Source organism: Pseudopodoces humilis, chromosome 12 (assembly GCF_049639895.1).
Source record: "Pseudopodoces humilis isolate 2021_Gansu_Grassland_sample_001 chromosome 12, ASM4963989v1, whole genome shotgun sequence".
NCBI lineage: Eukaryota > Metazoa > Chordata > Aves > Passeriformes > Paridae > Pseudopodoces > Pseudopodoces humilis.
Window position 1 is genome coordinate 15,858,422 of NC_142211.1, and position 142,626 is coordinate 16,001,047.

Below are 142,626 nucleotides of genomic sequence, written 5' to 3' on the forward strand. Positions count from 1 at the left end.
CCCATCAGTCACCAGCAACTTCAACTTCCTTAGCTCCCAAAACCACCTTAAAGGTAAAGTCACCCCATGACAGCCTGGTTATACTAGTAAAGAACTGTTATTCCTGTCCCCAGATCTCTGCCTGAAAGCCCCTTGATTTCAGAGTTATAATAATTCGGAGGGAGGGGGTCTACATTCTTTCATTCCAAGGGAGAGTCCTGCCCTCCCTAGCAGACACCTGTCTTCTAAAACCAAGACAGAATTTGGTGCCCAACGTGGGGCACTGAGAGAAAAAGGGCAAAAAAGGAATAACAGTTCTTAAATAACCTAACTTTTGTGTGCTGGATTTAGAAACCTTGTTAAGTAGAACCATGTTGTCTAGCTTACCCAGGTTTGGGTGGCATGTGGTCACGGCTATATTTCTCCCATTTGCTGCACCTTACTTAAATATGGGTCCTATAACTAAGGCTACTGTGGCTATTATCCAGTTTGTTTTGTGGGTTGATAAGGTGAGGAATTCATGGATGTTTAACGTCCTCTGGATGGCGGGCTCATGAATTCAGAGCTATCACACACTAACTGGATGGTTTTGGGGCTACTTTAATAATGGTACCTACTGGGAGAAAAAGACAGTTGGGGAAATTTTCTCCCAATCTTTCACCCAGTTCCTTGGGCCTACCCCACCAGTTTTCGAAGGGTTAAAATCTTCTCTGGATGCTAATGACATCATACAGTGGCTGGTGTTGCTGATAGGCCTGTTCTACTTAGCATTCAGAGACAAAGGGAAAGAGACGGGGAGTGCTGCTTCAGAACCTGGCACAGCCCCAGAGACAGGGGGCGTTGCCCCAGAGCCTGGCACAACCCCAGGGACAGGGGGTGCTGCTCCAGAGCCTGCCCCTGCCCCACAGCCTACCTCAGAAATGAACCACCCATAGTGGGTGGGGGTTCTGGTGAAGGAGATACGTGAGATGGGCCAGATGCTAAAGGAGTGCATTTCCTCAGCTGCTGGGAAACCCTCCCCCTGCCTCGAAGAGGGAGAGTCTGATGGTGCTGCAGTGGAACCCACAGACGTTACAACTGTCCAGGTTCCAGCTGAACCACAAGGGCAGTCACAGCCAGCAGCAGTTTCCCCTGTGGAAACAAGGAAGTCTAAGATGAAATCACAGCACCCTGTTGATAAGGATAAGAAAGGAGGGCCCTTGCTATTATAACTTTGTCCCCAGCCACTCTGTTACCACTGTCCACCCCGCAGCAGGCAGGGAGGCTGGGGAGGTAGTTTTAGCTTGCCAGACGAGGCCCTAAAAACGAGGCTCTTTCCCTTTGCTGAGATGGCAGTTGCAGTTTTATTCCTTGGGATCCTTTGGGGTGAGATGGCAGGAGGGCAAGAGAGAGGTATCAATAGACAGCTCTTTTTCAAGGCAGGGGAGAGGGGTGTGTGGGAATTTGCACAACCAATAAGGGGACCTGGGGAGAACAAGATAAGGGCAAGAACTTACAAGTCTACATTTTCGGGGGTACATTCTTTGGGTCATACCATTTTTCCTAACTGCATTACAACATCTCACCCTTTCTTATTATATAAAATTTTTGAAGAAGGGTTGTGAGATCATTTTGATACCCATCACGAGTTTGTCCACCACTCGTGATTGACGGGCCGGTCCAGTTGCTTCCAGTCCGCTAGCTCTATGTGGTTGATCTCTGAGATAGTAGATACTAATTTCTTGAGAGCTTTTAAAACTGAACAACGGACAATCCCGAAGGCTAGCACGATTAGAAACAGAACAACAAAAAACAACAGGATTGTTTTGATTATCAAGGTCCACCATCCTGTGAGTCCCCAGCCTTTAAACAGCTCACTAAACCAGTCCTTGGCTTCTTGCTTTACTTGTTCGATCAAGTTCTTCATCTCTCGGAGGGCTCCGTGGACGTTGGGAGCTTTTGAGGACAGGTTTAGGCAGCAAAGTCCTTCAAATTCCTGGCATTCATGTCCATGCAGAAGCAAAAGAAAATCTATAGCCGCCCTGTTCTGGAGGGTAGCTTGTCTGGTAATTTCTTCGTCTTCAAGAAGGAAGCTGAGGGCAGTCGATGTTAAGTTGGCCTGTTTCACTACCCAGCATTCTAACTGTCCTAATTCACCTTATGCCTGGGCAGTGGCAACTCATGGAAGAAATATGGATACAGCAATTCTTTTTGATTTTGCCCAATGAAAAATATCAGAATCACAATTTGGATCTAAAATGTCAGTGTTCCTTTTGTAAATTTTGTGGGTTGAATTTTCTTTTCAAATCCATTTTTTAATTTGGGTTTGGTTAGGTGCCAACAGGGACAGCCTCCCAAAGGTACACGGTCATCCTCGAAGGCGAGATGGGATCCCTGCCGATGCTCTATCTCCGCAAATCAGAAATATGCTTTTAGGGAGGGTTCTTGGATGTGAACGGAAAGGATCATCTGCTGTGACGTGACTCCGCACACTACACCATTGCCTTGCTTTAAATTCATTTTGATATTGTACTATGTGGTGATATAATTTAGGGTCTGTCTGTGTTATACATAAGGTGGATACAAAAGGGTGCAGGAGTAGAACCTAATAGCTCTAATTCTTGGGGTTCTTTTTCTGCTCTGGGCAATTTTGGTAGCCACTCTTCTACAGGGTTTTTAACTGTTACCGTTCTCCACTTATGGTTTTCAAGTGGCTGGGTGCTATGTGTTTTGGGATCTGTATTAAACTTGGGATCACTAAAGCTGGCTGTAAAATCTTCAGCCTGCAGTGGGATTCCTACCAGACAGGTGGACATAGGGTCTTTTGCTGCTGCAGTGGACAGGCAGATATTGTCTTGTTTAAGTGTTTGGTACAGGGTCACCCAGATGTTCTGTTGTGGTTGAGGGATGATCCAGGCAGTGGTCAGGCTGCTCAGAGCGAGCAGGATGACAGCAGGGTTAAGGCTCATCATGGATTTGAGTGAGAGGTAGGTTATTTCTAAAAAAAAAAAAAAAACAAACATTTTTAAAACACATTCACAGTCAATGTAAGCAGGTCAGAGAATAGCCAGGGGTTAGGAAGGTTTCTTCTTGTTTTTCCCAGTGGCATCTTCTTTTGGAAGCAACTGCCACTTGTCTCTCTTCTTCTTCTGCTGGGGCTGGGTTTTTGGGAACAAAAGGCTTTACCCATTTTTGAGGACTCCATCGGGGGCCTGTGGGGGTGGATACACATGCATAACCATGCCTCCAGGTGACAAGTTCATAGGGGCCCTTGGTTTGCCAAGTTTAGGGGTCCCAGATTAAAACCTGTGGACACTGCGACAATTTAAACTGATTACCTCTGTTAAAATGCCGAGTCACCGGAGGATTCATGTTTTCAAATGAACAGTTCAGGAAATTGATAGTAAACATTGTCTTGTGTTGCTCTATTAGGAACGGCGAGAAGAACGACACAGACTCTCTAGGGAGTCGATCAGGAGAATTTCTCTCTCAGTTTATTGCTTCAGGTTTTTTTTATAGACCGATACACGAAAAGTACAGAAAAGAAACTCTTATTGGTTAGTAAACTAACACATCACCATCATTGGTCAGTGGGGTTCACCACCCCTCGACCTTCTCTTGCCAGAAAACAAGGAACAGACAAACAGCACCTGCAAGGCTGTTTTCTGTCTCTGAGGATTGTTTTAATTCCTCCCCATGATTTCCCAGGCCACTTTCTCAGGCAAGACTGAGAAAGCTATGCGGCCTGCAATTTCCACAGGCACCTTGCAAGACTATGGATGCTAACTCTGAAGCAGGGAGCAAGTCCACTCCAATGACAGTCCAATGGTCAGATCTGAAACAAAAAGCTTTAGAAGTTACAAGTCTGAATTGCTTTTGCGGTTGCAGATCTTATTAGGCAAACGCTCCCCACAATTATGTTTCTGCAATCTCTCACCCCGATCCCTTTACTCCCTTTTTCCCATTAAAATAGAGTCTTCTTCCTGTTTAAGGTCTGTCATTTTTGTCTCTGCGCTTGACAGAAAAGTGCTGAGAATTCAGTTTTTTGGATTTGTTACAGCTTCATTCTGGTGTTTCCCTTGTTGCTGGTTTTGAGGACAGTTCCTTGCAAAATGTCCTGGCTTCTTGCACTGGAAACAGATGATGTGCTGCAGCTGTTCAGGTGACATCTGTGACTTGTTCATCCCGGGTGTTACAGCTGCCACAGTCCTTGGGTTGTATGGTCCTGGTTTCTTGTCATGTGCACTGTACAGATCTGCTTTCTTGGCACACACTTGGATCATATCTGCTATGGTAGGTGGAGGATAGATGGGCAGATTTAAGACCACTTTACGGCATGCCTCGTTGGCATTTCTTTGAGCCATTTCTTTAATCAGTGTGCTTGCGCTGCTGGTTCTTGCACTTGCTGTTGTATCTGTAACCTTAGACGATCAACAAAATGTAAGAAACTCTCAGATGGAAATTGGTTAATATTAACATAAATGACTTGGGTTTCTAGTGTAGGTATTTTATTGTAAGCTTTTTCTGCTACTTCACAGATTTTATCTAAAATAGGTTTTGTTAGCACTTGAACCTGATCTTCAGGCTTAGACCACCTTCCCTCCCCACATAGGTGTTCAAAAGTAATCTCATTATTTTCTGCATCTTTTGCATCCTGCATGCTTTGCTTGAGTTCATCTAGGAGGTCTTTTAATGACCTTTTCCACGAACTTTAGCAAAAATCAAATTCAGTGGGTGTTAGAAGGCACCTAAAGATATCTTTGATGTCAGCAGGAACTAACTCCTGAGATTTTAAAGTAGCTTTAATAATTCTTTTTAATATTTCACTATTTTTGCCAAATTCACGTTGTATTTTACATATCTCTCTGATATCATGGTAAGCGAAAGGCTGATATTGTCTATTAGCTCTTTTCTTACCAGTATCTATCACAGGTGCAGCTGTAGTTATATCCTTATTTTCCCCAGAGCCTGTATCTCCAGGGTCTCCCTGCCCAGCTGCACCCCCACCGGGCAATGGGGGCTTTGTCTCATGCCCTGGCTGGTGAAGGGACTTATCTGCTTCTGCAGGGGGCCCAGGGGGCCGTGCATCACTCCCGGGCTGGTGAAGAGACTTATCTACAGCCCCAGCAGGCCCAGGTGGCCCAGTTTCACCCCCAGATGGGTGGAGGGTTTCACCCGCACCCCCACAGGGGCTGGGCAGGGACACGTCTCCTCCTCCCCGGGGGCAGGGCCAGGACACCCCTTCCCCTGCCCCCCCACGGGAGCAGGGGGCTGGGCCACCCCTCTCACTCCCCCGCTCCCCGTGGGGACAGGAGGCAGGGGCGTGGAGAGCAAGATTGCAACATTTGGGGGTGTGTTTGTAAAGTGATGCCATGCTTGAGCAGGGTATTGCAGGAGGGAGGGCGATGTGAGAGGGAGGGGAGGGGTTATGGGGGGAGTGAGGGAAATGGGCAGAGTGAGGTGGATAGAGGGAGTCATGGGAAGGAGGTGAGAGATACGAGGGGGATTCTTCCACGTGTGTAGCTGGCACATGGCCAACTCCATCTCGGATTTTAGGCACATGGAGGCCCAGGGATTTCATGGTTGGAATATTAGGATATAGGTAAGACTCTCTGGTAGTTTTCGCAACACTATCAGAGCTGGGGTTCTGAATGAGACACATGGCTCCAGAAATGCCACTATTACAGTGAGTTTCTTGAGTTTCTGGATTTATTTCATGTATCTTTTTCAGCACAGGAGCAGAAGGTAAAAAGGTATGGGATACTGAAGAAGGCTGCAATGGCTGTTTTTTTATGTCTTTTTCCCTGTTGATCAATTCTTTTTGAATTATAAGAAAAATTGGAAGATATTTTGATGTATTTTTTTCTCCTTCCTCTATTTTTAGAGTGAGAATATTGCTAATTTAACTCCATGTTGTCCTGGTTTAGGGCAAATTTGGGAGAAAACCTCCAATGGGGCTCCCCCCGGCAAGCAAACCCACATGGCCCTTTTCTCCCACCCCCCAACCGGTTCGGGAAGAGATTTCTCTGAGAGAAGTGGAAAAAACCTATTTATTTCACAGGCACAGCACTACCCAGCGCAAGAATGAATGATATCAAATTACAAAACCTCTCGCCCTTCAGAAGAGATGACAAACTTCAGAAGGTCTCTTTCCTGTGGGTGTTCGCTCTGTTATCAGTCCCTCTGGCGCTGGAAAATGCCGCTGCCCAGGCTGGGCTCCCGGTAGTCCACGGGTGCAAGCTCCCGGTGTTCCCCCGAGTCCCCAGTCCAGAGCAGGTTCGATTCGTTTCAGAAAAAGGGAAAGAAAACAGTCCAGGAAGACCTCTCTGCTCCGTCTAGTTGGAAAGCCAAGGCAATCTGTGTCTTGTTGTCTGTCTGTGCTGTAGTCAAAACTCCCGATGCGGGGGGAGCAAGTACAGTCTCTGATAACAGACTCGGTGCTTCTTTTCCACTCATTTTTACTCTTAGATGAAATTTTAAGAATACAAAACCTGTGTCTGGGTTAGGTGGATGAATGGGGATACAATTTAACATCATAATCAACCCAGGACATTCCACCCCTTATCCCCATATCGTCGACTTACTGCCAAAACTAACATTCTAATTCTGCACACATTTGCATACATAAAAACTTCCCCTCTGTTCCACCCAAAAAATACAAGTAATATATCCATCATGCCCCTGTCACGCCCCACACCAAGCTACTGAATCCAGGCCCCCATGCTGGAGAGCTGCAGGATTCCCCACTCTCTCATTTTACTCACTCAAAACACCATCTTTTACCTGCTCATACCTTCAACACTCATACATTTCCTTCTATTTCATGTCTGCGTGGTTTAATGTACAGACAATGGCAGTAACCTTTTACCCAACAATCAGGTCTCTCTGAGGTACACATCGTGTTGTTCCATCTCTCTGCATTATCCACCATGTACAACCTGGTCCTTGAGCAAAGACAACCCCACGAATGAGTTTGTCTGTGCTCGAGGTAGAATTGACCCAAACCGTCTTCCCTAGCAGACCTCTGATATGTACCACTGGGACTTTGTCTCCGTCTACTACATGCAAAGACTCAGACTGGGCAGGACCTGCTCGGTTGGTGGAACCTCTGGAGTTGACTAACCAGGTGGCCTTTGCTAGATGTTGCTCCCAGTTTTTAAAAGATCCTCCACCCAGTGCCTTTAAGGTGGTTTTTAACAGTCCATTGTACCTCTCCACTTTCCCAGCTGCTGGTGCATGATAAAGTATATGGTACATCCACTCAATGCCATGTTCCCTAGCCCAGCTGTTTATAAGGCTGTTCTTGAAATGAGTCCCATTGTCTGACTCAATCCTCTCAGGGGTGCCATGCCTCCAAAGGACCTGCTTTTCAAGTCCCAGGATGGTGTTCCGGGCAGTGGCATGAGGCACAGGGTAGGTTTCCAACCATCCTGTGGTGGCTTCTACCATTGTGAGCACGTAACACTTGCCTTCGCGGATTTGGGGAAGTGTGATGTAGTCAATCTGCCAGGCTTCCCCATACTTGTATCTGGACCACCGCCCACCATACCATAGCGGCTTCAACCGCTTGGCCTGTTTGATCGCAGCACACGTCTCACAGTCATGAATAACCTGAGAAATGCTGTCCATGGTTAAATCCACCCCTCGGTCTTGTGCCCACTTATAGGTGGCATCTCTACCCTGATGACCTGAGGCATCATGAGCCCATCGGGCTAGGAACAACTCTCCCTTATGTTCCAAATCCAAATCTATTTTTGACACTTGTATCTTTGCAGCCTGATCTACCTGCTTATTATTTTGGTGTTCCTCATTAGCTCTATTCTTGGGGACATGGGCATCTACGTGGTGGACTTTCACTGGTAGTCTCCCTGGTAGCAATATCTTTCCACTCATCAGCAGCCCAGATTGGTTTTCCTCTATGCTGCCAATTAGCCTCTTTCCACCTGTCCAACCATCCCCACAGAGCATTGGCCACCGTCCATGAATCCGTGTAGAGGTAGAACTTTGGCCACCTCTCTCTTTCAGCAATGTCCAGGGCCAATTGAACAGCTTTGAGTTCTGCAAGTTGACTTGATCCACCTTCTCCTTCAGTGGCCTCTGCGACCTGTTGTGTGGGGCTCCATACGGCTGCTTTCCACTTCCAGTTCATCCCTGCTATGCGACAGGAACCATCAGTGAAAAGAGCGTAGCGTGTTTCTTCTGCGGGCAGCTGGTTATATGGTGGAGCTTCTTCAGCCCTTGTCACTTCCTCTTGTTCTTCATCTGTGAGACCAAAATTTTCACCTTCAAGCCAGTTTGTAATTATTTCCAAAATCCCAGGGCGATTCAGTTTACCAATACGGGTGCGCTGCATGATAAGAGCAATCCACTTGCTCCATGTGGCACTGGTTGCATGATGGGTGGAAGGAACCTTTCCCTTGAACATCCATCCTAGCACTGGTAGTCGGCGTGCCAGGAGGAGTTGTGCTTCAGTGCCAATCACCTCTGAGGCAGCTTGGACTCCTTCATAGGCTGCTAAAATTTATTTTTCTGTTGGGGTGTAATGAGCTTCAGATCCTCTGTAGCTTCGACTCCAAAATCCTAATGGTCTGCCTCGAGTCTCACCAGACACTTTCTGCCAAAGGATCCAGGACAGACCATGGCTCCCGGCTGCAGAGTAGAGCACGTTCTTCACATCTGGTCCTGTTCTGACTGGGCCAAGGGCTACTGCATGAGCAATCTCCTGCTTGATCTGAGCAAAGGCTTGTTGCTGCTCAGGGCCCCAATGGATATTCTTCCAAATCACCAGATAAAGAGGGCTCACAATCTGACTGTATTCAGGAATATGCATTCTCCAAAACCCTGTGGCACCTAAGAAAGCTTGTGTTTCCTTCTTATTAGTTGGTGGAGACATTCCTGTGATCTTGTTGATGACATCAGTAGGAATCTGACGCCGTCCATCTTGCCACTTTACCCCCAAGAAATGGATCTCACGAGCTAGTCCCTTAACTTTGCTTTTCTTGATGGCAAAACCAGCTTCCAGGAGGATCTGGATGATTTTCTCTCCTTTCTCAAACACTTCCGCTGCTGTGTTCCCCCACACAATGATGTCATCTATGTACTGTAGATGTTCTGGAGCCTCACCCTTTTCCAGGGCAGCCTGGATCAGTCCATGGCAGATGGTGGGGCTGTGCTTCCACCCCTGGGGCAATCAGTTCCAGGTGTATTGTACTCCCCTCCACGTGAAGGCAAACTGAGGCCTGCATTCTGCTGCCAGGGGAATGGAGAAAAATGCATTAGCAATGTCAATAGTGGCGTACCACTTCGCTGCCTTGGACTCCAGCTCGTACTGGAGCTCCAGCATATCCGGCACAGCAGCACTCAGAGGTGGAGTCACTTCATTCAATGCACGATAGTCCACAGTCAATCTCCATTCTCCTTCAGATTTATGCACAGGCCAGATGGGACTGTTGAAGGGTGAGTGGGTTTTGCTGACCACCCCATGGCTTTCCAGCTCTCGGATCATCTTATGGATGGGAATCACAGCATCTTGAGTTGTTCTATATTGTCGGCGGTGCACCGTCGAGGTGGCAATTGGTACTGGCTGTTCTTTCACCTTCAGAAGTCCTACTCTAGATGGATTCTCGGACAGTCCAGGCAAGGTGTTCAGTTGCTGGACAGCCTCTGTCTACACAGCTGCTATCCCAAATGCCCACCTGAATCCTTTTGGGTCTTTGAAATACCCACTTTGGAGGTAGTCAATGCCCAAAATGCATGGGGCCTCTGGACCTGTCACAATAGGGTGTTTCTTCCACTCATTTCCAGTCAGGCTCACATCTGCTTCCACCAAGGTAAAATCCTGCGATCCCCCTGTCACACCAGCAACAGAAACCGATTCTGCCCCCACATGTCTTGATGGGATTAGCGTGCACTGTGCACCAGTGTCAACCAAGGCCTCATATCTTGGTGGTTCTGATGTGCCAGGCCAACGAATCCATACAGTCCAAAAAACACGATTTTCCCTAGCCTCTACCTGGCTAGAGGCAGGGCCCCTCTAAGCCTGGTTGTCCTTCTTTCCTTTGGTATATGTCTTGGTGGTTCCTTCAAAGGGATCGGACATGTCATCATCATCATCATACCTGGCAGTTCGGCTACGGGCAACTGGAGCTGCTTCCCTTTTGGTGGAACTTCCTTTGTGACTCTTCTCTTCCTTCAATTCATGCACCCGTTGTGCCAGAGCCGCAGTAGATTTCCCAACCCATCTCCTCATGTTTTCTCCGCAATCACGCAGGAAGAACCACAGCTCAGCTCGTGGGGTATACCTTCTCTCTCGATCTGGGGAACGTCTGCGTTGAGTGCCAGGACCTCTGATCTGTACTGCTGAGATTTGGAGAAGGTCCTCTTTAATCTCCTCTCTAAGTTTCTTGTGATTCTCCTTTATCTTCTAATTTCTGCAGACGTGTTTCCACAGCTGCGATTCTTGCATGTGTGGGGCCATGCACGACATCTGCGTATGCTCGAAGCTTCTTTGCCATATCCAGCATGGTGTCCTCCCTTTCATCCCGTTTCATCATTGCTAAAGCAGATGCATATTCTTGTGGCCCAAGTAGTACCAATTTTTGCCACATCACGGACGTACATGGCACCAAGTCTGGATTCTTAGTTGGTATATCATCTGAAAAGACAATCTCTGCCACTGCCATTTCTCTCAGGTGTTGGATCCCTTGTTCAATGGTTTACCACTGTGTTTGCTGCATGTAGATATCATCTACACACAGATATCTTTGGGCTATACTTTCCAGGACCCGTGCCCAGAGACTGTGAGGGTTAGCCCCCCTCATCATCTCCTGGTCGATAACCGGATCGTGTGACAGGGATCCCAGATGCCTCACTTCAGTGCCATCCAGAACTGTAGCTTCACCAGTGGCATCCCACAGACGGACTAACCAACTAATTATAGATTCATCAGGTCGTCGAGTGTAGTCCTTCCTCAGGCCACGAAGATCTTTCAGGGAAAAGGACTCAATATTAGCCTCTAATCTTGTGCCAGTTGCTTTGACTCTTGGTTTTATGTCAGGAAGCGTTGAGGGTCCTTCTCCTGCATCATCATCATCATCATCATCCACTGGTCGATCGGTTTTGTCTGTGCACTTTCCACTTCTCGTGCTAGTAGCAACAGCCATTGGTTAAGGCTTGCTGTCTGGTTTAGCTACCAGCTTTGTAACTGGGAGGTTGGCTGCAGCCTGAGTAATTGGGGTAGCTGTTGATTTATCTCCCTGTCCCCTTTCTCTTGTTTGCTGCCCTACAGTACCAGCAATGTACGATAAGCATATGCCAGGGCCCAGCTTACTGCAATGATCTTTTTTTCCTTGGAATCATCCTGACACTTCTCTTTCAGGTATTTCCCCACCTCAGCTGGATTCAGAATTTGTTCATGTGGAAAGTCCCAAACTACAGGGTCAGAAAATTGCTTCAGGATTTGGCCCATATTCTCCCATTCTCCACCCCACTCAGGATTTTCCATGCTTGGTTCAGGGGTCTCATCAGTCCCTCTAGAAATCTCAGCCCTCATTCTAGAGAGGCTGAAGACTGTATAGAGGAAACTTGCCAGATTAAATGCCAGAAAGATGGTCTCTTTAATATTCAGGGGGAACTGAACCCTCTCCAATAGTGATGTGACAGATTCAGAGGAGAAGGAAAGGTTGAAAAGCCTCATCCCCTGCTCCTCCTCTAACAAACTGGGTGCATAACCATACCCATGAATCCTTTATACCTGGAACAGACTCCAGTACCTGAATAAACTTCTTAGAAATCATAATCACTAGGCCCAGCCCAATAGCTATTCTAATCTGTGCCCCTCTACTGTAAAAGCTATGTGTTAGGGACAATACCGGGGCTAGTTGTGGATAAGAAAATAAACCAAGGGGCCATATAGGTATTAAAACCTCAAAAAAGCCTAGTGACCAGAAACACATGAAGGCCTGCACCCCAAAAGACATTATTAATTCAAACAGCATGGCTGGATGGCTAGGAACTGCTTTATCTTATCCCAATACAAAGTAATTGCCACTTCAATAACAATCAGTACAGGGTTTTTCCACTCTCTCGTGCCACGCGCTGGGCGCCAATGAATGTATTTGTCCTGGTTTAGGGCAAATTTGGGAGAAAACCTCCAATGGGGCTCCCCGCGGGAAGCAAACCCACATGGCCCTTTTCTCCCCCCCCCCCCCCCACCGGTTCGGGAAGAGATTTCTCTGAGAGAAGTGGAAAAAACCTGTTTATTTCACAGGCACAGCACTGCCCAGCACAAGAATGAATGATATCAAATTACAAAACGGTGATAAATGTAACCTTGGATAAAAATTCGTGAAAGAATAAATAAGTATATAACTGTATTTGTAACAATGTAAAAATTATATAAAATATAGTGTGGCCTAAGGATTTCTTCCCAGACCCAGCAGTAACTCCCCATTCAGGCGGTAACGACCCTAGGCGATGTTTATCAGCCTGAAAGAAAGAGCAGGACACGGACAATCAGGCTAAACAATGAGAGGAGCCAGCCTGAGATGCCCATCGGCTCCACACTGCACCTGGACACTCCACCCTGCAAGCCCCAACTGAAGATGCAATCAGGCCAAACAATGAGAGGAGCCCAGCCGAGATACCCATCGGCTCTGCACCGGACCTGGACACTCCACCCTGAGAGTCCAACCGAAGATACAATCGGGAAGCACTCAGAACCTTTCACATGCGAAAGGACTCTGCCCAGTCGTCTATTGATTCAGTTCCACGGTTCCAGGAAATTCATTCAACCAACCATCTAGACTCTTTGTTGAATAGTAACTGCTCGGAGTTTTGGCCTCAGGACACAAAATCCCTATAAAAACCCCGGACAGTCTACCCTCCTTCGTGGATTTGGGTAAATCTGTACCTCTGGGTATAGACCCCTGTCCACCCAGCGCTGCGCTGATTTATTTTATTGTGGTTTTTTCTCTCGTTGTTTGTGATTGAAATTGTTTTATAATAAATCACTTTTTATATTGACCCTATTTTGCCATTGCATTTATAACAAAAACCTCTCGCCCTTCAGAAGAGATGACAAACTTCAGAGGGTCTCTTTCCTGTGGGTATTTGCTCTGTTATCAGTCCCTCTGGCGCTGGAAAATGCCGCTGCCCAGGCTGGGCTCCCGGTAGTCCACGGGTGCAAGCTCCCGGTGCTCCCCCAAGTCCCCAGTCCAGAGCAGGTTCGATTCGTTTCAGAAAAAGGGAAAGAAAAGAGTCCAGGAAGACCTCTCTGCTCCAGCTAGTTGGAAAGCCAAGGCAATCTGTGTCTTGTTGTCTGTCTGTGCTGTAGTCAAAACTCCCGATGCGGGGGGAGCAAGTACAGTCTCTGATAACAGACTCGGTGCTTCTTTTACACTCACTTTTACTCTTAGATGAAATTTTAAGAATACAAAACCTGTGTCTGGGTTAGGTGGATGAATGGGGATACAATTTAACATCATAATCAACCCAGGACAGAGACAGAATTTAGTTCTGACTGTGAGAAATGAACTTGTAAAAATTCGTAGAAATCTAAATAAATGTATATGATATAAAATATAAAGTACAGTATGGCACACAAGCCCTTCCCAGATCTAGCCACGAATTCCCACTCAAAGGATAACGATCCTAGCCGGCGCCCATCAACGAAAAAGAATAGACAGGACAAGGCTCATCAAGCTGACAGGGACAGGCTCGGTGCCCATCAACGGGAAAGAATAGACAGGACACGAATCATCAAGCCAACAAGGAGAGGCTCCGACGAGATACTCATCACCGGACCTGAACACCCCGCCTTGCAGGCTACTGTTGGGGGAAGCCATCAGGTAGACAAAAGGAAAAATCCAGCCGAGATATCCATCAGCTCCAACCCGGATCCAACCATCCCATCCAGATGGCCTGAACCACAATGAAATCAAGAAACACCCAAAACTTTTTTACATATGAGGAGACTCTGTCCGGACGTCCATTTGACTCTATTCTCCAACGCCAGGAAATCAATTCATACAACAATCAAGGACCCTTGGTGAATGGTGCCTGCCTGGAATTTGGCCTCAAGGCTAAAAATCCCTATAAAAACCCCGGACAGTCTACCCTCCTTCGTGGATTTGGGAACACCTATACCTTTGGGTATAGACCCCTATCCACCCAGCGCTGCACTGTTTGTTTTATTGTGGTCTTTTCCTCATTGTTTATTTTTTTATAGAAATTGTTTTATAATAAATTGTTTTTATTTAACCCAAATCTGCCTTTGCATTTATAACAGATTGGTGCCGTGACTCGGATCGGAGAAACTGCAGGGAATCTCGCTGCCCAGGACGGGTACCCCCGCTGATTTTGGCGGCCTGGTGAGTTGAGAACCCCCGTAGTTCATTCCGATATCCGAACCAAATTTAGGCGGAGGTAAAAACCACAATAAAAAGGAAAAATCCGGATCGGAGAGCTCGGAAGGCACGGAGCCTTCGGGAAGCCGCGGCTTGCTTTGCTCGTAAAATGTCTAGTGTGCACAAGGACACCCACGCAGGAAAATAGCTGTAAGTACTGCTGGTTGAGCGGGCGATCGGGCGAGTGTGTGAGACGTGATCTGATCACGAAGCGCGTGCGGACTTCAAGGTCGCGTTTCCATCCTCCCGCGAGGGAATTGGCCGGCCGCGAAGGAAGCGATACAGAGTGAAAGTTTTTTTTTTCCCTCGACACACACTCGTAAAACCTGAGGCCAAAGGGTGTCTCGGGAACTGATCGCAAGGTACTAAGAGGGGAAGGGACGTCTTGTCGAGCTCGAGGCTGGTAAACCCTCTTAGTAACGGACCCAGGGAGAGGTCCAGGGAAGAATCAAAAGTTCCGATTACAAGAGACCTCAGCTCAGCTCGCTGAAAAGTGAGTATCGGCAAATTTTGATTCCTAAGTACACAACGCAGAAACTGATATCGACTCCCGGAGAAGTCGAAGAAAGGTAAGAATATATTTGCGAAGTATGGGGCAGAAAAAGAGTAAGCTTCAAGGAAGAAGCACAGGAAAAGATTCCTCCGATCAGGGGGAGGAATCACCAGACATCCCACTGGAAAGTCCCTTGGGGTGGATGCTAAAACACTGGGAAAATTGTCCCCAGAGAAAGGGGAAATCAAAGGAAAAATTAATACATTATTGTATGGAGGTTTGGGGAGGACAGGAGTTGAGAAGTCACCTCAATTGGCCAGTGTTAGGCACATTTGAAAAATGGACGTGTAACGAGTTGTTCTCCTATGTGGAGAACAAAGTCCCCTCAGATCCTGAGGAGAGGGAATACGCTAAGCTCTGGGTAAATGTCAGAGTAGGGCTATTTCCAATAAAGCAAAAAGAAAAACGTGAGTCGAGAGCTGAGTCCTGGGAACCCCTCGATCACTTACCACCCCCGTATCGAGGACCAGCGGGACCTTCCTCTGCAGATCAAGTGGTGCCCTCAGCACCCTTGGGCCCCCGAGACCAACCCACTGAGATACGTGTGTCTCAAGCGGGAGAGTCGGGGCCAGCAGCGATGCCGGCAGCCCTTCCCCTTTCCCCGCCTGTAAACACCGTAACCACAGCAACCTCCTCGGAGGTTTTTCCTGCACAAGGCTGGGGATCACCCTATCCGTCCCTGCCGGTCCAGCCGCCACAACCGGGACCCTCCCATACAACGGAGGGGACTCCTCCCTTCAGCCGGGTGGCGGCAGAATTCCCACAATTGATAACAGGGAGGCAACCCACAATCACCAATTCCCCTCCCGCAAGTAGAACCCGTTTAAGAGCGAGAATGATAGATAATGAAATGGGAGAGAGCGAAGAGGGGCACCGGTTGTTCCCTCTTAGGGAAGTACCGACGGCCCCGGGAGTGATCGGTTTTGTGAATGTACCCCTTAACTCTGGAAATGTAAGGGCTTTTAAAAAGAGATGGGGCGGTTGTTAGATGACCCTTTTGGGGTGGCTGAGAGGTTAGATGAATTTTTAGGGAGTAGTATTTATACCTTTGACGATCTTATGGCAATCCTGAGATCATTGTTTAATCAGGAAGAAAGAGAGATGATTAAACAAACCGGTATCAGAGACTGGGACAGACGCAATCCACAGGGGATGCCAGGTAACCAGAAATGGCCTAGCGCAAGCCCGAGCTGGAATGCACAGACGGAGGAAAGCAGACGGAACATGATGGATTTAAGGAGCATGATTATACAAGGTATAAGAGAAGCGGTCCCTAGGGGCCAGAACATTAGCAAAGTTTTTAAAGAGTGTCAAGGAAAAGAGGAACCACCCACTGAATGGATCGAGAGATTACGGCGAAGTCTACAGATTTATTCTGGGACTGACCCGAACTCTCCTATGGGGGAGGTTCTGTTAAAAACACAATTCGTTGCTAAATCTTGGGAAGATATTAGGAGGAAATTAGAAAAGATCGAGGGGTGGCAAGATAAAAGTCTTCAGGAGCTCCTAAGGGAAGCTCAAAAAGTGTACATGAGAAGAGAAGATGAGAAGCAGAAATCGCAAGCTAGAATTTTAGTAACAGCGGTAAAAGAGGTCCAGAAACAAGAACAGATGCAGGGTAAGTTTAAATCACTACCCGGGAAAGGTCGAGGTTCTCACCGGGCAGCCCCGGCCCCATGGAAAGAACCCCCTGAATGCTACTACTGTAAAAAGGTAAGACACGTTCAGCGGAATTGTAAACAAAACTTAAAAGATGAGAAAATTTTTCAGGAAGACTAGGGGTGTCAGGGGCTCTTTAATTTGGGGACCAGAACATCCAAGGAGCCCTTGATAAAGTTAAAAGTGGGACCCCAACGACAAGTGGTAAGTTTTCTTGTAGATACTGGGGCAGAGAGAAGTACTCTGCAGAAATTACCATACGGATGTGTGGCTAGCAGAGAAAAAGTTTTTGTAATCGGTGCAAAGGGAGACCCCTTTGAAGTACCTATAATAAAAGATGTGGAAATAGAATCTGAAAATAAAATTTGCTTAGGGAATTTGCTATTAGTAGAAGAAGCAGATTACAATTTACTGGGAAGGGACATGATTGTTGCTTTAAGAATTAATATCTTGATTAAAAACTCTGAATTGGTGGTAAAAATATTTAGGTTGACTCCTAAGGATGAGGAGAAAATAAACCCTAAAGTATGGCATTCAAAAGGAGAGGTAGGAAAGCTAGATATCAAACCTATCAAAATAAAAATCGAGAACTCTGAGGACCCTATAAGAGTCAAACAATATCCCATCCCGATGGAAGGGAGAAGGGGGTTGAAACAAATAATTGATGACCTCCTAAAAGGGGGAACTTTAGAGCCTTGCATGTCCCAACACAACACCCCCATCCTGGCTGTAAGGAAGACGGATGGTAGCTTCCGATTGGTCCAGGACCTACGAGCGGTAAACGCTAGGACCCGGACTAGATTCCCGGTGGTGGCCAACGCCTATACTTTACTAAATAGGCTCACACCAGAAGATGTGTGGTATAGTGTGATTGATTTAAAAGATGCCTTCTGGACTTGCCCTCTGGATGAGAGGAGTAGAGATTATTTTGCATTTCAGTGGGAGGACCCAGAAACAAACCGCAAACAACAGCTAAGGTGGACGGTCCTCCCCCAGGGGTTTGTGGAGTCCCCGAACCTGTTTGGACAAGCTTTAGAACAAATATTAACCCAATTTGCTTTAGAGGGCGATACAAAGCTTTTGCAATATGTAGATGATTTGCTAATAGCTGGACCAACTGAAGAAAGCGTTAGAAAAAGCACGATTGCCTTGTTAAACTTCCTAGGAAAGAAAGGTTTGAAAGTATCAAAATCCAAGCTGCAATTCACAGAGCCTGAAATAAAATATCTTGGGCATTGGATATCTCAAGGGAAGAAAAAATTAGACCCGGAGAGGGTAGCAGGCATCCTTGCATTGCCTGCACCAAAAACAAAAAGGCAAATTAGACAAATTCTGGGGCTCTTGGGATACTGCAGGCAGTGGATTGAAGGTTACAGTGAAAAGGTGAAGTTTTATATGAAAGATTAAACACTGACAAGCTAAAGTGGACTGAACAGGATGAGTCCAATTTTCAGAAATTAAAAATTGTCCTTATAACTGCCCCGGTACTAACTCTACCAGATACGAATAAAGAATTCCAGTTGTTTGTGGATGTGAGTGGACAAACAGCACAGGGAGTCCTGACTCAGGAATGGGCAGACAAAAAGAAGCCTATAGGGTTTCTTTCAAAGATCTTAGATCCAGTCAGTCGAGGTTGGCCTACGTGTTTACAAGCAATTGTAGCAGTAGCTCTGTTAGTAGGAGAAGCAAAGAAAATAACTTTTGGGGCTCCTCTGGTAGTCTACACTCCCCATGATGTGAGAAACATATTGCAGCAAAAAGCAGAGAAGTGGCTGACTGATTCCAGGCTCCTGAAATATGAAGCCATCTTAATCAGTTCACCCGGTTTAGAATTAAAAACTACTTCTGCACAAAATCCTGCTCAGTTTTTATTCGGTGAACCTTTAGAGAAATTAGTTCATAACTGTTCTGAGATCGTGGAGCTGCAGACCAGAATAAGACCGGACTTAGAAGATCAGGAGTTAGAAGGGGGAGAGAAGTGGTTTGTAGATGGATCCTCGAGAATTATTGAGGGAAAAAGAAAATCGGGATATGCGATAATAAATGGTGCATCTGGGGAAGTTGTGGAATCTGGACCTTTTGAAAGCAAGTTGGTCTGCACAAGCTTGCGAGCTCTATGCTCTCCTAAGAGCCCTCCGGAGGTTGAAAGGAAGGAGAGGGACCATATACACAGACTCACGGTATGCTTTCGGTGTGGTACATACTTTTGGAAAAATTTGGGAAGAGAGGGGTCTAATAAATACCAAAGGAAAAGATCTAATTCATGGGGAGATAATCAGACAGATTCTGGAGGCAGTCCGGGGGCCAAGAGAAATATCAATTGTCCATGTAAAAGGACACCAGACAGGGTTGCAGTTTCAAACCCGAGGTAACAACTTAGCCGATAAAGAGGCAAAATGAGCAGCCCTGCTTACCGTAAGTATTCCCGAGGTGACTCCGGAGGAATCACCGGAAATTCCTATGCTCCCTTCAGAGAAAGAGATTGAAGAATTCAAAAAATAGGGGGAGTCATGAAACAGGGAAAATGGTGGTTACCTGATGGGAGGGAGCTGATCCCGAGGGGAGTGGCAAGGAGAGTGTTACAAAGACTACACAAACAGACCCATTGGGGAACTCGGGCGCTGGCAGATCAGTTCCTGAAATTTTTCGGATGCAAGGGGATTTTTGAAATTGCCAAACAAGAGGTACAGGGGTGTGTGGTTTGCCAAAAAGTAAATAAATCCAACTCCAAGCAAACCGTTTGGGGAGGGCGGCCTCTCTCATACCGACCATTTGAGAGGATCCAGGTGGACTTCACCGAATTACCAAAAATCGGGAGATATAAATTCTTATTAGTAATAGTTGATAAACTTACGCATTGGGTAGAAGCCTTTCCCAGGGCAAGGGCTACGGCCCAAACAGTATCAAAAATTTTATTGGAAGAAATCATCCCTAGGTATGGGATAGTGGACTGTATTGATTCGGATCAAGGAACTCATTTCACTTCAAAAATTATAAAACAAACTTCAGAAGCTCTGGGTATCAGATGGCAATACCACACTCCCTGGCATCCTCAGAGTTCAGGGCAGGTGGAAAGAATGAATCAGACACTTAAATCCCAATTGTCTAAACTCATGATAGAGACAAAAATGTCATGGATTAAGTGCCTCCCTCTTGCTTTACTAAATATAAGAACAATGCCCCATTCTGAAACGGGTCTGTCCCCTTTTGAAATGTTGTACGGAATGCCATACAAACATGGAATGCCGGTGGGACACCCCCAAGTGGAGGATGTACAAATACAACCATATCTCATTGCTATCAACAAAAATTTACAGGAACTACGAAAACGAAGACTGATTCCCCAAAGCACCACTCTGGGATTTGCAATACACCAGATACAGCCGGGGGATAAAGTCCTCGTCAAAGCGTGGAAGGAGCTTCCCCTCAACCCCCATTGGGAAGGACCTTTCCTGGTTCTCCTGACCACAGACACAGCTGTCCGGACCGCAGAAAAAGGTTGGACCCACTCATCTCGGGTAAAAAAAGTAAAGGAATACGACACCTCCAAGTGGAAAGTCACCACCCCTCCGGGAGAACTAAAGATCAGACTACAGCGTAACCACAAATGAACAGTAACGATCAGATAAGTTGTATTCACCCTGAATGTAATTGTTTTCCGTTTATACATTTTAAGTGCGCCTATTGTGACCAGATTTGGGTAACCCACTGTTTGGGAGGGTACAAACCTAAAGGATTGTGCACAAAGTGTCTAGAAAAGGAACAGGATTTGACTAGCCGTCTCTTAATACTTGCCACCAGGGCGGGGTTGTTGGAACTCGACTCTCCTGAGTGGTTCCTACTTTTTCAAAAGGGGATAAGAGGGAAACTAGACTCCAAGGCAGAGGCTTTGGAAATCGAGTGCCGAAAGACAGTAAAAGTACCGTGCAGGACAGACACGATTAAGTCGTCTCGGTGGGCTACCTTTAAAAGAAGATACGCCATAAGAACTACAAGGGCCCCTGAAGAATATCCTTGCTGCCGGGAAGATGGTAATCCCCGCCGTATATTTTTATACGGGCGAAGGGCAAGGCAGAGGGATACACCGGTGGGGAATCCTGATGTTCCTGAATCTAGCCATGTGCTTGACCAAGGGAATGAGCCCCGAGGTGCCTCTGGGGGATCCTCCCCTAGAGAAGTGTGAGCGGTGCCAGACCACCACAAATGCCGGACGAATAATCAACTGTCCTCCAGAACAACAAAGGGGGTTTTGTATATCCAATGGCACTCAGTATAATCTATGTGAACTAAAGGGGGAAGTCTGGTGTTATCACCCAGCGGCGAGTCTTAAGGACGGGCAGTCTAAAACTCCTATGAAAAGAAAGACTGAAACTTCCCATTTCAGGTATAGGAGAGAAGTGGGAATGATTCCCCCAATTCCAATCTGCAGTCAATGTAACAAAACGGTCTGGATAGGGGGGAAAAGACAATCCACCTTTTTGGCATATTATGCGGTTAACCCTTTATGTTACAATAAAGCGAATTTGAAAATGTGTACCATGGGAGGGAAGGTATATTGGGAAGGTAGAAATTTAAAACATGAAGAAAAGGCTTTTTTTAATAATGAACCGATAATCCTTGATTTGTTAAAAAGTAGTGATGACCGGGTATGTTTGCAATTCAACCCAGTATTCTGCTTCTCCAGGGATGAGGAAGGGGTGGACCCTGAAAACAAAATAAAACAACTAACCCTAGAGTTAAAGAGGCGAGAAGCGGAAGCTCGGAAAAAGAGGCTAGAACAGGAGAGGCTTAACTCTCTTAGTGAACATTATGAGCAATTAGAGAAACAATACAGCAATTGGGGGTTGCCAAACCCCAACCAGAATCTTTTCATAGATCTAATGCAAGAAATAGCCACAGAATTAGGTCTATCTAACTGTTGGATCTGTGGCGGGTTAAAATCAGCTGAAAGATGGCCTTGGAAGGGAGAGGGACTAACCCCAGAGCAACTTCTAAAATGGGAAGGCTCTAAAATATCAAAAACAAAACAAAGACCAGAGGGATGGGTTATAGACCAAAGAATAATCGGTACTGTCTGCATTAGCAGAGAGGGAAAAGAATTCACTGATTTAGTAGGCTATACCCCGTGTGTAAGCACACTCACGGTGAATTCAGAAAGCAAAACTAAAACCTGGCAACCTGAACCACCCGCGGGCTATTGGAGTCGCTCCCAGGGGAATAACTGTGAATGGATGGAAATAATTGGACTTTGCTGGTACAAAAACTCTGGGGCCAATCCCTTCCATGAGCTAATAGGATTGAAGGAATATTAGGATGATCCGGCAAAGTTGAACAAGGGTTGGGAAGCTCCTGATGGTATATATTGGATATGTGGAAAAAAGGCTTATAGCGAGCTACCCAGAAAATGGAAAGGATCCTGCACACTTGGAATAATTCGGCCCTTTTTCTTTACTCTACCTAAAACAGAGAGTAAATCATTGGGAGCCCCTCTCTTTGAAACATTAAACAGACAAAGGAGGGAATTAAAACGGGAACTCCCAATGGCGGGAGGCAACCAGAAGTGGAACGAGGAAGAATGGCCTGCCGAAAGGATCATTCAATATTACGGGCCCGCTACTTGGGCAAACGATGGCAGCTGGGGTTACAGAACCCCCATTTATCTCCTCAACAGACTTATCAGATTGCAAGCGGTGGTAGAGATAGTTTCCAACCACACTTCAGAAGCCCTAGAACTCCTAGCCAAACAACATTCACAAATGAGAGCTTTTGTGTACCAAAACAGACTAGCTCTCGATTATTTGCTAGCCGAGGAGGGAGGAGTGTGTGGCAGATACAACGAATCCGAGTGTTATATGGAAATAGACGATTACGGAGAAACAATAAAAGGATTGGCTGCTGAAATTAAAAAAGTAGCTCATGTGCCAGTCCAAAAATGGAATTCAATCCTACAAGCCTCCTGGTGGGACCAGATATTCGGGCAAGGGGCTTGGTGGAAGAAGCTAGTATTTTTCATCACTTGTTCAGTTGCCGGAATCATTTTCCTTCCCTGCTTAATTCCTTGCTTCATCAGACTAATTCACTCTGTTGTGCAAGGAATGCAGATTGCCACACTTCCAATCGATCCTGAGAAAGCACAAGGGAGACCTACTCCTCTCTCTAAACTAATGAAATTAGAGGAGGAAAAGAAAAACGAAAACGCGATGAAAGCCTTAAAGAATTTTGAAAATAAACATAACCTGGCACAAACATATAGTGAGAATTCATTAACGGACTGGGAAGAAAATGAATGTGAGTAAAAAAAATTATAGTCCTCCCCTGCAGAATTGGATGAAATAACACGAATTTTTAATGTAATGGATTATTAGGCGGGGGACTGTGAGAAATGAACTTGTAAAAATTCGTAGAAATCTAAATAAATGTATATGATATAAAATATAAAGTACAGTATGGCACACAAGCCCTTCCCAGATCTAGCCACGAATTCCCACTCAAAGGATAACGATCCTAGCCGGCGCCCATCAACGAAAAAGAATAGACAGGACAAGGCTCATCAAGCTGACAGGGACAGGCTCGGTGCCCATCAACGGGAAAGAATAGACAGGACACGAATCATCAAGCCAACAAGGAGAGGCTCCGACGAGATACTCATCACCGGACCTGAACACCCCGCCTTGCAGGCTACTGTTGGGGGAAGCCATCAGGTAGACAAAAGGAAAAATCCAGCCGAGATATCCATCAGCTCCAACCCGGATCCAACCATCCCATCCAGATGGCCTGAACCACAATGAAATCAAGAAACACCCAAAACTTCTTTACATATGAGGAGACTCTGCCCGGACGTCCATTTGACTCTATTCTCCAACGCCAGGAAATCAATTCATCCAACAATCAAGGACCCTTGGTGAATGGTGCCTGCCTGGAATTTGGCCTCAAGGCTAAAAATCCCTATAAAAACCCCGGACAGTCTACCCTCCTTCGTGGATTTGGGAACACCTATACCTTTGGGTATAGACCCCTATCCACCCAGCGCTGCGCTGTTTGTTTTATTGTGGTTTTTTCCTCATTGTTTATTTTTTTATAGAAATTGTTTTATAATAAATTGTTTTTATTTAACCCAAATCTGCCTTTGCATTTATAACATGACCAATCTAGCTGTGGATTGTTATGAAATAACCACTCTGTGAAACATTTTAACTTTTTTCTAGAGATTTTAACATTTATAGTACTTAAAAATTCTTGCAATTTGGATTCTAATTTTGGTTGGGGTGTAGATGTGTTAGATCCCATGCCTGTTATTAAAATTGTGTTTTCAAAACTCGTTTATATCTTATTTTACTGCAAAGTGAGAGGAATGATGAGCTTGTCTTTACAAACAAGCTGTGGGTCATCTGATAAGGTGTAGCTATCAGTGAGAGACAACAGAAACAATGGGATGGATTCCAGTAGAAGATCAGAGGCACTGAAAGAACACTGAATTCCATAAAAGTTAAGAAGGGATTATGCATTGGGGGTGGGGGGGGGGAAGGTATCGCAAGTATTAGGCGTTCCAGGAAGCCTGTACCTCTCAAGTACTTCAGCCTATGCGGAAAGGGAGAAGGGACAAGCGGCCGGGAATTAGGATAAAAAGGAGGCTGCACCCTCCAAAAATTTGAGAGACCACAGGGGAATGCCCCATGGCCTCTCCCTTTATTCGAATAAAGAAAAAGGACTCCTCTGTCTCCTTTTTGGACATAAACCTCTGGTGTTTGTGGATTAATTTTCCTGACAATTTTTGGGGGCTCGGTCCGGGATATTTCCACCGTCCGTGGCGGCAGGCAGCGAGTGGAGCTGAAGGCGCGCCTCACCCAGTTTCAGTGATCAGCTCCTCTTGGTGGCGGCCAGCACCGGGCGATCGATTGGGTTCCTGAGACTGTCCAGGAGACAGACGAGTGGCGGACCAGGGGGGTCCGTGAAGAGTCCACAGGGAAGGAACACTGAAAATCTCACCGGTGAGTAAAATGGGATCTTCGGGGAGGAAGCCTGGGAGGGCACCCATGGAGGGTAGCACAGGCTAAACAGAGCACCCATGGAGGGTTGCAAGGGTACAGCTGGGAAGGGGTCTCGGCAAAAGGGATGACGATCCCATAATAGCCCCAGAGAGTCCCTTGGGGAGAATGCTGAGATCTTGGGACAGATTATGCATTCACACAGAGGTAACTATGGAGATGATGGTAAAATATTGTTATTATGTATGGCCAGAGTATAAGTTGCCAAATGGACTTATATGGCCACCTTAGAAAACAGAATTCATTTGTGTTGAGTTCTGTGAAGGTATCTAGAGGAGAATGGGAAAAGATGGATTGAAAGGGAATGTGGATTGATATGGTTTAAACAAACAACAAGAGAAATCTATGTGTTAAGAAAAAAAAAAAAGAAGAGGAAAAAGGGGCGGGGGGAAGAAGAAAACAGTGGAGATTAAAATGTTTTTCAGCACCTTTCCCCGTCTTGTCCTCCAGTGTTACCAGCTGACCTAAGGCCAGCTGCAAGTCCTTGTATCCTCACCTTCCAGAACTAGAAGGGATCAGGGAAATGCTGTTCCTACAGCTTCACCTGAAAATAACAGTGGTGTAGGGGGAAGGGAGCAGCATATCATATCACCGCCTGGAACTAGAAGAGATCTCGAGAATCCACGCCCGGGGTGGGGGGGCAATAAGGGGAGTCAAGAAAGAGTCTTTGACAGCAGGGGATGGATGGATTGTGTTGGTGTGCTGTAACAGAATTGGTTAATGGGGAGTGTAGAGAGATGTGGTTGAAGCAGGGACCAGGAGTGGAGGTGCGGGACCAGGAGTGGAGGTGCGGGACCAGGAGCACAGGCTGGGGGCTTGTGAGGCTGCTGGGACTCTGCACTGGGCAGTGCCTGACCCCACCGGCCCCGGGCAGGGGCAGCAGCAGCTGCCGGCCCTTTGAGGCTGCAGGACGCCCTGGCTGCCTGTGGTGCTGCCAGCCGTGCCTGCCGGGAGCACTGGAGCGGGGACAAGCTGTTTGGACAATGTGGCAGGACAGGGACTGGCTCTGGTATTCGGTGTGTGGTAAATAGAGTGAGCACAAGGAGAAAAGGCAAAGGTGATAGCCTTTTTCAGGCCAAAGAAGGAAAAACCGCAAGGTCCAAGGGGTCCCCCATGTTATAAATGCAAAGGCAGATTTGGGTTAAATAAAAACAATTTATTATAAAACAATTTCTATAAAAAAATAAACAATGAGGGAAAACCACAATAAAACAAACAGCGCAGCGCTGGGTGGACAGGGGTCTATACCCAAAGGTATAGGTGTTCCCAAATCCACGCAGGAGGGTAGACTGTCCGGGGTTTTTATAGGGATTTTTAGCCTTGAGGCCAAATTCCAGGCAGGCACCATTCATCAACAGTCCTTGATTGTCGTATGAATTGATTTCCTGGCATTGGAGAATAGAGTCGAATGGACGTCCGGACCGAGTCTCCTCATATGTAAAGAAATTCTGAGTGGCTCTTGTGGTTCAGGCCATCCGGATGGGATGGCTGGATCCGGGTTGGAGCCGATGGATATTTCGGCTGGATTTTTCCTTTTGTTTACTTGATGGCTTCCCCCAACGGTAGCCCGCAAGGCGAGGTGTTCGGGTCCGGTGATGAATATCTCGTCGGTGCCTCTCCGTTTTGGCTTGATGTTTCGTGTCCTGCCTATTCTTCCCCGTTGATGGTCACCGAGCCTGTCCTTGTCAGTTTGAGGAGTTTTTTTTTTTTTCCTGTCAGCTTGATGGGCCGTGTCCTGTCTATTCTTTTGTTGATGGGCGCCGGCTAGGATCGTTATCCTTTGAGTGGGAATTCGTGGCTAGATCTGGGAAGGGCTTGTGTGTCATACTGTACTTTATATTTTATTTCGTTATTGTTATATACATTTATTTAGATTTTTACGAATTTTTACAAGTTCATTTCTCACAGTCCCCCGCCTAATAATTCATTACATTAAAAAATTCGTGTTATTTCATCCAATTCTGCAGGGGAGGACTATAATTTTTTTACTCACATTCATCTTTTTCTCAGTCTGTTAACGAATTCTCACTATATGCTTGTGCCAGGTTATATTTATTTTCAAACTTCTTTAAGGCTTTAATCACATTTTCGTTTTCTTTTTCCTCCTCTAATTTCATTAGTTTAGAGAGAGGAGTAGGTCTCCCTTGCGCTTTCTCAGGATCAATTGGAAGTGTGGCAATCTGCATTCCTTGCACAACAGAGTGAATTAGTCTGATGAAGCAAGGAATTAAGCAGGGAAGGAAAATGATTCTGGCAACTGAACAAGTGATGAAAAATACTAGCTTCTTCCACCAAGCCCCTTGCCCGAATATCTGGTCCCACCAGGAGGCTTGTAGGATTGAATTCCATTTTTGGACTGGCACATGAGCTACCTTTTTAATTTCAGCAGCCAATCTTTTTATTGTTTCTCCGTAATCGTCTATTTCTATACAACACTCGGATTCGTTGTATCTGCCACACACTCCTCCCTCCTCGGTTAGCAAATAATCGAGAGCTAGTCTGTTTTGGTACACAAAAGCTCTCATTTGTGAATGTTGTTTGGCTAGGAGTTCTAGGGCTTCTGAAGTGTGGTTGGAAACTATCTCTACCACCGCTTGCAACTTGATAAGTCTGTTGAGGAGATAAATGGGGGTTCTGTAACCCCAGCTGCCATCATTTGCCTAAGTAGCGGCCCGTAATATTGAATGATCCTTTTGGCAGGTCATTCTTCCTCGTTCCACTTCTGGTTGCCTCCCGCTATTGGTAGTTTCCGTTTTAATTCCTTCCTTTGTCTGTTTAATGTCTCAAAGAGAGGGGCTCAATGATTTACTCTCTGTTTTAGGTAGAGTAAAGAAAAAGGACCGAATTATTCCAAGTGTGCAGGATCCTTTCTATTTTCTGGGTAGCTCGCTGTATGCTTTTTCCACATATCTAATATATACTATTAGGAGCTTCCTAACCCTTGTTCAACTTTGCCGGATCATCTCAATATTCCTTCAATCCTATTAGCTCATGGAAGGGATTGGCCCCAGAGTTTTTGTACCAGTAAAGTTCAATTATTTCCATCCATTCACAGTTATTCCCCCGGGAGCGACTCCAATAGCCCGCGGGTGGTTCAGGTTGCCAGGTTTTTGTTTTCCGAATTCACCGTGAGTGTGCTTACACACGGGGTATAGCCTACTAAATCAGTGAATTCTTTTCCTTCTGGTCTTTGTTTTGTTTTTGATATTTTAGAGCTTTCTCATTTTTAGAAGTTACTCTGGGGTTAGTCCCTCTCCCTTCCAAGGCTATCTTTCAGCTGATTTTAAACCGCCACAGATCTAACAGTTAGATAGACCTAATTCTGTGGCTATTTCTTGCATTAGATCTATGAAAAGATTCTGGTTGGGGTTTGGCAACCCCCAATTGCTGTATTGTTTCTCTAATTGCTCATAATGTTCACTAAGAGAGTTAAGCCTCTCCTGTTCTAGTTTCTTTTTCTGAGCTTCTGCTTCTTGCCTCTTTAACTCTAGGGTTAATTGTTTTATTTTGTTTTCAGGGTCTACCCCTTCCTCATCCCTGGAGAAGCAGAATACTTGGTTGAATTGCAAACATACCCGGTCATCACTACTTTTTAACAAATCAAGGATTATCGGTTCATTATTAAAAAAAACCTTTTTTTCATGTTTTAAATTTTTACTTTCCCAATATACTTTCCCTCCCATGGTACACATTTTTAAATTCGCTTTATTGTAACATAAAGGGTTAACCGCATAATATGCCAAAAAGGTGGATTGTCTTTTCCCCCCCTATCTAGACCGTTTTGTTACATTGACTGCAGATTGGAATTGGGGGAATCATTTCCACTTCTCTCTTATACCTGAAATGGGAATTTTCAGTCTTTCTTTTCATAGGAGTTTTAGACTGCCCGTTCTTAAGCCTTGCCCCTGAGTGGTAACACTGGACCTTCCCCTTTAATTCACAAAGATTATACTGAGTGCTGTTAGACAAACAACGTTCCGGAGGACAGTAGTTAACTATTCATCTGGTATCTGTGGCAGTCTGACACTGCTCACACTTCCCCAGGAGACGCTCCCCCGGAGGTACCTCGGGAATCATTCTCTCGGCTAAGCACACGGCTAGACTCAGGAACATCAGGATTCCCCACCGGTGTATCCCTCTGCCTTGCCCTTCGCCCGTATAAAAATATACGGCGGGGATTACCATCTTCCCGGCAGCAGGGATATTCTTCAGGGGCCCTTGTAGTTCTTATGGCGTATCTCCTTTTAAAGGTAGCCCACCGAGACGACTTAATCGTGTCTGTCCTGCACGGTACTTTTACTGTCTTTCGGCACTCAATTTCCAAAGCCTCTGCCTTGGAGTCTAGTTTCCCTCTTATCCCCTTTTGAAAAAGTAGGAACCACTCAGGAGAGTCGAGTTCCAACAATCTCGCCCTGGTGGCAAGTATTAAGAAACGGCTAGTCAGCTCCTGTTCTTTAGTCAGACAATTGGTACACAGTCTCTTAGGTTTGTACTCTCCCCAACAGTGGATTACTCAAATTTGTTTACAACAAGCACATTTAAAATGTATAAATGGAAAACAATCACAGTTTGCGTTGATGTAACTTATCTGGTCTGCAGCTCTACGATTTTAGAACAATCATGTACTAATTTTTCTGAATAGAAACTGAGCAGGATTTTTTGTGCAGTGGTTTTCAATTCTAAACCGGGTGAGCTGATTAAGATGGCTTCATATTTTAGAAGCCTGGAATCAGTCAGCCACTTCTCTGCTTTTTGCTGCAATATGTTTTTCACATCGTGGGGAGTGTAAACTACCAGGGGAGGAAAAGTTATTTTCCTTGCTTCTCTTATTAACAGAGCCACTGTTACAATTGCTTGTAAACACGTAGGCCAACCCCGACTGATTGGATCTAAGATCTTTGAAGCCTATAGGCTTTCTTTTGTCTGCCCATTCCTGAGTCAGGACTCCCTGTGTTGTTTGTTTACTCACATTCACAAACAACTGGAATTCTTTATTCGTATCTGGTAGAGTTAGTACCGGGGCAGTCATAAGAACAGTTTTTAATTTCTGGAAATTAGACTCATTCTGTTCAGTCTACTTCAGCTTGTCAGTGTTTAATCTTTCATACAAAAACTTCACTTTTTCACTGAAACTTTCAATTCACTGCCTGCAATATCTTAAGAGCCCTAGAATTTGTCTAATTTGCCTTTTTGTTTTTGGTGCAGGCAATGCAAGGATGCCTGCTACCCTCTCCGGGTCTAATTTTTTCTTTGAGATATCTAATGTCTGAGGTATTTTATTTTTTTATTTCAGGCTCTGTGAATTGCAGCTTGGATTTTGATACTTTCAAACTTTTCTTTCTTAGAAAGTTTAACAAGGCAATCGTGCTTTTCTTCACACTCTCTTCAGTCGGTCCAGCTATTAGCAAGTCATCTACATACTGTGAAAGCTTTGTCCTGTCTTCAAGAGCAAATTGGGTTAACATTTGTTCTAAGGCTTGTCCGAAAAGGTTCGGAGACTTTACAAACTCCTGGGGGAGGACCGTTCACTTTAGCTGTTGCTTACGGTTTGTATCTGGGTCCTCCCACTGAAATGCAAAATAATCTCTACTCCTTTCATCTAGAGGGCAAGTCTAAAAAGCATCTTTTAAATTAATCACACTATACCACACATCTTCTGGTGTGAGTCTATTTAGTAAAGTATAGGGGTTGGCCACCACCGGGAATCTAGTCCGGGTCCTAGCGTTTACCGCTCGTAGGTCCTGGATTAATCGGACGCTATCATCCGTCTTTTTACAGCCAGGATGGGGGTGTTGTGTTGAGACATGTAAGGCTCTAAAGTATCCCCGTTTAGGAGGTCATCAATTATTTGTTTCAACTCCCTTCTCTCTTTGAATGCTATACTTCAGGGTTTATTTTCTCTTCATTTTTAGGAGTCAACTTAAATATTTTCACCACTAATTCAGAATTTTTAATCAAGATATTAATTCTTAAAGCAACAATCATGTCCCTTCCCAGTAAATTGTAATTTGCTTCTTCTACTAATAGCAAATTCCCTAAGCAAATTTTATTTTCAGATTCTATTTCCACATCTTTTATTACAGGCACTTCAAAGGGGTCTCCCTTTGCACTGATTACAAAAACTTTTTCTCTGCTAGCCACACATCCGTATGGCAATTTCTGCAGGGTACTTTTCTCTGCCCCAGTATCTACAAGAAAACTTACTTCTTGTCGTTAGGGGCCCACTTTTAATTTTATCAAGGGCTTCTTGGATGTTCTGGTCTCTAAATTAAAGAGCCCCTGACACTCTTAATCTTCTTGAAAAATTTTCTCATCTTTTATTCTTTGTTTACAATTCCGCTGAACGTGTCTTACCTTTTTACAGTAGTAGCATTCCGGGCTCTCTCTCCGTGGGGCCGGGGCTGCCCAGTGAGAACCTCGACTTTTTTCGGGTAGTGTTTTTAAACTTACCCTGCATCTGTTCTTGTTTCTGGACTTCTTTTACCGCTGTTACTAAAATTCTAGCTTGCGATTTCTGCTTCTCATCTTCTCTTCTCATGTACACTTTTTGAGCTTCCCTTAGGAGCTCTTGAAGACTTTTATCTTGCCACCCCTCAATCTTTTCTAATTTCCTCCTAATATCTTCCCAAGATTTAGCAACAAATTGTGTTTTTAACAGAACCTCCCCCACAGGAGAGTTCGGGTCAGTCTCAGAGTAAATCTGTAAACTTCGCCGTAATCTCTCGATCTATTCAGTGGGTGGTTCCTTTTTTCCTTGACACTCTTTGAAAACTTTGCTAATGTTCTGGCCCCTAGGGACCGCTTCTCTTATACCTTGTACAATCATGCTCCTTAAATCCATTATGTTCCGTCTGCCTTCCTCTGTCTGTGCATTCCAGCTCGGGCTTGCGCTAGGCCATTTCTGGTTACCTGGCATCCCCTGTGGATTGCGTCTGTCCCAGTCTCTGATCCCGGCTTGTTTAATCATTTCTCTTTCCTCCGGATTAAACAGTGATCTCAGGATTGCCATAAGATCGTCAAAGGTATAAATGTTACTCCCTAAAAATTCATCTAACTTCTCAGCCACTCCGAGAGGGTCATCTAACAACCGCCCCATCTCTTTTTTAAATGCTCTTACATCTCCAGAGTTAAGGGGGACATTCACAAAACCGATCACTCCCGGGGCCGTCGGTACTTCTTTAAGAGGGAGCAACCGGTGCCCCTCTTCACTCTCTCCCCATTCATTATCTATCATTCTCGCTCTTAAACGGGTTCTACTTGCGGGAGGGGAATTGGTGATTGTGTGTTGCCTCCCTGTTATTAATGGTGGGAATTTTGCCGCCACCCGGTTGAAGGGAGGAGTCCCCTCCGTTGTATGGGAGGGTCCCGGTTGTGGCGGCTGGACCGGCAGGGATGGATAGGGTGTTCCCCAGCCTTGCGCAGAAAAAACCTCCGAGGAGGTTGCTGTGGTTACGGTGTTTACAGGCGGGGAAAGGGGAAGGGCTGCCGGCATCGCTGCTGGCCCCGAGTCTCCCGTCTGAGACACACGTATCTCAGTGGGTTGGTCTCGGGGGCCCAAGGGTGCTGTGGGCATTTCTTGATCTACAGAGGAAGGTCCCGCTGGTCCTCGATACGGGGGTGGTAAGTGATCGAGGGGTTCCCAGGACTCAGTTTTCGACTCACGTTTTTCTTTTTGCTTTATTGGAAATAGCCCTACTCTGGCATTTACCCAGAGCTTGGCGTATTCCCTCTCCTCAGGATCTGAGGGGACTTTGTTCTCCACATAGGAGAACAACTTGTTACACGTCCATTTTTCAAATGTGCCTAACACTGGCCAAGTGAGGTGACTTCTCAACTCCTGTCCTCCCCAAACCTCTATACAATAATGTATTAATTTCTCCTTTGATTTCCCCTTCCTCTGGGGACAATCTTCCCAGTGTTTTAGCATCCACCCCAAGGGACTTTCCAGTGGGATGTCTGGTGATTCCTCCCCCTGATCGGAGGAATCTTCTCCTGTGCTTCTTCCTTGAAGCTTACTCTTTTTCTGCCCTATACTTCGCAAATATATTCTTACCTTTCTTCGACTTCTCCGTGAGTCGATATCAGTTTCTGCGTTGTGTACTTAGGAATCAAAATTTGCCGATACTCACCTTTCAGCGAGCTGAGCTGAGGTCTCTTGTAATCGGAACTTTTGATTCTTCCCTGGACCTCTCCCTGGGTCCGTTACTAAGAGGGTTTACCAGCCTCGAGCTCGACAAGACGTCCCTTCCCCTCTTAGTACCTTGCGATCAGTTCCCGAGACACCCTTTGGTCTCAGGTTTTACCAGTGTGTGTCGAGGGAAAAAAAAAACTTTCACTCTGTATCGCTTCCTTCGCGGCCGGCCAATTCCCTCGCGGGAGGATGGAAACGCGACCTTGAAGTCCGCACTCGCTTCGTGATCAGATCACGTCTCACACACTCGCCCGATCGCCCCGCTCAACCAGCAGTACTTACAGCTATTTTCCTGCGTGGGTGTCCCTTGTGCGCACTAGACGTTTTACGAGCAAAGTAAGCCGCGGCTCCCGAAGGCTCCGTGCCTTCCGAGCTCTCCGATCCGGATTTATCCTTTTTATTGTGGTTTTTACCTCCGCCTAAATTTGGTTCGGATATCGGAACGAACTACGGGGGTTCTCAACTCACCAGGCCGCCAAAATCAGCGGGGGTACCCGTCCTGGGCAGCGAGATTCCCCGCAGTTTCTCCGATCCGAGTCACGGCACCAATCTGTTATAAATGCAAAGGCAGATTTGGGTTAAATAAAAACAATTTATTATAAAACAATTTCTATAAAAAAATAAACAATGAGGGAAAACCACAATAAAACAAACAGCGCAGCGCTGGGTGGACAGGGGTCTATACCCAAAGGTATAGGTGTTCCCAAATCCACGCAGGAGGGTAGACTGTCCGGGGTTTTTATAGGGATTTTTAGCCTTGAGGCCAAATTCCAGGCAGGCACCATTCATCAACAGTCCTTGATTGTCGTATGAATTGATTTCCTGGCATTGGAGAATAGAGTCGAATGGACGTCCGGACCGAGTCTCCTCATATGTAAAGAAATTCTGAGTGGCTCTTGTGGTTCAGGCCATCCGGATGGGATGGCTGGATCCGGGTTGGAGCCGATGGATATTTCGGCTGGATTTTTCCTTTTGTTTACTTGATGGCTTCCCCCAACGGTAGCCCGCAAGGCGAGGTGTTCGGGTCCGGTGATGAATATCTCGTCGGTGCCTCTCCGTTTTGGCTTGATGTTTCGTGTCCTGCCTATTCTTCCCCGTTGATGGTCACCGAGCCTGTCCTTGTCAGTTTGAGGAGTTTTTTTTTTTTCCTGTCAGCTTGATGGGCCGTGTCCTGTCTATTCTTTTGTTGATGGGCGCCGGCTAGGATCGTTATCCTTTGAGTGGGAATTCGTGGCTAGATCTGGGAAGGGCTTGTGTGTCATACTGTACTTTATATTTTATTTCGTTATTGTTATATACATTTATTTAGATTTTTACGAATTTTTACAAGTTCATTTCTCACACCCAGGACAGAGGGGACGCGATCGGCCACAAGGAAGTGGCAGAGGCTTTTTCTCCCCAGCAGGGGAGACCCAAGCGGTTGGGAAAAGATCAGTGTGCTGTCTTCAGGGCATAGGACACTGAAAACGGCAATGTCTGCAAAAAAGCCAAGAACAGCTGGACTGCCGAGAAAGTCCAGAAGATAAGAGAAATAGATTGTTAAGAGTGTCAAAAGCTCTCATTATATCCACCAACCTAGAGCCGTTGTCAACTTTTAAAGTGGATCTGGATCGAGGAGAAGTGTGTGTCTTAGTAAAAACAAAGACCTCTTGATTCACCTTAATTTTTATCCCCGAGGGGGAAAATTGTCTAAAGAATTTTTTAATCGTTCAAAGGAGTTGTGAGAATTGTAGTTTCTTCTGTGGGCTCAGAAGTTTGAACACATCTTTCTCTGAAAGAATTTTAAAAATTGTAGTAAATTAATTTGGAGATTTAATTAATTTGTCTACATGAAGTTTTGTGCAGAATGGCTCCAGTTTGGAGGGGACCACACCCCTCTGCTTTTTGTATGTTTTGTTGTAAAAAGCCAGAATTGGCAAATTTCAGTTATGAAGCCTATGCTGCAGGTCATACCTTGTGGGGAACATCCCCACCAGTCTGTGGTTTGTTGTAGCCTTAAAGCAAATTCTGTAACTGCAACCTTGTAAAAATAGTGTCCTATGGAAGGCCTGGGTATTTGTCATGCACTTCCTCTGTGGAAGTTTTGGGAAAACTTTAAAGGAAAGTATTTTGTTTCTTTCCATAATAAAAGTTTTAAATGTTAAAAGTTATAAAATGTTATAAATATTAGAGTTTCCTTAATGGAAGTGTTATAAATGCAAAGGCAAATTTGGGTTAAATAAAAGAACAATTTATTATAAAACAATTTTTATAATAAAAATAAACAACGAGAAAAAAAAAACCACAATAAAATAAACAGCGCAGCGCTGAGTGGACAGGGGTCTATACCCAAAGGTATAGGTGTTCCCAAATCCACGAAGGAGGGTAGACTGTCCTGGGTTTTTATAGGGATTTTGTGTCCTGAGGCCAAATTCCAGGCAGGCACCATTCACCAAGGGTCCTTGATTGTTGGATGAATTGATTTCCTGGCGTTGGAGAATAGAGTCAAATAGACGTCCGGGCAGAGTCTCCTCATATGTAAAGAAGTTCTGAGTGTTCCTTGATTTCATTTTGGTTCAGGCCATCTGGATGGGATGGTTGGATCGGTTGGAGCTGATGGATATCTCGGCTGGACTTTTTCCCTTTGTCTGCCTGATTGCTTCCCCAACAGTGGCCTGCAAGGCGGGGTGTTCAGGTCCGGTGATGAGTATCTCATCTGAGCTCGTCCCTTTGTCAGCCTGATGGCCCGTGTCCTGCTCATTCTTTTCCGTTGATGGGCGCCGGCTAGGATCGTTATCTCTCGAGTGGGAATTCGCGACTAGATCTGGGAAGGACTTGTGGGCCACACTGTACTTTATATTTTATATTATTATCGCTACAAATATATTTATTTAGATCTCTATGAATTTTTATAAGTTCATTTATCACAGAAGTTAATTTGTTAGTCACCTCACCTCCCTATGCCTAAGATGGACTTGATGCAAAAATTGAGATAGGGAGTGGTTACTTACTAAAAAAAAAACCAAAAAAATAAAGAAATGTAATGTAATTGGCTTGAAGCAGTGGCATTACTTGCTGCTGAACTAAATCATGTTTATACAAAGTCATGCAAAAGAAATTTTGGTTCAGGAGCATGGGGGAACACAGAGACCTGTTGCCTATTGTTATAAATTTGTATTGTGATATTGGCTTTTGCAGATGAATATTATATGTTAAATACTTTTTAGCTATGTATGTACTTTTTTCTTGCTAACAAGTCTTAAGCTTAAAAGAAATTCCTAGGTACAAGGCAAGGAAACCCCAGAGGGCAAGGACAGTGGGGCCCAAACTCTTATCAAGAGAACAATAGAGGCCAAACTCTTATCAGCGGAAGATATGAAACCCATCTGTCCTCAGGGAAAGGATGATGGCCCCGGACTGTTATCTGCCCTAACCATTTGCAAAAAGAAAGGAAACCAAACTCCAGAAAAATGCTGACCAGCAAGAATAATGATGACCAGCAAAAAATATATGCTGACCAGCAGAAAATAAAACTGTGAAAAGCATGATCCAAGAAGGCGGAACCAGGGAGGGGACATGCTTGAATATGCATTAACCCCTCACAGCAAGGAGGGGATAAAAAGGAGATCCCTGAGATACCAGGTGTGCTCTTGGCAGCGCGCCAAGGCACCCGGCCGTTTTAACCCTTTGCTTTATTTCTTATGTCTCCTAATTGTCTTTTATTTATATTAAATTCTTTTTATAATTTATTAAGTGAATCTCGTTTTTAAGACTATTTTTCTAAAATGTTAGACCCAGTGGCCAGAAGCTGGCCCCATTGTCTGCAAAACTATGCAGCCACAGCTCTGATGGTGGCTGAGGCCCTAAAGCTGACAAGGGGGGTTATCTGATTGTTAAAGTTTCACACCAGATTAAAGCTTTGTTAACTGAGAGAGCCTCTAAGTGGATGGCCAGCTCTCGGTTATTGCAATATGAGTCTTGTTTATTAGAACAAGAAGATTTAGAATTTAAAAGCAGGGAAGGTTTTAACCCAGCCTTCTGTTTGAATGGCCCTGAAGAGGGGAGCCACGGCAAATACCATGACTGTATTCAAGTAATAGATCTGCAGACTAGAGCAAAGAATGATTTGCGAGACATTCCATGGCCTGAGGGGGAAAACGTGTTTATTGATGGGTCTTCAAGAGTGATAGAAGGAAGACCCAGAGCTGTATGCTCTTGTGAGTGCCTGTGAATTATACCGAGACAAGACAGTAAATGTTTTTACTGATTCTAAATACGTATATGAAGTGATACATGCATTTGAGAAACTGTGAGAAGAAAGAGGTTTATTAACCTGCAAAAGAAAGACATTAGCTCATGAGAATTTAATCTCCCGCCTGTTGGAGGTGGTGAATTTGCCAAAAGAAGTAGCAATGATGCACATTAGAAGGTACCAGGCAGGGTGTTGTCCTGGGTTGATGATGTTAAATTGTATCCCCATTCGTCCACCTAACCCAGACACAGGTTTTGTATTCTCAAAATTCCATCTGAGAGTAAAAGTGAGTGGAAAAGAAGCACCGAGTCTGTTATCAGAGACTGTACTTGCTCCTCCCGCATCGGGAGTTTTGACTACAGCACAGACAGACAAGACACAGATCGCCTTGGCTTTCCAACTAGCTGGAGCAGAGAGGTCTTCCTGGACTGTTTTCTTTCCCTTTTTTTGAAACGGATTGAACCTGCTCTGAACTGGGGACTCGGGGGAGCACCGGGAGCTTGCACCCGTGGACTACCGGGAGCCCAGCCTGGGCAGCGGCATTTTCCAGCGCCAGAGGGACTGATAACAGAGCAAATACCCACAGGAAAGAGACCCTCTGAAGTTTGTCATCTCTTCTGAAGGGCGAGAGGTTTTGTAATTTGATATCATTCATTCTTGCGCTGGGTAGTGCTGTGCCTGTGAAATAAACAGGTTTTTTCCACTTCACTCAGAGAAATCTCTTCCCAAACCGGTTGGGGGGTGGGAGAAAAGGGCCACGTGGGTTTGCTTCCCGGGGGGAGCCCCATTGGAGGTTTTCTCCCAGATTTGCCCTAAACCAGGACAGTGCTCAAAAGAGGCAAGGAGAAGCAGACTAGTTGACGAAGAAACGAAAAGCTGCATTGTTGCCGGAAGTTTCTAGGATATTTCCCTTGCACCCAGTGGCTACCCCCTTGCCAGAAAAGTTGTCTTTTCCACTGGAGGACCTTGAGATAGTTGTGGAGAGTGGGGCAGAGGGAAAGGGAGGTGGTTAGTTTGCAAGGGATGGTGAGCGGATGCAGAGAGTTATGACATCGCAGTTGTTAAAGCAGCTTCATGGGGGAGGTGCCGAGGCTCCCGAGGGATGGCAGAGACCTTCCTCAAAATGTATGCTGCTGTGGGTCTTTTTGCTCTGGCAAAACGAGCTGTTGATGGTTGTTTGATTTGTGCTAAGACAAATAACAAAGTTACAAAGAAACTGGCCAGGGGGGGAAGGCCTTGGGCTGTACATCCCTTCCAAAGATGCCAAGTGGATTTTACTGAGATGCCCCGGGTGGGGAGATTTAAATATCTTTTGGTAATAGTATGTCAGTTAACAGGGTGGCCAGAAGCATTCCCAGCTGTTTCAGCAACTACAGGGTCAGTTATTAAAGTATTTTTGGAAAAAATATTTCCAAGATATGGGATGGTGGAAGCAATAGACTCAGATAGAGGAACTCATTTTACTGGAAAAATTCTTAAAGGAGTAATGACTGCTTTAGGGATACAATGGAACCTCCACACTCACTGGCATCCCCAAAGCTCAGGCCAGGTTGAAAGGATGAATGGAGAAATAAAAAAACATCTTCTGAAGCTAGTGATAGAGAATAAGGGCCAGACCCAGGGAAGATATTCAACTATCTCCTTTTGAATTGATGTTTGGAATTCCTCATCCTTGTAATTCTCAGCCTGGGGCGGGGGTGGAGATAAGTGATGTATATCTAAAACAGTATGTGGCTCGGATACTGTCTCTTGTGAAATCTCTTTGACAGGAAGCTCAGCTGACACAGACCCTGCCTTTGGACTTTGCTGTGCATAATATCCAACCAGGAGACTGGGTCCTAGTTAAGGAGTGGAAAGAAGCACCACTAGTGGCAAAGTGGTGTGGACCTTTCCAGGTGTTGCTGACCACAGAAACAGCCGTCAAGACAGCTGAACACGGGTGGACCCATCGCACTCGGGTCAAGGTCTCTAAAGCTCCAGAGATTTGGACATCTCAGCTAGAAGAGAAGGATGGGAGCCGCGACTGACACTCCACAGGAGTGGACCGGAGCAGTAGCCGTGCATCGACATGGGGGGAAGCCCTGAGTGCCTACCCACAGACTGCCTGATGAAATAGTCTGTATGAGCATCCCTACTCTCAAATCTCCAGTCACTGGGAGCCAATCCATGCTTTCTTTATGCTAAGCTGTTTCTGTGCCTTCACTTGCCACAGGTGGTGTAGAAGACAATGTGAAATTGAAAATTAGATTAAGAAATTAGATTATTACACTATTAGAATGTTTCTCTTAATAATTTTACCTTTATATTTTCAGTTAAGTTGGGGTCTAAAGTGGGAAAATAATTTTTTAACCTTAAGAGAAGTAGCAAAAACCTTTAACCTTAGAAATTGTTGGGTCTGCAGAGGACCAGGGAGATCTGAAAACTGGCCATGGGTGGCCAGCCCAGTCGAGCCTAAATGGTGTGTTAGCACCCTGAGTGAAGTCCATAATAGAACAGGATTTTGGGACAAAGAAGGAAGTCCATGGCAGCTTCATTCTTCTGAAAGAAGCATATATTGCCTAAATAGAACAGGAAGCACATATGTGGGAAAGAGCGTTTGTGACTGGACTTTAGGTTTAAATTGTTGGACCCCCAACTGCCCTCCTTATGACTGTTCCAGATATCGAGGCAGATGGAATCATATGCATGTTTAAGCTCACTAATGGTAGCTGGGTAAGGTGTTCCTTCCATAATTACCAAAAAGATTTTAAAGGCTGTAAAGCAGTGGGGAAGGATAAGTTTTTTGACCCCTTATTTTTAAGCTGCCCCCGGGATAATTCCACAAGTAAGACACATGTAGTCCGAGACTATCAGTGGAAATGGCAACACGAGAATGGAACTCAAACCCCTTTTCAGTAAGTTCTGGTCCAGATCTAATAAAACAGATCTGGAATGTAATTGCAAGTGGAAACCTCATATAGGAGCTTAGAAATGCAAATATTGTGATTCTTATGGTGAGGCAACTATTGTTGGGGGACCACTAGGCCCTGGAAGCAAGCTGTATTTTGACCCACCAGTTGATGATGAAAATTGGAAAGGTCCCTTTGCCAATGGGACCTGGGGTCTAAAGGGGCATTACTGGATTTGTGGCCAAAATGCTTACCGCAGGCTACCCCCAAACTGGTCAGGGATATGTTATGTGGGGTATATTAGACCATTGTTCTTTCTGCTACCACAAGTTCAAGGAAATCAGTTAGGAGTCAAAGTATATGATACATCCCTGGCTGGAGGAAGCACCCAAAAGTAGGGCAAAGATGAATGGCCACCTAAACGAAGTTAGCACATGTACCAGTCCAAATGGGAATGGGACATGTTTTCATGGTTACCTGGTGGCCTACGGGTCAAACAAATACTTTTTTTCTCCTCTTATGTGTTGTAGCAACTCTAATCTTTTTACCATGCATGATCCCTCGCTTAATACAACTCTTTCAACATGTGATCAAAGGAATGCAGGTAGTAGCTGTGCCTACTGACCCAGAGATAGCTACAAAAGGGCCGAGAGTGATGCCACTGCAAATAATTGCAAAGCCAAAAAGGACCCAAGAACAAGAAATTAAGTCAATGATAACTAAAGTTTGTAAAGACAATTATTAACAAAAATTAAAAGAGGAGGGATTGAGAGGAATGATGAGTTTGTCTTTACAAACAAGCTGTGGGTCTGCTGATAAGATGCAGCTATCAGTGAGAGACAACAGAAACAATGGGATGGATTCCACTAAAAGATGAAAGAGGCACTGAAAGAGCACCATGAATTCCACAAGAGTTAAGAATTAAGAAGGGATTATGCATTGTGGGGGGGGAAGGTATGGCAGGTATCAGGCGTTCCGGGAAGCCTGTACCTCTCAAGTACCTCAGCCTATGGGGAAAGAGAGAAGGGACAAGAGGCCAGGAATTAGGATAAAAAGGAGGCTGCGCCCTCCAAAAATTTGAGAGACCCCAGGGGAATGCCCCATGGCCTCTCCCTTTATTCGAATAAAGAAAAAGGAGTCCTCTGTCTCCTTTTTGGACATAAACCTCTGGTGTTTGTGGATTAATTTTCCTGACAACTGTCTTTAATAGTTTTATGGTGTCTTTTTACATGTTGATCACTCCCACTCTCTCTTCCCCTCTCTCTCAGGAAAAAAAAAAAAGATTAATTTGCAAGTCTCATCTGAGTAGTAAAAGAGTTAAAGTTTTGCTCAAACTACAGATGTTCATAGTGTCAAGTTTCAGTTCAGCGACAGAAACTGCAAACTGAGTCAGGCCAGCCGGCTCTGTTTTTCCTCCCCATCCACCCCCCCCTTCCGTGGGTTTGTCCGGCCGGGGGGGGGGGGGGGCGGGGGGAGGAGCCTGTTACTTTTTTAGAAGCTGGAAATTAAAAAAAGCAAGAAATTTCCGGGCTTATATCTTAAAGTAAGTGTTCACAGGTTGATCTCACTTTTCAATGGTCAAAACCACTGTCAGTTCTCAGAAATGGCCAGTTATTAGTCAAGAAAAAAAAACTCCCATCAGCCTCCAGCAGTTTCAACTTCCCTAGCTCCCAAAGCTAATCTTAAAAGTACAGAACTTAATATATATAAAGCAGGAGATTAAAAATACCAATATCATAAGTCACCCCAGGACACCCAGTCAGTTTCCCCATCCCCAGCTGCTGAAGTCCCCTTGCACCAGGTTGGCATGAGGCCTTTAAGGCTTCCAAGACTCAAAATTACTCTTTGGTAAAGTTGGATTCCCACAGCAGTGAAACAGACTAGATCTCCTTTTCTAGTAGAGCTGAGGCTTTATTTTAATTTAAGTTTTACTGTGTTCTTTTTCCAGAATGAACATTTGCAGTCATGACCTTGATGCTACCTAGAGCTGCTGTGAGCCTGTGGGCTATGCCCTGGGTTTGTGGGAGATCAAGGGCAAAGATGTCCTCATTCCTTTGAAATTGAATTTGAAATTGAACTGTATTGCTGTATACAGTGGGGCCAGCTCTGTGCTCCCTGCTCCAGGGAGTTGGTGTCAGAACCAGACCATCTCATAATGCAAAGGATTTGTCAAATTGTCTGTCCTACCTGTGCTTTGCTTTACTAGATCACTAGTTGGGAGCCCAGAGAATTGGTTTTGCCTGAAGCACTCAGCTCTAGGTCTATCACCTTGCACTAGCCAGGGCAGGTGGCACTGTTGAGACCTTTGCCTGTGTGTCCCCTCTAGCCGCGGGGGGGAGGGGGGGGAGGGGTCTGTCCTAACCACACTGCATGGCTCTGGGCCCCTTTGTGTGACAGTGAGCAAGGGTGAAGGGGCACCTGTTCCCACCTGGTGTTTGGTGCAGCTAATTTTGTATGAGGAAGGTCCCACAACCTCATTAGCCAAGTTTTTGGCAAGCCTTCTCTCCCACAAGAGGGAAGAAATAGTTTGGAACTGCAAGGCAAAGGGTGAGTTGAGGGAAACAGGACATAACAGAGAAGTGTGAGGTAGGAGCTGCTGTGGCCTCCTCTGAATGCTGAAGGGGCCCTAAGTGGACTTTGCCCTGCAATTCCTTCAGAAAAAAAATATCTCGGACAGCGAGGCATGAACAGAGGGGATTGAAAACCCAGATGCTGGGGGACAACGCTGATCTGGTTCTGGCCAGGACAGGGTTAACTTTTGCAGTAGTCGGGAAGGAGGTTATTCTATACCATTTCACATCGTTGCCGGGGGCGGGGAAAAGGGACTCTTGCTTCCGAGGAGAAGGGGTTCCTCCGGGTTGAGAAAACGTGGCAGACTGAATGGTCTGACATTTGTTTATTGTTGGGGGCTTTCCATGTAAATTATTTATTTTCTTATACCTTTTGTTACTAATATTGTTGCTGCTACTGTTCAGTTTTCTTATTTCATTGCTGTTTCCAGTAAATTGTTCTTATCTCAACCCATGGTCTTCACCTTTTGTGCCTCCAATTCTCAACTCCATCCCGACGAAGTGGGAAGAGGGAGGGAGAGAGAGCAGCCTGTGGTTTGGGAGAGTCTAGGTGGGGGCACCAAATTGGGGAGTACATTCCTAAACCGCGACAGCTTGCTGGGAGAGGTTTAATTCAGCAGAGACAGACTCCTCTGGGCTGGGAGAGCCCCACGGCTGCTCTTCTTCAGTCCCATCTTACTGTTTGGGCTTTAAAAAAAGGAGGGCAGAAGAGGGGAGGTAGGGATTAAGTACTAGTCGGCTCCTTGGAAGAGACCACCAGGTAATGAAATTATTCATAAGCATCTAGGAGAAAACAAGGGAATGCCTACCAGAACTGGATACTTGAAAACAAGCATCATACATGTCTGATTCTTCCTGATATGAGCAGGGCTGGGGCTGTAGAGGCAATGCCACTTGGCTGCAGCAATGTTTCTAGTCCTAAGGAAATGCCACCCAGGTGAGGATGCGAGTGCCCAAACAGACAGAGAAATGTTTGTGGAGGGGTGGCTGGTGATGGAAGAGCTGTGGAATGGCTGTTTCAGGTGGTTCAAGGGGAACTAGAGCTTTAAACCTCTGGTGGAACAGGGTTTGTGCTGGGACGAGCGGCTAGGAACATGAGTCCTGCAGCGGGGCCTGGTGGGGCAGTCCAGTCCTGCCTAAAAAATCAATTAGGGAAAAGAAAAACCTGCAAAAAAAATTGAGGAAACGAGTCCTACAGGTACCTTTAGGTGGAGAGTAAGGGCTGGGTCCCTACACACAACACACCTTTTCACTCGGAGGGGAAATCAAGCCTCTGAGGCATGTTCCCCGCAAAGCCTCGCCGAGGCCGCAAAGAGACCAGCTCCTATGGGTCCAAACCTGCCTCACTGCCCGAGCCTAGGCGCGCGTCCAATCAGCTGAGCCCGGGCGCACAAAGCGCACTCGAGCTGCTCCCCGAACACTCGCCCCCCGTCCCTCCTGCTTGGCTGCAATCCTTTCCACACGTTTCCGTTTCCTCGGGTGCTAGCCAATCGCTAGGCGAGGGTAGCTCGGATGGCTGTCGTAGTGGGACTTTCCGCCTGGATTTTCGTGTTGGTGGATTTTTGCCATTGGCTGCTCGACCCGTATTGCCCTGTAGAACAGCCATGGCAAGAAAGGCGCTGCAATTGGCTGACGGGTGTTGCTATTGGCTCGTGATGACTAGGAGAGGATAGGAGTGGGGCGGAGGAGGGAGATTGCGCGTTCTTTTTTTTTTTCCTCGTCCCCTCGCTTCTACCTTTCCGATTGGCTGAGATGGTGGCCGGACGAAATTTCCGATTGGTCAGCGCATGGTGTTGTTAGGCGAGTGAGGCAGCGCGAGGCGGAGTTTCCTCTTCCGATGAGTCGGTTCTGAGGTTCAGTCAGCACGACGCACCATCGCTTCTGCCAGTCTTTCCAAGACCTACCGTCATCCGTCCTAAGGAGCTGCTACCGGCCGCCTCGCCTCTTTTCCTCTCAGCGCCATGGCCTCAGGATCCGAGTAAGTGTGGGCCGTCCGCCGGCAGGCCGCGGCCTAGGCCCGCCTGCGGTGGCGCTGGGCCCGGCTTGGCCTAGCTCTCCTTACCTCGCCTTCGCGCGGAGCTACCCAGGCTGGGCCCGACGGCAGGCCCAATCCTCCTCCCGATCCCGCTGTGTCATTCAGGTTCTGAGGAAGTGGGGGTGGGGCCTGGAGGGGGATGGGCTGCTCTTCGTGTTTGCCCAGCCAGGAGCTTGTCCGCAGCGGGGCCCTGGGTGCCGCCGCCCCTCGCCTGCCAGGCCTCCTTGGGAAATGTTGAGTAATGGGGGGCGAGGCCTGGCAGGGGCCGTTTCGCTTGGGCTAGGCCTCAGCCAGGGAAGGCTTTGTTTTCCAGAGCCCAGAGCGCTGGAGTGAGCGGCTGGCCGGGACATGAAGGGGAAGAGGCGTGTCCTGGTCTCCTCCCCGCAGGTCTGCAGCGGCCCTCGGATCAGGGCTGGAAGAGACTTGGCATTGGAAGAGGAAGATTTGTTGTGCCGGACTGGTCCCTGTGGCAGCTGAGGCAATCAGCTATATTTTTGTCTCCAGTGTCTTGCCTCACTGTCTTCAGTTCCAGGCTGAGGGTCATATTTTGTGCTCCTCAGAAGTCAGTTGAATAATACTGGCCTCTCTGCTCCCAGCCCACGTGTGCAAGTCACTTCACAGTCCCTTGAGAGGAGTAAAAATAAAACCTAAAGCTAATTTCTAAATCCAAGAATACTTCAAGTGACTTGTTGGCTTCACCAGAGGCTCTTTTGGTCCCTTTAGTGTCTGTGGTTTATCTTTTCCTTTTCTTTTGCAACTTATGCAATTTAGATCCACTTGGTCTTATTAAGTCAGTTCCAGCAAGTTATGCCAAGAATTTAAGGTCTGTGGTAGAGCCTGTGATGGAAATGATGGTCTCAAAGGTGTAATTTGAGTCTGACGTGAGCAGTGTTTTTAAAAAGAAATTTATGTTTTTGCAAAGTTGTTCTCACCACACAGGAATCAAAGAAAGTTCCTATACAACTGGAAACCAGTTACTTCTTAGTTACAATTTTGGGGTCAATGCTGTTGGCAGCCATCTTGCCGAATTGAGCTTTAGCACAGAGTATAGCATTACAAGACCTAATAGAGTGTTTCTGAAGAGATTCTTGGATTTGTGTGAATACCTGTCTGAAAGAGTATTTGAGAATTTGGCATCTTGAGCATGGCTATGAACTCACTGATTGTTTGTCATGTGGTGTTCCAGTAAGTGGCTGCAATCATCAGATATTCCACTCATTTACTTCAAGGGATTTTTTTTTTTTTTTAATACTTACCCAAAGAAAGTAGTTCAGACTGTAATTAGGATGTTCAGGGTGGTAAAAATACACTGACAGATTTTATCTAGGAAGTGAGTTCATGAGGGTATTGATAGAAAGGTACACCAGCGTATAGGAGGCATGACTGTTTTCACTTTTGTTACTAAAGCTGGAATAATTTTGAGTTGGTGACTTTTGATTGTATATTTAACATAGACATGCAGGAACAAGTTAGTTCCCTACTTTATGTGGTGCTCTGAAGGTTGGTAGTTGTTTTCAGAAGATTCAGTAATTATTTTCTGATCTCACTCTTCATACTGTCTACCACAATAGCCTCTGGGCATTATCACATGCTGAACAAGGAGAGCTCTGATACAGAAAAGTGATGAAGTGATGTAATTGTAGAATCACAGAATGGTTTGGGTTGGAAGGGACCTTAACAATCATGTAGTTCCAACCCCTCTGCCATAGGCAGGGACACCTTTTGCTAGACCAGGTTGCTCAGTGCCGCATTGAGCCTGATCTTGAAACACTTCCAGGGCCAAAGGTTGGAACTAGATGATCTTTGAGATCCCTTCCAACCCAAACCATTCTATGATTTTATGAACCCCCAGGAGAGATGCAGTGATAGCAAATGGTGATAATAATATTCTAAATTGCTATTGGAAGATGGCTAGTGCTTGTCTGTCAAAGTCCTTACTCTTGTCTGTAAGAGAAATAACATCACTTTCCTTTGTAGCTGTTGTAATTTCTTAACACTTTTGTTTCTTTGTCAGCAGAACTGTTAGGTCAGATAACTAAACCTGACCCCATGTGTTTAGATGCTTACATGCTGTGTTTCTTGGAGAGTTTTATTCCATTCTTAATGCCTCTGAGCTTTTCAGTTGCTTTAAGTGCAGCAATGTACTGACAACATTGATCCAGTTTTTGCTTCTTACTTAGGAAACTGCAGATTCAGTTCTTCAGTACTAAAACTTCTTTTCTCAGATTCAGCAGAACTAAGTGGGCATCTTGCTGTGTTCTTCAGCACTGCTGTGTGTTGGAAGGTATCTGAACTTTTTTCCCAGATATATATAATACAACTTTATAGTATTTATTGGAAATTTTGGTCCAAAAGCTTCCACTTGCTGCCCAGTTCCTCTTCCATTTATTTTTATCTTGTATCCCAGACCATTTTTTAGGCTGCACAGCAATTTCTGTATCCTGAGGGACAGCTGATCAGTTTCAGTGATGATTTATATAAACAAAGTCTGGCAGTGGTTTCTTATCAAAAGGCCTTTGGATCCACATTTCATATGCAGAAGAATGTTATTTGCATTTACACTTTGAATAGGCTAAATTTTTTTTTTTGTATCCCTTAGCTCAAGTTTTAAAATATACATGCTAAATTAATTTCCAGTGTCCAGGAATGTTGAGGCAAGGTCCTTACAAGTGGTTGTTTTTATCCACTGTTTTAACCACAAGATCCTGTTTGGCCTGATGATGTATTGGTTTCAGTTTTCTTGTTGCAGTCTCTGTTTTCCTGGAAATCCCAGACCTTTTAGGACTTTACCAGGAGCATGTTTTAGGTTTAAGATGGAATGAATTAATGAGCTCCTCCCTGGATATATCCAATACCCTTTATTATGTCTTTTTTGGGTTTAGAAAATGAATCTGTAACATCTCACATGGTCATTGAAAGGGATGGATGTCGATTTCTCACCTCTTGCATTCTTTAATGAAGAGAGGGAAAAGGTGGCTTTTAAAAATGCAGTGAACATGTCAAGTGATATACTGCTGATACAGTCTGTGTTTATGCTGTGTAGCTGCTTGCTCTGCCACTTCCACTCAAGGTTTGATTTCTTCTGGTTATTTTGTCCCTAAAACAGCAAAATGGAGTATCCAGCACCATTGTCCACAAAGCTTCCTACTCTTTGCTGGTGCTTGTTGTTTTCTTAGGACAAAGGAAGATTTTTTTTTTTTTTTTTTTTTTTTGGTGAGAATCAAACCAAACTGTGCTAAGTTTCTGTTTCGACCTTAGTCACTGGCACATCTGGACTGCTTTGAGAGAATAGTCAGATGCCCACCAAGGCAAGTTACAGTAGTCTGCTGCTATTGTGGCTGGCTAATGTACAGCTTCTAAGAGCTCTTTAGGAATCAGTTGGTTCAAGTTCATGTTTCTTTTGTAAAATGAATTATTTACTGTATTAGATTTTGAAGTAAATCAATTAATCTGCCTTTCTTCCATTTCCTTGTTGTTTGGTGTGCTCCATTTTGTCAAGGCAAACAAATTATCTGTCATATCTTATGGCATAGTAGGTTAGAGCTGCAGTGAGTCCTGTGAAGGTATTATGAAAAGGTGCTTATATCTTTAAAAAATAGTAAGCCCCATTTTTCATGAGCACTTGGATATTTCTACTGGCTTGCTAGGTTTAACTAATAGGCTTTGACACGCTAAACTCTTAAAACTCTTCCTGTCAGGGGAGCTACAGCATTGTCCTTTAATTCCTTTATTTATCTGGGATTTGACACTAAATAGACTTGAACTTTTGTTTCTGTGGCAGCAGTTATATGTGATTTCAGATCAGTCTTACTAATTCTTTTAGGCAAAGCATCTTAGAGTCAGCAGCATCTCACTGGCCACTTCTTTTCATAGATAGCTTCATAGCTTGTATCCATTTGAGTAGTGGATTGACTGATTCCAGACCCCCTTCCCAAACGCAGATTGGCTTCTCTTCCAGGTACCTCCTCCCAGTTTATGTACGGGGCATGAAATTCTATGGTGTGGAATATCCCTTTGGCCAGTTCAGGTCAGCTGTCCCAGCTATGCTCCCTCCTGGTTTCTTTTGTACAGCTCCTTACTGGCAGAGCATGAGACACTGAAAAGCCCTTGTCTCAGGGTAAGCACTGCCCAGCAACAACCAAAACATCAGTGAGTTATCAGCATTATTCTCATACTGAATCCAAAACACATCACTGTACCAGCTACTGAGAAGAAAATGAATTTTTATCCCAGACAAAACCAGAACACTTGCAAACAAGTATCATTTCTAAAAGACAAGACAACAAAGAAACCTGTAGAAAATGGAGAACAAAACAGGGGTGGGTGTGAAAGGGAGAGCAATATCACTTGGACTCGTTAACTTCTGTTTTTTCTCCCAGCTCTAAAGCCGATGACTTATCAACTGCTATTCTGAAGCAGAAGAACAGGCCTAATCGGTTAATTGTTGATGAAGCCATCAATGAAGACAACAGTGTTGTGTCACTGTCCCAGGTGTGTCACCTATAAAAGCAAAGCATTTCATCTGGCAATTTGCAAGCTGTTGCTGTCTTTTAACTTGAAATGTAATTTTGCAACATGAATCTAAGTATTTGTGTCAGAAGCTGCAGCAGTTACAAGTGAGGGAGGTGGGTTAAACAAAAAATCATATATAATAATTATTAATAAACGATAAAATACATTCTAACTTTTAAAATTCACTTGAGCTCATGCCCTTAGTCTGGCTTTAGGATTAGATCTTGACTAGTGTAGAGAAAACCTGTCTTTGTAGATCTAGTATATCACTTCGAAGATGTAATCCTCCAAAGTCAACTAACTCTCCTTCAAAGGCTTGAATTCATAGAATCATTAAGGTTGGAAAAGACCTCCAAGATCACTGAGTCCAATCTTTGACGAAAAACCACCATGTCAACCAAACCATAGCACTAAGTGCCATGTCCAGTTGTTTCTTAAATACTTCCAGGCATGGTGACTCCACCACTTCCCTGGGTAGTCTGTTCCAATGCTTAACAACTCTTTCCATGAAGAAATTCTTCCTGATGTCCAACCTGAACCTCCCCTGGCGCAGCCTGAGGCCATTTCCTCTTATCCTGTCACTGGTTGCCTGGGAGAAGAGGCCAACCCCCACCTGGCTACAATCTCCTTTCAGGTAGTTGTAGAGAGTGATAATGTCTCCCCTGAGCCTCCTTTTCTCCAGGCTCAACAACCCCAGCTTCCTCAGCCACTCCTCATATCACTGACTCTCTAGACCCTTCACCAGCCTTGTTGCCCTTCTCTGGACATGCTCAGCATCTCAATGTCCTTCTTGTGAGGGGCCCAAAACTGGACACAGTACTAGAGGTGTGCCCTCACCAGTGCTAAGTACAGGGGGACAACCACTTCCCTAGTCCTGCTGGCCACGCTATTTCTGATACGAGCCAGGATGCCATTGGCCTTCTTGGCCACCTGGTCACAAGCTGACTCATGTTCAGCTGCTGTCGACCAGCAACCCCAGGTCCTTTTCCACTGGTCCACTTTCCAGTTACTCTTCCCCTAGCCTGTAGCGCGGCATGGGGTTGTTGTGACCCAAATGCAGGACACAGCACTTCATCTTATTGAACCTCTTACTGTTGGCCCTGGCCCATCAATCCAGCCTGTCCAGATTCCTCTGTAGAGCCTTCCTACCCTCCAGGAGATCAACACTCCCACCCAAGTTAGTATCATCTGAGAACTTACTGAGGGAGCAGTTGATCTCCCCATGCAGATTATCAATAAAGATATTAAACAGGACTGGGCCCAACACTGATCCCTGAGGGACACCACTGGTGACTGGCTGCCAACTGGATGTAGCACCATTCACCACCATGCTCTGGGCCATGCCATTCAGACACTTCTTAACCCAGCAGAGTGTACCTGTCCAAGCTGTGGGCTGCAGCATTCTGCAGGAGAATGCCATGGGAGACAGTGTTAAAGGCTTTACTGAAGTCCAGGTAGACAACATCCACAGCCTTTCCCTCATTCACTAGGCAGGTCACCTGGTCAGAAAAGGAGCTCAGGCTAGTCAGGCAGGACCTGCCCCTCTTAAATCCATGCTGTGTGGGCCTGATCCCCTGGTTGTTCTGTCTGCTATGAATCTTGCTGGGCACTGAGGTCAGACTGACAGGCCTATAGTTTCCCAGATCTTCTTTCCAACCCTTCTTGCAGATGGGTATCCCATTGGCCAAGCTCCAGTCCTTTGGGACCTCCCCTGTTAATGAGGTCTGCTGATAAATGATGGAGAGTAGCTTGGTGAGCTCTTCTACCAGCTCTATCAGTACTTTCAGGTGAATCTTATCTGGCTTCATAGACCTGTGAGAGTGTAAGGGGCTCAGCAGGTCACTAACTGCTTCCTTCAATTGTTTTGTCAGAAGTTTGTTCTAATGCTGTTATTGGTTACAGGCAAAAATGGATGAGCTGCAGCTGTTCAGAGGAGATACTGTCCTGCTAAAAGGAAAGAAGAGGAGAGAAGCAGTCTGCATTGTTCTGTCAGATGATACCTGCTCAGATGAAAAGATTCGTATGAATAGGGTTGTTCGAAACAACTTGAGAGTGCGCCTGGGTGATGTCATCAGGTGAGGACTGGTTTGTTGAGTATCTCTGGGTTGCCTAAATAATTTGTGCCCTGGCTTTGAATTGTTTTGGTCTGTAGCAGAGACAGGGTCCTGCAGGAAGTATTCTTGCATCTTCCAGAGGAGGTCACAGAAATGTTTTCAAGTGTGTATCTTGCATCTCAGTTTACTTTTGCATGTGTTTCTGACTGTATGCGTATTCAAATTAATACTAAAAAATTATGCCCAAGATTCTTGAATACTCTTTGGGACCTTCACAAGCCCATGTCCTGTCATTAAATTAAGTAGTTGAATTATCCCACTGTTGTCATAGTATTCTTCCCAAATTTACATTGTCAAATGTATTTGCAAGTTTTTTCCATCTTAATTTTTAATGCTTGCAAGATAACTGAAAACTAGTAAGCAGCATTGTAATTGATTTTATAGTATGACTAGCTCAAGCACTGAGCTGCCCTATAACAAACAGAAGCTAAAACTTGAAGCGGTCAAATATCAAGATTAAAAATCCCTGAAGGTTATTTATATTCCAGTTTTTGTTATAAAATAATTTTAAAATAAGAAATGCTTGAAGTGTTGCAGAAATTTTGTACAATGCTTGCAGAAAGTAGTGGGAAAGCATTGAAGGATATGTTTTGGCTTACAGGAGGCAGGTTCCATTCTATGATGGGAGTGGAAAGAAAAAATGTCAGCACTTCTTAAACATAAAAATGCTAATTTGCAGGTTTAGATATGTGAGAGCAGACATTTATTTCTCCCCAGCATTTTTCTAATCTGGAATACTGTGCATGTTCTGGGAAAATTTGAGCCTGGTTTCTGATACTAGACTTCCTGGGGTGTTATAAATGAGCAGCCGATTTGATTAATAAAAAAGGAATTTGTTCTATTATCAAAATAGAATTGTAAAAAGCCACAAGCAAAAATCAGTTAGGTGCTGTGCTGGGTGAACAGTGTTGGGGGGGTGGGGGCTCTCCATAGCACCTCTCCACTGTGCTTCACAAACTGACTGTCCCAGGGTGCTTTTTATATGTTTTCAGGGGTCCTTTGGAATACATTTCTTGCAGACAAATATTCATGGTGTTTTGGGCGTATATGTTGTAATCTTGTCGGGTTTCTTGAAAATACACTTCTTGCAGACAAATATTTATGAGTGCATATTGTTATAATCTTATCGGAGGGAGGTTTCTTGGAAATAGGCCCCTTGCAGACATGTTGGCCTTGCTGCATATCACTATAATCTCATCAGAGAAGGTTTCTTGGAAATATGCTAGGATTCTTGTTGGACAAGATTATAACTTTAGCATGAATTTATTTATGCTCTGTATCAGTTCCCCCCCCCTTTCTCTATTAATTCATTAATTCATGCTTTTAGGATAAATTTTGATAAAGTTTGCTTATTTTTTAATTTCATAATCAGTATTTACAATTAATAATTTTTCATAAGATTGGTTGTTCTAGTATTTGATTCTTTTTATTTGGGTGCTCAATCATATATCAATGCAAGTGCCTATTGTATCCTGAGTTATATTTTGGCTGCACAGTAGCTTAATGCTACTTGTAAAATACCTCTCTGTTAAAATTCCTTTTTGTCATGTCTGAGCTTCAAATCTGGCCAGAGCTTCAGCAGCTCCTCTCTTTTTATTTTCTTTCAGTTCCATTATTTTAGATATTTTGGGTGTTCGCTTGGATTGACCAGTTTTCATTGTAGCTAACTCGGGATCAATGGGCATTGCTGCTATTTGCGTGCTTTGGACAACAGAATGGATTAGTTGGATAAAACATGGTATGAGACAAAGCAGAAATAATAGCCCCATTATTGAACATAATATTAAAAATCCTATTTTTTTCCACCAAGCTCCCCCTCCAAACAATTGATCCTACCAAGAAGCTTGAAGGATAGAATTCCATTTTTGAACTGGTACATGTGCTACTTTCTTAATTTCTGCCACAAGGTTTCTTATGGTTTCTCCATAGTCATCTGTTTCTACACAGCATTCGGATTCATTGAACTTTCCACAGACTCCCGCTTCTGCTAACAAGTAGTCTAAAGTGATTCAGTTTTGATACACAAATGCTTGCATTTCTGAGTGCTGTTTAGCTAATAACTTGAGAGCATCAGAAGTATGATTTGATATGATTTCTACCATGGCTTGAAGTCTTATTAGTTGGTTTAATAGGTAAATTTGGGTCCTATATCCCCAGCTCCTGTCTTGAGCCCAAGTTGCTGGACTGTAGTAAGCTATTATTCTTTCTGCAGGCCATTCATCTTCACACCACTTCTGATTCCCTCCTGCTTTTGGAAACTCAAGATTCAGCTCTCTCTTTTCTCTGGCTAGGGTTTCATATAGGGGTGCTCCTAACAGTTTACTTTCAGACTTTGGTTGCACGAAGAAGGAGGGTCGAATCATTCCCAGAGTACAGGATCCTATCTGCCTGCGGGGTAATTCACTGTATGCCTTTCCCCCACATATCCAGTATATTCTGTCAGGTGCTTTCCATTGGTCATTTACAGTTTCTGGTTTCTCCCAGTAATTCTTTAAGCTCTTTAAGGATCGGTAAGGATTAGCTCCAGGGCTTTTGTGTCAACATAATTTAATTTGATCATTCCATTCACAATTTGTCTTTTTTGTTCGACTCCCATATCCAGCAGGGGTTTCTGGTTGCCAGACTTTGGTATTGTTATTTGAATTTACTGCTTAAGTGAATATGCAAGGAGTATATCCCACTGCCGCGGCGACGGAAAGCCCGGAGCACCGCGACTTCTCTAGAGAAACAGCCCTGAGAAGGGCCGGGTTGAAGTGCGTGAGCAGCTTCGAGCGGTCGAGTGATTCCAGCTCAGCTCAGTAGTAGTTCAATGATTTCAGCGCGGCGGCGGCGGCAGGCAGGCAACACAGGAAGCAGGGACGAGAATGCTGGTCCAGTGTTCCACCAAGGCACGAGCCTTTATTCAGGCAGAGCTTCGGCGAAGGGTGCCGGTAACAGCGAATCTGCCAAACAGGGGAAAAGCCGGGATATTTATGGGGAAGGAGAGGGGCGGGGGGAAGCCCGAGATACCTGTATCGGGGTGGGACAGCAGGGGGGAACACCAATGGGGCACAACAGTTTAACATATCTAACTCAAAGACCCCTGGGAGCGATACATTGTCTCTCTCTGAGTAAAAGGTGTCTTGCCTCCAGAAGAGAGACAGGATCTCGGGCTCGGCGGGCTCCTCCGTACCCACATCCCACTACTTCAGTATATCTTTTTCCTTCTCTGCTGATACAAACTGTTCCAATTAGTTGGTGATCTAAAACCTTCCCTTTGGATTGTTTTAATGTTTTGGAAATTTGGGTGTGATTCCATTTTAGAAGTTGCTCTTGAGTTAAGCTCTCACCTTTCCATGGCCATTTCTCAGCTGATTTAAGCCCTCCACAAATCCAACAATTAGATAATCCTAATTCTGTAGTGATCTCTTGTATTAGATCTACAAAAAGGTTCTTGTTTGAGTTGGGTAGATTCCAATTACCATACTGTTGTTCTAACTGTTCATATTGTTCATTTAATGCTTTTAGCTGTTCTTGTTCTATCTCCTTTTTTTTTGCCTCTGACTTTTGTTTTTCTAATTCTTGAGCTGTCTGTTTCAATTTACTTTCTGGATCTACTCCATTCCTTGCAGAACAGAATGTTCTGCTGTATCGTAAGCAAATTTGGTCATCATTACTGTCAAGAAGATTAGTTATTATGGGCTCGTTGCTGAGAGAAACTATTTTACCATATTTCAGATTTTCTCCAACCCAGTATGTCTTCCCTCCCATAGTGCACATTTTTAGTTGGTTGTGATTATAGCATGTTGCACTAACTTGGGAACGTGCCATAAACATTGATTCCATTATTCCTCCGATCTATACTGAATGGTTACATTTGTTACAGGTGGGAACAATAGGTTCTAACCCAGCAGCTTGTTTGTGTAATGAATGGGTCAGTATTTTCTTACTCCCTGCTGTAGATTGCACCTCTAACCACCGATTTTTAGGTGTCGCTCTTGGGTCATAGCAGATTACTCTTTTTTTTATCTGGCACATTTTATACCGAGTGTGGGTATGCTCACATTCTCTTATTTTGTTGCTGGTTTTGCAGTCATAGTGGGTGCGATATGCCAGGGTTTCTATGACCCTTTGTCTTGTCAGGGTGTTTTTAAAACACTGCCTACAGTCTTGGGTTGAGCTTTGCTTCTCAATGCTGGGGTAATTCTTGGGGAGCAGACTGATAGTTCTGCCCATTATCAGACTCAGAACCACCAGGGTGTTCCCCACACATGTACTCCTCTGCCTCTGCCTACGGCCACAGGGCTGCGGCCTGCGGCGAGGGAGTCCATCTTCTCAGCAGCAGGGGTATCCTTCAGGGGATCCATGGGTGGAACAAGGTGCATATTTTCTCTTAAAGGCATCCCACTCTGATATTTTGACTGCGTCAGCATTACAGTTTGTTTGCTGACACTCATAAGCACTTGTGCCTTTGACCTCAGTTTACCTCTCATCCCTTCTTGATACAATCTATACCACTCTGGGGAATCTAATTAGAATATGCCCAAGTTAGTAGCGACCACTAATGAATTGCTGGTTATAGAGGTTTCTTCTACCCAGCACACTGGGAAAAGCCCTTTAGGTTTATATCTGCGCCTACAGTTTTTAACCCAAATTTCTTGACAATAATAGCACCTAAAATGAACAAAAGGATAACATTCTCACTCTGGTACCAGACACGTTGTCTTGTCTTCATCAGTCATTTGTATATTGATTCAGCTTTATCCTCAAACTTCCTGGAGGAGAAGTCACTTTCCATTCAGGTGTTCTCTTTTGGTGTTCAATCTTCTTTACTCAGGAATGGTGTGTCCAACCTTTTTAAGCCGTTTGTACTGAGGTGTCTATGGTTAAAAGCACAAGGAAAGGACCCTCCCAGTGAGGTTTGAGGGAGACTTCTTTCCAAGTTTTAATTAACACTTCATCTGCTGGTTGTATTTTATGTATGGCAAACCCCAAAGGAGTGTTTTGCATTATTAACCCTTTTTTTTCTCAGCTCCTTCAAATTCTTATTGATGGCTATTAAATAAGGCTGGATTTGGTTATCTTCCAGCCTTGGATGTCCTACTGGCATCCCGTGCTCATATGGCATTCCATAAAGCATCTCAAAGGGTGACAGTCCACTCTCGGAGTGTGGCATAGTTGGTATGTTTAGCAGAGCTAAGGGGAGGCACTTAACCCATGACATTTTTTCTCTAGCATCAATTTTGACAGCTGGGCTTTTAGTGTTTGCTTCATCCTTTCTACTCGTCCAGAGCTCTGAGGGTGCCACGGGGTGTGGTATTCCCAGTGGATGCCTAAAGCGTCTGCCAGTTGTTTAATGATTTTTGATGTAAAGTGTGTCCCCTGATCTGAATCAATATGATCTATTATGCCGTACTGTGGTATTATTTCCTCCAACAGTACCTTTGACACTGTTTGAGCTGTGGCTCTGGTACTAGGAAAGGCTTCTACCCAATGTGTTAACTCATCTACTATTACTAACAGATATTTATACCTCCCCACTTTGGGTAGCTCAGTAAAATCTATTTGGATTCTTTCAAGCGGTTGATATGCTAAAGGGCAGCCTCCTAATGGAGTCTGCCACATCCTTGTCTTATCTTTTGACATGTCATACACCCTAACGCTTCTTGTTTTGCTAGCTCAGATTCCTTTACACCCAAAAAACTTCAGAAACTGCTCTGCAAGTGCTCGTGCCCCCCAATGAGTCTGTTGATGTAACCTACTCAAAACTTTCTTTGTATAATTTCTAGATAGCAATTCTCTTCAATCGGGATGTCTCCATTTGTTTTCTTTCCACTCGCCCCCCATCTTTTTATATTCTTCAATTTCTTTTGAGGTGGGACAGGAGGGATATTCCTGAAATTCATCTCTTTTAATTTCTGGAATATCTATTACTAATAGTGCTGCCTTCTTAGCTTCCATATCTGCTAAATTATTGTGTCTAGTCCTAAATTGCATCCCCATTTGGTAGCTCTTAACATGGACTACAGAAATTGCTTCTGGTCCCCTAATAGCTTCTAGGATTTCTTTTATCAATTCTTCATGAATCAATCCTTGCCCTCGGGTACTAGTTAAACCTCTTTCTTCCCAGATTTTTCCAAAGGTGTGGACTACTCTGAAGGCATATTTGGAGTTGGTAAAAAATGTCCCTTTCTTTTTTCTTAACCTCTTAAGTGCTTGTAAAACTGCATACAGCTCGCAAGCTTGTGCTGACCAACTAGCACTTAAGGGTCTTGATTCTACAACTTCTCCCAACTTTCCATCTATTATTGTATATCCTGACTTTCTTTTCCTTTCTATGACTCTTGAGGACCTATCTAGAAACCACTTTTCTCCTTCTTCTAGTTCTTCTTCTTCTAAATCTGGTCTTATCTTTGTAATTCCACCACTTCTGCACAATTATGATTATATACCTCCAATGGTTCACCAAATAGGAACTGTGCTGGATTTTGAGTGGTAGTTATTTGCAATTCCAGGTCAAGGTAATGAATTAGTATAGCCTCATATTTTAAAAGCCTAGCATCTCTGAGCCATTTGTCTGCTTTCTGTTGTAAAATGCTTCTTGCATTTTGGGGGGTCTATACTATTAGTGAGGCTCCAAAGGTGATCTTTTTGGCCTCTTCTACTAATAGTGCCACTGCTACTATTGCTTGTAGGCAAGTGGGCCAGCCTTGGCTTACGGGGTCTAAAAGTTTCGACATATACCCCACAGGTTTTTTAGTTCCAGCCCAATCTTGCGTTAATACTCCATGAGCAGTATGGTTAACATTTACAAACAGCTGAAACTGCCTCTTTACATCAGGAAGGCTTAATACTGGAGCTGTTATAAGAGCTTCCTTTAATTCTTTAAATCCTTTTTCATCTTGTTCTGTCCATTTTATTCTCTCAGTAGTCAGTTTCTCATATAAGAATTTTACTTTCTCACTATACCTTTCAATCCACTGCCTGCAATGCCCTGAAAGTCCCAATAGTTGTCTAACTTCTCTTTTTGTCTGCGGGGGGGGTGGTAATGCAACAATTCTAGCTACTCTTTCAGGGTCTAATTTCTTTTTCCCTCTTGTAATCCAGTGCCCTAGGTACTTTACCTCTGGTTCAGTAAACTGTAACTTTGATTTTGATACCTTTAACCTTTTCTTCCCTAAGAAATTTAACAATGCTATTGTGTTTGTTCTTAATACTTCTTCTTTCTGACCAGCTATTAACAAGTCATCAACATACTGTAAAAGCTTGATTCCTTCTGTTGGCACAAACTGACTTAGCTGCTCCAATGCTTGTCCAAATAAATTGGGAGAATCGACAAACCCCTGGGGAAGCACTGTCCATCTAAGCTGTTGTTTTCTTTTTGTGTTGGGGTCCTCCCACTGAAAGGCAAAGTAATCTCAACTATTTTTTGCTAATGGACAAGTCCAGAAGGCATCTTTCAGATCTATCACACTATACCAGGTGTCTTCCAGAGAAATTTGGTTCAAAAGGGTGTATGGGTTTGCAACCACTGGAAAACATGTTTGTCCTTTGGTTGACTGCCCTCAGGTCTTGGAACTAACCTATAGGTTCCATCAGTTTTCCGTACCGGTAAGATGGGGGTGTTGTGCCTTGACGTGCAAGGTTCCAGAGTCCCCCTTTTTATTAATTCATCAATTACAGGTTTTAACACTTTTCTTCCTTCCATAGAAATGGGATATTGTTTGACCCTAATTGGGTCTTCTGGTCTTTGTATTTCAATGGAAATAGGTTCAATTTCTAACTTTCCAACCTCTCATTGCGCATGCCAGACTTGAGGATTAATTTTACTTTCATCCTCTTGAGTTAGTCTGTACAGGCTTACTATGAGTTTTTTTTCTTGTACTGTCAAGTTTATTCCTAGAGCTACAATCAGATCTCTTACTAATAAATTATAATCTGCCTCTTCAACTAGTAACAAATTTCCTAAACAGATCTTAGTTCAGATCTGACTCTATTTCTACATCTCTAATAACTGGGACTTTAAAGGGTTCTCCTTTTGTCCCTACTACTACCATGGTATCTTTACTCTTTATGCATCTTTTTGGCAATTTCTGGACAGTACTTCATTCAGCCCCCGTATCAATCAGAAAAGATACCTCCTCCTTATGGGGTCCTATTTTTAATTTTATCAAGGGCTCAGGTGGTGGTTTGGACCCCAAAATAAAGAGCCCCTGACCCCCCTAGTCTTCTTGAAAGATCTTTTCATCTTGCGTTCTTTTTCTACAATTCTTTTTCAGATGCCCTTTCTTCTTGCAGTAATAGCATTCAGGACATACTAATTTTTTCTCTTACTTTTCTCCTTGTCCTCCTTGGAGAGGGAGAACAAGTAACCCTGGGGGGGGCGTTGGTATCGTGTTTTGTCCAGGCTGAGGTGGGGGTTGGGTCGGCTCAATGATTTGAGGCTGAGGTGCCAGATATGGGGGAGGAAGGTAATTAAGTGGGTTCCAAGCCTCGTCCTCGGTCTCAGCTGGCTTTTTGGTCTTAACGGTAAATAACTTAGCTGCTGATCTTATCCATATCTTTGCATAGTCTCTCTCCTCCTGATCTGAGGGTTCTTTACTATTTACATACATATCTAGAGCTTGACAGACTCAGCCATTGAACGACCCGAACATGGGCCAGATCAAATGGTCTCTAATTTCTTTTCCCCTCCTCAAGCTTCCATGCAGTAATGAATCACCTTCTCTTTAGATTTCCCTTCTTTTGAGGGCCAGTTTTCCTAGTTTTTTAACAAAAACCCCAGCGGGCTATCTGGTGGAATTTCTGGGATTTCCCTCCTCCTTTCTCCCGAGGACATTTCTTGGAATCCTCTCTGGGTTTTGCTTTTTTTCTGTTCCATTTTATTAAATGTCTCAGTCTAATTCTCAATCCCTACCCCATCTCAATGCCCAGATCCTTATCAGGATCCCGAGAAAATAAAAAAAAAGCGCAAAACAAAAAACAACGTGCTTCTGGGGGGGGGTTTGCAATCGCTCGCAGTTTCTGTTGCGCCTTAGTCACGTGTACTGATTTTCAATTGGCTGGTTCTCACCGTGCTGGACCAGTTCTGTTTCCGTTTTTACTGATCTTCCAGCCAGTGGGGACCATCCTGTGGAGTTTTTGATCGGTAACGTGCTCCCTTTTTATTTTCTCCCTTTCCTCTCTCCCCTGGACCTCCTGGTCCTAGGCTAAAAAGGGTTTACCGGGTTCCTGGGAGTGTATCTTTCCTTTTTAACCACCCCCCCCTCCCCCCCCATGACCGATGTCCAAACTCCTTTTCCTGAAGTTTGGATTTTACATACTCAATGAGCCTCTTCAAAATCGCTTCCCCCTTTCACTGACCTAACCCCTTGTGGGATATAGGCACTGTGGTTTGTCAGGGGTCCGCTCTCATTCCGTGACTATGTCACGTCTCATTCATACGCTCAGTCACACCTACTCAACCAGCAGTACTTATGGTCTATTTCCAGCGTGTGTCTCTGTGCATGCAGAATTACGAGTTTAATGTACCATGGTTCCGAGGACTCCTCTTTGGATCCTCTGTGAGCCCCTGGGAGCGCTGAGCTTGTTTCTCTCTTTTGCTTATGGCTTGTACTTTAATTCAGTATTTGAGTGCAACGGGGTTTGTTGGTCTCCCTACACTGTCAGGCTGCTGAAATAGCGGGGCCACCCCCCGGTTGAAGAGGGAGAGTCACAAAACCTGAAGTTGCATCGTGGTCACCAATCTGTTATAAATGAGCAGCAAATTTGATTAATAAAAAAGGAATTTGTTCTATAATCAAAATAGAATTGTAAAAAGCCACAAGCAAAAATCAGTTCAGCGCTGTGCCGGGCGAACAGCATCAGGTATGATGGGGGGGGGGGCTCTCCGTAGCACCTCTCCACTGTGCTTCACAAACTGTGACTGTCCCAGGGTGCTTTTTATATGTTTTCAGGGTTTTCAGGGGTCCTTTGGAATACATTTCTTGCAGACAAATATTCATGGTGTTTTGGCTGTATATGTTGTAATCTTGTCGGGTTTCTTGAAAATACACTTCTTGCAGACAAATATTTATGAGTGCATATTGTTATAATCTTATCGGAGGGAGGTTTCTTGGAAATATGCCCCTTGCAGACATGTTGGCCTTGCTGCATATCACTATAATCTCGTCAGAGGAGGTTTCTTGGAAATATGCTAGGATTCTTGTTGGACAAGATTATAACTTTAGCATGAATTTATTCATGCTATGTATCACATGGGGTGATATCTTAAATAATCTTTAAATACAAAAGGTGTTTCATATGAACTGTAGAGGAGAGATGTCACACTATATTAGTAACGGTGAAAGTACGACACAGACTCTCTAGCCTTGGTTGCAAAAGAGAGCAAGTTTTATTCTTCCAGATCTTCTTTTATAGACAGTTCTGAGAAGGTCCAAAATGGTAAAACTCTTACTGGTCATGAAACTAACACATCACCATAACTGGACAGTTAGGAACACCACCCCTTGACCGTTTCTTGCAAGAAAAACAACAAGGCGACAAACCACGCCTCCAAAGATTGTTTTCCCTCTCCAAGGACTGTTTTGATTCTTCCTTATTATTTCTCAGGCCACACTTTCCCTGGCCGGTCTGAGAAAGTTATGTGACTGTCTCGGTTTAGAAGACAGGTGTCTGCTAGGGAGGGCAGGAGCCTCCCTTGGAATGAAAATGTAGACCCCCTCCCTCTGAATTACTCTAATTTTGAAATCAAGGGGCTCTCAGGCAGAGAGTTGGGGATAGGAATAACACTTCTTTACTAGTATGTATAACAAGGCAAACAAACAACAATAAGTACAGCATTAACAACAAAACGGAACCGTATACCCTGTGACAGCCTTCTCAGCCGAGATAGGAAATAATGGAGGAGAGGCTTTGCTTTACAAACTTCCTCAGGCAGTCAGTCCCAGTGTTCCTGCATGGCTCTGAGGAACACTTTGCTGGAATGGCAGGAATGAGCAGAGATCCCGGGCCAGTGGCTGAGGTGTATCAGCAGCTCTGCAGCAGTGGCTGGCACTGGCATGTCCCAGCAGGACAGGGGATGTGAGGCCTACCAACATAGAAGGAAGGAGAAGAAGCAGCAGCAGCTCCGTCTGTGTGATGGTGAATTCCCTTCTCTCTGCCACAACAGCTCCCAGCAGTGTCCTCTGAAAACTGAAGAAACTAGCAAGCTGACCCTGCCCTCACTTTTTTCCTTCCCCCCTTCCCCCCTTCCCCACTGGGCCCAACCAAACTCTTTGTGTTTCTCAAGCACCCACTCAGTGCAGTCAGCACTCAGCAATCAGGTTTCCCCACAACTAATGTGTAAAAATTCCACAGGTGAGCCAGAACTAAAGGACACTTAATGCCCAACACTTAGTTTCACAGGGACACTGTGCTCCCTGCCTGCTTTCTCGAATTCAGCATCCATAGAGAGGAACAAGTCTGTTCCACCCATCTCTCTACCTCTAGAAAATGCAAGTTTTAAACATGACTGTAGTTGGAACAGAACAGTGCTTTGAGCTAGTCTGTGGATTTAAAATAAAGGTGAATCCTTTCTTTAACCCTATATGAGGTTACTGTTGGAGTAATTTTTAGTGTGACAATTCAGCTGGTGCTACCCCCTTCTCTGCTTGGACTGTGTAATGATTCTCAGCCTTTCAGATGTGTTACTGATTATCTTGGCTTCATTGCAAGGGTCAGAGAATTTTCACACCTCTTGCCCTCAAAGTTTTTCTTGCTAATCTTTAAGTACTTATTGTGTTAATTTCTTTGGCTTGGTTTCTGCCAAAATCCTGCTTGTAGTCTGTCAGCTGTTTTCCTTCTGTGGGTGAGTCTGTCTTTTCATTTACTCTTCTGCTATATCTTCACTGTAAAGCATGTAGTTAAAGAATCTCTTAATAGTCTCTAACAAACTAGCATATGAAACTTGCGTGCTCAGCTGCAGTTGCATGTAGGCTTTTTTTAGCTGGCAAAGCCAGTTTGAGTTTTCTGCCTCTCTCACAGCTCAGTGCTCTGATATGTTGCTACAGTAGGCTGTTGGCCTACATTGTAAAATAATAGCTGAAATTTTTATTTAAAAAGGGGGAAGGGGCCTTCGGACTTTAACTTAAATGTTAATTTCCACAGAAAGGGATTGACAGACACATGGCTATCCCTGATTGGTACTGAGAACCTTTGTTCAGAATCAGGTTTATCAGCAATAGGAACTCTATTCTAAGTTATGAGGAAGAGAGGAAGGAACAAAGATTTTCCCTCAACTCCCTTTCCCTTACAGTTAGTTCAGCAGTAGCTCATAGAATCACTGAACAGTTTGGGTTGGAAGGGACCTCAAAGATCATCTAGTTCCAACCCTCCTGCTATGGATGGGGATGCCTTCCACTAGACCAGGCTACTCAGAGCCCTATCCAGTCTGGCCTTGAACACTTCCAGGGATGGGGCATCCACAGCTTCTCTGAGCAACCTGTGTCAGGGCCTCACCACCTAGAAAGTAAAAAATTTCTTCCTATTAACCAATGTAAATCATCTCTCAGTTTGAAGACATTCCTCTTTGTTCTGTTCCTGCATACCTTTGTAAAATAGAAGAGGGGCTCCAGCCATCTCATCACCTTTGTGGCCTCCTCTGGGCTTGCTACGACAGGTCCATGACCTCCTTATGTTGGGGGGGCCAGAGCTGGACACCATATTCCAGGTGGGGTCTTAAAGGAGCAGAGAGCGAGAATCCCCTCCCTTGACTTGCTGACCATGCTGCTTTAGATGTAGTCCAGGGTCGTAGTAGAGACGGACATCGACACCTGTTTCTTCTTCCACCATAGCCAAATCTTTATTGCATAGGTCATATTTTATAGAATTACCAGAAGGCACTCTGTCAGATCTTATTGGTTGGCAATACACTCACACTTAGTTCACTGGTCGGTACATGGTATTTTGTATATCTGTCAAACTTCTGTATTTTTATTTAGTTTACATACTTTTTTCTACTGATTCTTGTCATAGAAGAGACGGACAATGACACCTGTTTCTTCTTCCATCATAGCCCCATCTTTATTGCACACAGCTTATATGGTTATCAGAAGGCACTGTGCTTAATTCCAATTGGTTAGGAACTCACTTCATTGGTTGGTAATAGTGAGTGTACATGTCAATCAAAATTTTTCTCTCTAACAATGTTTACATACTTTTTCTGCTGATTCTCATGGAACAGATCCCTTGTTACTACAGGTGCACTTGTTTTTCTCTCCAAGAATAGTTTGTTATGTTAACGAACTTTTCATTCTCAAGATGTTTTCGCATGGGAACTTGCAAACTACTGTTGTGGTTTTAAAGTAGTAACTAAAAAAATTACTAGAAAACTTACTTATTTCTTGTTGTGAGATATGGATTAGAACAAGAGCAAAACAGGCTTAAAACTTAAAAGGAATAAAGAAAGTTTATTAACAAAACTACAAGAATAAAAACACCAGAATAAACTTCCAGAATACTCTTTTATCCCCCACTACCTGACCATTCTTTTGTACACGTGACAACATAGAGACAAAAAACTTTAGAACTTTGGTGGTTAAAACAGTCTCAATTTCTGCTGCAGTCTTTTCATCAGTCTTTGTAGAGAAACAGAAGTCTTCTTCTGCTAATCTATGGAGTTTCTCACGAGAAAACTATTTTTGTTATAGTTTTCTATTTTTCTGATGCCAGCTGCCCGGAAATCCTGTCATCAGAGTTCACTCCTCCCATTTCACATCACTCTGAGGTGTGTATGGGCCATGAGTCTAGGGATGTCATCTTTTAAGGATGAGTTATTCAAAGGCAAAAGTCCTCTTCATCTGTCTCTGTGAGCTTCCCTGGAAACAGTTTTCTCATTGCCCTCAAGGCCTCAAATCTTCGCTTCACTCTGTTCCAGCAACTCACTGTATCACAATTATTCTCTCTTTTGCTCAAAATCCACACTTTGAACACTCCATTCCTCCCAATATACTCTGTCATGAATTAAAGGAGTCTTTTCAAACCACTATTGTCCATCTCCATAGCTTTAACAGAAAGATATTTTCAGCTTATAAAGCATCTCCTTATTCTCTCCCCATCTAAAACTTAACTCTTTTCTTCACTGTTTTTGGTGGTTTTATGATGTCTTTTTCATGTTGATTGTCTCTCTCTCTGTCTCTCTGGGAAAAAGGAGTAATCTGTATGTTTTATCCAGTTAGTAAAAGAATTAGTCTTAGAAAAGCTGCAAGAGTTCATTGTGTCAGGTTTCAGTCCAGCAGCAGAAACTGAAAACTAAGCCCGGCTGGCCGGCTCTGCTTCTCCCCCCCCCCCCGCGGCGTTGTCCGGCCTGGAGGGGGGAGGAGGCCAAGACAGAGCCTTGTTACCTTGTCAAAAGCAGGAAACACAAAGAGGACGAGAGAGCTTTGACTGTACATCTTAAGGGGGTGTTCACAAGTTGAACTCACTTTTCAATGGTTAAAACTGCTGTCAATTCTTAGAAATGACTGATAATTGGTCAGGAGAAAAGACTCTCATCAGCCACCAGCGGCTTCAACTTCCTTAGCTCCCAAAGCTATCTTAAAGGTAAAGCCACCCCATGACAACTACTTAGCTGCACTTAGAAGAAGTGACAGGCTAACTATTAATGTAGCAGAGCAAGGCCTGATTTTATGAGGCCTATCTTTTACAATTTCTTTACCTGTCTGCGACAGTCCATGACGGTTTCTGGGATGCAACTGCACGTTACCAAGTCATATCAAGCTTCTTGTTCACCGACACCTCAAAGTCCTTCTCAGCAGGGCTGCTCTCAATCCATACTCCACCCAGCCTGTACTTGTGCATGGGCTTGCCCTGACCCAGGTGCAGGAGCATGTGTTGAAACAAAAGTTAGCTCAGGACTCTTACAGGTCTTGAGGATGTATTAGTAACTTGTGAATGTATCTTGGGGACAGCAAAGGGGAGCTACAGAAGAGCGGAGCAGGGAAGATAGCATGAAACCCCCCAGCAGTTTTGGATAGGGCTGAGAGGAGTGAAGGAAAGCATGTGTTGTGAAGACTCAGTGGCTGGTCCGGAGGTCTGTCTGACCCCCGGCACTGCCACCGACTGTCCCAGGTAAGGGTCCCACAAGGAACAGTTGTCCAGGGGGTCTCAGCAGTTTCCAGCCAGGGTAACCCCTGCGAGTGTTCTGAGGCTTCAAGTGAACAGCTCTTTTAGAAGTGATATCAGCTCTTGTAGTAATCAGCTCAGCTCCACTCATGGGTTACACCAGCCAATGCGTAGACGAGAGACGGGAGGCCGTGTAGCATTCTGCAGAGTCCTTTATTTGCAGGCTTCGGCGAAGGGGGCCAGTGACCGTCACATCCACTGAACTGGGCAAAAGCTGGGGTTTTTATGGGGAAGAGGAGAATCGGAAAGGGACCAATGGTCTAAGACTGGGGTAAAATGACCAATAGTTTGCAAGGAGATAACATGGGGTCCCAAAGCAGGAAGGGGTTCACAGCTTAGTCACCATGACTAAGAAGTTTTGTCTTATTTTAGGGGACAGATCTCCAAGGAGGAAGCCTTTTGGAGGACTGCCCTTCCTCCACAAAGACTAGCTCTTTGATGAACATGATTTTTGCCTTGTCAGTATTCTTATGCATGTGGGAAGTCTCACCAGGGCTTTGGAGGGTCCTTTCTGGCATTTATACTGGCTTGAAAAGGGACATCACTGCCTTTCCCAAACTTGGGTTTAAGTCCAGTATGATATGGTTAACTGGAATTTTCTTCTGTTGCAGCATCCAGCCTTGTCCAGATGTGAAATATGGCAAACGTATCCATGTGTTACCAATTGATGACACAGTAGAAGGGATCACAGGGAATCTGTTTGAGGTCTATCTCAAGCCGTATTTCCTGGAAGCTTACAGACCCATCAGGAAAGGTAATAGCACCTGTTATTGAAGTCATGATGGCAGTGAATGTGAGCTAGTCCTGATACCAAATAAAAAGAATTTCTGGAAGCTTGCACAGATCTCTATGGAGCATTAGACTGAAACTGTAGAGTAAGATTTTGCTGTTGTGGATTTAATTTTTTCCTAAACTTCAGAAGAAAGAGTGATATCTCTTGCTGGCTGGTAGAGCAGCTTGATAGTTCTCTGTTATGGTTTAATTACAGCTAGCAACTGAGTACCATGCAGCTGCTCGCTCACACCTCCGCCCTCCTTCCCAGTGGAGAGGAGAATTGGAAAAAAATAAAATTCATGGGTTGAGATAAGAACAGTTTAATAATATTAATTATAATAATACTTATAATAATTGGAGAGAGAGGGAGGGAGGAATAAAACCCAAGAGATACAAGTGATGCACAGTACAATTGCTCACCCCCTGCTGACTGATGCCCAGCCCATCCTTGAGCTGCAATATGTGGCTCTTGGCCAATTCACCCCAGTTTATATTCTGGGCATGACATTCTATGGTGTGGAATATCCCTTTGGCCAGTTCAGATCAACTGTCCCAGCTATGCTCCCTCCTGGTTTCTTTTGTGCAGCTCCTTACTGGCAGAGCATGAGACACTGAAATGCCCTTGTCTCAGGGTAAACACTGCTCAGCAACAGCCAAAACATCAGTGTGTTATCAGTATTATTCTCATACTGAATCTAAAACACAGCATTGTACCAGCTATTGAGAAGAAAATTGACTCCTATCCCAGACGACACCAGGATATTCTCCTGTGTTCTTTTGCTACGTGGGATGGGAGGACATCAGAAAAGGCTTAGGTAGAACTCAGTTTAATGAGAATTTTCTCCCGAGTTCCTCCCACTTGATGGGATTGGGGAGTTGCCCACGTATTAATCAATGGGTTAGATATACTAGCTGGCACCCTGACTAAATGCACTTTTTCCAAAGTAATTTAATTAATAAATGGGAAAGTGCATAAAAAACAAATATACATTTAGAGTTGTGCTAGTAGCACGTCTGATGGAACAAATAGGTCCTAATACAATATATACACAAGTTGAATTTATCCAGCTTCTGCAGTCCAGTTTACCTAGGATTCATAGTGCAGTATCATATATTATTCTGTTTCTGGAGACAACCAGTCTAGTTATAATAACTTCAAAATTAATTTAGATTAAGTCAAGGCATTTTGCTATTTTTAGAAATGTTAAATTGAAACTGGATGGAAGAGAAACATGATTCCTTGCCTTTGTGTTTTGTATTTAGGCAGAATATTCTTTTTTTATTGTTTTCTGGTTTTGTTTGCTGTTTGTTTCTCCATGAAATTTGATGGTGCTCAAGTGGTCACAGTACATGCAGCTCTTGAATTTAAAATGCAGAGCAGTGTTAAAAATGCTGGCAGTGTATACCTGTATAACTCACTTCCTTGTCCTCTGGGGCTGCTGGTAGTACAAGGGTTGACATTTTGCAGCAGGCTACTTAAATGTGGAGTTTTATAGGTGACATCTTTTTGGTGCGTGGAGGGATGCGTGCAGTGGAGTTCAAAGTGGTGGAGACAGATCCAAGCCCATACTGCATAGTGGCTCCGGACACAGTGATCCATTGTGAGGGAGAGCCCATCAAAAGAGAGGTGAGCAGAATCCTGATGTGCAGTTCTACTGAATCCCCTCTGTCTGAAATCTGTTTTAGTGACACTCCTTAAGAGCATCAATGTTTGCAGTTCTTGTTTTGGCATTTTGTGTATTGAATGTAATGATTAAAACCTCTGGTTTCAGGAGATGAACTGCTGCTGACGATAGAGAAATGTGCTTCCAGTATCCTTCCTCATATGCGGAGATAGCATCAGTGCATAAGTTTACTGATGAGATGCCATGCTTTGGCAGCAGCTCTTTCGCATCTGCTTCCATATATCTCATGCTGGACTTAGAGTCATCTTTTAATTCCAAAGTTCCCTTGATACATAGCAGAGAGAGCTTACAATGTTGCTAAATTTCATGCCATGTGAAAAGAAAGCAATTGGTACTTTTTTCAGTGAGCAATTTGAAATCTAAATTATGGATTTTTTATTTTTTTTTCTTTTTTCCTCCCAGTCCCTTAAGGCATCTAGCCTTGAGTGTCCCAAGCCTGAGGCAGCCTGAGTGGATTGTCTGTCAGGTCTTGGCCACCTTACTGTTACAGAGTAGGAAATCTCAGAAATGGGCTAAGGTGGTTGCATGCTTCATTAAAGTAAGTGCCTTTTTACTGCCTGCAGATCAGGGTGAGTCTTAGTTTGTAGTTAGTTCTGCCTTTTGAAAAATTCACCTCTATTTGACACTTGTGAGGCTGTGTCTGGGCACTATATGAGTCCAGTTTGCGTTCTTCAGCACACAACAGAGACAAATAGGAGTAAGTTCAGCCAAGGCCACCAAAATTGATGCAGGAGCTGGAGGTCAGAATGAATGAGGAACAGCTGGGAGTGGGTTGATGCAGCACGGAGAAGGGAAGGCAAAGGATCAAGGATACTGGCAACTGCCTGATGGGAAGGTGTGGATAATTAGGCTCTCCCAAGAGCTGCACCTAGGGACAGGACTAGAAGCAATAAGACAAGCTGGATCAAGGAAAATTCCCAATGGAAAAAGGTTTCTCCAAACCCCGGAACAAGGCCTGGAGAGGGCAGGAACCTCCAGACCTGGAGACCTTCAGCACTTGATAGGGCTAGACCCTGAGCAACCTGCTTGAAGTGTAGCAGTTCCAGTTTGTGAGACTCAGACTGAGCCCCTCTTGAGATTCCAGGCTGTGTTATTTTATTTTAGCATGGCCTAATGTTACAGATAACTAAGGCCAGTAGAAATTTGGACAGCCAGATGAATGGATGCTGTAGAACTATACTGAAAGAGTTGGCTACAGGTGGTCTTATCTGCACATCTGGATTGTAACATTTTCTGTTAATTTGAGTCAATCCCAAGAGAAAACACTATGTTGGAGAACTGTATGGTAGCTAGGGTATGTCAGGTAGTTAGAAATACCACTTAGAGTTTAAGGAATAAGTATATTTTATACTGGGCTTCATTGTCTTATCATCTTTGCTAGCCAAATCAGAGGGTCACACAACTTGTTTTGCACTAGTCTATAGGGGCCCTGGCAGCAGAGGCTGTCATTCAAGAGGGTAGGCTTCAGTGAGGAATTTCCCTCTGCATATCTGGGAAGAGAGAGCTAAGAAACAATTGTAGAAGACACCAGGAAGACTTGAAAATGAGTCTCAACACATCAAAGAAATGGCAATGAGCAAAAACCTGGGTTCTGTAGACCAGGATGGATTGTTGAGCTAGTGTTTTAACTCGGATGTTTAATGTATTTCCTCCTGGGTAGGATGAAGAGGAGTCACTGAATGAAGTGGGCTATGATGACATTGGTGGCTGCCGGAAGCAGCTGGCTCAAATCAAAGAGATGGTGGAACTTCCTCTCCGACACCCTGCTCTCTTCAAGGCCATAGGGGTGAAGGTATGTCCCCATGTGCACCAGGTGGATGAGTGGGCTTGCCCTTGAAGATGACTTGATATCAGAGGTTCATGAGGTATTGGGAGGGGAATAAGTAATTTAGGGTTTGAGGAGGGGATGTTGGTTTGCTTATGTTTGGGGTTTTTTAAATGCTGGTGTTAGGAAAGTATTTCCTTACATGTTTTGGACACAGATTAAAGTACTGACAACTTGCAAAGCAGAGGGATGCTTTGAACCAGCACTGCCAGTTACTGGCAAGGTTTTTGTTGTGTGTTGTGTGAAGTAGTAAGAGTGTTGATAGCAATGCTGACATGGCAGCTGTTGCATGAGATTGCATCACAATTTCAGACTGGCTTTATCAAATGCTTACAGATTTGCTGTGAATCTACTTAGGCATTCAGATATTCACCACCTAAATCCCTTGCCTTTGTCCTCAGCCTCCACGTGGGATCCTGCTGTATGGTCCTCCTGGCACTGGTAAAACACTGATTGCCCGAGCAGTGGCCAATGAAACGGGGGCTTTCTTCTTCCTGATCAATGGTATGTTTTGTGGCTGCTTTGGCCCCAGATCTGCTGTGTGCTCATTTGACCATCTTATGGTAAGGAATGATTTTAATAGGGCTTGTAGAGCCACACTGTCTCCCTGACATCCTTCCTTACCTCTTTGAAGTGTGCATCTGGGGACACTTGGAAGCCATTTGTGTGGAATTGTCTGTAGTGGCACTTCCCTTAAGCTTGACTGTTTTGTAGGCTCGTTGGAAAGACAGCTTTGCAATACAGGGACCTAGAGTCTGTCTGGCTTAGTGTTCATATATGTTGGTGAGGGCAGAGCTGGGAGTGGTGAGATTATTCTATGAATATGGGTGCAGGATGCTTGTTTCTGTTGCTGCCAGTATGTTCCATTCAGAAAATAAGCTGATCTGCTGTGGATTTGTTTTTCTCTCAAGCAAAGCACAAGACATGTTCTGTTTCATATAACATGAATTGTGAGGAACTATCCTGCAAATTATGAGTACCTTGGGACTTAGCTACAAGTGACAGAACCTCCTATTGATCATTCTTCACCTGTAGCAGAGGTGGATACTGGTTTATGTCCTGTAAGGATCAGACTGTGACTTTTCCTCTGTGCTTTTCTGTGCCATTTTACATTCAGTGTTGGAATAACTGAACATTTGTACTTAGAGTGATGTTTTTCTTCTCTGATTTCAATCACTTAGACCCATGAAGGTGAAAGCAAAGAAGTATATAGCACAGTGTAGCAGTGAGTAGCAGTAGGGAAGTGACTTGATTTATATCTCAAGATATCAGATATAAATGGACTGTTTTTAACCATATGTTGTCCTTGTCATATACTTTCTAAGTATGTGGAAGGTGTTGCTGCATGCTAATGAGCCGGACATTTCTTTAGACACTTGTATTTCTATTGCATAATAAAAATAACATTGTCAGAGTTAGCGATGCATTCTCTGTGTGCTAGTCCCAAGCATGGAGCTGCAGTGTTGTAGATGAAGCTGGTGTGAATTGGCGAGTTACTTGTAACAAAACATTCTTAGTACTTGCTCATACCAGTGTCACTGCAGCTGGCCTGCTTCAGTCAGCTGGCAGCCTTGCACTTCCAAGGGTCAGGTTTCTTTTTCTTGGATCCTTTAGAAGCATACTTTTTCTTCATTACCACTCCCTTCAGCATGATGGAAAATCTGTAAAAACAGAATAAATCTGTGAGCCTGCACTAGTGTTCAGCAATTGTAGATCTCAGAAGAATGCTGCCCTTCCTTCTGGGATTAATGTGCTTACACATTTTTACTATTTATTCTTTGAGAGGAGATGGGGTTTGGGATGTTGCTTTTTTTGGTGATGGCTTGTTGTTGTTTTTGGTTGGTTGGTTAGTTGGTGTGTGAGTCAATACAGACAGGCAGCCAGGGCAATCACAAACCCATGGCTAAAACAGAGTAAATTTATTTCCATTACCTTGCTAACTGAAGGATCCCTGAAGCAATACCTGGACAGGGGCACATAAGCAGAGACATGGACACTGTTAGTTCATGCCAGGGGATCACTGGCTACTGTTCACACAGGCTTATCAAGGGTTATTTCCAGCTGCAAGGTCACTTGAGCACTCACCAGTGTTTTACTTTTTAGCCCATTCCTCCCAACAGTTGTGGTTTTTTTGAACTCATTTATAAAATCTTACAGAGGTAAACGTATAACTATGTAATGCATGCTATAGACAGCTTTGGTATCTTACAGCTTTTTCTTTCCCTACCCTGATAATTTGTCACCATATAATTTGACTGCTTTCCTCGTGAGCATTAACTGTGTGTGATGGCACATTACAGAGAAGCTCACCAAGTGCGAAATAGGGTAAGGGAAGAGGCAGCTAATGGTAGCTCATTGGCTAGTGTTGAATTCTGTTAGAGTAAACTGAAAACGCTGAAATTATGATAGTAAGTAATTCTGCATGCTGGTCTTGCCTGTTCAGATGCAAATTTAATGAACTTGGTTGATAGTATTTGCTTTGGCTTGAAATATAGATACATGTGGACCTTGTACTAAAAAAAATTCAGCTGCATGTTTTTGGGGCTAGCTGCCTCTCTTCTGGGTGCCACAGTTGCTATTTTTTTAGGTCCTGAGATCATGAGCAAGCTGGCTGGTGAGTCTGAGAGCAACCTGAGGAAAGCCTTTGAAGAAGCAGAGAAGAATGCTCCTGCCATCATCTTCATTGATGAACTGGATGCCATTGCTCCTAAAAGAGAGAAGGTAAAGAAAGCCTTTAGAAGGTAAAGAAGTACATCCTTTTTGGTAGCAGCTGGCATGAATCTCTTCATTTGACTACAGGGTAAAGCAGTATTTAACTTAATGCTTGAAAGCAGTTGGATGTCAGAATTTGGGTATCAGAAGAATCTGATGTAGTTCACAATGTTCCTTAACAGCTGTTGTCTGTTGTATCTGTCTGCTTTGGTGCAGTACTAGCTCCTGTGCTGTGTTTTAGAGCTTTTGGTCTAATTATTATTTTCTCTCTCCACAGACACACGGAGAGGTGGAACGTCGCATTGTGTCTCAGCTGCTGACTCTTATGGATGGACTGAAACAGAGAGCACATGTGATTGTTATGGCAGCCACTAACAGACCTAACAGCATTGACCCAGCTCTCAGGCGATTTGGTAACCATGATTGCCATCTCTTTTTTTGTGTATCAGATACTTTGTTATGGACTATGCTTCAGAGGCCTAGGAAAGATTGAGTAGAAATTAATATTAAACATCTTATGTGTTATATAAGCTTCTCTCCAGCTACTTGTTGAAATTAATTTCTAGATTTCAGCCTTTAATATATTTTGTGCTTTATTAGATTAGAACTTGTAGAAATAATGGAATACTTAGAGGGTAGCACATTTTTTCACTGCATCAATTACGTGAGGCTATTTCAGGACTAAATGCTTAAGGGGTTGTTCGTGCCTCCGGTTGCAGGAGGCTCTGAATTGTCCCATTTATCTGTTATCAATGAGAAATCTGGCAGTTTCTGAGATTCAGGTTTTCAAAACTTTGCAGTGTAAATGAATGTCTGTTGTATGACCAGTTGGTAAAGTCAAATTTGCAGGAAAAATGGCCTCTTAAATGTCTAGTGAGGTATTTGAATGTACAGCTATAGCTAGAAGAAAATTTTAGATGTACATGCCCTAGTTAATATTGCAGTAATATATGAGTTTCCAGCCTCCCCAGATATTGGGGCAGTTCATGTTTGTTACCACTTGGCTACTGCTGTGAAAGTTCTGAAAAATTTAATCTCTCAATATTTGTGGACACAAAGGTAGGAATAAATAAAAATGTCCTATGGTGTGTTGGTTAGGATAGCATATTTTCCTATAAATGAGGCTTGGAAAAAAACAGAAATCCTCTGTGTTTATATAATCCTGAACTCTACTTAATGCAGTAGTCTCACTTTCCCTAAATGGCTATAAGCCTTTCTGCCTTCTCTGATCTGACTCTGCTACTGTGCTGATTGATGCTGCAGAGAAACACAAAGTTCTGGCATTTTCTGAAATCGTTTGTGGCTTGTTGTCATGGTCCTGTGTCAGAGGAAGGCAGCAACTGCAGCTCCCTTAGTTTGCAGAATCAGCAACTCATTGTGTGCTTGTACTCCCCAGGTCGTTTTGACAGAGAGGTGGATATTGGTATCCCAGATGCCACTGGGCGCCTGGAGATCCTGCAGATTCACACAAAAAATATGAAACTGGCTGATGATGTGGATCTGGAACAGGTGAGTAGTATGCTATTAGGAAAGCTTATCTCTGCTCATTTAGGACAGCATGAATCTGGGCAAATATGTGATCTCTGGGCTTTCTTCTAACTAGATTACCAGTGACCAAAAATTCTCACTTGCTAGTTAAGAATGCTGTGGCTAAGTGAAACAAATGTGTATCAGTCCAGTCTGGAAGTGCCTTGCACTGGCCTGTGTTTGTTTGCTGTGGCATTCTCTTTAAAGATAAAGCAAGCCTGAAACAGCACTCACAGAGCTGGCTGAACATTGTGGTAATATTGGATGGATATAATCTCTGTCCTGAATGAAGAACTGCAGTCCTCAGGGTTATCTTTCTGCACACTATCTATTCCAGTTGCAACTTTGTTCTCAAGTAGGATGTGGAACAGCAGTGTCTTTGGCTGCCAAATGTGATAGCACTTATCTTGAATTTGCAGCAAAGCACTAATGTTTCTGTCCTTCAGAGTTTTGTTGCACTTCTGAATGAGGGACCAGAGCATGCATTGCCCTTGCAGAGTGCTTGCTTGTATTCCTGAGAGTCCTAGTCAATGCTCTGCTTTCAGGTGGCAAACGAGACCCATGGCCATGTTGGTGCTGACTTGGCTGCTCTTTGCTCAGAAGCTGCTCTTCAGGCTATCAGAAAGAAGATGGATCTCATAGACCTAGAAGATGAAACCATCGATGCTGAAGTGATGAACTCGCTGGCTGTAACCATGGATGACTTCAGGGTAATGCAGGAGTGCCCTTCTTTCTTTTGTGTGCAATGTCTAATTGCTTATCTGAAGCAACTGCACATAAAATGTTAGAATTGATATAATGATGTTTCTTCTAATGACAGTGGGCTCTGAGCCAGAGCAACCCTTCTGCTCTTAGGGAGACTGTGGTGGAGGTGCCACAAGTTACCTGGGAAGATATTGGTGGTCTAGAAGATGTAAAGAGAGAACTCCAGGAACTTGTACAGGTAAGGGTTTCCAACAGTTTTTTGCCTAGTCAGCTTGAAAAATAATAGTTGTCATGGTTTAGGAATGGTATTCCCCAACTTAGTGTTCCCACTGCAACACTCCAAACCACATGATGCTTGCTCACTCCCCCCTCCCCTGTGGCAGGATGGAGAGGAGAACTGGAGGCACAAAAGGTAAAGATCATGGGTTGAGATAAGAACAATTTACTGTAAACAACAATGAGGTAAGAAGACGGACAGTATTAATAACAGTGTACAGAACAGGTGAATAATTCACACGTGAGTGCTCACCATACGGAACATGACATTATTCCCGACTGCTCGCTTCACGCTACCCGACCGAAAGGAACCCACTCCTTCTGCCCCCTGTATGATGTGAGGTGGTACCCTGTCCTGGCCAGAACCAGGACAATAATAAAATTCAGAACCTCTGCACTTTCCTGTTTGGGCTGTGACTCGGGTAAATGCAAAGTTCATATGGTATTTTCATGTAATGGACTAAAATATCATGTTGTTCCATCTTAGGGGAACCTGGGGAGAGGGAGATTGTGGGAAGCAGCATCAGGCTTTCCTGAGCTGAGTCTACAGTGACATCTTGGGTGGGTGTTGTGCTACATGCAGGAACAGTAGCAGTTCTGCTTCTCTTAAGTGGAGACTAGCAATAGCACTGCTGCCAAGAATCCTGTTATGTGATTGCTTTAATACGCTAGAAAGTAGATGAAGGTTCTCATGCAGAGAGCCTCTGAAGTTTGACTTTGCAGCAGTGTTTGCATAGATAGAGGTGAGAAGTAATTGTGAAGCCTTCTATGAAAAGAGAAGCTGGAACAAAGTCATGAACAGTCTGTGGAATTGGGGTGGTTTGGGTTTGAGACATCCCTGCTTTTTCAGTTGCACTGTAGAAACAGCCTGTCTGTGAATAAAAGAATCTACTTTTCAGTCTAACTTCTGGCATTAAAATCATCACCTATCTCTGATCATGTTGGAAGGATAAATGCTCACATCAGACATCTTGACCGTCTTTGGAGGGCAGAGAAAATAGGTTAGATAATGAGCTAGCTGTTCTCATTTGCTTTTGCAGGGCAGACTGAAGTTGGGGTTAAATGTGCTGGAAAACTACCTGAACTGGTACTTAGTTCATAGGCTTTACAATTTAGCTGTGATGCTTTTCAAACCAGTGCCCATCTAAAAACACCAGTGGCACTGAGCAGGCAGACTCTTGTGCTTAGCCCACCAGAAATCAAAATTATTTGGGTTGGAAAGGACCTTAAAGATCATTCCAAACCTCCCAGCCATGGTGTAGTGGGTTGACCCTGGCTGAATGCCAGGCACCCACCAAAGCTGCTCTCACTCCCCTCTGCAGCCAGCCAGAGGAGTGAAAATTTAACAAAGAGTTCATGAGTTGAGGACTGGGGGAGATCACTCATCAAATACCATTGTGGGCAAAATAGGCTCTAATTAGACTATGAATTGAATTTATTACTAACAAAATCAGAGCAGGACAATGAGAAGTAAAATGAGCCCTTAACACCTTCTCCCCACCCCTCCCTCCTTTCCAGCTCTACCTCCTACCCCAGCAGTGCAAGGAGACAAAGCCCTCCTCAAACTGCTACAGCGTGAATCACTCTTCCGTGGGGTGCAGTCCTCCAAGGGCAGGCTGTTCCAGCAAGGTTGTCTCTCTCCATGGGCCTCCCATGGGGTCACAGCCTCCTCTCAGGCATCCATCTGCTCTGGCATGGGTGTCCCCCATGGGCTGCAGGTGGATCTCTGCATCCCCATTGATCTCCACGGGCTGCAGGAGGACAGCCTGCTTCAGTATGGTCTTCACCCACGGGATGTAGAGGAATCTCAGCTCTGGTGCCTGGAGCTCCTCCCCATCCTTCTCCACTGACCTTGATGTCTCCATAGTTTTTCTTCTCATATTCTCACCCCACTCTTCTCTGGCTGCAATTACATCTGCGCAATAACTTTTCTTTCTTCCTAGATATGTTATCACGGAGGCATTACCACCATTTCTAATTGGGCCAGCCTTGACCAGCAGTGCGTCCGTCTTTGGAGCTGCCAGGGATTGGCTCTGCCAAACATGGAGGAAGCCTCTAGAAGCTTCTCACAGAAGCCACCCCTGTAGCCCCTCTGCTACCAAAACCAGGCCATGCAAACCCTATATACATGGACAGGGACACCTTCCGCTAGACCAGGTTGCTCAGAGCCTCATCCTGCCTGGCCTTGGATACTTCCAGGGATGAAACATCCACAACTGCTCTGGGCAACATATGCCAGTGCCTCACCACCTTCACAATAAATAATTTTTTCCCAACATCCAATCTAAATCTACCCTCATTCAGTTTGAAGCCATTCCCCCATGTCTTATCACTACATGTACTTGTAAAAAGTCCCCTCTCTGGCTTTCTTGTAGGCACCCTTTAGGTACAGGAAGGCTATTTTAAGATCTTCCCAGAGCCTTTTCTAGGCTGAACAGCCCCAGCTCTCTCAGCCTGTCTTCATAGGAGAGGTGCTCCAGCCCTCTGATCACCTCCCTGCTGGGCTTGCATCAGCAGGTCTACATCCTTATTTTGAGTGCCCTAGAACTGGATGCAGTACTCCAGGTGGGGTCTCACAAGAGCAGAGCAGGGGGGCAGAGTCACAGAACAGTTGAGGTTAGAAGAGACTGCAGTGGATCATCTGGTCCAACCTCCCTGCTCAAGCAGAGTTATCCCAGAGCACATGGCACAGAATTGCATTCAGACAGTTCTTGAATATCTCCAGTGAGGGAGACTGCATAACCTCTGGGCAATCTGTTCCAGTGCTCAGTCACCTGCACAGTAAAGAAGTTCTTCCTCATGTTCAGGTGGAACTTCCTGTGCATCAGTTTCTGCCCATTGCCTCTCATCCTATTGCTTGGCACCACTGAGAAGAACCTGATCTGTCCTCTTGATGATCCTCTCTTCAGATACAGATACACGTTGATGAGGTCCCCTCTCAGTTGTCTCTTAAAGCTGAACAGGCTCAGCTCCTTCAGCCTTCCCTCATAAGAGAGATGCTCCAGTCCCTTAATCATCTTTGGCACCCTCCACTGGACACACTCCAGGAGCTCCATGTCTCTCTTGTACTGAGGAGCCCAGAATGGGACACAGCACTCCAGATGCAGCCACACCAGGCCTGAGTAGAAGGGTAGGACCACCTCCCTTGACCTGCTGGCAATGCTCTTCTTAATGCACCCCAGGATCCCATTTGCCTTCTTGGCTACAAGGGCACTGCTGGCTCATGGACAATTTGTTGTCCACCAGGACCCCCAGGTCCTTCTGCAGAGCTGCTTTCCAGCAGGTCACCCCCAGCCTGTACCAGGGCCTAAGGTTATTCTTCCCCAGGTGTGGGTCCCTGCATTTACCTTTGTTGAATTTCAGACAGTTCTTCTCTGCCCATCTCTCCAATCTGTCGAGGTCCTTCTGAATGCATGCACAACACTCGGGTATTGGCCACTCCTCCCAGCTTTGTGTTGTCAGCAAACTTGCTAAGGAGACATCTACCCCTTCATCCAAGTTATTGGTGAACAAGTTAATCAATACTGGGCCCAGTATTGAACCTTGGGGGATACCACTAGTGACAGGCCTCCAACTAGACCCTGTGCCACTGATTATGACCCTCTGGGATCTGCCATTCAGCCAGTTCTCAATGCATTTGTCTGTCCACTCATCCAGTCCACACTTTCTGAGTTTGCCTATGAGGATTTGAGAGTGCCAAAAGCCTTGCTGAAGTCGAGTTAGACAATATCCACTGCTCTCCCCTCATCCATCCATGTAGTTGTTTCACTGTAGAAGGCAATCAGGTTGGTCAAGCCATGATTTCCTTTTAGTAAATGCATGCTGACTACTCCTGATCACCTTGTCATCCATGTGGATAGAGATGGCCTCCAGTATGAGGAATCACCTTTTCAGGGATTGAGGCGAGGCTGACTGGCTGGTAGCTCCCTGGGTCATCTTGCTTGCCTTTTGTGAAGACTGGAGTGACATTTGCTTTCTTCCAGTCCTCAGGCACCTCTCCTGATCACCACCTTTCAAAGATGATTGTGAGCAGCCTCACTCTGGTGTCCATCAGCTCTCTTAGCACTCGTGGATGAATCCCATCACAGCCCATGGACTTGTGGATATCAAGTTTGTTTAGGTGTTCTCTGACCCAATCCTCCTTGACCAGGGGAAGGTCTTCCTTCCAACATTCCTTTACCCTGGTCTCCTGGGTCAGAGACCCCTGAGGGCTGGTCTTGTTGGTGAAGACTGATGCAAAGAAGGCGTTCAGTAACTCTGCCTTCTTGGCATCCTCTGTCACCATGATCCCCTCTCCATTTACTAATGGTCCCACATTATCCTTAGTTTTCTTTTTGTTACTGATGTATTGGAAGAAGCCCTTCTTTTTGTCCTTGACATCCTTGGCCAGATTTAATTCCAGATGGGCCTTGGCCTTCCTTGTCTCATTTCTACTTACTCTGACAACCTCTATATTCAGTCCAAGTGGCCTGACCCTGCTTCCATCTGCTGTGTGTTTCTTGCTTTTGCTTGGGTCCCCTTTGCCTGATTTCTTGCTCATTGGGATGTACCATTCTTGAGCCAGGAGGAAGTGGTGCTTGAATATTGACCAAGTCTCTTGGACTCCTCTTCCCTGCAGGACTTGTTCCCATGGGATTCTTCCAAGAAGACCCCTGAAGAGGCTAAAGTTAGCTCTTCTGGAGTCCATGCTTACAATCTTACTTGCTGCTCTGCTTCCTCCTTGCATGACACTGAACTCATCAATCTCATGGTCACTACAGCCAAGGCTGCCCCAAACCTTTATATCTACAAAAAGGCCTTCCCTGTTTGTTAGTATGAGGTCAAGCAACACATCATTCTGTTACCAAAAATTTGGTAAAATAAAAAACTCCTTAACACAAATGTAGCATTAAGAGGCAGGCATTCTTTATTCAGCCAGATGCACGAGGGGATAGCTCCTCCAAAATATTGTACAAGTTGAGTACAGGAAAGGCCCTCTTTATATACTGTGTTTTACATACATATTCATTGATTGTCCCAGAATAAACATACATATGGTAATAATTTTCCCAAAATCATTAACATATTTTCCTTCCCCTTTACACATGTGTTCTTTTGTCCTGGGGGTCTCTTTGGTGGTCTTTAGTGATTTGGGACCCCAATGTAGCACCTGACCTGGTTGAGTTAGTGGGGCATTGGGATTGGTGAACTTACAGTTCTCCTTACACAATGGGCATTGTGCAGTTCATAGGCCAGTGGGTTTTGGAGAACAAGCATTGTGTTTGCTCATCAGATGTAGACAATTTTTCATCTGGTAATGTTCCCCCCTTTGATGTTGCTCTATTGGGAACGGCGAGAAGAACGACACATACTTTCTCGTGGAGTCGAACTGGAGAAGTTTCTCCTCGGTTTATTACTTCAGGTCTTTTTTATAGATCAATACATGAAAAGTACAGAAAAGAAAACTTATTGGTTAGTAAATTAACACATCACCATCATTGGTCAGTGGGGTTCACCACCCCTCGACTTTCTCTTGCAAGAAAACAAGGAACAGACAAACAGCACCTGCAAGGCTGCTCTCTATCTCTGAGGATTGTTTTAATTTCTCCTTATGAATTCCCAGGCTACTTTCCCAGGCAAGACTGAGAAAGCTATGTAGCCTGCAATGTCCACAGGTACCGTGCTCCCTGCTTCACAGGTAGTATCTATACTTTGAGGCTTGTGAAGCTTGCCTTTTCAAGCTTTCATAAACCTCACTTTGATTTTTAATAACATCATATAAGTTTCTTGCAGTGCATTAGCAATTATGTTTTTTATGCAGCTTAAAGCAAACATCATAATCACAATTATTGCTATGATCACAATTATGCTTTGCAAAATTGAGGCCAACCAACTACTCAGAGAAAGTCCAAATCCTTTAAATATTTTATTTAACCAGTTACTTTCTAATTTTGTCTTTAATTTTCTGCTAGATGCAGCAACTGATTTTATCCTCTCTATCTGATCATCTAATTTAGCAGTCACATTCAAAATGTGCACACAACAAATATTGTTGTTTAAATTTAAGTATCCACATACTCCATGTTCATGTAGTAGTAATAGATCTAAAGCCAATCTGTTTTACAAGGTCATTTTAGTCGTGCCTTGCAATTGGTCATTTATTTTGGCAAACCCCAATTGAGTTGTATTTGCTAAAGCTTCCATTTGCAAAGTCAAATTGTGTATAGCTAGTCTGTTCCTAAAGGTAAATATTTGACAAGTAAAGATGGATTTTTATATTTATCCAACTATAGTTTTCATATCCTTCTCACGTGTTCCCACATTTTTGTCAAATTGCTGACTAAAGTTCCCCATGGAACTGGATTTTCTGCAGAGGTTGGTATTGGTAAACAAGCTGTTATAGAAGTTACATTCTATAATCTGACTTTAGGACCATATTCCCCTTCCAATAATTTAAGATCATAGCTTTTATTATTATTATAAATATGCATTTATCAGCTTCATCTAAGTCCAATAAATAGTATGCCCCTAGAAAATCACATTCTATACCTTAAAACTGTAGGATTTCTATGAAAAACCTCCAAGGTATTAGTCTTGTTTCTGCTGCGTTTAATGTGTGGTTGCTGGTTTTACCTGCATGTAATGAAGCCAGGGTTCAATTCCTTTTATCTTGAATGCAATGTAGGTTACCCGGAGGACTTGATATGGTCCCTTCTACTTCTCCTGGATTGCTCCAAAATTCCAGGTTCTGATGCACACTGTATCTCCTGGTCAGAAAGGATGTACAGGCAAGTCTAGCCACAATAATCTGTTGACAATATTGTGCCTTTTAAGACTTAAGAGTTAGTTCCAGTTCATTAAATATTAATTTCAGCAAAATTTTTGAGACTTCCCTTGCCTTGTTGGTGCAACATGGGAAAGCCTCTGGCCATCCAGAAGAAGTATCTACCAGTACCAAAATGTACCAGTCCCTATTCTGCCTAGGCAGTTCTGCAAATTCAATTTTTCCAATAATTGCCTAGTGAATTCTCATGTTTCACTAGCCCTGGAGGCAGCCTTCTTCCGTCCTTGGGATTATTTTGCAAAACAAATCACATATTTTTCAACAACTGATCTATTAATTTCTGTCATCTTTGTGCTTACTATGTTCCTTGATAAACTAGTTACCATATTCTCTATTTCCTAATGTGTTTCCTGATGTTTTAGTTCTGTTATCTTATACATTAATTGTGAAGGTACAATTACCTGCCCACATGAGGTTACCAATCACCTGCTGGGATTTCCCATAGCTTCTAATGATGGGGCTAACTGCCTGTCCTGATTACTATAATTTGTTTTTTGTTCCCAGACATTCAACTTTTTACTAGGTGTTAGTGCAAGGATACCTTTTTCAGCAACCTCTAGTTGTTTAGTCAGCTAGTCGATTCCCTGTATTAACTGGGGAGTTTCCAAACTGATGGACTTTACAAGGGCATCATGGCCACTTCTGAGTTTTGCACACTCTGTAGTAGTTGAATAATTTATTTTTTGTACTTAATAGGAGGCTTCTGTGCCAATAACAATCCCCTTTCCTTCCATATGGTTTCATGGGTGTGTATTAGTCCAAAAGCATTTTAAATCAGTCCATCTGTTTACTCTTTCAGTGGTTTCTAACACTTGTAATTACTTTTGCTTTTTGTGCTGATGTGTTAAAAGGTAAAGCCTGGGCTTCTATTGTCTGGGTTGAGGTTCCCACTGCATACCCAGCCTGTTTTCCATTTCGTACCATGCTGCTCCCACCAGTGTATAGGTGCAGTTTCTGGTCCTGGATGGGATTGCTCTTGAGATCCAGTCTGACAGAACACACTTATCCAATGGTTACTAGGCAGTCATGGTACAAAGGTCTCTGGGCTTCTTCTGAAGCCTGGAGAAACATGACTGGGTTTAAAGTAATCATTACCTTAAGCAGCTCAACATTGTCCTGCTCCAATAGGGCAAGCTGGTATTTCAGCATCCTGCTGGTGAAAACAAATGTCTTCTTTTTTGTTCCAGCTATTACCATGTTGGGCACATATCAGCTTTTGTGTTTCTCTGCAGCTACCACTGCTCTCAGGTATCTGGGTCATCCTTTACTCACATTGTCCAATTGTTTGGACAGGCTTGCTTCTATGACCCCAAATGCTGCACCAGTACCCCTAGTGCCAGGTGCATCCTTTCATGCCCAAATAACTCAAATGGTTTGGTTCAAATGTGAGAGTTACAATGCAGGGGTTGTCATTAAGGTTCTTTTAGGGCTTCAAAGGCCCTCTGACTCTCAGGAGTTCATACTAAGTATTTTTAAGTGGGGGATTGTACAAGGGTTTTGCCAGTACTCTGTAATTGTCAATCCATAACTGATACCATCTGGCCACACCCTAAGAAGGCTTGTAGTCCTTTGCTCTGGAGTCTGACAAATGGCTTCTTTTCAGCTGCTTCCCAAGCTTCTTTTTTCCTGCAAGATCTCAGAACTAAGATATTACTGCTTTGCTTGAAGCCTTACCCAGCTCCTCCTTGGTTTGGAGAGCACTAAACCTGTTTATTAATAGCAAGTCTTCAGGAGGAACAAGAGCATTCCTCCTTGTACAGAGTGGTTAGTTCCCAGCCTTCTTTTGACTTTGGATTTCTTGAGACATGGTGCAGAGCCTGCGTGTATCTCCAGTGTACAGGGGGGCTGAAACTCTGGAGTCTGTAGGGTCTCTGAGACTATTCTATCTTTTTCTCATTTTCATGAATGCTGTGCAGTCTGCTTGCTTCCTCACATAACTCCTTGACCTGGTGACATAGCTCCTTGACAGGGACACACCTGCAGAGGAGATGACAGCCCCAGCTTCCCAGACAGGCATCAGGCACTCCTTACAACGAGGCCTGCAGAGCTGCATCTACTGTCAGGTCTGTCACTGGTGCAGCAATTCCAACAGCCACTGGGGAATGAGCTCTACAGTGTCATCACCATAACATTGGGAGCTCACACTAGTAAGACTGGGAAAGAAGGGGCTTCCTTTGCCCCTTGGCGTTAACTGCTGTTCCTATTTGCTGCTCTCTGGTACTGCTACTGTGTTGGTCCTCCTATGGAGAGGAGCCCTTCCTTGTCAACTGCCGTGCAAACTGCTGCACCCCACCTTGGCTGATATGCCATGTCCTGTTTGCCCCCTCTGTTTGCTGTGCTCCTGGTCTCTCGTGCTCCCTGAGGGCTTCTGCACCTGAGCTGTTCACCTCTGTGAGTGACAGTTAGACTGAGCTTAAATCAGCTGCTGTCACTCCTGGCCCTGCCCATGCTGAGTCAGCTGCTCTTGTTCAAGTTTCACATGGGTCTTGATGCTCTCCTGGGGTTACCCTGCCTTTAGAAACTCACTGTTTGCTGCAGTCTCCTGCTCTGCTGCAGGATGTGTCTGCACAAGAGCTGTTTGCTCCCTCAATGTGCTAGCCATGCTTTGATGCAGCCCAAGACACTGTTGGTTTCTAGGCTGCGAGTGCAGATTGCCGGCTCGTGTTGAGCTTCTCATCAACCACCACCCCCAAGTCCTTCTCGGCAGAGCTGCTCTCAATGCACTTTCTGTCTAGCCTGTATTTGTGCTGGGGATTGCCCTGACCCAGGTGCAGGACCTTGCACTTGGCCTTGTTGAACTTCATGAGGTTTGCACAGACCTACCTCTCAAGCCTGTCCAGGTCCCTCTGGATGTCATTCATTCCCTCCAGCGTGTTGACTGCACCACACAGCTCAGTGTCATTGGCAAACTTGCTGAGGGTGCACTCAATCCCACTGTCCGTGTCACTGACAAAGATGGTAAATAGTGCTAGTCCCAACACTCACCCCTGAGGACACCACTTTTCACTGGTCTTCACTTGGAACTGTTGACTGCAACTCTTTGAGAGTGACCATCCAGCCAATTCTTCATCCACTGAGTGGTCCACCCATCAAATCCCAGTCTTTCTAGTTTAGAGCCCAGGATGCCATGTGGGACACTGTCAAATGCTTTGCACAAGTCATCTCAGGTAGTGCTTGTGGTAGGAGCAGAAACAACTGGTCTAGTGGAAGGTGTCCCTGCCTGTGGACTAGATGATTTTTGAAGGTCCCTTCCAACCCAAACAATTATGTGATTCTAAGATATAGTCCTGTTCTGGCTTATATTAAGAGGTTTTTATTTGTTTGTTTTGTTCTCTTTCAGTATCCTGTGGAACACCCAGACAAATTCCTCAAATTTGGCATGACCCCATCAAAAGGGGTTCTGTTCTATGGGCCACCTGGTTGTGGTAAGACACTCCTGGCCAAAGCTATTGCTAATGAATGCCAGGCAAACTTCATTTCCATCAAGGGGCCGGAATTACTCACCATGTGGTTTGGTGAGTCTGAAGCCAACGTGCGTGAGATCTTTGACAAAGTAAGTGTTTCTTCTACTCCTTGTGTTATGTTTGTGCTGAGGTACTCCCAAACCGCACTGCACCTGTCTTACTGGCCTGGTTCTTGTTTGTGTGTTTTGTTTTCCCTGCTTGCACTAAGAGCAGAGGCTGCTTTTCTGATGTTAGTGTATGAATTCTCTTTGGCAATACAGCTATTTAGATGGTTTTCTCCTACTGGAACTTGTATCTGTTATTACAGGATTATAAATGTCCCAGTGTCTTTGCAGTGAGGCTAGCGTTAGGATCGTATAGATATTCTCTGCATCCCTGAAAATTTATTTCAACACCTCATTAGCCATCACCTTCTACAAATTTTTAAAGCATGTTATGGGTTCTTTTTCTGCAGTTGGACTAAATGATCATTGTAGGTCACTTCAAACTGAAATTATTCTATTCTGTTCTGGTCCTGCAATATATATGGCTTGCAAAGAAGCTCACATCCACTGCCCAGTTTCCCTGTAGATAGTTTGACCTCCTATCCCAGGAGGTTATCTGCATGGATTATCTTGGGAATCCTCACTCCTGTGTTCAGGGAAGGTGCTGAAAGAGCAAAGTTGGGAAGAGAGTGAGAGAGAAAAATTTAGGTTGAGAGGGAACCTCAGAGGCTATCTGGTCCAGCTGTTTGTCCAGAGCAGGGAGGTAGCTTGGAAATTCAATCAGATTGCTCAGGGCTGTCTTGGTTTGACAGACAGGTGTCTGCCAAGGAAGGTGGGAACCTCCCCTGGAATGGAAAATATGACCTCCTTCCCTCTGAATTATTATAACTTTGAAATTAAGGGGCTCTCAGGCAAAGATATGGGAAAAGGAATAACAGTTCTTTACTAGCATGTATATGTATAGCAAGGCAAACAAGCAACAGCAATGGCAGCAACAACAAACAAAACCAGAAACCCAGTAACAGCCTTCTCTCGGCTGTCAAGCACTTTCCCCTTTTGGTGTAGTTATGGTCACAGCCGGCAGGGGCACTGTTGGCTCCTGGCAGGGCAGGTGCAATGATTCAGTCGTGGCTGCAGGCACAGAAGTAATTCTCGTGCTGTAGCACGAGCTCAGCTGTCTCTCTCACGTGGGTAATGGCGGGCACAGGCGGCGGAAGAGATGGAAAAAGGGCTTCCTTTACAAACTCATGCAAGGGCAGTTGGTCCTGGTGACCCTCCAGATAGCAAAATGAGCTGTAGCAGGAACCTTGGAAGCAGCAAGCTGGAACGGCAGAAGCGAGCAGACCCAGGGTAGCAAACGAAATGCATCAGAAACTCTGCAGCTGTAGCAGGAGCTGTGGGGTGTCCTGGTAGGCACAGTGCTGGGTTACAGTGTAGCAAAAACCCCAGAGCAGTGACAGAAAAATAGTGGGGCTGGGCAGCGGCAGCCCAGCTCCCAAACGCACCTGGGAGAGGCTCCCTTGGAGGGGGAGAGGCTTGGGGTCCCGGGTTTTCCCCTGAGGTACCTGAGTATATAGAGAGCGAGGGTCCTTTCCAGCGATGTAGGATGTTAATAAGGTCTCAGTGCAACAGTCGCTCTTTCAACAAGCAAAAGCCTCACTTATGGTAGGAGATAACAGTAACGGGCTGGACTCTGCAGTGGCAGTGATAGCAGCAGCTCGACTGTTCCCACTGATCTGGAAAGAGAGGGAGAGGAGCTGAGCCCAGCCCCTTACCCCCAGGCCAAAATCTTGGGGTATCTTTGCCCTTCCAAAGAGAAAACCCCTCAGGAAAGAGTAGCCAGCTGCACCCTTCCCCCTCCTCCCAGCCACATATTTTGTCTCTCTTAAGTATTAGTAGTTATAGTCTCTTAGCAACAAATGGGACAAAATTCCATAAGAGAAACAAAAAAAAAAAAAAGGGAAAAATCCTAACCTCCAACAAGGACCTTGTGTTCTGAACATGTGCTAAGGATGGAGAATCCCTGACCTCTCTGAGCCCTGTGCTAGTGTTTGAGCTCTCACATTGTGAAGATTTTTTTTTTTCCCCCCCTTATTTCTAACTGGAATTTTCTTTGCAGCCATTTGTGTCTCTGGTCTTTCATCCTTTTGCTGTGCATTTTGAAGAAAGATATAGCTCCCTTTTCCCTATAACTCTACATATTAGGTAGCTGAAGACAGATTGGATTTCCCCCTTCCATTTGATATTTCTTATCTGTGAGAAAAACCCCACTCAAAATTTTTAAAAGTTTAATAAGGGATAATAAAGGACAAATCAATAAAGCAAAAGTAACAGCACTGGGTGCTTGCCAATGGCCAGAGGCACACTGGCTAACCATAGCAACTCTTACATACTTTTTCCATTGCCTTGGTCAAATACATATTCATAAAGATTATACATATTCAGACATTTGTTTGAACTCGTTTACCTGTTCTGGGAATTCTTTAGCTTGGTTCAACCCCTGACCCACCTTTTTAGAGTACGTGCAGTAATTGTGGATGTGGTTTTGAGGGTCGTGTGTCACTTCCTCACAACGGCCCCCTTTTCTGTGGTTTCAGCAGGTGACAGTTATGGATAGTTGAAGGGTCAGTAGCAGGGATCCTCATCACATTTGTTCCTTAAATGTTATCTGATCATGCAGATGGTTTTAGCTATTTCCGTTATTGTAAGTTAACCACAAGTACTTTAAATCAACATCAGCTATTTCACAAATATATCTGAGTTATTTTCATTATTGTTAGTTACAAAAATAAAAACATTAGTTATTTCACAACTACAGCTACTTCTGCAAAAGTTAACATTATAATGTATAACACATAGCATCCACTTTAATATTTGTGAAAGCCAAAACTATAATATGTGTTTATCACACTGTTCACAAACTAAAATCATCCATAAATGATATTCTGAGGATACGAGCTACACAGGGGCCAGGGCATTGGCCACAAAAAGCTGACAAATTATACTATATCAAAATCAGTTAAAGTGATTACAAACTGTACTATATCAAAATTGTTTTGATTAATAATAATTTGTAAAAGCCAATACATAATAGCAAAAGCCAACAACTACATAGTTATAAATAACATTACCTACTGATACTCAAGTGCCTAAATGTCTTGGTTTGAGACAAGTTTAGGAGGAAACATCCCGAAAGGAACGTCTCCTCTGAAGAAGGCAGGTTTTGGCAGTCCCTCCCTGTAGTGGGTTGACCACTGGCCAGACGCCAGTGCATTCCCAAAAATCATCTACTCATCTTCCTCTGCTATAATTGGAACAGAGGAGGGAAAAAAAAAAACAAACAGTTAAGCTAAAGCTCATGGGGTTGAGATAAGGATTAGGAGAAAATGCTTTAGGGGCAAAACAGGCTCAAAATTTTAAAGGCTATAAAGAAAACTTTATTAACAGAACTAAAAGAAGAATTATAAGAACTAAATAAACCTTTAGAACATTTATCTCCCCCCAACCCCTCTTTCCTTCTCACTGCCAACATAAAGAGACAAAACCTGTGTTTATCAGTCAGTTTACCACTTCTAAAAAAGAATCTTTCTTCAGTTCATTTAAGGATAGGAGTCTCTTGTCATGCCACAAGAAACAGTTTCCTCGTGGTTTTAAGTGCACGGTTAAACAGTCCGCCCGGTAAAAACTTGTTGGCTTCATGAAAATCCTTCCCATCGACTTACAGTTTTTCCCACAACTGCTGTCGAGGGTCATTTTGGCTACTGGGGTATAATTTTAAGGATGAGCCGTTCTACTATAGAAGCAGAAGTTCTGTCTCTGAAAGTAAAAGTTCTTTTCTGTTTGTGAAAGCAAAGGTTCTCTCTCTGTTCAAGTCAGATCACAGCTTCTTTCAACATCTATATTTTCTATTTCTCTTCTGAGCTGCGGATGAACGCTGCATCCCCCCCTGTGCTTTATGAATTACAGGGAAATAATCTGGTGTATTATATTCTCACCTCGGCTTGCAAAAGGTTTTCAGCTCCGAAACCGAAGCATCTCCTCTCTTTTCTTCTGGGCTTCAGCCCCTCCTTCTTCACTGACCTTGGTGTCGCCCTGTTGTTTTCTTCACGTGCCTTCACATTTCCTTTTCTCTGACTCGGGAGAAGATTGGCGTCTGTAGGTTTTATCTGTTCTCAAGTGGAATTTTACAGCACTGATGGGGTTAATCTCGTTCGGGCCCTGCATCGGGGAATTGCGTGTTCTGCCTCTTGCTGCTCGTCATGTGATCTTCCCCGGCACCGCACAAGCCGTGCCGGCCACTGTTTTCTGTCCTTTTGTCTGCAGTGCGGCAGATTAGAAGTAGACAGGCACGCAAAGTCTCTCGCTGGCTTGGCTAGGATGGCGGCAGCCACTCCGGCCGCATGACTGTTTTCTGGCCTCGGCCGCTCTTAGTTCCAGCCGCGGGGCCACTTCCTGCGCAGACTGCAGAGCTGCTCACTGGTCTCAGCCGCACGGTGCCCCGTGGCGCCGGGACAGCCCCCGGCAGGATGGCTCGGCAGCTTGCGGCTGGAACGGGGCCCGGCCCGACGCGGAGCCAGCCCTGCCCGACGACTGTGGGCGGAGCTCCGAAGAGGCAAGATTTCAGCAGCCGCGCCGCGGCGCGGGCTTCCCCTCCTCCCGCCGGCAGCCGGACCACATGGGCTCGGCCCGGCCTTACCGGGAAGGGGGGGGGCCTCCACTCTTTTGCAGAAAGCAGGAAATAAGAGAGAACTTTTCGTGGTTTCTCCTTTCTTAAATATAGTATTCATAGAGACAGTTCTAGCTTCTCTAATTGGCTAATTGGTGTATCAGTTCTAAAAGCCAGCCAGCAATTGGTTTTGCCAGGCACAGAGGAAGTTGTAATGTTCTTTACAGAGAGAATTACTTCCGTTCCTGATGTTTTTTTCTCTTAACTAAAACCAAGCTATTTCAAACCACCACTCTCCCCCACCACTGATACGAAAGGAATTTCTTGGATGAAAATGAAAAAAGCTGTTTATTTAACACACACAGAGTGCATGCAGACACAGGAAAAAATAATGTTAAATATTAAAACCTTCTCGCTGTGGAGAAAGCTGGTGGATTCAGAGTTCTTTCTGTAGGTGTGGCTCGGCTCCTCCCGAGGTCTGGAGCTGGAATGTGACATCCCAGAGCCTCCCTGCTGGCTCCCGGCGATGGTCTGTTCTCGGACCAGAGCAAAGCTGAACAGTTTCAGAAGAAGCCACAGAAGTCAATGGAGAAGCTGTATGCAATCCCGGGAAAGCTTCTTACCTTAGATAACAAAAAAGAAGCTAGCTAAAAGCAAAGATATATTTCCTCTTCGTGCTGCACAGCACACCTGAGAGAATACAGCAGAGGATGTGTGTTTGAATACAGACCGCTGATTTACCAAAATATCAATATTGATCTAGTATCAATATCAATCTGTTGATGGACAAAAAGACCCTCTAACAGTTTAAAGTTAGAGAATGTATGTTTATTCAGCACCAGGCTAGTGCGGGGGTAGCCCCCATAATATGTACTGCAAGTTGACAAAAGATTCCAGTGTCTATTTATTTACAAAAGTATTGAATATCCAAAATACTAATACCTATTCATAATGCTAACCCCTCCCATTCCCCGCTTCGTATTAAAATAGGTGGTAATGAGTTTAAAAAGTCATTATGCCTGCGTGGTTGATTCCCTAAATTAAGGGGGTAGTCGTTTTGATGAGTGGTCATCAAAAGATGAAGGAAAACCACTCTTCCTCACTCTGACCTTTCTACCTTTACAATGGTTGACATTACAAATGACACTTGGTAGAACTCAAATTTCCTCCTTTCGTGACTTTTAAATGGGTTTCTAGATGTAAGGTCTGTGTTCTTCCTAAGCCTATTTATCAGTTTCTCTTTTTCTCATTTTAAGCACAACTAAACAAACATACAATGGCAAGTAATTTGTTACCTAAATCCAGGATTCATTATCTCAAATCCTGCTTCTAACCTAATCATTAACTAATTTCAGCAAAGTCTATCTCTAGCTAAGATTTTTAACTTTTCTAAAATTCTTAATTCTTTTAAAATTTGTGAATCACTGCCAAAAAAATTCCCCCAGATTCCCCCCTTCTCTCAGACCCAGCTGAAAGTTACAGGACCCATTCCTGGGCATAAAGCAGATAATAGGAGATACAGTATCATAAAGTCACCCCAAGACACTAAATAACCAATTGATGTCCCCAGAACCTGGAGAGAGATCTGGTCCAGGCAAATTGGCTCCAGCTTTTTGTCTAGTCATTGGAGTTACCACCCTTCTGCCTTGTTCACAGTGCTCTTAGCTTTGGGGAAATGCAGCTTGTTGTTCAGGAGAATTTGAGTGTTTGTGTGGCAGGAGACTGTTCCATAGCAACTCCTCTAAGCTGTCCTTGTGGCAGCAGAGCTCTGATGTACTCCTCTAAGCTGCTTTAAATGTAGGGTAGGCTTAGTGTGAAGTCAGCATGCTCCTTGCCTAGTGGTATTAACATGGAATAATTGTTCCCATTTGCTTCTTGCAGGCTCGCCAAGCAGCCCCGTGTGTGCTCTTCTTTGATGAGCTGGACTCCATTGCCAAGGCCCGAGGTGGGAATATCGGTGATGGCGGTGGTGCTGCAGATCGTGTCATCAACCAGATTCTGACTGAGATGGATGGCATGTCCACCAAGAAAAATGTCTTCATCATTGGTGCCACCAACAGGCCAGACATCATTGACCCAGCCATCCTGCGCCCCGGCCGCCTGGATCAGCTCATCTACATCCCCCTGCCTGATGAGAAGTCCCGGGTTGCAATTCTTAAGGCAAATCTGAGGAAATCACCAGTTGCCAAGGTAGGATCTCTGTTTTGACTTTGTCTGGCTTTGGTTTGCTGTAAGCTGCATATGCTCCTCACAAGCTGGGGATAGAGCAGAGGGCTGGTGACTGCTCCATGCAATCCAGAGCTGGGATACCTTCAGTCCCCTAAGGATGGAAGTGAAGAAGTAGGGGGAAGCTTGAGCTCTGGGAGTAGATATAAATGAAGGTAGGTGTTGGTGTGTAAGCACAGCAGGTCTTTGTCACATGGTGGAGTTCTGCCCATGGTGCGGGAACAGGAAAGCCTGTTATGGCAAGATAGAAAAGATTCTTGTACTCTGAAAGAAAAGTAAATGTAGAAAACAGGTGGGAAATGGAAACTGAAAAGGAACTACTGAAGGTAATTGTTGCTGAACTGAATTGTTGCAAGAGTTCCTTGCATAGGGAGCAGGCAATAATGCTGATAATTAATCAGAGAAAAGCAGATGTCAAGTGAGAGCTCAAGCTATTTTATGTCAAGCTTACCTTTTAAGGTGCTGTTGGGAAGGAAAGCTTCAGAGGAGGTTGCAGTACTACTCCCTCAGTTGAAGGGAAGAAGCAGGTTGGTTGTCTTGGTCTGCCTGTGTCATTCCTATTTCTAGTCTGACGGTGTTTCATTAGACTCCTCATGCTGAGACCAGAGTAAATCATATCCTAAATCCACAAGACAACCTGCCTCTTCTTGAGGGTAAACAATGCAGAGTCATTTTTCCCCTTTACTCCACTCTCATGATACCCCCCCACCTGGAGTACTGTGTCTAGCTCTGGGGCCCCCAGCATAGGAAGGACATGGACCTGTTGGAGCGAGTCCAGAGGAGGCCATGAAAATAATCAGGGGACTGGAGCTCCTCTGCTATGAAGACAGACTGAGAGACCCAAGGCTGTTTAGCCTGGAGAAGAGAAGGATCTGGGGTGACTTCATTGCAGCCTTCCAATACCTAAAGCGGGCTTACAGGAAAGATGGGGAGGAATTCTTTGTCAGGGTGTGTAGTGATGGGACATGGGTGAATGGCTTCAAACTGAAAGAGGGCAGAGTTAGATGGGATACTGGGAAGAAATTTTTTATTGTGAGGGTGGTGAGGCCCTGGCACAGGTTGCCCAGAGAAGTTGTGGATGCCCCATCCCTGGAAGTGTTCAAGGCCAGACTGGATAGGGCTCTGAGCAGCCTGGTCTAGTGGAAGGTGTCCCCACCCATGGCAGGATGGTTGGAACTAGATGATCTTTGAGGTCACTTCCAACCCAAACCATTCTGTGATTCCATGAGCTGCTTCCCAGGGTCTTGCTGGGTGTGTGGGGAGTATGGCCTGCCTTTATGTGTGGTTAACTTTTACCAAAACCAAGAACCTTAACAGTTCATCTTTTCAAAATTGCCCGAAGTTGAGGCAGCACCTTTATACCATGAGATCTAAAGACACTTGTTTGTCACCTGAGGATGTAAGGTATAAAGGACAGGTCTCTCTTGGGGGATGTTTTTTGTTTGTTTTGCTGTTGTTGTTTTTGTTGTTTTGTTTGGGGTTTTTTTCCACTAGGACGTTGACCTGGATTTCCTAGCTAAGATGACCAATGGCTTTTCGGGGGCTGACCTGACAGAAATTTGCCAGCGTGCCTGCAAACTGGCCATCCGTGAATCCATCGAGAGTGAGATCAGGCGAGAACGTGAGAGGCAGACCAACCCTTCTGCCATGGTGAGTGGGATACTCCGAGCTTTCCCCACTTATGACACAGGCAGCCCACCTCTGCCTGTGGGTGAGGCAGGATTCATTCCTCTTCATAATCCTTGGTTGGGGATGAGTGGGGTCTCAGCAGAGAGCATGGAATGGGAGCATGAAGCCCTCCTGAGGTACCTCACTGTCAGCATTGCTCAGGCAGCCAGCCTCTGCTTCAGTCCTGACTTAGTCTGCCACAGTGTCTCTCTCCAGCTCCAGCTTTGGTGGGTGTTGGAGCCTCCTGATCTAGTGGGAGGTTGTGGGTGGCTGTTGGGACACAGCTTGGGCATGCAGCTCACCTGGTCTTTGTGTCCTGCTGCAGGAGGTGGAGGAGGACGACCCGGTTCCTGAGATACGCAGGGATCACTTTGAGGAGGCCATGCGCTTTGCTCGCCGCTCTGTCAGTGACAACGACATCAGGAAATACGAGATGTTTGCACAGACCCTACAGCAGAGCCGTGGCTTTGGCAGCTTCAGGTAAACATAAGAAGGGCAGTGTGGCTCAGCCCCAGAACAGAACACTGAGGCAGCTTTCTGCTGGATTCTGAGTAACAAATTCCCTCTTCCACTACATTTTCCCATTTTCCCCAGCATGTACAGCAGCAAGCTGAGTGTGTGGCAGGTATAGGCTGTTCTGTAGGTTGGTTGTAGCTGCTTTGTTAGTACTCCTGAAGTCCAGTAACCCTTTTTCCTTTAACACAAGTGTCTTGGTTTAAGACAATTTAAGGGGGACAATCTAAAATGAGTTACCTCCCCTTATAGCTCTAAATAATCCCTTTCTACCAATAAGAAGAGACAAACACAAGTATATATAAAGTGAAAAAATAAAAGTTTACTAAAAAACTAAAACAGCAACAGGCAAAAAAAAACAGTGATAATCGCTAGTTACAAAGTTGCTAAATCTCAGAGTCCTCAGGAAGAAACTCAAAATGGCAGAGTAAACCCCCTGAAGATGGCGCCCTCTGCAGACAACCATGTGTGGGGAAACAAAGGCAAAATGGTTTAATCTCCACCCATAAATGCAGAAGAGGTTCCCCTAATTGTCTCATGGAACAATGACAAAATGGCAGTCCTCTTTCTGGACCATGCATTTGAGAGAGAGAACAAAGGAATCAACGTGGCAAACAAGTCTCCACAGTTCCAAAGCTCTCTCCGCTCCCCCCCCCCTTCCCCTCCCCAAATGAACAACCAGAGCAGGGGAAAACAAAATCTGGGAAAGCTATTTCTGTCCAAAAAGAGTCGATGCTGCTGGGGAGCTGACATAGGCTCTCATGGTGGCTCAGCAGGCTTCCTCTCTCTCTGCCTCTTCCTCAGCTGGCTGGATCCAGCCAGTGTTGGCACTGCAGCCTCCAAACTGCTGGTGTTGGTGCTGCTGTCTCAGGTTCCTGTTCTGATTGATGGGGGAGAAAAAAAATGGACTTCTGAGCACCAAAGAACGGTGCCCCAACCCTGACTGGCAAAATTCACTCTGAAACAGTTTTTTATTGCAAAATGCAGCTTCTCGTGTTGCTACTGTTGCTAGTAGAGGCAAGAGAGAGCTCTGCCTTCATGCCTTGACCTCAAAAAGCCCAGGCATCCCCCAGCCCCACAGTTCCATTTCTGGCCACAGCATCTTAAAAAGACAGTAACAATCTTTGGGCATAGATAGATATGGAATACAATAACATTTTGGGTTAGCCAGGACAAGTGATAGCCAGAAATCATATAAGCCTTTTGCATGATCTGCTGTAAGGTTTAATCCCATTCCTCCTGCCTGTCCTACTTGTCACTGGGGTTTGGAATGGAGGGAGGGGATGGTGCTGAGCTGCAAGGAGGCTTTTGAACAGCATCTCTTCTCTTCTGTCCTGCGCTGCTGCATGCAGATTCCCATCAGGCAACCAGGGTGGTGCCGGTCCAAGCCAAGGCACAGGAGGTGGCAGCGGGGGCAACGTGTACAGCGAAGACAATGACGACGATCTCTACGGTTAACTCTCAGCTTGGTGGACCAGCTCCACATCAGGCCACATTGTACAGCAAAAAAAAATCCAATGTTCAGTGGACTCTTAGCTTCTTCATTCTTCAGTCAGAACAGTGTAGCTGCACACCACATTTTGTACAGGGAATATTTTCTGCAAACACAAATCCAGAGTGGTGTTCAGTTGGGAGGCAGACAGTGAACTAACAAGGAGGGGAACTGACTTAATTTATGAGAAATTTCTGTTCTAGTTTATGTGGCAGAATCAGCAGCTTTAGTAAAGAATACAATGCTAGCCTGTATAAAAAAAATCACACAAAAATGATAAAAAATAATAAAAATCCCACAACACTCCTTTGTGTGTGCCTGGTACAGTGTAGTTTGTGCTGTCCCTGTAAACTCCATGTCTCATGTGCTATCTGAGCACTCCTCAGTCTGGTGGAGCCTATCTGTATGCATGCTTTCCTGGTGTGTTCAAGGTTGTTTTTCATTTTTATTTCTTAGCCCAAGTTAACAAAAGAAATTGGTTTGGCAGTCTGTCTTTTCCCTGCTTCAATTTGGCAGGAAGCACCAACTAAGAGAGCCTGGTAGCAGGTATCTCTTGCTTCACTGATGCTGGCCCTAAACTGTCCGGTCTCCTGCTGCTTTGGCTCCTCTGCAGCTTAAGATTTCAGTAATCCTGGTTCTATCTAACCTGTCTGGAGGTTGGTACAAGGGGGCTCTTGAGCTGTCTCTGAAGTTTGTGGTGCAGCATGATCCTACTATTAGAAAAGGGGATGCTGCAACACTGTTCATCAGGCTTTGTGGAGAGATTTTTCCCTTTCCCCTGCAATATTTCATGCATACTTTTGGGGTTCTAATGACAGGCATGGCTCTCTGCTGCCAGCCTGCCCCTTTTTTTGCCTCATACTCTGTAGTTTGGTTCTGATCATAGTTCTTATCCTTTCTTTCTGGTTACAGGTTGCTGCCTCGCTCCTTGGTTTATTTTCCCTTCTCTGAACTGTACTGCTGTACTTCAGTGTTTAATATGAGAGGAGCCCTGGGTCTGGTCTCATCATGCACACAGGAGCAGTGTGGCATGCTGGATATGACCCAGCTGTGAACTGAAGGGGAGAGCCTGTTTGAGACAATGGCCATAAGATACACAGAACGGTCATGTGCTATTGACTTGGAGAGGGTGCAGGAACTGAGGGTTTCTGCAAAGTTTAAATGTTGATTGTGTGGCAGAAGGGTGCCCTAGGCTTTTGGGGCTGAGCCACACTGAAGAGGGCAACCTCCCCTGTGGCAGGAGTTACGTGGGGCCTGAGCAATGAGTTTCAGCCCCAAAGCTTGGCAGACCTAGGAGGACTTCATCAACCTGGCTAGATTTAAGGGGAGAGGGGAGACATGCAAGAGTCTTGTCTCAAAATGGTAGAAGGATGGGACTATCCATGAGAGGGGGACTAGTGCATAGCAATGGGGAAAAACACAACCTGCTGTGGTAGAACATGTAAGCTTCTGGGAAGTGGGGGTAGCCCCTTCTCAGGTCCTCTGTCCTGCTTAAGAACTGTCTGCCTTGCCAGCACTACTGTCCTGTCCTTATGCCACCTCTGTTCTGCTTTGCAGAGAAAATGCTGGCCATCATCTATGGCAGCAGGGTTGAGGATGGCCTGTCCCTCTCAGGCTGGCACTTCCCTTTCTGGGGATAACTGGCACCTGAAAACCTTTACTCCAGGGCTGCTTCCCTGCGTTTGCTTTTCTCTGCTACTCTGTGTTCCTCCAAGCAGGGTGGATGCAGGTACTGGCTTTGCTTTCATTGTGTCTTACCTGTTCATCAGTGCAATCCCAAGAGAGGCAGCTCCAGCCAGGGAAGGAACCAGCCACCTGGGAAGGTTCTCCATCCCTCCTGGGAGCTCTCTAGGATTCATCCAAAAGCCTTTCTCAGCTCTAGTCTTGGGTGAATTTCTTCCTGCTAGTTTGGGGATGTGACCATTTAGCAAGCCCCCAGCAAATCTACCCTGGCATCTCTGCTATGGAGGCTGGAACAAGCAGTGTATAGGAGAGTACAGTGTATGTGTCCCAGCTCCCCAAAGCCTTTCCTGCTACCTCTCATAATTGCAAATGCTAATTAAATCCATCACAAGGGCTGGAAATCCTAATCTTTTTTTCCCTGCCACCTCTGGGACATGGTTCCATGGTTCCTTGTGGGGACAGCACTTGCAGTGGCACTGAGAGCATCCGCCCTGCACTGGATCTGTGCAAAACTGCTTGGGGGCTGAGGGTGTCCCCCAAATCAACAACTGCATCTATCAGGGAGCTTGGCTAGGGTCTCCCTCACCCCCATGCATCTCTACCACCAGCAGCCCCAAGGACTGTATTTGACCCCAATCTGTGCTCTTTTCCTGGGGCCACCCCTGCAGCAGAGACCCCTGGGAGCTGCATGGGCAAGAGCCTTCCCACAGCATACTCTTCCCCTGCCCAGGATCTTGCTGGGGAGACTGGGCAGCCCCAAAGGTGCTGGCAGCTGGAGCTTGTCCTGAATGGAGCAAGATTAGTGAGGTGAGCAGCTGAGGGAGGCCCTTTCTTCACTGCAGTGGTCGGCATCTTCTTGTGCTCCCTGGGGTTCCCCATGTGGCCCCAGAGATACATCCCCATGTCCTTGTGTGTTCCATGTCCATCCCCTGCCCCCAGCCTTACAGCCAGGCTCCACAGAGGGTCATGTGTAGCCCAGCCATGGTGTATGCAGAATGGAGGATTGTATCCCCCTGCCCCAGCCAAGGCATTGACATTAGAGGTTGGTCCCTGACCCAAGAGACTGGGGCCCTGCAGCACCCCAAGTCTCCAGGCTTAGCAGAGCGCTCCCGCCAGCAGAGGGCAGTGAGCCATGTCCCCCATTTGGGGTTTGGCAACCTCTGCCCAGGCCCTGCCCAAGCACAATGCCCATGGGATTTTGTTCAAACAATCTGTCCTTATGGCTGCTCTTGCTTGGTGCCTTATGAGCATACATTTTTCCTGGTATCAGTGGGGAATGTCCCCGGATACATGTGCTGCTGCCTCTTACCCAGGCCCAGGACCACCTTTTCTTTTTCAAGAGGTGAGAACCAGCATCTCTCCAGCCCTCTCAGGCAGTCTCTGCCAGCAAAGAGCCCCCTTCACTGTCCCAGATCCACCACCCCACCATTCATAGAGTCTCCTCAGTTGGCCCCCACTCCTGCTGCCTGTGTCAGTATGATGGTTTGGCATTTAAGAAAAAAGAGTAAAAAAACATGGAATTGAAGGCTTTGAGAGAGAGGCTGATGGGAATTTTTTCTCTGCTGAAGACCTGTCCAATAACTGGTGTAAAAAACGAGGTTCACATAATTTTTATAGAATTTAAAAGTTTAATAAAAAAAACAATTAGGAGAAAAAAATAAAGTATACAAATACGGCCGGGTGTCTCTGCATTCAGCCAAGAGAGCACACCTTACTAACAAAGGATTGTCTCTTAAAAACAGAATCTTACTACATATCCATAAATTCTCATACATATTCATACATTCTTCTTAGGATCTTTGGTGTTCTTCTGTTTAGTTTTCTCTTGCCCCCTTCCCAGTAGATCAATCCTCTTGGTGCCATCGAGATTTACATTCCCTGATATTGAGAGACCGCCAGCTATTCACCAGTATTCACAGAAGTAATTGTGAACGCCGTTTATTTCTATCTTTAGCACACCTTTTATAGGGTTTTACAGGGTCTGCGGGCAGAGCAAGCTACTATTGGCTAACACACACAGTTTACATTTTTTCTCCTACACACAAGGATATTGTTTTGCTTTACTCTCTCTTCTGCAGGCAAGTTTCAAGGATTTTAGCCTTTAATATCACGACTTATTTCAAAGGCTGGTTTGTGCATACAGGCCTTTACTAATATATAAAATATATCAACAATTCCCCCTTTCTCTTTTTGCACAAACCAGGCTTTGGATAAGATAACATACAACTTAGACTGTCATCCCAATTAACATTATAAGTAAAGTCCGTCCCCCTTCTAGCACAAGAGACCTCAACCATCCAGTGATGCCCCAGCTGGCGAACCAACTTCCAATGGGGTCACTATCTTCTTTCAGGGCATGTAACCCATCCTGTAGCTGTTGTAGTTGCTTATGGATGGAAGCTGAATGATCAGTAAGATTCAAGCAGCACATGCCTTCAAATTCCTCACAACTGTGTCCTTGTGCTAAGAGCAAAAAGTCAATTGCAGCTCGATTTCATAAGATTGCATGACATACACTACTCACATCGGCTGAAAGCTCACTTAACATTGTGGATGTTAAGTTCAGTCCTTCCTTAGTCTAGCAAGCGAGCCTTTTTAGAGTTGCTAGGCCTTAATTCATTCAGGCTTTGCTTTGACTGTTTGATGTTCTTCATTTTGCTAGCTATATTCAACAATTGATGTAAGCTTGGGTGGAACAAAGTGAGTTTCCCAAGATAACAGGGTCTTCTATGTGGACTAGCAGGAATCTAATTCCATGCTCTATCTCCACAGATGAGGAATATGGAACTAGGTAATCGCTTTGGTAATTGTCCTGTGAGATTGCACCACAAATAAAGGCTTTACTTTCAATGGTAGTAACGAGATCAGCTATAGGGTTGACTGCATCTTAGTGCTGCATTACTTTGTTAGAATGGCTTTTGTTGGGGGTTCAAACATTATCCATCCACCTGAGGTATTGGTGGAACTTAACAAATCTGATTCTTCTGAGGGTTGTAACATTGAGAACTTTGGTAATTTTTGCTTGCCAACAGGCTTCAAGTTGTCTTAATGTGAAGCCAACAGTGCAATTGCACTCTTGCAACATTGCCAATCGATTCAGTCGAATCTCATTACTAATTAAACCTTTAAATGCTGGAGGATCCCATTCAGGGACTCCTATGAGACAGGTGTGGAAAGGATCTCCAGGTGTGGCTAGGCTTAAACACATTGACCTTTGGCCAGTTCAATGTGCCAGAGTGACCCATATGTTCTGCCACTTTTGGATGTTAGTTAGCAGACAGTTGGTCAGGACTATACACAACACAATTACCATAAGCAGTTTGTTCCATGTAAATGACATCATATTTGCAAACTCACAGCTAAAACTTTAACGTTAAATGAACTTTCAAAGATGCTTACACTACCTCTTGAAGGGGGAATACTTATACTTTATACTAACATAACAATTACTACACAGGCTAAACTCTTTATCTTAAACTATTATCTAACTACCTTTAACACACGTGCTCTGGTATATACGTAGTCTAAGCGTGAAAGCAATTTGCTGAAAGGGTAAACACACAACTACAATTTGCTTTATATACAGTTAAATGGAGTCTCTACACTTCTTAGGTCTTCTACAGAATTTCTCCAGCATGATTCAGTCCTGGAATGTTCACTGCTCCCGTGATGTCAGCTGGCAGCTGATTGGTGACTGAGGGCTTTGATGTTCAAGTTGTCCTTCAGATCCTTCTAAATCTTAAAACAAAGGTGTCCTGGTTTAGGGCAAATTTTGGGAGAAAACCTCCAGTGGGGCTCCCCCCCGGGAAGCAAACCCACGTGGCCCTTTTTCTTCCCACCCCCCAACCGGTTCGGGAAGAGATTTCTCTGAGAGAAGTGGAAAAAACCTGTTTATTTCACAGGCACAGCACTACCCAGCACAAAAATGAACAATATCAAATTACAAAACCTCTCGCCCTTCAGAAGAGATGACAAACTTCAGAGGGTCTCTTTCCTGTGGGTGTTCGCTCTGTTATCAGTCCCTCTGGCGCTGGAAAATGCCGCTGCCCAGGCTGGGCTCCCGGTAGTCCACGGGTGCAAGCTCCCGGTGCTCCCCCGAGTCCCCAGTCCAGAGCAGGTTCGATTCGTTTCAAAAAAGGGAAAGAAAACAGTCCAGGAAGACCTCTCTGCTCCGGCTAGTTGGAAAGCCAAGGCGATCTGTGTCTTGTTGTCTGTCTGTGCTGTAGTCAAAACTCCCGATGCGGGGGGAGCAAGTACAGTCTCTGATAACAGACTCGGTGCTTCTTTTCCACTCACTTTTACTCTGAGATGGAATTTTAAGAATACAAAACCTGTGTCTGGGTTAGGTGGACGAATGGGGATACAATTTAACATCATAATCAACCCAGGACATTCCACCCCTTATCCCCATATCATCGACTTACTGCCAAAACTAACATTCCAACTCTGCACACATTTACATACATAGAAACTTCCCCTCCATTCCACCCAAAAAATACAAGCAATATATCCATCATGCCCCTGTCACACCCCACACTAAGCTACTGAATCCAGACCCCCACACTGGAGAGCTGCAGGATTCCCCACTCTCTCATTTTACTCACTCAAAACACCATCTTTCACTTGCTCATACCTTCAACACTTACACATTTCCTTCTATTTCATGTCTGCGTGGTTTAATGTACAGACAATGGCAGTAACCTTTTACCCAATTATCAGGTCTCCCTGAGGTACACATCATGTTGTTCCATCTCTCTGCATTATCCACCATGTACAACCTGGTCCTTGAGCAAAGACAACCCCACGAATGGGTTTGTCTGTGCTCGAGGTAGAATTGACCCAAACTGTCTTCCCTAGCAGACCTCTGACATGTACCACTGGGACTTTGTCTCCGTCTACTACATGTAAAGACTCAGACTGGGCAGGACCTGCTCGGTTGGTGGAACCTCTGGTGTTGACTAACCAGGTGGCCTTTGCTAGATGTTGCTCCCAGTTTTTAAAAGATCCTCCACCCAGTGCCTTTAAGGTAGTTTTTAACAGTCCATTGTACCTCTCCACTTTCCCGGCTGCTGGTGCATGGTAGGGGATATGGTACACCCACTCAATGCCATGTTCCCTAGCCCAGCTGTTTATAAGACTGTTCTTGAAATGAGTCCCATTGTCTGACTCAATCCTTTCAGGGGTGCCATGCCTCCAAAGGACCTGCTTTTCAAGTCCCAGGATGGTGTTCCGGGCAGTGGCATGAGGCACAGGGTAGGTTTCCAACCATCCTGTGGTGGCTTCTACCATTGTGAGCACGTAGTGTTTGCCTTGGCGGGTTTGAGGCAGTGTGATGTAGTCGATCTGCCAGGCCTCCCCATACTTGTATCTGGACCACCGCCCACCGTACCAGAGGGGCTTCAACCGCTTGGCCTGTTTGATCACAGCACATGTCTCACAGTCATGGATAACCTGAGAAATGCTGTCCATGGTTAAATCCACCCCTCGGTCTCGTGCCCACTTATAGGTGGCATCTCTACCCTGATGACCTGAGGCATCATGAGCCCATCGGGCTAGGAACAACTCTCCCTTATGTTCCCAATCCAAATCTATTTTTGACACTTGTATCTTTGCAGCCTGATCTACCTGCTTATTATTTTGGTGTTCCTCATTAGCTCTACTCTTGGGGACATGGGCATCTACATGGCGGACTTTCACTGGTAGTCTCCCTACCCTGGTAGCAATATCTTTCCACTCTTTAGCAGCCCAAATTGGTTTTCCTCTACGCTGCCAATTAGCCTCTTTCCACCTCTCCAACCATCCCCACAGAGCATTGGCCACCATCCATGAATCCGTGTAGAGGTAGAGCTTTGGCCACCTCTCTCTTTCAGCAATGTCCAGGGCCAGCTGAACAGCTTTGAGTTCAGCAAGTTGACTTGATCCACCTTCTCCTTCAGTGGCCTCTGCGACCTGTTGTGTGGGGCTCCATACGGCTGCTTTCCACTTCCGGTTCATCCCTACAATGCGACAGGAACCATCAGTGAAAAGAGCGTAGCGTGTTTCTTCTGCGGGCAGCTGGTTATATGGTGGAGCTTCTTCAGCCCTTGTCACTTCCTCTTGTTCTTCATCTGTGAGACCAAAATTTTCACCTTCAGGCCAGTTTGTAATTATCTCCAAAATCCCAGGGCGATTCAGTTTACCAATACGGGCGCGCTGCGTGATGAGGGCAATCCACTTGCTCCATGTGGCACTGGTTGCATGATGGGTGGAAGGAACCTTTCCCTTGAACATCCATCCTAGCACTGGCAGTAGGGGTGCTAGGAGGAGTTGTGCTTCAGTGCCAATCACTTCAGAGGCAGCTTAGACTCCTTCATAGGCTGCTAAAATTTCTTTTTCTGTTGGGGTGTAGTGGGCTTCGGACCCTCTGTAGCTTCTACTCCAAAATCCTAATGGTCAGCCTCGAGTCTCCCCAGGCACTTTCTGCCAGAGGCTCCAGGACAAGCCATTGTTCCCGGCTGCAGAGTAGAGCACGTTCTTCACATCTGGTCCTGTTCTGACTGGGCCAAGGGCTACTGCATGGGCGATCTCCTGTTTGATCTGAGCAAAGGCTTGCTGCTGCTCAGGGCCCCAATGGAAATTATTCTTCTTCCGAGTGACCAGGTAAAGAGGGCTCACAATCTGACTGTATTCAGGAATATGCATTCTCCAAAACCCTATGGCACCTAAGAAAGCTTGCATTTCCTTCTTATTAGTTGGTGGAGACATTGCTGAGATTTTGTTGATGACATCAGTAGGAATCTGACGCCGTCCATCTTGCCACTTTACCCCCAGGAACTGGATCTCACGAGCTGGTCCCTTAACTTTGCTCTTCTTGATGGCAAAACCAGCTTCCAGGAGGATCTGGATGATTTCCTTTCCTTTCTCAAACACTTCTGCTGCTGTGTTCCCCCACACAATGATGTCATCTATGTACTGTAGATGTTCTGGAGCCTCACCCTTTTCCAGGGCAGCCTGGATCAGTCCATGGCAGATGGTGGGGCTGTGCTTCCACCCCTGGGGCAGTCGGTTCCAGGTGTACTGCACTCCCCTCCAGGTGAAGGCAAACTGAGGCCTGCATTCTGCTGCCAGGGGAATGGAGAAAAATGCATTGGCAATGTCAATAGTGGCATACCACTTCGCTGCCTTGGACTCCAGCTCGTACTGGAGCTCCAGCATGTCCGGCACGGCAGCACTCAGAGGTGGAGTCACTTCATTCAATGCACGATAGTCCACAGTCAATCTCCATTCTCCTTCAGATTTACGCACAGGCCAGATGGGGCTGTTGAAGGGTGAGTGGGTTTTGCTGACCACCCCTTGGCTCTCCAGCTCTCTGATCATCTTGTGGATGGGGATCACAGCATCTCGAGTTGTTCTATATTGTCGACGGTGCACCGTCGAGGTGGCAATTGGTACTTGTTGTTCTTTCACCTTCAGAAGTCCTACTGTAGATGGATTCTCGGACAGTCCAGGCAAGGTGTTCAGTTGCTGGACACCCTCTGTCTCCACAGCTGCTATCCCAAATGCCCACCTGAATCCTTTTGGGTCTTTGAAATACCCACTTCGGAGGTAATCTATGCCCAAAATGCATGGGGCCTCTGGGCCTGTCACAATGGGGTGTTTCTTCCACTCATTTCCCGTCAGGCTCACGTCTGCTTCCACCAAGGTAAAATCCTGTGATCCCCCTGTCACGCCAGCAATAGAAACAACTTCTGCCCCTACATGTCTTGACGGGATTAGGGTGCACTGTGCACCAGTGTCAACCAAGGCCTCATATCTTTGTGGTTCTGATGTGCCAGGCCAACGAATCCACACAGTCCAAAAAACACGATTTTCCCTAGCCTCTACCTGGCTAGAGGCAGGGCCCCTCTAAGCCTGGTTATCCTTCTTTCCTTTGGTATATGTCTTGGTGGTTCCTTCAAGGGGATCGGACATGTCATCATCATCATACCTGGCAGTCTGGCTACGGGCAACTGGAGCTGCTTCCCTTTTGGTGGAACTTCCTTTGTGACTCTTCTCCTCCTTCAATTCACGCACCCGTTGTGCCAGAGCTGCAGTAGATTTCCCATCCCATCTCCTCATGTTCTCTCCGCAATCACGCAGGAAGAACCACAGCTCAGCTCGTGGGGTATACCTTCTCTCCCGATCGGGGGAACGTCTGCGTTGAGTGCCAGGACCTCTGATCTGTACTGCTGAGATTTGGAGAAGGTCCTCTTTAATCTCATCTCTAAGTTTCTTGTGATTCTCCTTTATCTTATCCTCTAATTTCTGCAGACGTGTTTCCACAGCTGCAATTCTTGCATGTGTGGGGCCATGCACGACATCTGCGTATGCTCGAAGCTTCTTCGCCATATCCAGCACGGTCTCCTCCCTTTCATCCCGTTTCATCATTGCTAAAGCAGATGCATATTCTTGTGGCCCAAGTCGTACCAATTTTCGCCACATCACGGATGTACATGGTACCAAGTCTGGATTCTTAGTTGGTATGTCATCTGAAAAAACACTCTCTGCCACTGCCATTTCTCTCAGGCGTTGGATCCCTTGTTCGATGGTTTTCCACTGCGTTTGCTGCATGTAGAGATCATCTACACACAGATATCTTTGGGCTACACTTTCAAGGACCCATGCCCAGAGACTGCGAGGGTTAGCCCCCCTCATCATCCCCTGGTCGATAACCGGATCATGTGACAGGGACCCCAGATGCCTCGCTTCAGTGCCATCTAGAACTGTAGCTTCACCTGCGGCGTCCCACAGACGGACTAACCAACTAATTATAGATTCATCAGGTCGTCGAGTGTAGTCCTTCCTCAGACCACGAAGATCTTTCAGGGAAAAGGACTCAATATTAGCTTCTGATCTTGTTCCAGTTGCTTTGACTCTTGGTTTTGTGTCAGGAGGCGTTGAAGGTCCTTCTCCTGCATCATCATCATCATCCACTGGTCGATCGGTTTTATCTGTGCACTTTCCACTTCTTGTGCTAGTAGCAACAGCCATTGGTTAAGGCTTGCTGTCTGGTTTAGCTACCAGCTTTGTAACTGGGAGGTTGGCTGCAGCCTGAGTAATTGGGGTAGCTGTTGATTTACCTCCCTGTCCCCTTCCTCCTGTTTGCTGCCCTACAGTATCTAGTAATGTACGGTACGCATATGCCAGGGCCCAGCTTACTGCAATGATCTTTTTTTCTTTGGAATTATCCTGACACTTCTCTTTCAGATATTTCCCCACCTCAGCTGGATTCAGAATTTGTTCATGTGGAAAGTCCCAAACTACAGGGTCAGAAAATTCCTTCAGGATTTGGCCCATATTCTCCCATTCTCCACCCCACTCAGGACTTTCCATGCTTGGTTCAGGGGTTTCATCAGTCCCTCTAGAAATCTCAGCCCTCATTCTAGAGAGGCTGAAGACTGTATAGAGGAAACTTACCAGATTAAATGCCAGAAAGATGGTCTCTTTAACATTCAGGGGAAACTGAACACTCGCCAATAGTGATGTAACCGATTCAGAGGAGAAGGAGAGGAAAGGTTGAAAAGCCTCATTCCCTGCTCCTCCTCTAACAAACTGGGTGCATAACCATACCCATGAATCCTTTATATTTGGAACAGACTGCAGCACCTGAATAAACTTCTTGGAAATCATAATCACTAGGCCCAGCCCAATAGCTATTCTAATCCGTGCCCCTCTACTGTAAAAGCTATGTGTTAGGGACAATACCGGGGCTAGTTGTGGATAAGAAAATAAACCAAGGGACCATAAAGGTATTAAAACCTCAAAAAAGCCTAGCGACCAGAAACACATGAAGGCCTGCACCCCAAAAGACATTATTAATTCAAGCAGCATGGCTGGATGGCTAGGAACTGCTTTATCTTATCCCAATACAAAGTAATTGTCACTTCAGTACAATCAGTACAGGGTTTTTCCACTCTCTCGTGCCACGCGCTGGGCGCCAATGAATGTATTTGTCCTGGTTTAGGGCAAATTTTGGGAGAAAACCTCCGTGGGGCTCCCCCCCGGGAAGCAAACCCACGTGGCCCTTTTTCTTCCCACCCCCCAACCGGTTCGGGAAGAGATTTCTCTGAGAGAAGTGGAAAAAACCTGTTTATTTCACAGGCACAGCACTACCCAGCACAAAAATGAACAATATCAAATTACAAAACCTCTCGCCCTTCAGAAGAGATGACAAACTTCAGAGGGTCTCTTTCCTGTGGGTGTTCGCTCTGTTATCAGTCCCTCTGGCGCTGGAAAATGCCGCTGCCCAGGCTGGGCTCCCGGTAGTCCACGGGTGCAAGCTCCCGGTGCTCCCCCGAGTCCCCAGTCCAGAGCAGGTTCGATTCGTTTCAAGAAAGGGAAAGAAAACAGTCCAGGAAGACCTCTCTGCTCCGGCTAGTTGGAAAGCCAAGGCGATCTGTGTCTTGTTATCTGTCTGTGCTGTAGTCAAAACTCCCGATGTGGGGGGAGCAAGTACAGTCTCTGATAACAGACTCGGTGCTTCTTTTCCACTCACTTTTACTCTGAGATGGAATTTTAAGAATACAAAACCTGTGTCTGGGTTAGGTGGACGAATGGGGATACAATTTAACATCATAATCAACCCAGGACAAAAGGATAACTGAAAAATTGTTAGAGACACAACATCATAATAACAACATAAAAGTTCTGTTGGTAAACTGTCTGTGTAGTGTTCAGACACAACTGTGTCCTGACAGCTCCACTTCTGATCCATGTCTGAAGTACCAAGGCTGTGTGATGACATCTCTGTTCACTGGATCTCGTGTGTTCAGAGGCAGAGAGTCTGGTCAGATGGACAGGTGACCTTTTTGAACCTGCCAACAAAACACAGACACTTCTCTCCTTGAAGTTAATGAATTACACTAATCAAATGCTTTTAGGGCATCCATTTCCCCCGTTTTCTGAAAAAAAAATAAAATGAGATGTACTTCTGTTATAAACATCAACAGCAACACAAAACCATATACACAATTAATAAGAACCTATACCAGTTAAAAATCAATTAAATCATAAACATTATTAATAACATATGTAATATAAGACTACTATTAATTACTAAAACACTGCACCAGCATGCCATAGTTAGCAAACAAACAGAAACAAAAAAAAATCAGTGAAGGATTGGATAATCACCTCCGGAAATGATTCTCCAAGCCCACTTCAAAATTGATCCAGCTGTCATATCAATAGGGTCAAATTGTTGAGTCAAAAAGTGACTCAAATACTGATTTGGTACAGAAAACATCTGGATCTGTTGGCAAACATTTCATCCAGGCAAAGTCAAGGCTTGGCCAGGGCCTTAGACTTTAAACTGGAAAGATGCCTCTTAACTCATTTCTACAACAAGGTTCTCAATAGTAGCAGCTAGGAGATGCTTACAGCACAGCAAACGGTTAAAATGCATTTGTACAAATCAAATGATCAGGAGCCTCAGATACTAGACCAATTAAACCATGCAGCAGTTGGTTTAATCTGAAGCCTCTCCCATGGCAGCTGATCCTCAGCAATGGTACATCTTAAAATTCTGGAAACACTGAAAAATAAGAAAGCTATAACAAACAAAACTGCAGAGATTGCAACAACCAATAGAGCTCCCGGTGAAGTCAAGGGTGTCACAGACTGCATTCACTTCTATCCACAAACAGGTGTTCACCACTGTTCTATCACAGCTGTTTCAGTTGTGGCTATCTTCATTTCTCTAGGAAAATAACTATACTTTGCAGTTTAAACAAGTGTCTCCAATAAAACATAAAACAATGTAAATTAAACAGTATTTAAACCTAACAATAATTATTTATAACAAAAGGAAATAACAAACTTAACCTTAAAAGAATATCTAAGTTAGAAAACTTAACTTAAAAACATTCAAGCCTAAACATAATAAAACTTGACTATTCTTAATTCTATTAACACTTAATCTATATTAAATAAAAACATAACTTAATCTTATTCTGTTACTACAAAAAAGCAACTAAAAGTTTGATATATACCTTTTAAACACAATATAACAATAACATGGATTCACTATAAAGATTATAACACTGTAACAAATACATCACAATTCTATGTCATCTAGCTTTGAGAATAACCCACAATAACTGCAAATGTTACTAAAAATACTTATTCATAACAGGAATTTGCCTAGTATATGCTTAAATTGGTTAGGATTTTAAAGTGCAGCCTCTCTAGAGAAAAACCACAACACAGGATTTGGCAGGTCGCCATTTAGCTTTTATAGCACTTTTCAAGAACATCAAGTCAAATTTTTAAACTAAAATCCAAAATCCAAATTGGTGTATATGCAGTTATATGTGTTTTATATAACAAAAGAACTCACATTAAAATTGCCTTATTAAAATTGTGGAAAAAGCAAGCAAATGGATAATATATACTTTAACTTAACTTTGTCTTGTTCAGTAAAGTTCTCTTAACTAATTATTTTTTAAACCACAAATCTCTTCTGTAGATAGCATTAATTGGAAGGTTTTCCTAGAAGCTGTAAATCATAGCATGTTTTAACCTTAGGTTCTAAAACCAATTATTGCAAGGCAACTTCTCTTAAACACTTTTTCTCTTTTTTTTTTTTTTTTTTAACTTTCAAAGAACCACAATAATTTCTCCAGTAAAACTCTAAAAACTGCAATTGCATAAACTCATAATTACTTAAAACACAAAATTAACTCTACAATGGTATATAAAAACATTTTGAAAACCCAATAAATCATGACTTTGTAACAAACTGGGTATTATCCCTGTGCTTTTTCTTAGATAGGGAGCAGGGGGGGTGAACTGCCCGCCCTGCTGCTGCTGCAGCTCTGCTGTTATCTTTCTTCACATTCTCTACATACTCTCGCAGAGAGGAAAATGGAGAGAAAGAAAAATAAACCTCGCAAAGTTAACTCTAACAAATGCAGTTTTTTCTCTCAATCTCTCGTTGTTCGCCGATAGAGGAAAAAAGGGCATGATTTTTACAGAAGCAGGCGATGTTACACGAAAAGTCTCTCACAGCCAGATGCTAACAGCGGCGATCAGTGCAGCTTATCAGCGTGGCCTTGGAACTTTTCTTGCACTGCTTCTACCCCCAGGGTGCCTTTGTTCTCTGCGCCCACCTCAGTGCTCCCCCATGTCCCCCTGGTTCGGGTGGAAACCAATCTAAATTTGGCTTCTTTTCTTCCAGGGTAGTAAAGTTGGAACTTAAATAAGATTGTAATGTTAAAAGCGACTCCAAAAATGAAGCAAATATTTCTGGATGTATCACATCCTGCCATAACTGAACAGATTCTGTTCGTTGTTTCAGCGTTTGCTGTGGAATTTCTTTCTCATTATTTTCTTCTCTCTGACTCTCCCTCCCTCTCTCCATGGGCAGCATAGATAGGAGTGCTTGCCCAGCAGTGGGAGGTAAAGGCATCTGCCGCTGTGACGCAGGTAGAATTACGGGGCTCACAGCTTCAGCATATCTCGCTTTTCTGTTTTTTAAGGTATTAATTACAATCTGCCAAGTTCGACCGAGAGACACAGTGTCCTTGCTCTTTTCCGTAATTGCCGTTTCCCATATCAGAGCCGATATATCAGTCCGTTCTTGCACCGCAAAAAGCAGTGTGAGCACTGCAAATGCCTATGACAATTAGCCCATATAATGAGCATATTCTGGTCCTTTTCCCTGGCTGCTCTGCCTCGTTTAACGAGGATGCAGAGAAGCAGTTTATCCGCCACCGCAAATTCCACATCCATGCTAGTGGCCCACGGCAGGGGGGAAGGTTGCCAGCCTTCTACAATGCCCCTGCCTTCGGACTCCCCCAGCGACTCACCCCCGTTGATTCGCGAGCCGCCTATCTGGTACCGATCCAAGGCAGCATCTATCTGCACTCAGATCCGCTCCACCAACCTCGGTCCAAGGCTCCGTCCCACCGTGTGTGGATCCACTGAAGCCCCCCTGCCCGCAGAGTGTCCCGTTCAGAGCGCCAAATATTGAGAGACCGCCAGCTATTCACCAGTCTTCACAGAAGTAATTGTGAACGCCATTTATTTCTATCTTTAGCACACCTTTTATAGGGTTCTACAGGGTTTGCGGGCAGAGCAAGCTACTATTGGCTAACACACACAGTTTACATTTTTTCTCCTACACACAATGATATTGTTTTGCTTTTCACTCTCTTCTGCAGGCAAGTTTCAAGGATTTTAGCCCTTAATATCACGACTTATTTCAAAGGCTGGTTTGTGCATACAGGCCTTTACTAATATATAAAATATATCAACACCCTGATACCAGAAATGCAATAAATTCCTCCCCCCCAGAATTCTGGTTACTGCTGTCTTCATCTGGATAAGATAGTTTACAAAAGAAAAAAAAGATCTCCAGCTATCTTTTTCAGTCTTTGGGTTATACAAACAAAAGTAGTTTTTGTTTTAATGCTATGTCATAGCTTAACATACATGTATTATACCACTATTTCTAAGTTTCATTAATAACAGAGATAAAGAAGACGATATTATTGCAGCTAAATTTTCTAATCTTAGTATTATAATATTCATTATAATACTTGCGAAAAGCCAATAATATGATATGCATTTATAACAATATCCCCCCTTTTTCTTTTCATGAATCATTTGGCTTGAGCAATATTTCTTGTCCTCTAGCCTTCATTATTCGGTCTTTTTTTTCCAAATTAATCTTGCTTCTTCAAGAGTATCTTCTATGTTGTTCTGTTTATTTAACACTATAATTTTTTGTGCCGCTCTAGACGTAGTCAATTTTGGATATATAGGCATTGTTATCACCTGCATACTCTGAACTACTCTGGTGATTAGCCAAATAAAGCAGGGGATTAGACAAGGAATAAATATCAAGCCAGTTGTAGCACACAAAAGGAAGAAGCCTAACTTTTTCCACCATTCTATTCTCAATAGATTATCCTACCAACTGCTTTTTAGTATTGGGTCCCATTTTTGAACTGGCACATGTGCTCTTTTTCTGATATCACTGACTATATCTAGAACGGCATCCCCATTGTCATCTATTTTTAAACAACAATCTGATGTATTAAATTTCCTACAAACACCTCCTTCTTCAGCTTACAAATAGTCTAAAGCCAACCTATTCTGATATATTGCGGCTCTGGTTTGACGTTGCTGAGTGGATATTAATTCTATTACCCGAGCAGTTTTATTTGTTATTACTTCTACAACTGCCTGGAGTCTTATGATGCGATTTAGCATGTAAATTGGGGTTTGGTATCCCCAACTCCCATCTTGTGCCCAGGTGGCTGGCCCATAGGTTTCCAATATGTGCTCAGGGGGCCATTCTTCATCTCCCCATTTTTGAAATCCTCCAATCTCCTCCCTTTTGCTTCTTTTTAGGTCCTCATATACTGGCACTCCTAGTTTATCTCCATTTGGTTCTGGCAGAAGAAAAAATCTTGGCTGTATAATTCCCAGAGTACAACTCCCTTTCCATCGTGGGGGGAGTTTGGGGTATGCTCTTTTTCCACATATCCAAAATAAGCCATCTGGTGCTTTCCAAAAATCAATTTCCTGTTGATTTAAGTTCTCCCAGAGTTTGGAGATTTCAGGTATACTAAAGTAAGGATTCTTGCCTTTATTCTTACATTGAAACAGTTTAGTTTCATTATTATATTTTCAATCCTCTTCCTTTGTTTTTCTGGGAGCCCAGTACCAAGTTGGTTCATCTGAGATCCACCATGTGGAAGTTTCATTACTAACTTTATATCTCTTACAGGGAGTATTTCCTACTTCATTAAGGAAATTCCTCCCCGTGCGCCAGAGACATTCTTCTCCTATCACTGTTGAGCTTAAAATCCACCCTTCAGGACGGTTTTCTCTCTTTGTAATTGTCTGGTTCCATTTTAGGAGTTCAATTGGACCTAAGCTGCTGCCTTTCCATGGCCATACTTCTGATGTTAAAACCCCTCTACATACCCAACAGTTAGTGATGTTAAGTTCCTTACTGATTCTCTCTCCCAATTCCACAAACTGGTTTTTTCTCAGTCTTGAGATATCTATTTCTTTTTCTAATTGTTGTTCCAGTTTTGTATACAAATCTTGAAGTGAAACTGACACAGGATTAGATTGCTGTGCTGGTTTTGCCTTTTTGCTTATCAGTTGTTCTTTTACTAAATCTTGGGTTTTGCTCCCAATAATATATGTAAAACAAATCCATCTCTCCCCTTTTGGACATTCACTTCCTAACTTATTACCACTTGCTCCTAAATTTTCTGTAACCCAATATTTTTTCCCATTATGCATACAGTTGCCTAGTTTGGATGGGTTATAACAGTGACTGCTGATACGGGTATGAGTGACAAAAAAGGAACCTCGGTGTCTTTGCATATACAGCTTTCGGTAGCATTTATGGCACGTGTTTGCTGGTATTCCAAAAGAGAAAAGACAAAAAATGAGTGACAAAAAAAGGAGTAACAGAGGTCTGGTATGGCTTGTATTCCCACCTCCCATGCCTATGGGGTTGCTACCCATAGCAGGTGTATAGTATCTTCTTGGTGGCGACTACAGCGGCTAACCCGGTCTTGCCCTCTATTTCCTTATCAACTCCTTTTTGTCAGTTTCCAGGCAAATCGCTTTTGGCACTTCTTAATTGTAATTTCCCACCGTTCCTCAGGTATTTCCCACTCAACAGGCACTAATAATTCCCATCCACAAAGCAAAGTTATTATTTCAGTTGTTCTTAATTCAGTCTGGAGAGAGGATCGATTTAGCACTCTACATTTCATGCAGAGAACGATGATTGTGTGTACTACAATACCAATTTTCCTTACAATTTAAACACTTACATTTAACCCAGCTTGCATGTCTTGTATTAGGATGTTTGAGACAGGGTATATGGTATGGCACTGATGGGAGTTGTAATTCTCCCTCCTCTTTGTATAAGTCACAGGCAAGAGCCAGAACTTGGGAATTTTTTAATTTGAAACAGTCTGGATCCCCCTGTTTGAGGTGGGAGTATTCCTCCCCAAGGTGGGTATCTGAGATGTTTTAAAGCTTGTCCAGGCAGCACTTGAAACCACTGGTATAAGCTTGGCTTTACTTCCCAGGTAGGTGTTATTCTCTGTACATTCCTTGGATCATGTGGATTTTCCCAGTTCATTACCACCCAGTCCCCACTTTAGAGTCAATTTGGTATCACCCGGTTCAGAAGTTACAGTCCACTCCTCAGGTTTCTTCACAGGTCCTTTGATTCTGCTGGCATGGATCCACCCTCGTTCCCTGGTCCGGATTGCAGCCTCCGTTGTCAGCAGTACCTGAAAAGGACCTTCCCATCGTGGAGTTAAAGATTGTTCTTTCCATGTTTTTACCAATACCCGTTCCCCTGGATGGATATTATGAATTTTAAAGTCTAAAGGTGTGGTTTGAGGGATTATCTCTTTTAACCATAAGTTTTCAAGGGTTTTTGCAATTGTTTTCACATATTCTTTGATACTTGTCTCCCCGACTTCATAGGTAGCAGTTTCATGTTGGGTGGTTAGAAAGGGTAACCTAAACATCATCTCATAGGGTGACACTCTTAAATCTGATCGAGGTTGTGTTTGAACCCTCAATAAAGCCAGAGGTAGGCATTTTACCCATGACATTTGTGTTTCAATTATTAATTTTGTTAAAGTTCTCTTTAGAGTTTGATTCATCCTTTCTACCCGACCTGAACTCTGTGGATGCCATGGGGTATGTAGTTCCCATTTTATTCCTAAGGCTTGAGTTATTTGCTGCAAGACTTTTGATGTGAAATGTGTTCCTCTATCTGAGTCTATTCTATTAACCATCCCGTATCTGGGTATGATTTGTTCTAAAAGGGTTTTACATACTACATTGGCTGTGGCCTTGACAGTAGGAATTGCTTCCACCCAATGGGTTAGATGATCTGTTATGACTAATAAAAATTTCCATCTTTGTACCTGGGGAAGTTCAGTGAAGTCAACTTGGATACTTTGAAATGGTCAGAGGGCTAACTCACGGCTTCCAGATGTCGTCTGTCTCATTACCTTTTTATTCACTTTCTGGCAAGTTATGCATCTCTCAGTTACTTGTTTTGCCACTCCAAAAATCCCAATACACCCATAATTCCTTAAAAAGTGATCACACAAAGCTTGAGTGCCCCAATGAGTTTTTCGATGCATATCTTCTAATATTTTTCTAGTAAGTGACTTATTAAGTAACTGTCTTCCATCAGGGAGTCTCCATTTTCCACACTCATCCTGTTTTCCCCCTATCTTGTTTAACTGCTTTTCTTCTGCTTCACTGAATTTGGAAATTGTCAATTTTTCCATGTCTGGACTTAGAATTAACAGAACTCTTTTGATCCCATGTTCTGCTGCATCTTTAGCTTCTTGATCTGCCAAATTATTTCCTCTTATTTCTGAGGTCATTCCCTTTTGGTGACCCCTAACATGTACTACTGCTATCTCTTCAGGCAGTTTTAATGCTTCTAAAACTTCTAAAATGAGTCCTTCATGTATCAATCCTTTTCCCTTTTAATTTAGTAATCCTCTTTCTTCCCAGATTTTTCTAAAAGTATGTACCACTCCAAAGGCATACTTTGAATCAGTGTAGATGGTTCCCTTTTTATGTGCTAAATGTTCTAATGCTCTTTTTAGAGCATATAATTCACAAGTTTGAGCTGACCAATTTGAGGGTAATTTTCTTTTCTCGACAGTTTGCATGTTTCTCCCATCAACTACTGCATAACCTGACATCCTTTTCCCATGTAAACATCTGGAAGAGTCATCTACATATATTATTTCTCCTTCTGAGAGAGCTTGTTCTTCAAGATCTTCTCGAACCTTAGTCTGATATTGGATAATTTCTAAACAATTATGAGTTAAGTCACTTTTTGGTTCTCCATACAAAAATTGAGCTGGGTTTAAACTTTTACTTACTTCCAGTGTCAAATCATCGCTGTCTATTAGGATTGCTTCATATTTTAACATTCTAGAATCTGATAACCATTTCTCAGCTTTCTGGTTTAGCACATTTCGGACTGCATGAGGTGTGTACACAATTAGTTTGCTTCCAAAAGTAAGCTTACGGCTCTCTTCTACTAGGATTGCAATAGCTGCTACAGATTGAATACATACTGGCCAGCCATGACTCACTGGGTCTAACATTTTTGATAAATATACTACTGGTTTTTTTACTCCCCCCCACTCTTGGGCTAAAACTCCATGAGCTACTCCACTTTCCACATTCACGTACAGATAAAAGGGTTTTTCTAATGATGGCAAGCTTAAAGCTGATACTGAGGCTAGTTTTAACTTTAATTCTCCTAATTTGCTATCATCTTCGTGGTTCTACTTTACTTCTTCACCTTCTATCAATTTCCCATATAAAAATTTTACTGCTTGTGTATAGCCTTCGATCCATAATCTACAATACCCCAATAATCCAAGCAATTTCCTAATCTCCCTTTTTGAACAGGGAGGGGGGAGAGATAGAATTCCTGCAATCCTCTCAGGGTTTAGCTTTCGGCTACCCTTGCTTATTAAATGTCCGAGGTATTTTACCTCAGATTCTACAAATTGCAATTTCCCTTTTGATACTCTTAGTCCTTTTTCCCAAAGGAAATTCAGAAGTTTTATAGTAGCCTCTTCACCTTCAGCTTCCCCTGATAACAAAAGATCATCAACATATTGGATAATTTGTATTCTTGGAGGAGTGGGGAAAGTTTGTAATACTGTTTCTAAAGCTTGCCCAAATAGGTTTGGAGATTCAGTAAACCCCTGTGGTAATTTTGTCCATCTCAGTTGCTGCTTTCTCCCAGTAGTGGGATCCTCCCATTCAAAAGAAAAGATATTTCGGCTTTCCTCAGCTAATGGACAAGCCCAAAAAGCATCTTTAAGATCTACCACACTGAACCACTGGTGCTGGGGTGGAACTTTGCTCAGGAGAGTATAAGGATTTGGAACTACTGGGTAACGGGTCCGAGTTCTTTTGTTAACTTCCCGTAAATCTTGCACTAATCTGTAATTCCCATCAGGTTTCTTTACGGGGAGAATAGGGGTATTATGAGGGGACATACGAGGTTCTAATGTCCCATCTTTTATTAGTCCTTCTATCACTGGTTTTAAACCTTCTCTTCCTTCTAAGGATATGGGATACTGACGCACACGTATGGGGCATTCTTCTCTCTCAATCGTGACCCTTATGGGGTCAATATCCAGTCTTCCCCTATTTCCTTCCCCAGCCCAAACTTCCTTGTTTATTTTATCTTCATCCTCTAGGTTCAATTTCAGAACTTTGGCAGTCATTTTCCCTTCTTCAGGTATAACTCTTATTCCTAGCTTCACTTGTAAATCCATCCCCAGTATGTTGCTACCTGCCTCAGGGACTAATAAAACATTCCCCATCCAAATTTTAGTTTCTCCCTCAATCACCACATCTTTGATGACTGGAACTGTGAAACATTCTCCTTTTGCTCCTGTTACTTTTACAGTTTCTTTACTTACATCACAACCTGTTGGAATTCGTAACAGACAGGTCCTCTCTGCCCCTGTGTCAACAACAAACTCTAATTCTTCCTCCTGGGGACTTACTTTTAAGGTTATCACAGGCTCCAGATGGTATTTGTCCCCAAGAAAATAGAGCCTATGACTCCCCTATTCTTCTTCTGGGCTTATTTCTTGGAAAATTTTCTGGTCCTTCATTAGGTGAGGACATTCTCTCCTATAGTGCCCTTTCACTCCACAGTGATAACAGGTGTTCTTAAAGTGCTCTTGGGATTCTGTTTGTACTGAGGTTCTGTTTTTTTCCTTTTCCCTGCCCCTAAACCCTGGATGCCTAGGAGTAGTATTTAGAGGCTCTAAATTTCTCTGAAAACTACTTTCTTGCATAGCTGCTACCAGGATTTTTGCTTCTTCTTTAGCTTTTTCTTCATCTCGTCTTACATAAACCTTTTGAGCTTCTTTTAATAAATCATTTAAAGGTTTGTCATGCCAGTTTTCCATTTTTTCCAGTTTTTTCCTAATATCTGGCCAGGCATGAGTGACAAAATTAACTCTTAAAAGGGTTTGCCCTGCTATTGTCTCAGGATCTATCCCAGAATATTGTTTCATATCCCTCCGAAGTCTTTCTAACCATTCAGTTGGGGTCTCCTCCTTTCCTTGTTGTCCTTCAAATGCTTTTTTTGCATTTTGCCCTGGAGGTGCTGCCTCTTTTATTCCTTTGATTATCAGATTACTATAATCATTCATATTTCTTCGTCCTGCCTCATCATTTTGATTCCAATTGGGAGTGTGAGAAATGAACTTGTAAAAATTCGTAGAAATCTAAATAAATGTATATAACAATAATGATATAAAATATAAAGTACAGTATGGCCCACAAGCCCTTCCCAGATCTAGTCGCGAATTCCCACTCAAAGGATAACGATCCTAGCCGGCGCCCATCAACGAAAAAGAATAGACAGGACAAGGATCATCAAGCTGACAGGGACAGGCTCGGTGCCCATCAACGGAAAAGAATAGACAGGACATGAATCATCAAGCTAACAAGGAGAGGCTCCGATGAGATACTCATCACCGGACCTGAACACCCCGCCTTGCAGGCTACCGTTGGGGGAAGCCATCAGGTAGACAAAAGGAAAAAGTCCAGCCGAGATATCCATCAGCTCCAACCCGGATCCAACCATCCCATCCAGATGGCCTGAACCACAATGAAATCAAGAAACACCCAGAACTTCTTTACATATGAGGAGACTCTGTCCGGACGTCCATTTGACTCTATTCTCCAACGCCAGGAAATCAATTCATACAACAATCAAGGACCCTTGGTGAATGGTGCCTGCCTGGAATTTGGCCTCAAGGCTAAAAATCCCTATAAAAACCCCGGACAGTCTACCCTCCTTCGTGGATTTGGGAACACCTATACCTTTGGGTATAGACCCCTGTCCACCCAGCGCTGCGCTGTTTGTTTTATTGTAGTTTTTCCTCATTGTTTATTTTTTTATAGAAATTGTTTTATAATAAATTGTTTTTTTATTTAACCCAAATCTGCCTTTGCATTTATAACAGGAGGTACCATTGGCATTTTCTGGTCCCCTGGTGGTCCTTGCTGGTTTTCTTTTTCCCATATTTTCATTCCAGCAACCCTAATCATCTGTCTCTCCTCTTGGGAAAATAAAATTTTCATTATTGATTCCATTTCTTCCCAAGTAAATATGTTGGGATCTAAAAATTGGTCCAATTGTTCTGCTGTACTTATAGGATCTTCTAGTAGTCCTTTTAGCTCCTTTTTAAAATCTCTGACTTCTGAGGAAGTCAAAGGGGCATTTACAAATCCCATATTTCCCCCTCCCATTGGGACTTCTCGTAATGGGAATAAACTAGTAGCCTTTCTGTATTGTTTTGGGGAGGAGTCAGGGGAAACCCGCTTTTGAACTAAGCTTGCTGTATTTTGAAATGGTACCTCCCCGTTAAGGGAGAAATTCTTTAGGACCGCTGCGTCCATGGCAGAGGTTGATGGGATGGTGAATGCAGGGATCCGTCCCGCCGCTGAGTCCTCCAAGGGGGGGCCGTAGGCAGGAACTGTTACCGGAACCACCGAGAGAGCGGAGTCTCTCGGCGGAAACCAAACCGGGGTGTGGACAGTCTGCACGTGTCTCCTGGGGCAGGAGCAGCAGTGCCCAGCGCAGCCGGCGCGGACACAGCCACCGGGGCCGGGACGGCCGGGGCAGCTGCGGGAAAAGTGGCCGGGGGTGGGACAGTGGGGGTGCCCAGTGCGGGCAAAGCAGCCGGAGCTGGGGCAGATGGAACCCCCGGCAGGGCCGGCGGGGCGGCCGCGAGCCACGCGGCTGCAGCCGGGGCAGGCGGGACCCCCAGCGGGACATCTGCAGCAGGCGGGGGGCCAAGCAGGAGAGGAGGGGGTAACACTTCTAAAGGGTCTCATCTTTTCTCTCTCCTTTTTTCTTCTTGTTTTGTCTTTGAGATTTCTGATATTTCTAGAATTTTAACTCTCAGAGTTTGTGTCCCCCATCCAGCATGCTGCATATTCTTTCTCCTCTGCATTAAACGGTTCTTTTGAATTTACAAACACGTTTAAAGCCTGACAAATCCAAGTTTCAAAAGAACTATATCTAGGCCAACAAACGTGGTCGGATCTTACTTCCTTGTTTGCCCATTCGATCATGCAAAAATGAATCATCTTTACTCTATCCTTTTTCCTTGTACTTGGGGTAATATCCTAATTAGCTAACATAACTCCTAAAGGGCTATCTTGGGGTATTTCTTCTAGCAATTTCTTTTTGCCTTTGTTTTTCCCCAAACCCGACTTACTGGTTTTCTGCCCCATTTTTTTTTTTTTTAATCAATTTATTTCTATCAACCTAAACACTACCTTCTTCCCCACCTCTTCCCAGGCACCAAAAACCCTTTTTCTTAACAATACAATATTATACAGTACCATACAACACAATACACTTTCCCTAAAAAAAATAAAATTAAACATAGATACAACAACATTTTCCTTCATCCATTTCCACCCGCTCTTTTTATTTCTTTGTCTCTTCTCTGCTCCTCCTGAAATCCTAAACTTTAAACCAGAAAAAAACCAAAACAGCTCACTATCACAAATGCTTACACGCAATCACACAGGAAATTGACTTGGGACTTAGCAAAACAAGAGCTATAACTACAGGGTGCCCATTCCTCCTTAACTGTGACTAACACCAGCACCACTCTGCATTCTACTTGCACATCTGGCTTTAGAAAGAGCTCCCTGATAGTCTCACACCAGTCCTCAACCCCTCACCACAACACAAACAACCTAATACAGTCCACTTCCTTCCAAACAAACCAAAATCAACTTTTGTTGAGGGCTAGGTGTCCTTTCTCTTTTTGTTTTGTTGTTCTGGCCTGCCCGTGGAATTTTTACCCATTAGCTGCGGAGACAGCCTAACTGTGGATATTTAGAGGGTGCTCGACCAAGGACAAAGAGTGGCTGGGCCCAGGGCGGGGGAAGGGGCAGGAAAGGAGGGTGGGGACAGTTTTTGGCGGGTTTTTCTTCGGCTTTGGGGGGGACATTAGTTGGCTGGATCGCGGAGCTGCTGTGGTGGGGAGAAGGGAATTTCGCCATCACCCAGACGGAGCTGCTGCTTCTTCTTCTCCCCTCTTTGTTGGTGGCCTCACACCCCCTGCCCTGCCGGGACGTGTGGCAGTGCCAGGCACCACCGCGGAGCCGCTGATACACCTCAGCCACTGGCCCAGGATCTCAGCTCATCCCTGCTGTTCCAGCCGACTGTTCCTCAGAGCCCTGCAGGAGCACCGGGACTGCCCGCCCGAGGGGGGTTTGTGAAACAAAGCCTCTCCTCCATCCCGTCTCAGCCGAGAAAGCTGTCCCGGGGTCCCTGGTTCTGTTTTCTTGATATTGCTGTAGTTATTGTTTGTTTGTTTGCCTGGTTATACTAGTAAAGAACTGTTATTCCTATCCCCAGATCTCTGCCTGAAAGCCCCCTTGATTTCAAAATTAAATTAATTCGGAGGGAGGGGGTCTACATTCTTTCATCCCAAGGGAGGCTCCTGCTCTCCCTAGCAGACACCTGTCTTCTACAACCAAGACAACTTTTAAAGTAAGAATTGCACATTTATTTACTCGCATTCACTCACATCTATTTTACTCACTGTGATAAATATAGTATTGGATAAAAATTCGTGAAAAAGAATAAAGAATTATATGTTGTATTTATAATACTGTAAGGATACAAAATGTAAAATAATCCAGAGCTTCCTTCCCAAGTCGGGCAGTAACGATCGACGATCGGCGACACTTATCAGCACGAAATAAAGAGCAGGACACAGGCAATCAAACCGGACAATAAGAGTAGCCCGGTCGAGATATCCATCTCCTCCGCACCCAAACTGGCCACTCCACCCCAGTAGATGCAATCAGAAGACACTCAGAGCCATTCGCATGTGAAAGGACTCTGCCCCGACCATTGACTCAGCTCGATGGATCCGGGAAGTCTATTCACCCACACATCTAGAGTCTTTGCTGGACTGTGCCCATCCCGGGGTTTTGCCTCAGGATACAAAATCCTTATAAAAACCCCGGACCGCAGTCCCTTCCTCGTGGATTTGGGAAAATCTGTACCTCTGGGTGCAGACCCCTATCCACCCGGCGCTGCGCTGATTTATTTTATTGTGGTTTTTCTCTCATTGCTTGTGATTGAAATTGTTTTATAATAAATCGTTTTTTATATTAACCCTATGTTGCCATTGCATTTATAACAGATTTGGTGCCGTGACTCGGATCGGAGAAAACCGCGGGGAATCTCACTGCCCAGGAAGGGTACCCCCGCTGATTTTGGCGGCCTGGTGAGTTGAGAACCCCCGTAGCTCGTTCCGACATCCGAACTAAATTTAGGCTGAGATAAACCACAATAAAAAGGGAAACAGATCCAGAGCAGAGAGCTCGGGAAGGCACGGAGCCTTCGGGAAGCCGCGGCTTGTTTTGCTCGTAAAACGTCTGTTGTGCACGAAGACATCCACGCAGGAAAATAGCTGTAAGTACTGCTGGTTGAGTGGGTGATCGGGCGAGTGTGTGAGACGTGATTTGATCACGAAGCGAGTGTGGACTTCAAGGCCGCGTTTCCATCCTCCCGCGAGGGAATTGGCCGGCCGCGAAGGAAGCGATCCAGAGTGAAAGCTTTTTCTCGAACACACTTGTAAAAACCTGAGACCAAAGGGTGTCTTGGGGGACTGATCACAAGGAACTAAAAGGGGAAGGATACGTCCTGTCGGGCTCGGGAACTGGTAAACCCTTTTAGTTAATGGATCAAGGTATAGGTCCGGAAGAGGATCAAAAGTGACGATTACAAGAGACCTCAGCTCAGCTCGTTGAAGGGTGAGTATCGGCAAAGTTTGATTCCTCGAGTAGGTGCGAAAAAGTCACAACGCAGAAACAGAAACAGACTCACAGAGGAGTCGAAGACTGGTAAGAAATCTAATATATATATTTGCAAGATATGGGGCAGAAAAAGAGTAAGCTTCACAAAAAAACCACAGAGAAAAGCCCCTCCGATCAGGGGGAAGGATCACTAGACATCCCGCTGGAAAGCCCCTTGGGATGGATGCTAAAATACTGGGAAGATTGTCCCCAGAGAAAAGGTAAGTCTAAGACAAAAATGATCCATTATTGTGTAGAGGTTTGGGGAGGACAAGAACTGAGAAGTCACCTCACTTGGCCGGTGTTAGGCACATTCGAAAGATGGACATGTAATGAATTGCTCTCCTACGTGGAGGGCAAAGTCCCCTCGGGCTCCGAGGAGAGGGAATATGCTAGACTCTGGTTAACCACCAGAGTAGGGCTATTCCCGATAAAACAAAAAGAAAAACGTAGGTCGAGAGCTGAATCCTGGGAACCTCTCGACCATTTACCACCCCCATATCATGGACTGGCAGAGCCTTCTTCTATAGATCAAGTGGTGCCTTCCACACCTTCGGGCTCCCAAGAACAACCCGCTGAGATGTATACATCCAGAGCGGGAGAATCGGCGTCGGCAGCTGTGCCGGCAGCCCTCCCCTTACCCCCGCCTGCGGACAACATAGTCACAGCAACCTCTCCACAGGTTTTTCCTGCACAAGGCTGGGGGCCACTTTATCCGCACTTGCCAGTCCGGTCGCCACAGCCGGGACCTTCCCATATAACGGAAGGGATCCCTCCCGTTAACCGGGTGGCGGCAGAGTTCCCGCAATTGACAAAGGGGAGACCACCCACAGCCCCCAGTTCCCCTCCCGCAAGTAGAACCCGTTTGAAAGTGAGAATGGGGGGCGAGGAGTGGAGAGAGAGTGAGAATGAGCACCGGTTATTCCCTCTCAGGGAAGTACCGACAGCTCCGGGAGTGTTCGGATTTGTGAATGTTCCCCTCAACTCCGGAGACGTACGAGCGTTTAAGAAAGAGATGGGGCTGGATGATCCTTTTGGTGTGGCTGAGAGGTTAGACGAATTTTTAGGGAGTAGTATTTATACCTTTGACGATCTTATGGCAATCCTAAGATCATTGTTTAATCAGGAGGAAAGAGAGATGATTAAACAAGCCGGTATCAGAGACTGGGACAGACGCAATCCACAGGGGACGCCAGGTAACCAGAAATGCCCTAGCGTAAGCCCGAGCTGGAACGCACAGACGGAGGAAGGTAGACGGAACATGGTAGATTTAAGGAACATAATTATCCAAGGTATAAGAGAAGCGGTCCCTAGGGGCCAAAATATTAGCAAAGTTTTTGGAGAGTGTCAAGGGAAAGAGGAATCACCCACTGAATGGATCGAGAGATTACGGCGAAGTTTACAGATTTACTCTGGGACTGACCCGAACTCTCCTGTGGGGGAGGTTCTGTTAAAAACACAATTTGTTGCTAAATCTGGGGAGGACATTAGGAGAAAATTAGAAAAGATTGAGGGGTGGCAAGATAAAAGCCTCCAGGAGCTCCTAAGGGAAGCTCAAAAGGTATACATGAGGAGAGAGGATGAGAAGCAGAAACTGCAAGCTAAGGTTTTAGTAACTGCAGTGAAAGAGGTCCAGAAACAAGAGCAGGCACAGGGTAAGTTTAAAACACTGCCCGGAAAAGGTCGAGGTTCTCACCGGGCAGCCCCAGCCCCACGGAGAGAACCCCCTGAATGCTACTACTGTAAACAGGTAGGACACGTTCAGCGGAATTGTAGAAAAAGAATAAAAGACGAGAAAATTTTTCAGGAAGATTAGGGGTGTCAGGGGCTCTTTAACTTGGGGACCGGAACATCCAAGGAGCCCTTGATAACATTAAAAGTGGGCCCCCCAACGACAGGAGGTAAGTTTTCTTGTGGATACTGGGGCAGAGAGAAGTACCCTGCAGAAATTGCCATACGGATGTGTGGCTAGCAGAGAAAAAGTTTTTGTAATCGGTGCAAAGGGAGACCACTTTGAAGTGCCTGTAATAAAGGATGTAGAAATAGAATCTGAAAATAAAATTTGCTTAGGGAATTTGCTATTAGTGGAAGAAGCTGATTACAATTTGTTAGGAAGGGACATGATTGTCGCTTTAGGAATTAATATCATGATTAAAAATTCTGAATTGGTAGTAAAAATATTCAAACTGACTCCTAAGGATGAGGAGGAAATAAACCTTGAAGTATGGCATTCAAAAGGAGAGGTAGGAAAGCTAGATATCAAACCTATCAAAATAGAAATCGAGAACCCTGAGGACCCTATAAGGGTTAAACAATATCCCATCCCGATGGAGGGGAGAAGGGGGTTGAAACAAGTAATTGATGACCTCTTAAAAGGAGGTACTTTAGAACCTTGCATGTCTCAACATAACACCCCCATCCTGGCTGTAAGAAAGGCGGATGGCAGTTTCCGATTGGTCCAGGACCTAAGAGCGGTAAATGCTAGGACCCGGACTAGGTTCCCGGTGGTGGCCAACCCCTATACTTTACTAAATAGACTCTCACCGGAAGATGTGTGGTACAGTGTGATTGATTTGAAAGATGCTTTTTGGACTTGCCCTCTGGATGAAAGGAGTAGAGATTATTTTGCATTTCAGTGGGAGGACCCAGATACAAACCGAAAGCAACAGCTAAGGTGGACGGTCCTCCCCCAGGGGTTCGTGGAGTCTCCGAACCTTTTCGGGCAAGCTTTAGAACAATTGTTAACCCAATTTGTTCTTGAGGACAGGACAAAGCTTTTGCAGTATGTAGATGACTTGTTAATAGCTGGACTGACTGAGGAGAGCGTGAGGAAAAGCACGATTGCCTTGTTGAACTTTCTAGGAAAGAAGGGTTTGAAAGTCTCAAAATCCAAGCTGCAATTCACAGAGCCCGAAAATAAATACCCTCGGACATTGGATATCTCAGGGGAAAAAGAAATTGGACCCTGAGAGGGTGGCAGGCATCCTTGCGTTGCCTGCACCAAGAACAAAAAGGCAAATTAGACAAATTTTAGGGCTCTTGGGATATTGCAGGCAGTGGATTGAGGGTTTCAGTGAAAAAGTGAAGTTTTTGTATGAAAGATTGAACACTGACAGGCTGAAGTGGACTGAACAGGATGAGTCTAATTTCCAGAAATTGAAAACTGTTCTTATGACTGCCCCCGTACTAACTCTACCAGATACGAATAAAGAATTCCAGTTGTTTGTGGATGTGAGTGGACAAACAGCACAGGGAGTCCTGACCCAGGAATGGGCAGGCAAAAGGAAGCCTATAGGGTTTCTCTCAAAAATCTTAGATCCTGTTAGTCGGGGTTGGCCTACGTGTTTACAGGCAATTGTAGCAGTGGCTCTGTTGGTGGGGGAAGCCAAGAAAATAACTTTTGGGGCTCCCCTGGTAGTTTACACTCCCCACGATGTGAGAAACATATTGCAGCAAAAAGCAGAGAAGTGGCTGACTGATTCCAGGCTCCTGAAATATGAAGCCATCTTAATCAGCTCACCTGGTTTAGAATTAAAAACTACTTCTGCACAAAATCCTGCTCAGTTCCTGTTCGGTGAACCTCCAGAAAAATTGTTACACGATTGTACTGAGACCGTGGAGCTGCAGACCAGAATAAGACCGGACTTAGAGGATCAGGAGTTAGAAGGGGGAGAGAAGTGGTTTATAGATGGATCTTCGAAAGTTATGGAGGGAAAGAGAAAGTCAGGATATGCGATAATAGATGGTGCATCCGGGGAAGTTGTAGAATCAGGTCCCTTGAAAGCAAACTGGTCCGCACAAGCTTGCGAGCTCTATGCTCTCCTGAGAGCCCTCCAGAGGCTGAAAGGAAGGAGGGGGACCATCTACACAGACTCACGGTATGCCTTCGGGGTGGTACACACTTTTGAGAAGATTTGGGAAGAAAGAGGATTGATAAATACTAAGAGAAAAGGCCTAATCCATGGGGAAATAATCCGACAGATTCTAGAGGCTGTCCAAGAACCGGAAGAAATATCAGTTGTCCATGTAAAAGGACACCAGACAGGGTTGCAGTTTCAAACCCAAGGTAACAACTTAGCTGATAAAGAGGCAAAACGAGCAGCTCTGCTCACCGTAAGCATTCCTGAGGTAACCCCGGAGGAATCGCCTGGAATCCCCATGCTCCCTTCTGAAAGGGAGATTGGGGAATTCAAGAAGATAGGGGGAGTCCTGAAACAGGGAAAATGGTGGTTACCTGATGGGAGGGAATTAATTCCGAGGAGAACGGCAAGGAAGACCAGATACAGCCTGGGGATAAAGTCCTCATCAAAGCCTGGAAGGAGCTTCCCCTCACCCCACACTGGGAAGGACCATTCCTCGTTCTCCTCACCACTGACACTGCCGTCCGAACCGCAGAAAAGGGCTGGCCACATTCATCTCAAGTGAAAAAGGTCGAGGATTCCAACACCCCCGAGTGGAAAGTCACCACCCCTCCGGGAGAGCTGAAAATTAAGCTTCAGCGTCACCACAAATGACCAGTGACGACCAGATAAGTTACATCAACGCAAACTGTGATTGTTTTCCATTTATACATTTTAAATGTGCTTATTGTAAACAAATTTGGGTAACCCATTGTTGGGGAGGGTACAGGCCTAAGGGATTGTGCACCGATTGTCTGACTAAAGAACAGGAGCTGACTAGCCGTTTCTTAATACTTGTCACCCGGGCGGGGTTGTTAGAATTTGATTCTCCTGAGTGGTACCTGATTTACCAAAAAGGGATAAAGGGAAAATTAGACGCCAAAGCAGAAGCACTAGCGATCAAGTGCCGAAAGACAGTCAAGGTACCGTGCAGGACAGATACAATTAAATTGTCTCGGTGGGCTACTTTCAAGAGAAGGTATGCCATTAGGACTACAAGGGCCCCTGAAGAATATCCTTGCTGCCGAGAAGATGGTAGTCCCCGCCGTATATTTTTATACGGGCGAAGGGCAAGGCAGAGGGATACACTGGTGGGGAATCCTGATTGTCCTGAGTCTAGCCGTGTGCTTGACCAAGGGAATTCCCGAGATACCTCCAGGGGAGCGTCCCCTGGGGAAGTGTGAGCAGTGCCTGACTGCCACAGATACCGGACTAGTAATTGCCTGTCCTCCGGGACAACAAAAAGGGTTCTGTTTGTCTAACGGTACTCGGTATGGTCTCTGTGAATTGAAGTGGGAGGTCTGGTGTTACCACTCAGGGGCAGGTCTTAAGGACGGGCAGTCAAAAACTCCTACAGGAGGAAAGACTGAAGCTTCCCACTTCAGACATAAGAGAGAAACTGGAATACTTCCTCCAATCTCAATTTGTGGCCAATGTAATAAAACTGTATGGATGAGAGGAAAAAGACAATCTACTTTTCTGGCATACTATAAGGTCAACCCTTTATGTTATGATAAAGCAAAATTAAAAATGTGTACTATGGGGGGGAAAATTGTACTGGGAAAGCAGAAATCTAAACTAATGAAGTTAGAAGAGAAAGGAGAAAACGAGAAGGCAGTTGAAGCCTTAAAGAAATTTGAAGAAAATGACCCTTTTCAAGGGTACTGTGAGGATTCTCTAAAAGATTGGGAGGAAGACGAATATTGATAAAGGTCCCCAGTCCTCCCCATTCAGAATAAATGAGATGACGCGAATTTTTAATGTGATAAATTATTAGGCGGGGGACTGTGATAAATATAGTATTGGATAAAAATTCGTGAAAAAGAATAAAGAATTATATGTTGTATTTATAATACTGTAAGGATACAAAATGTAAAATAATCCAGAGCTTCCTTCCCGAGTCGGGCAGTAACGATCGACGATCAGCGACGCTTATCAGCACGAAATAAAGAGCAGGACACAGGCAATCAAACCGGACAATAAGAGTAGCCCGGTCGAGATATCCATCTCCTCCGCACCCAAACTGGCCACTCCACCCCGGTAGATGCAATCAGAAGACACACAGAGCCATTCGCATGTGAAAGGATTCACCCACTCATCTAGACTCTTTGTTGGACTGTGCCCATCCAGGGGTTTTGCCTTAGGATACAAAATCCTTATAAAAACCCCGGACCGCAGTCCCTTCCTCGTGGATTTGGGAAAATTTGTACCTCTGGGTGCAGACCCCTATCCACCCGGCGCTGCGCTGATTTATTTTATTGTGGTTTTTCTCTCGTTGCTTGTGATTGAAATTGTTTTATAATAAATCGTTTTTTATATTAACCCTATTTTGCCATTGCATTTATAACACTCACTCTCACTCATTTTTACTCAAAGCTAAACAACAATAAAATACTTTTTATTTTCACGTTACTGATATCTTCCCATGGGTATTATAAGGCCTTGGATGTTTTAGGTTTCTTTGCTGTACTCCTCCATCCAGCTCTGTTAACTCTGGATGCTCTTGGGTGTACTTCTTAATCCAGCAAAGTGTTGGGGATCCCCGCTTTTATCCCGTTTTCCCAATGGATTGTGCCAGGAAAACCCTCGACTCCCTTTCCCAAAGGGCTCACCCCTCCCCTGAGACCCAGTCCCAGTAACCCCGGGGGTATCTTGCAACCCCCGCTTCCCGCTCCCCCAAAGATTACTTACAATTAGTTTTCTTCTCTGGGTCTTCGTGCACAAGAATTATGGAGCTAAATACTGGGGTTTAGGGAGCCTTTTTCCCTTTCCTTTGCTTTATTTCTTCTCCTTCTTGTCCTCGGGGTATTTGCCTGCAGCCACTGCTGACTCACACCAGGGGAAACGGAGCGGGGTCCGCTGAACTCAGCAGGGTGCGCGCTTTTTCCCAGTCAGGATCCCTCGGTGGTCTTCAGAGGTGAGGCGTTTATCCTGGACAAAGAGCCCCCAATTGTGAAAAGCGAGGTTCACATAATTTTTATAGGATTTAAAAGTTTAATAAAAAAAAACAATTAGGAGAAAAAAATAAAGTATACAAATACGGCCGGGTGTCTCTGCATTCAGCCAAGAGAGCACACCTTACTAACAAAGGATTGTCTCTTAAAAACAGAATCTTACTACATATCCATAAATTCTCATACATATTCATACATTCTTCTTAGGATCTTTGGTGTTCTTCTGTTTAGTTTTCTCTTGCCCCCTTCCCAATAGATCAATCCTCTTGGTGCCATCGAGATTTACATTCCCTGATACCAGAAATGCAATAAATTCCTCCCCCCCAGAGTTCTGGTCACTGCTGTCTTCATCTGGATAAGATAGTTTACAAAAGGAAAAAAAAGATCTCCAGCTATGTTTTTCAGTCTTTGGGTTATACAAACAAAAGTAGTTTTTGTTTTAATGCTATGTCATAGCTTAACATACATGTATTATACCACTATTTCGAAGTTTCATTAATAACAGAGATAAAGAAGACTATATTATTACAGCTAAATTTTCTAATCTTAGTATTATAATATTCATTATAATACTTGCGAAAAGCCAATAATATGATATGCATTTATAACACTGGCCATTTCTGAGACTTGACAGTGTTGTTCACCATAGAGAAGTGAGATCAACCCTGTGAATACCACCTTTTAAACCTAAGCCTGGGAGTTTCTGTCCCTCTTGGTTTCCGACTTTGAAAAGTAACAGAACTCCAGCTAGCTCCCGTCTCTCCCCCCCCTCCCCCCAGGCCATGTGTCCTGGTGGGGGCTGGGTTCGGACTGCCACGGCTCTCGGGCGGGGGATGGAGCCGGCGGGAATTTCCCCCCTCCCAGTCTGGGGCCTGGGGCCGGGCTCTGCTGCAGCCCTCCCAGGAAGCCTCCAAGTCCTGTTCCAGCAGGGTGGTTGAAGCTTTCCCCAGGGGGGCCTTGGCCCTAGAAGCTGCTGAGCTGAAATCCGACACCATGAATACCTAGCCACAGTTTGAGCCAGATTTTAACCCTTTCACTACCCGGATGAGACCTGCAGATTTAATCCTTTTTCCAGAGAGGCGAAATCGAGAGTAATTCACATGTAAAGAGACAACATAAACCATCAAAGCCAGTGAAAGAAGGAATCAAGCCTCAGATGGGAAGAGAATGAAGAAATGGTTTAATAAGCTGAAATATTCTTTTGTTAAGGCCATGGAGATGGACAATAATGTTCTGAAAAACTCCTTTAATTCATGAAAGAGTATTTTAGGGTGAATTAAGTATTTCAAAGTGTAGATCTGAGCAAAAGTAATCCATTGATGAAGCTGAGCAGATAGTGAAGTACTTGTGATCCCATGAGATGCTGGAACAGAGAAAGAGAAGTGAGAATTGATAGAGACACTTGGCCCCCAGGAAAAAAGAGAAAACCTCTGTTCCCAGAGATGATCACAGAGACAGATGAAAAGAACCTTTGCCTTTGAATAACTCATCCTTAAAATGACACCCCTTGAGTTCATAGCCCATGAACACACCTCAGAGTGGTGTGAAATGGGAGGAGGGCCTGATGGCAGTCTTCCAGGCAGCTGGCATCAGGGGAATGAAAAGCCATGAGAAAATGGTTTTCTTGTGGAGAACTCTCCATGGAATGACAAAAGAAGACTCCTTTCTCTACAAAGACTGATAAAGAGACTACTGCAAAGTTAAGACTGCTTTAACCACCAGGTTTTGTCTCTAGGTTGTCAGCTGGACAAAAAAAAAGGTTGGGTGGTGGGGAGGAAGGGTTTCTAGAGGTTTTATTCTGGTTTCTTATTCTTTTAGTTTTGTTAATAAACTTTCTTTATTCCTTTTAAGTTTTAAGCCTGTTTTGCCTTTCTCCTAATCCATATCTCACAGCAAGACATGAGTAAGTTTTCTGGTGATTTTTTAGCTAGTGCTTTAAAGCCACCACAGTCAGCCACATCCTGTGAGCCCCAAGGGGATGCAGAACTCCCATGGGGTTGCCCTGGTACCAGTGAGAGACAAGTCCCTTCCCTGGCCCTGCTGCCTGCACCCAGGCCAGGGCAAGCACAATCCCAGCATCTCCCATCACAACACACCCCAAGGAGGTATATTTTTTACTTTATTTTTTCTCTCAATACTGACATTAAAAAATACAGAAAAAAAACCCCCTACTATAAACCATTCAGGTCTCATTAAAACTGAGAAAAACAAAGCAGCTTGTATCTGTGCACTGACTTGTCTTCTCCCTCTAGGTTTTTCTATGTCAAACTCCACCAGGACCAGTGGAGTGAATCAGTGGCATACTCTTCCCTTTCAAACCAGGCAATAAATTAAACAGTGCCTAATGAAGTCTCCTCACCCTGTGCCAGAGCTATGGCAGCAGCCAGCTTCCCTGCCCTGTACAATGCAATATACAGCTGTACACCTAGCCCCTGATGGATACCCGATGCTTGCCCTTCCTCCCCTGTACAAAAGGACCCCCTGTTTCAAGTCAGTGATTCCTCCTTAAAAAAAAAAAAAAGGATTCCTGGCAGAATATTCCAGAGGTTTTCTCTGTGGTGCTGTAGTGGAAGAATACAAAGGTCAGTCAAATGTGCCTCCCACTTTGTAGGAGTCCTTCACAGGAAAAAGGCACAAAGCAGAGTAGGCCAAGAAAGGTAAGTACTGTAAAAATTCTCCCAATGGAAATACAAAGGTTTTTTAAAAAATGCTGCATTTAAAAACAAAGCCAGATTGCCTCATGTACCTCCCAGTTCCACCTTAACACCCAAAAATGCCTCCTGAATTAATTGTTCCTATAGAAAAATATATACATGCATTTCTCTTCCTAGTAAAATCCTGAAGGTTGAATACAAACACTATTGAAAAACCACAGCTCTGCTCACTTTTGGCTCTACTTTTTCACCCATGCTTGTGGTATTTATGTATGAATGCACACACACAGTGCACCACTCCAGGAGCCCCAAAATAGGCAGAGAAAAAACCTTATGGAGTTTATCCAATGAGCTCTCTATATATGTGTATAATTTAAAAAAATCCCAAACCACAGCAATGCAAACTCAACATATCTGAACGACAAAGCTCCACCTTGGGCTTTACCTCTTTCTCCTGCTGGCTGGGGCTCTGCAGGCTACAACTGCAGGCAAATGCTGCCCAGCTACCCTCAGACACTGGGAACATCCCCAGCCCTGTGAAGAGGCAGGAGGCTGGCCAGGGCCATCCCTAAGTACTTTGCACTCCATCATCTGGCACAGCTGAGGTTCAGCTGTGGGCTTGGCACAAGAGAATGGACCGTGGTTGGACCTGGTACAGTGGCCCCAGGTTAGAAACAGTCCAGCTCCATGGTGGGACCACTGTGGGCAGGAATGATTGATTTGTCCTAAGTGCATGGGACAGTCTCCTCAGCATCACAGTACAGCTGGGACCCCAAACAGCAGTAAGCATCAGAGGAGAAGATAAAACTTACAGTGGAGATGTGGGATCCTGTGGAGTCCTATTTACACTGCGTTGAACCCAAACAAGTCCAGGCACTGAAGCTGGAATCCTTCTGCAGCCTGTGGTGAAGACCATGGTGAAGCAGGCTGTCCCTCTGCAGCACATGGAAATCCACAGCAGTGCACAGATCCACTTGCAGCCTGTGGAGAAGACCCACACTGGAGCAGGTGGATGCCTGAGGAGGCCATGACCCTGTGAGAGACCTGTGGAGAGAGGGGCCCCTGCTGCAGCAGCCTGTCCTTGAAGGACTGTACCTGGTGGAAGAGTGACTTATTGTAGCGGGTTGACCTTGGTTGGGTGCCAGGTGCCCACTAAGCCACTCTATCACTCCCTTTCCCAGTAGGACAGGGGAGAGAATAATAAGATGGAGAACAACCAGTGGGGGAAATAAGGCAGTTTTATTACAGGGAAAGGAAAGAAATAAGCAAGAGTCTGCACACACATAAGCTAAGAGGAAAAAAAGTCAATCTCTACTTCCCATCAGCAGCAATGTTCAGACACTTCCTGGGAAGCAGGGCCTCAGCACATGTAATGGTTCCTCCAGAAGGCAAACACTGAAGAACCCCAAATTCCCCCACTTCCTCCTCTCTCCCTTAGCTTTATATATCTGAGCTGACTTTGTATGGTATGGAATATCCTTTTGGTTAATTTGGGTTAGCTGGCCTGGTTGCAACCCCTCCCAGGATCCTGCCCACTCCCTTTGATGGGGGAAGGAATGTCAGAGTGAAAGTGCTGCTCAGCAGTAGCCAAAACATTGGTCTGTTATCAACACCCTTCCAGCTACTAATGCAAAGCACAGCATTGAGGGCTGTGAACTTTACCTCAGTCAGACCCAAAACAATCTCCACCCCTTTTTCCATACCATTTGTGTCATACTCAGATCCCGTATAATCTATATATCTTCCAACTCTTCCATTATATGTATTTCTCATTACTGGACTCCTTTCTTATCCACACATACAACTTAAACTACATCCTTAAACCATCTCTATACCAAACATACATTTTTTCATTAACTACTATAGCCAGTCCTTTCACATCCCTCCAGGTCTCCATTCTAGCAGGTTGAAAGGTCAGGACAGGAGAAGTAGTACACTTGATGGTTAGGCACCAACACCGTCCTGGCTCATCACTGCATTCTCCTTGCTCCTTGCAAAATTTCTTCTTTGTCAGCTCATGTCACTTCTGCTACTTTACCTCCTGCAACATACAACTTACAGAATAGATTATTCTTACCCCAAGGTTAAATGTCCCTGAGGCACACACCAGGTCTCCCACTGGATCACTGCTGCCTCCAGGCATCCACCCTCTCCAGTGTGGGCACCTCCTCCAGGGGCTGCAGGTGGATCTCTACATCCCCCGTGGATCCCCATGGGCTGCAGGAGGACAGCCTGCTTCACCATGGTATTCACCACGGCCTGCAGAGGAATCTTGGCTCCAGCACCTGGAACACCTCCTCCCCCTCCTTCTCCACTGACCTTGGTGTCTCCATGTTGTTTCCCTCACATGTTCTCACCTTCTGTTCTCTGGCTAGAAAAAAACTGTGCCCTGTTTGTTTTTTCTTCTCTTCTTAAATTATCACAGAGGTGTTAGCAGCATCTCTAATTGTCCCAGGCTTGGCCAGCAGCACGTCCATCTTCAGAACCATCAGGGATTGGCTCTGCTGGACATGGTGGAAGCTTCCAGCAACTTCTCATAGAAGCCATCTTTGTGGCCCCCCTGCTACCAAAAACCAGGCCATGAAAAACCAATACACCCATGCTGCACCAGTTTGAGGAGGACTTGTTGCCTGTGAGATGTACTCACATTGGAGAAATTCTCAGAGAACTCTCCCATGGGAAAATGACTCCTCTCCCTGATCAGCAGAAGAAATCATGGGTGATACACTAACTGTAACCACCATTCCCTGTCTCCCTGCACCATTGGTGGGAGGAGGTAGAGCTGGAAGGAGGGAGGGGTGGGGGGAAGGTGTTTTTAAGGGTTTCTTTTACTTCTCATTATCCTACTCTGATTTTGTTAGTAATAGAGTTAATTCATATCTCTAAGTTGAGCTTGTTTTGTCCATGACAGTGAAAAGAATGAGGGACTTATCTTTACAAGGAAACTGTGCATCTACTGGTAAATAAAGCTAGACACTGAGAGATAAAAGAAACAGTGGGAAGGATTCCACTGATTGATGAATGGAATGAGAGATTTGCCTTTACAAACAAACTGTAGGTCAGCTACTAAATAAAATTGAATAATGAAAGATGAAAAAAAACAATGGGAAGAACCATAAATTCCATAGGAATTCCACTGATTGACACAAGGAAAAGAAAAAGGGGGGGGGTATACATTAGAAGGGGATCTTAGGTATTAGGCATTTCAGTAAGTCTGTACCTCTCAAGTACTTCAGCCAATGGGGAAAGAGAGAGGAAAATGTGATCGGGATAAAAAGGAGGCTGTGTCCTCCAAAAATTTAAGACATCCCAGGGGAAATGCCCCATGGCCTCTCCCTTTATTTGAATAAAGTAACAAGACTCCTCTGTCTCCTTTTTGGACATAAAACTCTGGTGTTTGTGGATTCATTTTCCTGACAAATTTGGGGGCTCTTGTCCAGGATATTTCCACCCTCTGGGGGCAGCAGGCAGCTAGCGGAGCTGAAGGTGCACATTACCCAGTTTCGGTGATCAGCTCCCCTTGCTGGTGGCCAGTACCAGGTGATTGATTGGGTTCCCAAGACTGTCCAGGAGACAGATGAGTGGCAGACCAGGGGGGTCTGTGAAGAGTCCACAGGGCAGGACCACTGAAAACCTCACAGATGAGTGAAATGGGATCTTCGGGGAGTAAACCTGGGAGGGCACCCATGGAGGTTAGCACAAGTAAAACAGGGTGCCCATGGAGGGTTGCAAAGGTAAAGCCAAGAAGGGGTCCCAGCAAAAGGGATAATGGTCCCATAATACCTCCGGAGAGTCCCTTAGGGAGAATGCTGAGGTCTTGGGACAGATTGTGCATTCCACCAGAGGTAACTATAGAAAGGATGGTAGAATATTATTTTGTGTGGCCAAAGTATGAATTGCCAAAGGGGCTTAAGTGGCCACCTTATGGAACAAATGGACTTCATTTGTGTCGATGTGGTGGTATGTAGAGAAGAATTGGAAAGTATGGATTGAAAGCAAATGTGAATTGATATGGTTGAAACAAGCATCAGGAGAGGTCCATGTGTTAAGAAAGAAGGTGGAAGAGGAAAAAGAGGAGGAAGAGAAAAACAGTGAGGATTGGGATGTTTTTCAGCACCTTCCCCCGTCTTGTCCTCCAGTTTTGCCAGCTGACCCAGTGCCAGCTGCAGGTCCCCTGTATCCTTAACTTCCAGAGCACAGGGATCAGGGAAATGCTGTTCCTATGGCCCCAGCCTGTTGCATTGTGTTAAGATACATGATATATTCCTGGGGGCTCTCCCCTTGATCGATAGCATGTTTAGTTCCTCCCCGCTGCAGTGGCGATGGAAAGCCCCGAGCACCGCGACTTCTCTAGAGAAGCAGCCCTAAAAAGGGCTGGGCCGAAGCACGTGTGAGCGACTTCGGGCAGTCAAGTGATTCCAGCTCAGCTCAGCGGCGGTGGGCAGGCGACACGGGAAGCAGGGACGAGAAAGCTGGTCCAGTGTTCCGCTAAGCACAAACCTTTATTCAGGCAGAGCTTTGGCGAAGGGTGCCAGCAACAGCTAATCTCCCGAACAGGGGAAAACCCGGGATATTTATAGGGGAGGAGAGGCGCGGGGGGAGCCCGAGATACATGTATCGGGGTGGGACAGCAGGGGGGAACACCAATGGGGCACAACAGTTTAACATATCTAACTCAAAGATCCCTGGGAGCGATACATTGTGTCTCTCTTACAGAGAAGTATCTTGTCTCCAGGGGAGAGCCAGGATCTCGGGCTCGGCGGGCTCCTCCACACCCACAACTCCCCCTTCTTATTAAAAAGGCATCTCCTAGAGAGTTAGCTAATAGCTTCTTAAAACATGAAAACATACTTAGGAAGATAATAAGAATTAGGAAAACCAAAAAAAAGTTTTTGAGGAGGGAGGCAACTCATCTCTCGAGTCCCCAGCTCACAAAAAGGTCCTCAAGCCACTGGGGCTCTTTTTCAGTCTGGAGTTCTTGGACTGCATGTTGGAGTCTCTGGATGCGGGCATGGATGCCTTCACTGGGGCTGGAGAGGTTAAAGCAGCACAAACCATCTGATTCCTCACAGCTGTATCCATGGGCCAGGAGTAGAAAGTCTATGGCAGCTCGGTTTTGTAGCGTAGCATGCCTAACAGTCTCTTCATCTGTCAGGAGGTCGCTCAGGACAGAGGAGGTGCGGTTGGCCTGCTTACCAAGCCAACACTCCAGGTGAGAAGGCTCACTAAGGGCTTTAGCAGCAGCTGCCCATGGCAAAAATGCCGACATCACCACCCTCTTTGTGTAGGACCGATCTTTAATTTGGCTATCGCAATTTTCATCTAATTGGGTGAGATCTTTCTTTTGGCTGGCCAATTCATTCTTTTTCAGCCAATCATGTATTAGAGTTGAATTTGGAGTGAGGATGGTAAGCTGTCCAAGCGTGCAAGGACTTCCCCGGAGTCGGGAAGGGATTCCTGCTCACACTCTATCCCCACAGATCAAGAACACTCTCCGGGGCAGCACTCTGGGATAGTGAAAGGAGGCGGATCGTGTGCTGCTGGTGTAATTGCACCATTTGGACTGACTGTAAATTTTACTGTTGGGAGTCACATTTTTCCTTGATTTAATTGCCCTTTGGTATTTTGAGGCAGGCCATGTATTGGCTACTGGGTGATAATTAAAATTTATGCAATAGGTAGCTTTGGAGGATCCCAAAAGCTCCAATTCCTGGGGTTCCTCTGGTGCATGGGGCAAGATCTTTGTCCACTCATCCCAAATGTCTACTGGGTTAGGTTCTTTCCCTGTGAAAGGATATTCATGGGGCTTTAAAGGAATCTCTCCCAGGCAGGATGACAGAGGGTTGGTGGCGCTGCCCATGGACAAGCACATGCCTTCTTGTTGGAGCGTCTTTGCGAGGGTGATCCACACGTTCTCCTGGGGCTGTGCTACTAGCCAGGCATCCACAGCTGATGTTTTCAGGAGCATCCAGATAATCAGGAACATCAGGAACTCAAGGATGGTTTTGCTCTACATTTTCTATAACAGGACATAAAAGATTAGCTCTGATTTTTGGAGGGGGGGGGGGCGGGCTATTTTCTTTTTTCCTTTTCTCGCCCGTCTCCTCCCTCTTTAAAAAAAAAATCAAAAAAACAAAACAATTATAAGCAAGGTTATTCTGTGTGTTGGGGACACATGACCCGACACCAGCAGCAGCACAGAGGTGCATTTTGGTATAAACTGGCAATTTGGGCTAGGCAATGAGAGCGAGAAGGGGAAGGGGGAGGGAGTTAAGAAGACTTGTGTACTGTCATGGTGTCAGGCGTGACGTTGGCAGTTGTCTTGTTGAGGCCTTGGTAGCAGGACGGTTTGGCCTCTGTCTGGTTGGTGGTCTGGTGACAGGTCGGTTCGTTGGACTCCGATGACGTCTCCATTTCCAGGCTGCAGTGGACTGCTGTTTTTCAGGACCTGTGTGGGTTTCAGGAGACTTTGAAAGTTCTGAGTCTGGTGCAGGGTTTGTAGGGCCTAAATAAGGTTTTACATTTTTCCCTGGGAGCCACTTAGGTCCTGATGGTGTGGACACACATGCATACCCTCTCCCCCAGGTAATCCATGGGAAAAGTCCTGATGTCCGTTGTGATTCAGGATCCTTGATCAGCACCGGTGGCTTCTCGGTGAGTTTGGCATGAGTTGAATTAGAGAAGTGCCGAATTACAGGGGGGTCAGGCTCTGTAGGCGAGCAATTTAGAAAGTTCATGACATATAGAGCCTTACAGAGCCTCTCAATGGGAGGAATGATTTCTGTTCCTCCCCGCTGGTGATCAAGGACTCTTTTCAGGTTTTGGTGGGTCCTCTCTACTATTGATTGCCCTGTCGGGGAATGAGGAACGCCCGTGGTGTGTTTCATCCCCCACTCATTGAAAAAGTCTCTTAATTTGTGGGAGGTGTAAGCAGGTCCATTGTCTGTTTTAATTTGTTCTGGGACTCCCAGGGTAGCAAAAGCAAGGAGAAAATGTCAGATGATGTGCTTGGCATTTTCTCCTGCATGGGCTGAGGCAAACACCACCAGAGAAGGTGTCTACGGAGACATGTACATATTTGACTCTTCCGAAGGACGGGACATGAGTGACATCGGTTTGCCATATCCGGCAGCTGTTCAGTCCTCGGGGGTTAACCCCGGAGTTAACGACTGGTATTTGGAAAGATTGACGATTAGGACAGGTGGCAACTACTGCTCTAGCCTGGTCTCTGGGTAGTCTGAACATTCTCATCAGTGCAGGCACGTTTTGGTGGAAGAACTGGTGGGACAATTTCGCTTGTGCGAAAATGTCAGGGACATTGGCTGCTCCAGCAGGCATGGCTAAGGCGTCTGCCCTCTCGTTTCCTTCGGCAATGGCACCTGGGAGGTCAGTATTGTTATGAACGCACTCAAGAGAGTGATATGGTAAAAAAATTTATTAATTACAGCAAGCAAGCAATAAGCAAAAATCAGCGCTGGGCGGCAGGGGAGTCTCTGCTCCATCTGCTGCCGCGCGTCTGATTTCCGTGTCTTCCCTTTTAAGTGGTCCGACTTCCGGGTTACGTGTCCTTTCTCGGGTGTCTCTGTGCATGTGCCTCCGGTCACTAGTGGTCGCTTTCTGCCTTCTGGTGGTCGCAGGATGAAGATCAGGAGTCTTCCTCTTTTGACCTTTCCTCACTGTTCTCCTTTTAAGGTTTATCTGAGTGGCTTAACTTTCTGGAATTCAAGAGAGCTTGCAAGGCTGTTCTTATAATTATACAGGCGTCAGCAGCAGCCTTCAACCTCATCCCTATTACACAAAGCATAGTTTTGCAAAGCATCGTATCTTACATGTTTAGGCGAACAAAAGGGTTTCTATTTACCACAGTATGTGCCCTCACATGTATGACATAGTAAGGTTGCTTTCTGTGGGAGATAAGATATACTAATTCAGAAAGCAATTTGTATAAATTTGGGTTAGAGACCTCTTTTAGAAATGCATGTTCTGCTCTCATAGCTATTCCAGCCACATAAGCCGAATCAGTCACCAGATTGAAAGGTTCTTGGAATTTCTCAAAAGCTCTGATGACAGCTGCTAATTCAGCAATCTGTGGTGATTCCTCGACCACTTGGACATCAGACTCCCATTTCTGTGTCCTGGGGTCCTTCCAAGTCATGACTGACTTGTGGGATTTCCCCGAGCCATCTGTGAAAACCGTCAGAGCCTTGAGCGGTGTTTTGCTCTGTAATGATTTGGGGACCAAATTAAATGTGGTTTTGAAAAGTCTGTGTCCAGGTGGGTGTATAGAAATTTGGCCTGAATAGCTATCGAGAGCAAACTGAAGGCTCTCATTGGTTTGGAGCAAAGGCTCCAAACTTCCAGTTGCCAATGGGAGGAAGATGCATGTGAACTCACAGGCTGCAAGAGTGCAGAGACGGACTCTAGCTCTTTTAATGAGTTCAGCCATGATTTCCTGCGGAGTGGTAATAGTCTTAGTGGGCTGGTTATGTGTAAAGATCCACTCAATGATAAGGAGTGGATCCTTCAATGCCATGCCCCATTGAAAAATGAGCCTGTGTAAGCACGGGGCCTTACCCAGGATAACCAATTGGAAGGGCAGGCTGGGCTCGTAGCGGTGGGCTTGCCGCGAAGACAGGGCCTCCTGGACCTTGGTGATGGATTCCCGGGCCTCCGGCATGAGGGAGTGTGGTGAATCAAGGGCCTCGATGCCACGGAGCAGGTTGAAGAGGGGCGCAAGGACTTCTGTCGTTACCCCAAGCAGAGGGCGTATCCAGTTGATGAACCCGCAGAGCTGATGTAAGTCCCACAGGGTCTTGGGGTCGTCTCTGATGGTCAGCTGCTGGGGCACGATGGTCTGCTCACGGATCCGGAGTCCAA

General features: G+C 44.8%; 2 protein-coding genes and 1 long non-coding RNA gene across 3 annotated transcripts; 1 reads left to right on the forward strand and 2 right to left on the reverse strand.

The window, feature by feature from the left end:
- The first annotated feature begins 44,176 nt into the window (after nucleotides 1-44,176).
- LOC148183426 (transitional endoplasmic reticulum ATPase-like) lies at nucleotides 44,177-96,948 on the forward strand. Its single transcript, XM_088061410.1, has 17 exons — nucleotides 44,177-44,478; nucleotides 48,915-49,026; nucleotides 50,950-51,122; nucleotides 66,914-67,056; nucleotides 68,573-68,703; nucleotides 70,422-70,553; nucleotides 70,988-71,090; nucleotides 73,174-73,307; nucleotides 73,576-73,711; nucleotides 74,695-74,807; nucleotides 75,371-75,535; nucleotides 75,646-75,768; nucleotides 85,970-86,182; nucleotides 92,625-92,933; nucleotides 94,464-94,619; nucleotides 94,963-95,117; nucleotides 96,503-96,948. The coding sequence occupies exons 1-17, from the start codon at nucleotides 44,462-44,464 to the stop codon at nucleotides 96,606-96,608; spliced, it is 2,421 nt and encodes an 806-aa protein (XP_087917536.1). The 5' UTR covers nucleotides 44,177-44,461; the 3' UTR covers nucleotides 96,609-96,948.
- Nucleotides 81,170-85,956, reverse strand: LOC148183427 (uncharacterized). Its single transcript, XR_015773598.1, has 2 exons — nucleotides 82,419-85,956; nucleotides 81,170-81,209 (listed from the first exon to the last, which is right to left on the reverse strand). It is a non-coding gene; the product is annotated as an uncharacterized LOC148183427 (long non-coding RNA).
- Nucleotides 96,949-105,589: 8,641 nt separating the features above from the next.
- Nucleotides 105,590-108,174, reverse strand: LOC148183428 (uncharacterized). Its single transcript, XM_088061537.1, is given in 1 exon segment — nucleotides 105,590-108,174. A coding segment is annotated over 1 exon segment (1,965 nt). The 3' UTR covers nucleotides 105,590-106,209.
- Nucleotides 108,175-142,626: the final 34,452 nt, after the last annotated feature.

What these genes read in the sequence shown, in the direction of transcription:
- LOC148183426 (XM_088061410.1), top strand. An exon ending in GAGAGCCCATCAAAAGAGAG is followed by an intron (nt 68,704 to 70,421) that starts GTGAGCAGAATC and finishes CCTCCTGGGTAG; the next exon opens with GATGAAGAGGAGTCACTGAA. An exon ending in TCAAGGCCATAGGGGTGAAG is followed by an intron (nt 70,554 to 70,987) that starts GTATGTCCCCAT and finishes CTTTGTCCTCAG; the next exon opens with CCTCCACGTGGGATCCTGCT.